At 44.2% G+C, this 138,615-nt stretch overlaps 1 protein-coding gene across 1 annotated transcript; it reads left to right on the forward strand.

Annotated features, from left to right (window-relative positions):
* The first annotated feature begins 926 nt into the window (after positions 1–926).
* On the forward strand, positions 927–121,433 carry prr5l (proline rich 5 like). Its single transcript, XM_080190500.1, has 9 exons — positions 927–1,073; positions 37,181–37,472; positions 48,112–48,192; positions 52,472–52,520; positions 69,830–69,887; positions 75,710–75,801; positions 80,878–81,018; positions 91,623–91,761; positions 120,130–121,433. Exons 2-9 carry the CDS (start codon positions 37,354–37,356, stop codon positions 120,492–120,494), a joined length of 1,044 nt encoding a protein of 347 aa, XP_080046626.1. The 5' UTR covers positions 927–1,073; positions 37,181–37,353; the 3' UTR covers positions 120,495–121,433.
* The last annotated feature ends 17,182 nt before the right edge of the window (positions 121,434–138,615 follow it).

Here is a 138,615-nt window from a genome sequence, read left to right on the forward strand (position 1 = left end):
TTTACTCTCTAATCTTTTATTACAGGGCAAGATGTCAGCTATGGTTCACTGGGGGCACTCCTGACTCTGGGTCAAGAAGGTTGTGGCTTTAAATTCCACTCCAGGGAATGTGTACACAAACTCTGGGCTAACATTCCAAATGCTACCCCATTCTAAACCAAAGCTTTCTAAATCCTCATGGGTGGATGTAAAACAAAAATCCTAATTTTGAACTCGAGTGCTGGACTTACCGCTGGTGCTCTGGCCAATATTTAGTCCTCAGTCATTACCATTAAGATGAGCTCTGGACTCACATAAGCACACTCGTGGGAGCTTGCTGTGTACAAATTGGCGGCTGCTCTCCAGACATTAGAACAGTGACTACATTTCAAATGGCATTTCATTGACTGTAGAGCACCTGGAGACAGCCTGGGGTGGTGAAAGGTGCTATCTAAATGCAACTCTTTATTTTGTGCATTTATCATATATACTCACCAGATGATGACCTCTGTTTAAGTATTACCAGCCTGTGCAAAACGGGACTTTCACAGCGTAGTTCCACTCACTCCCTCCAGGAATTTTTTAAAGTGAACTTCATTCCATTAGGATTTATATCTACAGAGGAGGAATGATGAATTTAAAATAAACTCATCTGTTTTGGTTTAAGTTGGAGACCCTTAATTTGTTTTTTTCCCCTCTCTCTCACATATCTTTCGTCACGATTAGAAATGATTGCAACAAAAACAAAACTCAGAGACCAAAGTGTTGGATTCAGTCCAAAAAAAACGCCAAAAAAAAGTCTTGTCAGAAACATCCGCAACTTAATGACAGCCGTCAGAATATATATATATATATATATACACCTTCCACAAATGCAACAAAAATCTCCCTAAACTATGCACAAAGTGAGGCTGCAGTGAGAGGGAGGCGTTACTCTACAGCCCAAGTTGCCACAATGCTGTGTGTGCCTGGCTCCCAGCTCTCACTCTCCACTACACTTCGCAGCCCAGCAGCCGGTTAAAGAGCTCCTCTCGGATCCTGCCCACCACACACTCCAGGCTGCCTACCGTGTGGAGATCTGCCAGTATTTCAGGGTAAGTGACTCTCGCCGATTGTTGGGTTCCTGTTCATGAAAAGCAGAGCTCTGTGAGTGTGTTTGTGGCTAGGTTGCAGGGGCTGCCAGTCGCTGCTTTTTAAGAAGAACCTTTTGCTCTTTTTTTGTTGTTGTTCGGCTGTTCAGTTTCCTGCTGTGGCTCTCTGCTGAAGACTTTGCCACCTCTTGTGAACGGAGAAGCAGCGCATAATACTCACAGATACTGTAAAAGTCGGCACTCGGGCAAGTGAGAAAATTACCCTGAGATTATTGCTTCATAATACTGCTATCCACCCCTCATACACACATACACGCTCCCATGTACACACTCCACATAGTCACATCTCTCTCTCTCTTTCACACACACAAAAGTTCGTACATAGTTCCCCATACCAAATCTTACATTTTCCGACACACAATCTCACTCATTCCCTATCAGCCTTCCAACACATACACTCCCCACTCTCTCTGTCTCCCACACAATCACATTGTCTGTCTCCCTGACATTGATATCCTCCATCACACCATCTTGCACTCTCCCTACATTTCCTCACATATAGTCTTGCACATATGTAATCTTTCCTCAAACACGTACAAACATACTTGTGCCCCAGACACTCATACCCTACAGGTGCACCCTCTCTCTTTTACACACACACACACTCTCCTTCTTACAACTGTTAAGACAGATTTTTGATTGACAGGACTCAGAGATAATAGGGACAGGCAGGGAAGTGGGGTCGAGACCACAATAAGATCAGCCATGATTTCATTGAATGTTGGAGCAGATGTGATGGACCGAATGGCCTCAACCTGCTCCTAATTCTATTGATCTTATGATCTCCATCACACATTCACTAAAGTTCATTTGTGAGACGGTAATTCCACTGTTTTCTTTGGCAGTGCAACAGATGAATTACTAATAGTGAGGTTTTTAACGTGTCTTTAAGTTTTGGGTGGTAATAGCAATGCAAACATTCTTGTAGTACCCATGACTGTAAGATATAGTGTGGGACAGGAAGTGAGGTCTGGGAACTGTTTATGCCAGGACTGATTGTGTGAGCAGAGGTGGCATATATAATCAAACAGGAGATAATTGCCCCATTCTAAGAGCAGGGGTTGATTATATGCTTCAAGTGATTGGTTCATTATGTCGTTTTAAACTGATACCAATCGCACTGTATTCTGTGTACTGGACATGCTCACAAACCTTTCAATGCCACTTTAAAAAGATCTTTTCGTTTAAGTATTGTACGAGTAACATGACAACAGCAACAATTTCTATTGATACGCTTGCTGCCTTTAATATTAAACAAAAGTCTTCATGGAACAAGTTGAAGATAGAAATGGAGGCTTGAGTTATGAGAGACCAGGAGAGGTGTCTGAAAATAATGTTGGACTGCTGGGCTTTCAGCAAGCTTTTCAAAGGAGAAGAGAAGGGGAAGCGGAGAGCCCAAGAGGTTGGTGGAGGTCATTTCGTAGAGTGTGATCAAGGCTGCAGGAGACTGTGCCTTCAATGCTGGAGCAGTGGAATGGTGGGAATGCACCAAAGGCCAGAGGATGGAGGCAGGAAAGCCAGAAAGAAAGGAGTTGGAAAAAGTTGTGTCTAGTAATTATGAAAGCCCAGGAAGAATTTCAATGATTGAGATAATGGTGGGCAGGAGTGAGTAATATTACTCAAGTGAAAATGTTGGTGCTGTGACATTTGAAGCTCAGTTCTGGATCTTGCAGGATGCCAATGTTCAGGAGAATCTGCTAAACCTGAGAGATTGGTCCGAGGAGTGATCGAATCGACACTGAAGTTTATGACGGGGGCTAAAATTGATGTTAAGTTGGAGGAAGTTGCAGCTCAGGGTGAGTTGATGTTGAATAGGCAAGCTCACAGCAGAAAAGTCATTGGGTTTCAGAGAACCGATGGAATCAAGATAAATGGATGTGTCTACGGGCTTACACAGAAGCTGAGGTGTGGGGACACTGTGCTGAGGAGCAGCATATAAATGATAAAAGGGAGGATCCTAGAAAAACAATAGTTTGGAGTCAGAAAGATAAAATGTTGCTGGGGATATTGCTGGCTGCAAACAGGTTGGAGTGGAACCAAAGACAGTCCCAAAAGACAATGGAGGGGGTTAGAATGGTCCCCTGTATCAAGGACCAGAGCTAAGGAGGATATGGGGGGTGCGGGGGTCATGGCTTTTACCAGTCCTGCCCTAGTGTTGTCAGCAGACTGAAAAGAGGGATTCTAACAGGAAAACCTGAGAGATGGGCATGGAGTAGGCAGGAGGTGGCAATTCCAAGAACCTAGGAGAATGAAGTAGTTTTGATAATGGGGAGGTAGAATGAGAGTGGATGGCTTTACAGGAAGCAAGCAGTGACAGTAATTTTCAAAGACCGAGATACAATGCCTGGCAACCCAGCACTTTATTGAAGTGAGGATCTAGAAGGCAGGAGGTGGGTCTCATGAATAAGATGAGTAAGGAGATCTCACAGAGGGCAATGGAAAGATGATAAGAATTTGGAGTTAATGTGGGAGTATCATGATTGCTTTACAACTTTGTTTACTGCAGTACTCATTGTCCATGCAGCTTTTTGCGTCTTGATAAGGAATCTTCCAGCAGATCAGTGCTCCAGCCTGCAGCTTGTTGGCAGTTATAATATAAGATGCAATCTACGAGCACATTTCTGAGGATTGGCGTCTTGCCTCTCTGTGGAAGCAGGATGAGGATCTGAGGACAATGAAGAGGAAGGTGCTTTTCCACCAGGCCTGATCTTATTGCACCTCTTCATGTCTATGACCAACACGCAGAGAGTGCTAGGATATATCCTCATTGGATACTCTTCACAAGGGGAGCAGGCATGGAAATAATTTTGGCTCTTTGAGATAAACCTTCAGACAAGTTTCAGAATAGGAATAGAATTTCCAATGTTTTTTTAAACTTTCATGCTACACAGTCCTTCCAGCAATAGAAACAAATATATGCCAAATGATACAATAAGTGCACTGATGATAAAGCAGGTGCTGGACTGTCTTAGTTGTAGGGTCTAATTTCTTAATTTTCATATGGAAAGCAACCAGCAGCAAAGAGAACTTTGGACATTTTGTACAAAGTCAAGTTTCCATTAAAAAAAGATGCAACTAGTGTGGGCCCTTACCCTCCATTCCACTGAGAGTTCCAATTCCATTAATGTTCAGCTAGACTGTGACTAAAAACAGGAAATTATACACTACAATATATACTGCTCTGACAGCACTCATGAACCTCTAATGCAGCAATTATTTAAAATGGCCTTAGCACAGTTACTCCTTGGGAACTACTTTTGAGTGGTTGTTGCTTTAGACTGATGTAACAAGGTATATACTACCTCCAGAGTCATAATAAAACATTGTATCAGAAAGTTGAAACAAAGTTTCTGTTGTTTAGACAGACATAAAGGGTGTTGCAATATAACTCTGACTAACCAGTTGCAAATTACTCATGTCAACAAGGAGACTCGTGCTATCTCCTTCTCTTCGGCAGTCCTTCAAGAGGTTGACTTGCTCCCACACTAAAGGCGACTGAGGAGCCTAATGTGTGACTTACAGTCTCTGTCCCAGGTGGGGCAGACAGTGATTGGAGGAGTGGGTGAGTGGGATACCCAGTTGCCACATGCTCCTTTCACCATCAACATTTGGCTTCAGCTTGCTCTCAGTGATGAAACTCAAGGCGTTCAGCTTCTTCCCAGAGCTTTCCCCCGACTGTGAACTGTCTTGGGCCTGGGATTCCCAGGTGTCAGTGAAGATGTTCATTTTTTCAAGGAGGCTTTGAGGGTGTCCTTGAAGTGTTTCCTCTGCTCTCCCTGGGGCTCACTTACTGTGTCAAAGCTTGTCTTGGGAGTCTTGTATCAGGCATGAGGACTATGTGGTCTGGTCGTGATTGGTTAATGCTTTGATGCTATGGATGTTGGCCTGAGTTAGAACACTGATGTTGCTACACTGTCCGGCCAATGGATTTGCAGGATCTTGCGGAGGCTCTTCTCCAGGGTTTTGAAGTCCTTGCTGTACACATTCCTGAGCCATGTAGGAGGGGTGGGTATCACTGTACACTGTGAGTTTGGTGCTGAGCCTAAGGTCCTGGTCTTTCTCACATGACCGAAGGCTGTGCTGGCACGATGAAGACAGTATTGAACCTCATTATCCATGAATGCCCTTGTAGAAAGTGTTCCATGTTGTCCAAGGCCTTGTTGTGGATTTTGATAGCTAGGAGGCAGGGCTGTGTGATGGCAGCAAGTTGGTAAATGAAAGTTGTCTTATGAATGCTTGATGTAAGGCCTATGCCCATGTTAAAGTGAGTGCAAATGTAACATTCCAATGGGAAGCTTGTTGAGGGTGTTGAGCTTGTTGGAGATTGCAACAAGGAAGATTAAGAAGTATATTGGTGCAATCACATGGCTATGCTTGATCCCTGTCTGAACATGAATTGGGTCTGTGGTGGATCCAATGGTCAGGTTCAAGGCTTGCATGTCATCATGGAACAGGCGGACAATTGTGACAACCCAAACAGGGGAAGGACTCTCCATAATCCCTCACGGTTGGCAGTGTCAAAGGCCTTTGCAAAGTCAAAGAAGGCCATGGACAAGGATTGGTGCTGTTTCCTTTATTACTTTTGTAGTTACCTCATGGTGAAGATCACATCCATAGTGCTCCTTAATAGGCACAATCTACATTGCAACTCTGGGAGGAGCTCCTTCAGATACAAGGAGAAAGCGATTAAGGAGGATGCTTAGGCTGACTTTCCCTTTGGCCGACAACAGGAAAATTCATCTGTAGTTATTGCAATCAGGCTTGTCACCTTTCTTGAAGATCGTCATGATAATGGCATCATTGAGATCTCCTGGCATGTTCTCCTCCTTCCAAACAAAGTGAAATGAGGTCATGGCTTAATGCCAATAATGTTTCTACACCATGTTTTAGTGCTTCACCGAGGATTTCATCCACTCCTGACACCTTGTTATTCTTTAGCTGTCAGATAGTCTTTTCCAGTTGTGCTGGGTTGGGGTTGTACCGAGTTGGTGGTGGGTGGCATGCTGCGGGATCCAATTGAGGACATTTGCCTTGAAGACAGAGTCTCTACTAAGGAGGTTTTCAATGTGCTTCTTCCAGCGGCACTGAGTGCCTTTCTGTTCTTGCTGAGCACCTCTCGTTCTTGGCTAACTGTCAGATGGGGCCTTGGACGCTTGGATCATGCGTGGTCTTGATTGTATAAAGAAACCTCACATCTCATGGTTGTCGGCTAACTGTGGGCTCTCCCACCATCTTTATGTCATGGGTTTTTGCTGGACCTCAGCCTGCTTTCTAACTCTCGAGTTGGGTTGCTGGTTCTGGTTCAGAAAAGCCATTGGAAGAGAGAGGCTACTGATTCCAAGCTTGGAGATTCCCAGCGATTCCAAAACTGGTTTTAATTGACCAACCCTTTTTGCACATCCCTATTGTGCCCAATGAACATTCAGTCATGCCCATGTATACTCAATAAAGTGAGCATGTCAACTACCTGCACTATCATCCTCTGCTATTTGATGCAGCTCCAGAACATTTGAAGCTTGAGAACATCCAGCATAAAGCAGTTCACTTGTTCGGTGGTCTATTCACTGACTTAAACATCTACTCCTTTCACCACTGGCACACTGTGGGTGAAGTGTGTACTCATGTAGGATGCATTGCAGTAAATCATCAAGACATCTTCAGCAAAACCTCCCACACATGTTAATCTCTGTCCACTAGAAGGGCAAGAGCAGCAGATGCTTGGGAACACCATTACCTCACAGCTCCCCTCCGTTCCACACACCATTCAGCCTTGGACATACACCGTCCTTTGTCCATTGTCACCATATTAAAATGCTGGAACTTACTGTCTACAAGCATCATGGGAATACTGGTTCGGGGAGAAGCTCACCACCACCTTCTCAAGGAACTCAGCATGGGCAATAAATGCCAGCCTTACCAGTCACACTCACTTCTGTAAATAGTAGGATATTGTGCAGCCAGAAGTAGGAAGCTATACAAGGAGCAGTAGGATGCTATACTAAAGGAGCAGTTGAATATATGGTGAGCAGTAGAATAACAAAGGCAAACAGTGTACAGTGATATATCGTATAATTAAACATTATCTATTATGCATGGAGCATGTGGGCATTATGTAGTGGAATATTATGCAACTAGATTTGAGATGTTATACAGCAAGTACTGCGATATTCTGTAAAGAGTGAGAAATTTCACTGCAATGAACTATTTATTATACCATGAGTAGTGGGATATTCAATAGGATTTTAATTAAGAACCAACAGGATGGTTTACAATGAGCAATAGACATATTAAATGAGTACATAATAGTTAAATGTACAATGAGCTATACGGCGAGCAATGAATATCATACATTCAATGAGCAATGAAATATTATACCATAACATTTGATGGGAAAGGCTTATGTTGGATTGTCTAGTTTAATTAACTTCTAATGGTCTCCTGAGATGCCAAGTAGAGGACATCCCTTATTGATATGCTCCACATTCTGGGCCTCATGATCACACTTTGGGTGATCCCACATCTGCCATTTATGGAACTGGGGACCCCATTGATCATGCCGTGTGTAGATTTGGTTGAGTGCTGTCTATTGTCTTGGTCGGAGGGGTCAACACTTGGGACCTCTGCTGTTTGGTCACTGATAATGTGTTGGTTCTTTTATGCTATATACCATCCATGAGTCTGTCCATCTGGACAATAGATTGATATCTTCTGCATGTTTGTTAGGTATTATTACCTACAAAGGCGGCTGTGTTGTCAAGAGTTTTTCCCGTGGGTTTTCTGAATCTTTTTGATTGGATATGTGTTATGACAACCATGAAGGACACAGGGGAATTGCTGATAGATTTCCCTGTCTGTTTCATGGAGTATGAATTCCCTTATTAAGTGAGTGGAACCTTGCCCAATGAGAAGTGAGCAGCAGGAGCTTATAAACCTGTTTCTTTAACCCAGATTGTTGCTGTAAGTTATCAGGGTACAGTAGTTTATAAGCTGCAAGTGCTGCTCTTTCTTTTGGTTTCCAGTGAAGGGTTTCTGGTGACAGAAAACTGGCTATGGCTGAATTGCTACAGTACGCCCGTGTTGCTCATGATCTTTTCCATCTCGAGGAATATAGTGGTGTGATGGTAAATGGCAGGCAAGGCAATGTGGACTTGACACTGTTCCCACGACACTGTTTAGCTGCACACCTATGACATTTCAGTGGTAGTTGAGAGAACATGAGAGAACTTTCGGCAGCGGGGTGGAATAGGGCCACTATTGCGTTGTACAGAGTTCGGACTGTGCTTCCCCCGTGATGATTCCAGACAAGGTTTGCTGTGCGTTTGGCCTTTATAGCGAGAGGATTTGAGTATAGAGATAGGGATATTTTGCTGCATTAGGGCATTGGCGAAGCCACATCTGGTGCATTGTGTGCAGTTTTGGTGTCCTTGTCTGAGGAAGGATGTCCTTACTATAGAGGGACTACAGCAAAGGTTTATCAGTCTGATTCCTGGGATGGCAGGTCTGTCATATGAGAAGAGACTAAGTTGGTTAAGATTATATTCATTGGCATTTAGAAGAGTGAGAGGGGATTTCATAGGAGCTTATAAAATTCTAATGGGATTAGACCAGGATAGATTCAGAAAGAATGTTTCCATTGGTGGGGGAAGCCAGAGCTAGGGGTCATAGTTTGAGGATAAGGGGTAAACCTTGTAGAACTGAGGTGAGGAGAAATTTCTTCACCTAGAGGATGGTGAATGTGTGGAATTCACCACCACAGAATGTAGTTGAGGCCAAAATGTTGTCTGATTTCAAGAAGAAATTGCTATGGCTCTTGGGGCTGAAGGGATCAAGGGATATGGGGGGAAGGGGAGATCAGGATATTGAATTTGATGATCAGCCATGATCAAAATGAATGGAGGGGCAAGCTCGAAAGGCCCAGTGGTCTACTCCTGCTTCTAGTTTCTATGTTTTAGACCTTTCTGACTGGTGTTGATGAGATGAGGGGCCTGATGTGAAATGTTATTTCACCAGCAACCGGAAATTATACAAAGGACTGTGAAACTTTACAGAATAAACAGTGGGGTATTGTGGGATGGTGGACTGTACAAATGTTGTACCACAAATTCTTAGAAACATAGGAAAGTAGAGCACGTTCTACCATCAAATTACACCATGGCTAATCCATAGCATAACTCCATCCAATCACCTTGGTTCTGTGACCTTTAGTACATTAAAAAAATCTATCAATCTTAGTTTTAAAATTTTCAGTTGACACCAAGCTGGTCCTCAGCAGCTTTTTGGGGAAGAGACTTTCAGATTTCTTTTGTGTGAAGAAGTGTGTCCTGATGCCATGCCTAACACTAATTTTGAGGTTATTCTCCCTTCTTCTGACCTCAGCACCAGAGGATATGTTTCTGCCTGTCTACTCTGTAACTATCTTAAACATTTCAACTCCCATTAGAAATCACCCGTGAAGATGTTGGGGTGGCAACGGGATCCCCCCACCCCCGCCCGCCTTCAGTTGCTGTCCTGCCTGCAGCCAAGTAGTGACTGACTATTTGGGCAAGGTAATGGACAGCTGCCGATGAATGTGAAGCCGCACCCCGTCACCATCAGGAGAGGGTAAAAGTCAAAATAAAGGAAGAAAAAAAATAACAGGGCTGGTTTTCTCCTGTGTATGTGTGCACGCGTGTGTGTGTACACCCAAAATTCCCACACCAGCAACACATGCTGTGAAAACCAGGCCTCTTGGTTTCAGTGAAGTCTGGAGCTAAGATGTTAGAAATGGAACCTTTACTTTTCTCCTTTGGAACTTTTCTCGTCTGGAACATTTTTGTTTTAAATGAGTTTTGTTTGAGGCAGATTTATTTATTTATTCACTTATTACCCTCGTGAATTGATACCCAAAACAGTGCCAGTCAGCAGACAGAAGTTTGAGTTTGGCTGCTGCTTGGCTTTCTGTTAAACTTTCTGTTTGTGTTGGTTTGGGTTTTTGTTGCTGTTCTGCAGCCCGTGGTCATTGACCTATGAAACACAGCAGAGTGATCGCAGCGATTGAGTCGCAACTTTGCAGCAATTGTCCAAAAGCAGCAAAAACAGGTGCAGCTGCGAGTTCCTCTCTGGATTTAAAACTGGGGCGTGGAGGGCTGATTTCCTCAGCAATTAGCAGCCACTGAGTACAGTGACACTATACTCAGAAGGCATACAAGTTAAAACTGCCTGCTGCCAATCATCTACTAACATCTCACCCCAGTGACCATTACTCATGGTTAGTAATGTTGCCTCACAGTGCCAGGGACTCAGGTTTAATTCTGGCCTTGGGTGATAGTGCGGAGTCTGCACGTTCTCCCGTGTTTCTGGGTGCTCTGGTTTCCTCCCACAGTCCGAAGATGTGCAGGTTAGGTTGATTGCTATGCTAAATTGCCAAGGGGAATAGCAGGGTAAATATGTGGGGTTACGGGGATTGGGCCTGGGTGGGGTTGTTGTCGGTTCAGGCTCGAGGTGCCAAATGACCTCCTTCTGCATTGTAGCAATTCAATGATTCTAAACCTGAACACTGGAGGGATTAACTGGTTGGGTATGAAATTCATGATATGAAGTGGAATGGTGGTTTTATATGCCACCTAATATTAAGGATATCATTGGAGAATCGATCACGATGAAGTTTGAAGCCAGTATTTCACCCAACCTTACCGGTTTTCCATAGGGCGGGTTAGATTAAAATAGCCCTCTTAGGTGTCAGCAGACTATTTGACTACAGGCATCATCACAGAGGAGTTGAACTTGTTCAAACATTTTTGCATTTTGAACCTCAGCTGCTAGATAGTGACTGGGAGCATGAATTGGGGCCGACTTTATCTCCCGTTCATAACCAGAAGCTGAGGCCGAATGTAGCATCTAGATTGACAACAGCTTTCTCAGCCCACACTGTGAACTAAAGACATTTCTGATCTGGATGACTCAACAACCATTAAATAAACTTATTAAGCCAGTGGGGACAGTCCCAATTAGAGAGACACGGGTTATTATTCTTTAAATTCAGCGCCTTTTTCCTCCACCTGGTTATCTTTAAAGAGTGAGGGGAGTTTATGCATGAACATAGTAGCAGATAATATTGTTATGAAATGTAAGCAGGTCCTCATAATTAGTAGCCTGGAACAAATGTCCCATTGGATATGTGTGCCACAAGAAGTGGGACAGTGAAGGTGCTGGGTTTAGTGTGACTGACTCCTCTATATACAGGTTCAGTGGTGCAATTTGTTTGATTCCCACACATATCAGTAAGAGCTGAGGGAAAATATGATTCAGGTGGTTTCCTTCTTGCTGCCCATTTGCTGATATTCACATTTCCTCAGTGCTTCACAGCATTTTCTGGGTGCCAAGGCCTACAAACTTCCTGCCAAGGTAGGCCCGTCTGTTCCTCTCCTGCTCTCCCTCCTGCCGTTCTCTCTCCCACCGGTTTTTCTCTCTCCTCCAACCTGTTAGGTTGATTGGCCATGCTAAAAAAAATTGCCCTTAGCTTAGAGGGATTAGTGGGGAACATGGAGGTAGGGTCTGGGTGGGAGTGCGGTCGATGCAGACTCAATAGGCCAAAAGGCCTCATTCTGTGCTGTAAGGTTTCTATGATTCTGTTCCTCTCTCTCCCCCCCAGGTATTGTTCTTTCATCTCTCCCCTGCTCCCAAGCCCAGCTGTTTTCTCTTCTTCCCCCCCCCACCCCCATTTGTCCATTTATTCCTCTCTCTGTCACCTCCTATATCCCCTGCCCCCACCACCACCCTCTGTCCCCCTGCTTGTTCCTAAGTTTAAGTTTAGTTATTAGTGTCACGAGTAGGCTTTCATTAACACTGCCCGAAGTTACTGTGAAAATCCCCTAGTCACTATACTCTGGCGCCTGTTTAGGTACACTGAGAGAGAATTTAGCATGGCCAATCCACCTAAACAGCACATCTTTCGGGCTGTGGGAGAAAACTGGAGGACACCCTTGCAGACACGGGGAGAATGTGCAAACTCCACACAGACAGCGGTCTGTGGCACTGTGAGATTAACCACTGTGCCACCATGCCGTCCTTCTCTCCTCCCGGCTGGTCCCCCTCTCTCCCCCTGCCTCTTCCCTTCATCATCTGTTCCTCTTCCCTCTCCCGGAAGCCTGGTCCTTTCCTTCTTACCTGTGCCTTTCCCCTCCTCCTGCACCTGCCTTGAGAATCCTTACAGCTGACCTCCTCAAACAGAAAACTAATTGATGATCAAATTGAAGTGTTAAGATTATTAAAGGTCAACAGAGTGAACAAAAATAAACTATCCATCCTAACAGGAGAACCTTAAACAAGGGAATATAACCTTAAAATTAGAGCTAGGCTGTTAAGGGTCATGTCAGGGAGTAGTTCTGGAAATCTGGAACTCTCGGTCCAAAGCTTGTTAAGGCTCAGGGTCAATTGAAAATTTCAAAATTGAGATTCTTTGTTAGGCAATTCTGAAATCATGGCATGTGGATTGAGCTAAGGTACAGATCAGCCATGAGATAATCAAAAGGTGGAATAGACTCAAGAGACTGAGAATTCTGATGTTCCTGTCCCCTGTTTGACCTGACCTGCCTCTCCTGCGCCCAACAGCGCTCGTTCCTGTTACACCTCAATTTCGGACATTTGCAAATCTTTGCAAAGACCAATTTTGGAATCATTTGAATTCTGACAGTGGATTCCCTGCCCCAACTCCCATCTCCAGAATGAATGGGGGGGAGGGTGTGTTGCCTCCTGAATGTTGTTCTCTGACTCCCGCTGAACAGTATATTTGTGGTTGCCAGGTGAGAAGGGGATTGGTTCCATCGAGAAGCAGAGTGTTGCTCACTATCTGGGCCGGCAGACCAGAGACCACAGGGCTGCAACGTATAGACCTTCAGACACACGGCATCACTCACTACCTTCAGGAGAGGAGCAGGAAATAGATTCAAAATCACATAAATTGTTCTCTGAGAGAGGCTTCAGCAAACATGTCAGAGTCACCGCATAGTACTCACCCTTCTCCCTTGTTGTCCAAATTAATCTATAGGAAATCAAAATGGGACTATCCCTTCGCTCTCCACTCCCACATTTACTGACAGTTAATGAAATCTGTGTTTGTTTTGTTCAAGTCGGAGGCAATTGGTGAGAAAATCAATTCCCCTGGAGTCCAATTTGACACAGCAGTTAATAGGTGTGAAATGAGTCACAGACACAGGGTATGGGAGCATTATAATGTCAGATAGTCTCGTGAGGTGGGGGGGAGCTCTGTTTGGTCAAATTGTTGGTGATGAATTATCCAGAACTTGAGATTTGGCCAACTTGGCAGGAAGTGAATTGAGCTGGAGGCTGAGGGAATGGTAATGAAACTGTTCCAAATACATGGGCACAGAGGGAGTGACCGTGTATCCATTCTGAATACTAGGCTGGGCATTGTGAGAGTGACTATGTACCCATTCTGTATACTAGACTGGGCACTGAGGGAGTGACTATGTGCGCATTCTGAATACTAGACTGGGCACTGAGGGAACTTTGCCCAGAAACTGAGTGGGGAATTCTGCACACTTGTTCATGCTGACCCTGGGGACTAAGGCTAGATCACAGAGCTCCCTCAGAGAGAAATAAAGGCAGGTCCTTCAAAGTCACGTTATCTATCCCCAAAATGATTGGGGGACGGGGTGGGAACAGGGCATTGCCTTCTCCATCTTTGGCTCCCCTACACCCAGAAGCCGTCCATGATGTATTCAGTTAGTGATTTTCAATGGCAGCAGCCTGAGGTGGCAACATTGAAAGGAAAGATTTGCAGGGGTATTGGGAAATAGCAGGAGACTGGGAATAATTAGATCACTTTCTGAGTTTGATAGTGCAGATGGTCAGGCCAAATGGCATCCTTCTGTGCTGTGAGCTCCATGATGAGAGTGGTGTGGCCAGTGTCTATAGGAGCTGATGAACAATAAGATATCTTTCCGAGTGTTGGGAGAGAAATGGAGGCTCGGTGAGTGAGTGTACAGCACTGGGCGAGAAGCCAGGGGAAAATATATCAGAAAAAAACAAGTCTTTCTCTTTGCAAAGAGAAAGAGCTGATGTAAAATCACAAGACCTTCATCAATAGGCTGCCATTGTTTGTCATTAATTGCCTTTTCATGAGGAAGATGAGCATGTGATTAAGGAAACAAATGGAAAGGAAATGCAAATTCTGGAAATTTACAATAAGACAAGAAACTGCAGGAGGTACACAGCTGGTTAGTCAGAGCCCAGGATAGGGAAGAGGCAAGTCTGAGTCACTCCAAACATAATCATAATTACATTACATGCCAACTATGTGCCTGCCCCTATTGTTAACTAATGTTGTATTCTTAATATTCTGAAGTTTGCCTAATATCTCCTTCCCACCTCAACTGTTATAATATCTCCCTTGACTTTTCATAGAATCCTTACAGTGTAGAAGAAGGCCATTCGGCCCATTGAGTCTGCTTCACCATACAATAGGTTTATGGCTCATCTGATTTGGGCTTCAACTCCACTTTCCTGTCTGCCCATCTTAACCCCAGACCCCCTTGTCAATCACAAATTGATCTAACTTGGCTTTGAGTATATTCAATGAACCAACTTCCACTGTTCTCTGCAAAGAGAATTCCAGAGACCACTAACTCCCTGGGAAAGAAAATATTCTCCTCCTCTCAGTCTTAAATGAGAGACATTAATTCTTAACCTGTGTCCCCTAATTCTAGTCTCCCCAACAAGGAGAAGCATCCACCGGGTCAAACCCCCTCAGGATCTTAATAAGATCACTCCTCATTCTCTAAACTCTAAACGTATAGGCCCAACTTGCTCAAGCTTTCCTCATAAGCAAACCCCTTCATCCCAGGAATCACTCTCTGAACTAAATCCTTTCTAAGTAAGGAGACCAAAACTGTACATAGTATTCCAGATGTGGCCTCACTAAGGCCCTGTACAGCCACAGCAACACTTCCCTATTTACTTCCCCTTGGCAATAAAGGCCATCATTTCATTTCTCGAACTAATCATTTTCTGTGCCGGTATTCTGACTTGTTTATGATCCATGTACAATGCCATCCAGATCCCTCTGTACCACAGAGTTCTGCAATCTATCATCATTTAAATAAAATTCTGCTTTTCTGTTTGTCCTGTCAAAAGTGGGCAAATTCACACTACCCCACATTATACTGCATCTGCTAAATTTTGCCCACTCACTACGCTTTACTTTGCTGCCTATCTTTGTGCTATCAGCAAATTCAGCTGTTATGCGTTCGATCCCTTCATCCAAGTCATTGATATCAATTGTAAATGGTTAATTCCCCAGCATCTATTCCTGTGACACTGAAATTGTTACAACACTAGGCCATTTTAGCTATTTGAAAGCTTTTGTTCTCAGTGTGGTTACGCTGGCCTGGGGGAGATTGTCCAATATAATACCAATTTTCCAGTTTGCGCCTAGTCACCATGCCAGCAGTAAGCTGCTCATACATCTGTAGCATAATTGCCAGTCGCCAGGGACCAAGCAAACAGCAGCTGCGATGCGGATCCCAACTGAAACAGATAAGTGAAAGCAAAGCGATAGAGGTAATTCTGGGAAAGTGTTACAGAAGGATCAGGTATTGGGACTGATAATTTTTATGGGACCAGAGGGTGAGTTAACGTTTCCCCCTCACCACACAAATATGATTGGCAAATGTATCAAATTAAACATTTTCTAAGCCGTCCGTTAGGAGACTTTTAAGGACTTTTAAGTTTAGATCACTAGATTTCCAATTCCAATTCTCTTCCCACACCTCATGGTGCACAAAAGGAGACTTGCCTCTGTTTCCATAGCTTGTCATTCCTGGAACAGGTTGCCAGTCTGTTGCCAGGTTACTTGTGGAGTTACCCAAACTCTGTGGCCTGGGCCTCGGCACCTCCTTTTGCAACTGGATCCTGAACTTCCTAATTCAAAGACCACAATAAGGAAGGATAGGCAACAATGGATAAATGTGTAGTGGTCCATTTTGGCAGGTCCAATGGGATGAAGGAGTATAATATCAAGGGTAAGACTCTTAGCATTGTAGAGGATCAGGAGGACCTTGGGGTTCAGGTCCATAGGACTCTTAAATCGGCCTCACAGGTAGAGGATGTGGTTAAGAAGGTGTATGGTACACTGGCCTTCATCAGTCGAGGGACTGAATTTAGGAGTTGAGAGGTAATGCTGCAGCTTTATAAGACCCTGGTCAGACCCCACTTGGAGTACTGTGCTCTGTTCTGGTCACCTCATTACAGGAATGATGTGGAAGCTTTTGAAAAGGTGCAGAGGAGATTTACATGGATGTTGCCTGGATCAGGTGGCATGCCTTATGAGGATAGGTTGAGAGAGCTCGGTCTTTTCTCCTTAGAGAGACGAAGGATGAGAGGTGACCTGATAGAAGTGTATGAGATGTTGAGAGGTATAGATCGGGTGGATTCTCAAAGGCTTTTTCCCAGGGCTGGAATGGTTGCTACGAGAGGACACAGGTTTAAGGTGCTGGGGAGTAGGTACAGAGGAGATATCAGGGGTAAGTTTTTCACTCAGAGGGTAGTGGGTGAGTGGAATCGGCTGGTGGTGGTGGTGGTGGAGGCAGATTCGATAGGGTCTTTTAAGAGACTTCTGGATGAGTACATGGGACTTAATAGAATTGAGGGTTATAGGTAAGCTTAGTAGGTAGAGATATCATCAGCGCAACTAGTGGGCCGAAAGGCCTGTTTATGCTGTAGTTTTTCTATGTTCTATGCTCTAACACCTCCTCCACGATCATCCTCAATACCAGAGCCTCACAAGGCTGAGTTCTCAGCCCCCTACTACACTCATACATCAATGACTGTGCAGCCAAATTCCCCTCCAATCTGATTTTCAAGTTTGTTTATGACACCACTGAAGTGGGTCAGATCTCAAGCAATGATGAGACAGAGAACAGGAATGAGATAGAGAATCTGGTGAACTGGTGCCGCAACAATAATCTCTCCCTCAACGTCAACAAAACGAAGGAGTTTTTTTGTCATTAACTTCAGGAAGTGTGAAGGAGAACATGCCCCTGTCTACATCAATGGGGATGAAGTAGAAAGGGTCAAGAGCTTCAAGTTTTTAAGTATCTAGACCATCAACAGCCTGTCCTGGTCTCCCCATGCTGACACTATAGTTCAAAAAACCCATCAACATCTCTAATTTCTCACAAGACTAAGGAAATTTGGCACGTCAGCTACGACTCTCACCAACTTTTACAGATGTACTATAGAAAGCATTCTTTCTGGTTGTATCAAGCTTGGTATGGCTCCTGGTCTGCCCAAGATCGCAAGGAACTACAAAAGGTCGTGAATGTAGCCCAATCCATCACACAAACCAGCCTCCCATCCATTGACCCTGTCTACCCTTCCCACTGCCTCGGCAAAGCAGCCGACATAATTAAGGACCCCACGCACCCTGGACGTTCTTTCTTCCACCTTCTTCCTTCAGGAAAAAGATATGAAAGTCTGAGGTCACATACCAACCAACTCAAGAAAAGCTTTTTCCCTGCTGCTATCAGACTTCTGAATGGACTTACCTTGCATTAATTTGACCTTTCTCTACACCCTAGCTATGACTGTAATAGTACATTCTGCAGTCCCTTGTTTTCTTCTCTATGAACAATATGTTTTGTCTGTATGGCGCGCAAGAAACAATAATTTTCACTGTATGTTAATACATGGGGCAATAATAAAATCAAAATCAAATCAAATCCACATGAAGTGTGACTGGCCAGGAGTCTCCTGTTCTTACCACCAGCCATTGGCGTTTTTGGAAGGATGACTCTCAACCTGTAAATATATGCATTATGAACGCATCTTTCTTGGCTGTCAAGTCCTGGGGTGGGACTTGATCCCGGAGCTTCTGGCTCAGAATAGGGGCACTACTATCTGAGCCACAAGACCTCCTAATCACTTAACACCAAATACTAATTGCATTAGAGTTCTACTGGTGCTTATTTTGTTTTGAGGCAATGCAGTGGCAGCTACACTCAACCCTTCGGCACTGTAAACCCTCATATACGTTCACACTTAGAAATGCACCACAAACACACAAAAAAAAACAGATGCTGGAAATCTGAAACACACAGAAACCACTCAGCAGGTCTGGGGCGAGACAAACAGTTAACGTTTCAGATCAACGATCTTTTATCAGAATGTGGGCATTTCCAATTTCACACCGTAGCAGGAACATTGCTATTTACAGCCTTCGCAGTCATGCTGCAAACAGCCCCCCTGTTAATTGCTTCAATCAGTTTACAGCACTGTTTATGAACCTAGATGGATAGCTGATTCATTTCTGGAGCTGGGCTTGATTAAATCAGCATCCGTTTGGTGCAATGCCCTTTCATATCTCTCGCTGTGTGTTTCCCTTTTTCAGAAGTTGCTAATTACCAGAATATTATCTTTCTCTCTGACATTTTCAACTTTTGCCGCTTCTTCCAGTAAAGTTTTGTCGATGCTAGAAGGGCTGGTTTTGCCAAATTGAGTGATTTCTGCAGAGAAGTCCAGTCTTCAGCGTACAGGGTAGCAGTGTGACATTAGTTTGCTTTATGGTTTTAAGGGGGAAGGGCCTGAGGTGCAGTACCACAGAAAGGAAGATTGCTGGTTTGATTCTGGGTGCTGAGTTACCCAAGCATCTTGGGCTGGGGAAGGGGGTGGAAGCGGAAAACATCAGGGGCTTCTTTTCCCACTTGCTATCTTCACCCTCTTGTGGAAAGAGGCTCAGTGAGTGAGAAGAAGATGGAATGCTACTCTCGATTAGATGTGGAATAACCATGTGGGAAAGCTGCCATCAGCTCACATTAAATCCAAATGTATGCCAGTAAAAATCCAAAAGGAATGGGAAATAATTGGGTTTGTGTAATGGAACTGCGTCATGGGATAATTCCAAATCATTATGGATTAATTGCATTTGACGCTCATTACAGTAAACATGGCCTGACTGAGTGAAATAAGTCACATGGCTATCTATATTTAGAATTGGCGTTGGTAGACATACATTGAGTTTGTACAAATAAGGAGAGAGGGCTCTCTCCCGCCCTTGCTATTCATTCATCTGCCCTCCTTCACATCACTCATAGCTTTAACCAAATTTACTAGCTATTCGCAAAATCTTCTAATGCGCACATAAGGGAGGACAAAATAAGATGTAATGTGTGCCTTGACTCAGTTAAGTTAAATGACAGGAGAAATAATGGAGAGGAAGGTAATAAGAGTTAACTCTTCTACGTGATTGATCTGTCGTGATCTCAAAAAAATGGCAGGACAGACCCAATGGGCAGAAAGGCCTATTCCGATATCCTCAACTGGGTTAATAGATGGCTGAGGGAGCCCAGTACAGATAAATTTAGGGCGGAATTCTCCCCAAACAAATTCTGTGTCGAATTTGGGTGAAAACTGGAGTAATTCACGCTCTTTTTTCAATGGGAGTTCACACAAGAATCTCCCTTATTCTGTGCAATGCAGAGGCCACCAGCGTGAATATCATTAGATTTCAGAGGGTGAGGCCTATTCCCGCTGGAGAGGCTGAAATCCGCATGCTGAGCGGGTTATTGCTCATGTGTCACTCTATCAGTGCCAAGTTCAGCGCATGCATAACGGCCCCACACTGATGACCTCACTGATTGGCGGCCAGCTCGATCACTGGCCAGCCCCATGACCCCAGCAATGCCAGCTTTCCAACCCCCACCACAACCCCGCACCCCCCCCCCCCCCCCCCACAATGGCCCAGTTGCTGCCCTTCCCCCCAGCCCTCACCTCTCACCATTCCCATACGCAGCCCCGACCCCAGGCTCCCGGCCTGCTGCGATCTCCAATCCCACCCCACGTCCACCCCCACCCCCACCCCGTCCACCCCCCGACAGCTTCCCAATCCATCCCCCCTGCAGTTAGCACCCCATCCCCACCTGCCACCCCCCACCCTGGCTGACACCCACTACCCCCCCAACCCCCCAGCCCTCCTCAATCACTGCCCTCCGCCCTTCCTTTATTGATCCCTATGCAGCGGGACCTCCACCCCAACCCAGCGCTGGGAGATTCTATCATGGCGGGAATGCACCCGCGATTCCCACGCATCACCCGCAGCGAGATTCTCCCGGTCCATTGCACTAAAAATTTAGCACGACAAGATAGGAGAATCGCCTCCTTAATACATCCACCAGGGATACTAATATGCTATCGTGCTGAGTGCTAGAGAGCCACAAGGTACAGAGGGGCAGCACAGTGGCACAGTGGTTAGCACTGCTGCCTCACAGCACCAGGGACCCCGGTTCAATTCCTGGCTTGGGTCACTGTCTGTGTGGAGTCTGCAGGTTCTCCCTGTGTCTGCGTGGGTTTCCTCTGGGTGCTCTGGTTTCCTCCCACAGTCTGAAAGACATGCTGGTTAGGTGCATTGACCTGAACAGGCGCCTAGTATGGCGACTAGGGAAATTTCACAGTAATTTCATTGCATTTTTAATGTAAGTCTTACTTGTGACTGATAAATCAACCTTACTTTAGACTTCTTACAGAAATAGGAGGATAGTGCAGATGAACGTGTGGCTCAAGAGTTAGTGCAGGAGAGAGGGTTTTAGATTCTTGGATCACTGGGACCATTTCTGGACTAGGTGAGACATGTACAAGCAAGACAGCCTGAACCTGAACCAGAATGAGATCAACATCCTTGCAGGTGGGTTTGTTAATGCGGTTGGGAGGAGTTTAGACTGGTTCAAAAGTTGGGTGGGGGTGGCACTGAGCATTAGCACAATAAGAACATAGCATATGATCGTATAGGAAGCAAGGTAGAGGGAGTTCAGCCATTTTGGGTTCCAAGGGAATGGAGTAAGGCGAGGCTGGTGGCCTCTACTTCAATGCTAGGAGGATTTTCACAGTAATTTCATTGCCATGTTAATGTAAGCCTATTTGAGACACTGATAAATAAATTTTAAAGTTTGTGAGTAAGACTGATTGAGTTAAGGGCATGGATTGACATGTGAAATTGTGATATTGGCTGTGGTTCTCCCAAAAGCGCTGAATTGGCAGGAAAACTGTTCTAGATCACGATTGTTTCATCAATTCAACTTCTTACCTGAATGTCCCCACTCTGCGTGCAGAGGTCCCAATTGTGAATCTCGTTAAAAACCCGGGGTGGTTGGGCCTATTTGCACCTCACTCTGACAGTTCCGGAACTCTGTGCAGTGGCCCTAATCTGTCAGACTTCCTGTTTGCTGGCCAGCTTGATCACTGGTCAGCCCGGGACCCCTGCAATGTTGCCTCTCCAACACCCTGCCGAGGCTCAATCATGGCCCCCACATTAATTCTCGGGCCAGCTCTGATCCCCCCCACTCCCTTCACCCCAGCAGACCCCCACCCCCCAGCTGAGCACCACCCCCCCCCCCCCCCCCCCCCCCCCGGGGTCAGACTCGCCCCCACCCTTCTCCCAGAGGCAGCCCCCCCCAGCAGACCACCATCTCCCCTGCCCGCCCCAATCGCTGCCCTCCCTGTAGTCCCAATCAACCCTGTCTGCAGAGAGGCAACGAAATCCCCAACCCCACAGATCACCCCTAGGCCCCATCCGCAATAGATCCCATCCCCTTGGAACTGCCCGATGCACAGTGCGCAGTGCCAAGGTGCTGCCTGGATATGGGCACTTTGTTCCTTGGGCAGTGCCAGGAGCACAAGTTGGCACTGCCACAGTATCCGTGCCCAGGGGGCACCAACATCCCCCTGCCGCCCGAGCCCCTTGAGGACCCCAATTGTCACCCCTTCATTCTAGCTGGATCTCCCGCTAGTTCCCCAAACGTGGGGAGCTAGTCTAAACCCCGCCAAAATGAAGTACTCCTGGCCAGGTGGGAGATTCAATCAGGACTGGTACGTTCCCGATAATTACATTCAAAAGACAATTAAAATATATTAAAAACAGATTCAAATTACTTACCTGCCTCCACCCAGTTTCCAGCGTGGTCTGACTGGCAACTGTTCGCTGGCTCTGGGAGATGCACATGCATTCCTGGCACATGCGCAAATCCCAGAACAAGGCCGTCGGCGCGCATCTCCCACACCGACCCACCAGAAAAATTGCGGGTCGGGATGGGAGAATCGCAGCCATTGTTGCCATCGCATGTTGAGGGGAGGGCAGGACTGGTAACTCAACATTCCAGGGTCTTCAGGTATGATAGCGGAAGGTGTCAAAAAGGGAAAGTGGTGTCGCATTATTAGCCAAAGAGTCAGTTACTGCAGTAAGAAGGGATGATATTTTGGAAAGGTATTCAAATAAAGCTTTGTGGGTAAAGCTTAGGGATAAAAAGGGGGTAATTGCATTGCTGGGAGTGTACTGTAGGCCCCAAACTGTCAAAGGGCAAAGAGGAACAGAAATGTAGACAATTCACTGTGTATAAAAATAATAATAGCATAATTATCTTAGGGGATTTCAACTTCCCCAACATTAATTGGGATAGTCATAGTATAAAAGATTTGGAAGGGTTGGATTTCTTGAAAGAGCTTTTTATGTCACTACATGGAGGATCCAACAAGGAACCACACAGTGCTGGTTCTAATTCTGGGGAATGAAGCCAGCAGGGTTTTTGAGGTGGCAGTGGGGAGCATTTTAATGATAGTGACCACAACACAGTACGATTTAAGTTAAATTAAAAGGAAAATGATGGTTTTGAAGGCAAATTTTATTAGAATAAGGCAGGATCGGGCCAAAGTAGACTGGGAACAGCTCCTTGTGGGAAAAATTACAGCTGAGCAGTGGGAGGGGGGTGTTCAAAAGGAAATGGGAGACTACAGGCCCAGCATGTTACCTTCAGGATGAAATGTAGGAGCAATAACCCTGGCTGCCTAGGAATATTCAGGGTTGGATAAGAGAGAAAAGAGAGGCTTTTAGAAGGTGCAAAAGGAGCAAATCAGCAGAGGTCTTTGTGGAGTATAGAAATTAGAGCAGGAACTCAAGGAAGCAATTAGGAGAGCAAACAGGGCATGTAAAAGCATTGGTGGTTAAGATTAGGGCTAATCCTAAAATATTCTATAATTATATTCTAAGGAAGAGGATAACGAGGGACAGAGTAGGGCCCATTAGGAACCAAGGAAGCAATCTGTGTATGGAGCAGGAGGACATTGGTAGGGTGTTAAACAAGTACTTCACATCTATCTTCACTCAGGAGGAGGATGTAGGTACAGAACTTGGAGAGAGGGACTGTGCGGTTCTTGAATAGTTTGACATAGGGAGTGAAGAGGTGTTGGAGGCTTTGGTGGGCTTAAAAGTGCACATATGCCCAGGTCTGGATGAATTGTATCCCAGGCTGTTGTGGGAGGCAAGGGAGGAAATTACAACAGCTCTGATTCAAATTTTTAATTCCTCTCCGGCCACAGGGGAGGTTCCAGAGAATTGGAGGATAGCTAATGGAGTTCCACTTTTCAAGGAGGGTGGTAAAGATAAACCAGGAATTTACAGACCAAGTGAGTCCCACATCAGTGATAGGGAAACTATTGGAGAAAATTCTGAAGGAGTTTAATCTCTTGCTACTTGCTACAAGCCAACAATGGCAGCTATGTCCTTCAGACTATGAGCAACTCTGTCAGTGGTGGTTCTACTGAGCTGCTGGCTGGAATTTTCCAGCTGTTCTCCTCCTCAACAGCAAATTTTCCCACGGCAGAGGCAACTCACCGTTGGTATCCTGCGGGAACTTCCAGTTTCACTGAATTCTACAGCATTTTGCATTGCTCACCATCCTGCCATCAGGGAACCCATAGCAGTGGCCAGGACTTTTAGGCCCTTCTCTCTGGTGGGATCTTCAAGTCATGGCCACTGCATAACTACCTCATTCAATCTGCCTTGTCAGTGGGATAGAGAGAGATGATTCAGGAACATTTGCTGGGAAAGGCATGATTCTGACTATGACCTTTTCAGGCTTTTTCTAGGCTAGTTTGTGGAATAACTCTTGCAATTGTGAGACATGTTTCCAGAATGTTGCAGGGTCATCTGTGCTGGGTGTGCCTTTGTTGTCCCTGAATCTGAGACCTAGGTCAAAGACCAGATGGTCTGTCCATTTTTATTCTTACTGTAGCTTGGCATAGCCTTTTAGTTGAGAGTCAACTGCTGGAGTCAAATGGTTGAGTCAGGTTGCATTTCCTTCTGTCTGAGCTTTAGTGAGACTAGCTTTTTGTTCCCAATTTAATTAACTGAATTTAAATTCTCCTGGCATCAAGGTGGGAGTTGAACTCTTGTTGACAGTTGATTAGTCCTGACCTCTGGATTACTACTCCAGTAGCATAATCACTGTATTTCTGTTCCCAGTATTGAGTAGATGTTAGGGTCAGTGATGTCAGAATATGAGTAGGTTCTGCACGCTAGTCAAACAGCATTGAGGAGCGCTGAGCACTGAAATGTTTACAGGAAATCAGTTCCTTTATTGTGAAACCTTTGAAAGTTATTTGTCATCTGAATACTGAAAGTGTTCGATACACCCTCTTCTGCAGAAAAAAGGGTGAAAGTTGTTTTTTTTTAAACTTTGGATGGTTTCATATCCCCAAAATGCATAAAGACACACATACAATAACTAAAACACATGCACCAGTCGTACACATAGCAGTGTAGCAGTATACAGACGCACACACACATACACACACACACACGCACATACATACACACACACACACACACACATACGCACACACACACATTGTTACAATTGTGAGGTTTACAACATTAAATATGTAAATTTAGGACAAATGAAGGGAGTCATGTGACCTGTTCTGAACCCGGCTGGTCTAATTGTTAGGGATCAAAGAAAGGCTTAGATTGTGTTACTGGGAAGAGTGTACGCGGTATTTGTGCTTAGAGACAATGGCATCAGGCTCTGCGTTCACAATGGGTAAACTCCCAAAGCCCCACAAAGTCGTAGAAGGTATTGAGTTGTAAGCAGGTGTGCTGTAACCTGCCCATTTAATTTGAGAGTAAAAGAATGTTGGGGTGAAGAATAACTATTTAACATTTCCACTGGGATGTCAGATTAATTTGTTTCACGTTGCCATGAGGAAGAGGGGCAGAGGATGCCATTTTTGAGATCCGGTTGCAGGCTTCTCTACAAGTCAATGTATATCAGAGACAGGCACTACTTCTGTACAGTCAGCAGAGAGTGGAGGCTGCGTGGTTTTGTATGCTATCACAATTGATGCAGCAGAGAGAGACAGTCTCTAGTTGAAGAGACTCATCAGCAGCCCTCTATGGATTTCAAGAGATTTGTTCCAGCTTGGCAAGGGGAAAGAATAATGGTTGAAATAGGCTTTAGTGCTAGTGAAATTCTATTAAAATCCATAACAGCGTCTGGATACAGGTTACCATTTAGCAAAATGAAAATGCAGGAACCATTAAGAATTGAGAGCATCAATGGACAATGGAGAATGTGAGGAGTGATAAATATACAAGAGAATATACTCTCTGTAGTTTAAAGTATAAATTGCCCACAAAAAGAAAGTAGTGTTTAGTCATGGTGACTTTTAGACATTTGTTACAGTAAAGGTTATAAAGTGTGAAATCGTGCGGCGTCACTCTTTCAGCTATCAACTAGAAACTCAAATCTCATTTTAAAAGGTGTCAGTCTCTATGGAGGTTGCAACACACATACATGTACACACAAACACACACATACAAATCTATACACACAAACCAATCCATACATGCACAAACATGTTTATACACATGCACAAACACATTTACACATGCACAAATCAGTACATATGCACATACACCAGTAGATACACATGCACGCACGCACACACACACACACACACACACACATAAATAGACACACACAAAAGAAGTGGGGGAAGGCTTCTTTCCATGGATATCTTGATGTGACTATATAGAGCATTTATATTAAGTTTTGATGATTTTAATTAGGTGACCTATGGTCTGATTTTAGATTTACTTTATCCACATCTCTCAGTTAGCTAATACTACATTTTTCAGGGTTTATATATGTTTCCACAACTCCAAATCTATAAAAAAAACAATTTGTAAATTTGGCAGGACTGGTGGAAAAGTGGAATAGCTGGGATTCCAGCTGATTTTCTTGTAACTCAGTGCTTCAGAATCTGACAGTGCCCGTGGGTATCTTACTGTATGATGGAATGATGACATTTTTATAGCCAGGTTTCCTGGATTTTAATGTGTCTGCAGGAAACATGTCCCTTTCTATCAAAGCAATGAATCGACAGTATAATTTGAACCTTGTTTATGAATCACTTCCAAAGACCCATTGTAAAATTCACTGGGGGTAAGAAGATTAGAAATCAGTAATGTTTCCCATTTTTATTAATTATCCGCTGACTCTGGAAAGTGCATGTATGGATGGACTTCCTCATGAGGATGAATTGTACTTTGGCCATAGTGCCCTTCACTCTCAAGCTTCACCTCATGGCCAGGTAAAGAGAGTGCCAACTGGTAGCTATTGCATGTGGAAGTGGGCATGAAGCCAAGTTAGTATATCTGGAGAGGGTGGGAAAGGAGAAACAGTTGTGCTAATGAGGTGGAGAATGAATCTCAATCCATGACTGGATGTGGACTAGCTGGCAATTGCATTAAATCCCAGCCCTTTACTCTGATTCAAGGTTAGACCCAGGTCAGACATCCACCTTTGTTGCTGTAATGATCTAAAATGAAATAGCTTTCAGGTATTCTCATTCTGTGACATGGGACCACATTACAAAACTGTTATAACCACATTGTCACTGTCTCACTCACTTAGTCTCTGTCTCACTCGTGTGCACTCGCTGGGCAGGAGTTTCCAGCCACACTCACCCCAAAACCTGAAAATCCCACTCGAGGTGATCCAGGGTAAAGTGTCTAAATGGATAATAAGCATAGCACCTTCAACCGATGCTATACACTAGATACATCAATGATATTTTCTTCCTTTGGACTCATGGTGAACAATCACTGAAACAATTATATGATGACATCAACAAGTTCCATCCCACCATCAGACTCACCATGGACTACTGTCCAGAATCGGTTGCATTCTTGGACACACGCATCTCCATTAAGGATGATCACCTCAGCACCTCACTGAACCGCAAGCCCACGGATAACCTCACGATGCTCCACTTCTCCAGCTTCCACCCTAAACACATTAAAGAAGCCATCCCCTACGGACAAGCCCTCCGTATACACAGGATCTGCTCAGATGAGGAGGATCGCGACAGACACCTCCAGACGCTGAAAGACACCCTCATAAGAACAGGATATGACGCTGGACTCATCGATCGACAGTTCCGGCATGCCACAGCGAAAAACCACACCGACCTCCTCAGAAGACAAACATGGGACATGGCGGACAGTGTACCCTTCGTTGTCCAGTACTTCCCTGGAGCAGAGAAGCTATGACATCTTCTCTGAAGCCTTCAACATGTCATTGATGAAGACGAGCATCTCACCAAGGCCATCCCCACACCTCCACTTCTTGCCTTCAAACAACCGCACAACCTCAAACAGACCATTGTCCGCAGTAAACTACCTAGCCTACAGGAGAACAGTGACCACAGCACCACACAACCCAGCCTCAGCAACCTCCGCAAGACATGCCGGATCATCGACAAGGATGCCATTATCTCATGTGAGAACACCATCCACCAGGTACACGGTACGTACTATTGTAACTTGGCCAACATTGTCTACCTGATAGGCTGCAGGAAAGGATGTCCCGAGACATGGTACATTAGGGAGACTATGCAGATGCTACGACAACGGATGAATGAACACCATTCAACAATCACCAGGCAAGAGTATTCTCTTCCTATTGGGGAACACTTCAGCAGTCGCAGGCATTCGGCCTCTGATCTTCGGGTAAGCGTTCTCCAAGGCAGCCTTCACAACACATGACAATGCAGAGTCGCTGAGCAGAGACTGATAGCCAAGTTCCGCACACATGAGGACGGCCTCAACCAGGATCTTCGGTTCATGTCTCACTATCTGTAACCCCCATGACTTGCCTGGGCTTGCAAAATCTCATTAACTGCTCTGTATAGAGACAATACACATCTCTTTAACCTGTGCTTAACGCTCTCTCCACTCACATTGTCTGTACCTTTAAGACTTGATTACCTGTAGAGACTTGCATTCCAACTATTATTTTGCAAATTGAGTTTGTGTTTTTAAATGCCCTGTTTGTGAACAGAATTCCCACTTACCCGATGAAGGGGCAGTGCTCCAAAAGCTAGTGGCTTTTGCTATCAAATAAACCTGTTGAACTTTAACCTGGTGTTGTGAGACTTCTTACTGTGTTTACACCAGTCCAATGCTGGCATCTTCACATCGCTTCTTGACAGAAGCCAAAGGGTGGTTGTAAAGGTTTGTTTTTCAAACTGGAGGTCTATGACCAGCAGTGTGCCTTAGGGATCAGTGCTGAGTCCACTGTTATTTGTCATTTCTATTAATGATTTGGATGAGAGTATAGGAGACATTGTTAGTAAGTTTGCAGCTGACACCAAGATTGGTGGTATAGTGGACAGTGAAGGAAGTTATCTCCAATTGCAACGGGATCTTGATCAATTAGGCCAATGGGCTGACGAATGACAGATGGAGTTTAATTTAGACAAATGCAAGGTGATGCATTTTGGTGGATTGAACCAGGGCAGGATTTACTCAGTTAATGGTAGGGTGTTAGGGAGAGTTACATAACAAAGAGATCGAGGCATAAATGTTCATAGCTCCTTGAAAGTGGAGTCACAGGCGGACAGAGTGGTGAAGAAAGCATTTGGCATGCTTGGTTTCATTGTTCAGAATATTGAATATAGGAGTTGGAATGTCTTGTTGAAGTTGTACAAGACATTGGTAAGGCCACACTTGGAATACTGTGTGCAATTCTGGTCACCCTATTTTGGAAAGGATATTATTAAACTAGAAAGAGTGCAGAAAAGATTTACTAGGATGTTACCGGGACTTAATGGATTGAGTTATAAGGAGACTGGACATTTTTTCTCTGGCGCTTCAGAGGCTGAAGGGTGATCTTATCGGGGTCTATAAAATAATGAGGAGCACAGATCAGCTAGCTGGTCAATATATTTTCCCAAAGGCAGGGGAGTCTAAAGCTAGAGGACATAGGTTTAAGGTGAGCAGGGAGAGATACAGAAGTGTCCAGAGGGGCAATTCTTTCACACAGAGGATGGTGAGTGTCTGGAACAAGCTGCCAGAGGTAGTAGTAGAGACGGGTACAATTTTGTCTTTTAAAAGCACTTAGATAGTTACAAGGGTACGATAGATATAGAGAGATATGGGCCAAATGCGGGCAATTGGGATTAGCTTAGGGGTTTTAAAAAAGAAAGGGCAGCATTGTCACATTGGGCCAAAGGACCTGTTTCCATGCTGTAAACCTCTATGACTTTATGACTCTAGGTCAACCAACCTCTGCATAGTCCTGCCCCCACCCGCTCTAATTCCGTGGCGGGCGGGACAGGTTAATTCCCCATGCTGTCTCACTCACACTCACTGGCTTGCTTGCACGCTCTCACTGTCTTGCTCTTGCTGACTCACTCGAATGCACTCGCTGTCTCACTCGTGCACAGTCGCACGTACTCGCTATCTCAGTCGATTGCATGCGCTCACTGTCTCGCTCACTCGTGCACACTGGCACACGTTCACTTGTACGTGCTTACTGCCTCACTCATCTTGCTCACTCATGCGCAGTCACTGTCTCGCTCGCTATCTCACTCACTCACGCACACATGCTGTCTCGCTCACAGTCTCGCTCACTATCTCACTCTCTCACGCATGCTTGCTGTCTCGCTCACTGTCTCGCTCGCTGTCTCACTCACTCGCGCACACATGCTGTCTTGCTCACTGTCTCGCTCGCTGTCTCACTTGCTATCTCACTCACTCGCGCATGCTTGCTGGCTCGCTCACTGTCTCGCTCGCTGTCTCACTCGCTACCTCACTCACTCGCGCACGCTTGCTGTCTCGCTCACTGTCTTGCTTGCTGTCTCACTTGCTACCTCACTCACTTGCGCACGCTTGCTGTCTCGCTCACTGTCTCGCTCGCTGTCTCACTCACTATCTCACTCACTCGCTCACGCTTGCTGTCTCGCTCGCTGTCTCGCTCGCTATCGCACTCACTCGCTCACGCTTGCTGGCTTGCTGGCTTGCTCGCTGTCTCACTCTTGTGAGACAGGCATGTAAGGTGACTTCTCATTTGTAGAAAATATTCCACTCTTCTGCTGTGTTATGATAACCAGAAATGATGAACTGCCAGTGTTGGGGCTGGAAAATCCCACCCTTTATCCTTTCCTGGGAGGCAGGTGTCACTGGCAAGGCTGACCTTTGTTACCTATTCGTCCTTAGACCAAGTGGCTCGCTGGGCCATTTCAACTGATAGCTAAGAGTCAACCACATCATTGTGGGTCTGGAGTCACTTTTAGGCCAGAGTAGGTTTCCTTCCCTAAAGGACATTAGTGAAGCAGATAAGTTTTTACAACAATTGGTTATAGTCGCCCTTGCAGGGACTGGGAGTTTCGAAATCTGGAGCAAATTTCCCTAGGTACAGCCTGCTTTCACTGAACATACACACATCATTACTTTTCCAGAGAGCTCAGTCAGAGCATTTGACTGGTTGGTTTTTACCTGCCTATTCTTCCCCGAGGGCCAACTGTACCACACAAGGTGTAGCCCTTTGTGAGACCGAGTAACGTGCAGACTGAACGTTGAATCTGAAACCTGTTGCTCAGTGTAGTTTGGTGTGATTGGGTATTGCTTTACCCACATGGCTATTGGGAACCATGAGAGGTTACCAAACAGAAGCTGAGAAAGGTGCCTGATGAGACAATGCTCCCAAGACTTGTCAATGGATCTTTCTGCATTGTGGCCTTTTTTCTTTTAAGTCTACAGAAAAGAGGGGAAAACATCATTCTGCTGTAAATAATAAAACAATTCCGTGAAAGACGTACATTTATCATAAAGTGCCTCAAGCTGTGTGTCTTTTTTAATACTTCGCACCTTTTGCACCCTCAGGACTTCCTACAGTGCTTTACATTCACTTAAATACTTCTGAAATGTAGTTGCTGTGTTATAACAGAGGAAACCAATATGTCAGCACAATCTCCAAGAGAGTTGCATCTTAGTTTCTGTAGGGGGAGAGGAAATTCACTGCCCTCTGAGAGAAGAAATTCTGCTTCATCTTTGCCTTAAATGAGCAACACCCTCACTTTTAGGCCAGAGCAGGTAAGAACAGCAGATTTCCTTCCTTAAAGGACGTTAGTGAAGCAGATAAGTTTTTACAACAATTGGTTATAGTCATCATTGCAGGGACTGGGAGTATCGATATCGCGACAAATTTCCCTAGGTACAGCCTGCTTTCACTGAACATACACACATCATTACTTTTCCACAGAGCTCAGTCAGAGCATTTGACTGGTTGGTTTTTACCTGCCAATTCTTCCCCGAGGGCCAACTGTACCACCCAAGGCACAGCCCTTGGGCGAGACCGGGTAAAGTGTAGACTGAACATTGAATCTGAGCCTAAATAACAAAGAAAATCAAGGGAATGAATTAGTAGTGAGCAGTGAGACATGAGGTTATTGTAATCTTGAACTTGAATCAAGTCACTGAGCCGATGAACCATCCTGAGGACAAATGATTCCATTTAAAGGGACAGTGCTTTTTTCTGATGAATCATTTATTTGCAAACACAGTACATGTTGATTTCAAACCATTCTGACTCTTGTCCTATCTATCGTGACAGGGATTATGCAAAGACTCTTCTGTTTTGTTTTACCTACCCTCCAAACACAAACAATGATGTTTGCCAAACAAAGAACTAATATGCTGCTGTCGTATCAATGGGAATGAATTCCTGGTCAGAATCAAACCAAGGGGTCACTTTAACCTGTTCTACTTGTTGGAATATTTTTCTGGACATAAGGGGACTTGTGATTTGAAAGCCGAACTTCTTCTCCCGATATGTGTCAGTTTAGGGACAGTTATAGCAGAAGGATCAATTCCTGATAAGCTTGACTTCCTGATAAGAACAAGTGGTTGATGTCAGCAATTTTACTGAACCTGCCCTTAACCTAAAACCAATTGCATGCTCACAGACCCTGCCTGTTTACAGTCAGGTTAGCTTTTCCGTGAAAGACTCCCTGAATTTGATCTGAATTTACAACTCGTGACCTTTCCTCCCACTTCCCCTTCCTCTCTTGCTTTGCTGTTTGGGTGAACTCGCCATTCAATTAGCATCCTCCGATAGGCAAAAGAGATTCCTTTGTGTGTTGTCTTGGTGCTCAGGCAAATTAGGTTGCCTCTGGCTGAGCTGCTCAGTGCTGTACTGTGAAAAAAGGACGACAGCACCAGCAGCAGAATAAACAGCCTCCCAATGAGCAGGGCTTTGTGCTTTGCACAATGTAAGAGGACAAGGAGGTTATTTTGGACACTGTTGCAGGTTAACCTCAGGAGGAAGACATGTGTTTCTCTCAATGGCAGGAGTGCTAATTGTGTCCTTCAGCCCAGACCGGCAACACGAAAAGTTACATGTGCAGAAGGCTTGATGCAAGTGACCAGATGTGACACCTTCCTTATATAGAGGTCTGACAAGTGCACATAGCATGTTAAAACATGCTGGCTGTTTTTATTTTTGACTATTTTCCAATTCTTCTCCTCCCTGTTCTGAAAAAGAGAAACTTGCATTTCGCTAGGGGCTTTAGGATGTCCCAAAAGCAATTGGTAGGTCACAAAGGTATTTTTGAAGGTATTGAATCCTTGTCAGAGCACAGTGCCAGTGGCACCAGGAAACCTCTATCCCCCCCTGTCCATTCTGGAATGGCGGACGCTTTCACCGGGATTTTCCAGTCCCACCCTTGGCAGCCATCATTGCAGGCACAGCGGAAAATTTTAGATCTTTAACAGCTCTCCGATCCCTCTTCCAACGATGCTGCCAGTGTTGGGGCTGGAAAAGGCTGACCTTTGTTACCTATTCGTCCTTAGACCAAGTGGCTCGCTGGGCCATTTCAACTGATAGCTAAGAGTCAACCACATCATTGTGGGTCTGGAGTCACTTTTAGGCCAGAGCAGGTTTCCTTCGTTTGAAGGACATTAGTGAAGCAGATAAGTTTTTACAACAATTGGTTATAGTCGCCCTTGCAGGGACTGGGAGTTTCGATATCTGGAGCAAATTTCCCTAGGTGCAGCCTGCTTTCACTGAACATACACACATCATTACTTTTCCAGAGAGCTCAGTCAGAGCATTTGACTGGTTGGTTTTTACCTGCCTATTCTTCCCCGAGGGCCAACTGTACCACACAAGGTGTAGCCCTTTGTGAGACCGGGTAACGTGCAGACTGAACGTTGAATCTGAAACCTGTTGCTCAGTGTAGTTTGGTGTGATTGGGTATTGCTTTACCCACATGGCTATTGGGAACCATGGGAGGTTACCTAACAGAAGCTGAGAAAGGTGCCTGATGAGACAATGCTCCCAAGACTTGTCAATGGATCTTTCTGCATTGTGGCCTTTTTTCTTTTAAGTCTACAGAAAAGAGGGGAAAACATCATTCTGCTGTAAATAATAAAACAATTCCGTGAAAGACGTACATTTATCATAAAGTGCCTCAAGCTGTGTGTCTTTTTTTATACATCGCACCTTTTGCCCCCTCAGGACTTCCTACAGTGCTTTACATTCACTTAAATACTTCTGAAATGTATTTGCTGTGTTATAACAGAGGAAACCAATATGTCAGCACAATCTCCAAGAGAGTTGCATCTTAGTTTCTGTAGGGGGAGAGGAAATTCACTGCCCTCAGAGAAGAAATTCTGCTTCATCTTTGCCTTAAATGAGCAACACCCTCACTCTAAGATTATGCCTTCTGATCCAAGACTCTCACACAAGGGGAAACAACCTCTCAGTATCTACTCTGACAAGTCCCCTGAGAATCCTGTATGTCTCAACAAGGTTGCCTCTCATTCTTCTAAACAATAATGAGTACAGGCCCAAACTACCCAGCCTCTCCTTCTAAGAAAATCCCTTCATAGCCAGCATCAACCTAGTTAATCTTCTCTGGACTGCCTCCAATGCCAATATATCTTTCCTTAGATAAGATGGCCAAAACTGTTCACCTTATTCCAGATGTGGTCTAACTCTTGCCTTTTATTATAGTTTTAGTAAGACTCCCCTATTTTTAGACTCCATTCCCTTTGAAATAAAGACTAACATTCAATTTGCCTTTCTTATTACCTGTTGAACTTGCATGTTAGCTATTTGTGATTAATGCACAATCCTTATGAATCATTTAAATAATATTCAGCTCCTTTATTCTTCCTACCAAAGTGCATAGCTTCAGGTTTTCCTGCATTATATTCCATCTGCCAAATTTTTGCCCACTACTGGGCTAATGGTAAGTTACTTGGTGGTGTGGTTGAGCAGAGAGATCTCGGTGTCCATGTGCGTAGATCCCTGAAAGTTGGCACCCAGGTTGATAGGGTTGTTAAGAAGGCATACGGTGTGTTAGCTTTTATTAGTAGAGGGATTGAGTTTCGGAGCCATGAGATCATGTTGCAGCTGTACAAAACTCTGGTGCGGCCACACTTGGAGTATTGTGTACAGTTCTGGTTGCTGCATTATAGGAAGGATGTGGAAGCATTGGAAAGAGGACATTTACCAAGATGTTGCTTGGAATGGTGGGAAGGTTTTATGAGGAAAGGCTGAGGGACTTGAGGCTGTTTTCGTTAGAGAGAAGAAAGTTAAGAGGTGATTTAATAGAGATATATAAGATGATCAGAGGATTAGATAGGGTGGACAGTGAGAGCCTTTTTCCTCAGATGGAGATGGCTAGCACAAGGGGACATAGCTTTAAATTGAGGGGTGATAAATATAGGACAGATGTCAGAGGTAGGTTCTTTACTCAGAGAGTAGTAAGGGCGTGGAATGCCCTGCCTGCAGCAGCAGTGGACTCACTAACATTAAGGGTATTTAAAAGGTCATTGGATAAACATATGGATAATATTGGAATAGTGTAAGTTAAATGGGCTTTAGGTTGGTTTCGCAGGTCGGCACAACATCAAGGACCGAAGGGCCTGTATTGTGTTATAATGTTCTATGTTCACTCACCTAACCAGTCCATATTTCTCTGTAGACTCTTTGGGGGTGATTTTACCATTTTTTGACGAAATGCTGGGTGGACTTGAAACTGGCAGAGTTTCACATCTATCTTTTCTGCGTGCTTTCAGGCTCCCCGTACGCATTCTGCCTGCAAAATTAGCAGCAAGCCTGTTGCTCTCTGCAGAAACCTTAGGGCTTAACATGCCCTAAACCCTGCAGAGAGGTAGTGCGCATGTACAGGCCTCTGATGCTGCATATGCACTTAGCAGTAGCAGGGCGTGAGATGCAGCACCCACTGACCCCCCCCCCCCCCCACCATCACCCAAATCGATCGCAGACCCACTGCTCTCCCCCCACCGATTGATGCAGAGTGGCACTGGGCCCCCTTTGCCCATTGGCGCACTCCACTGGCCCCACCCCCAGTGGGCATTGTCCAGGTCCCAGGGTGGCACTGCCCAAGAGGAATCCCCTCTTGCCCTCGGCCTCCCCAGGGGACCTCAATGGCCTCTGGTTCCACTGGTGGGGCCCAGTCGACTGCTGTCCCTTCATGGGGAGCATGTCTATTCGTCACCAGCGAAAAACTTTCCTGGCAAGGTTATACAGAGGGGAAGGCCCGGACGATCGAGCGTTGGGCTCAGTAAGCAGATCTAAAACAGTATTATGATAAATTTACATACATTAACCTGCCCCCCACCCATTTCTGGCAAGAGGCTGACTGTGCCGGAAATCCGGCGCTCGCAAAATGGTGCCGGCTCACACAAAAACCGGCGCCAATTGCACTAAGCGCTTTACGCCCGACTTTACCACTGTGTAATGCCCGAAAATGAATACTACGCATTGGTTAATTTGCCCCCTGTGTGTTATCCTCACAATTTGCCTTCCGAATAATTTTTGCGTCATCCACAAACTTGGCAATAGTACATTCACTACCCTTGTCCAAGTCATTTAATATATTGTAAATAATTGTGGTCCCAGCACTGATCCCTGTGTCACTCTGCTAGTTACAGGTTGCCATTCCAGTGTAGATAATTGGGTGGGGAGCAGACAACCTAACTATTTAATTACGTTCTTCAAAGGGCAGGAAGGAAGGACAGCGTTTTGATCATCAGGGCTATCCTTTACAGATGGGGACAGCCTACCTGAGATTAAAGATTAAACCTCCTACCACCCTGTTTCTTTCTGCCTCCTACCTCTCTCCCTGACATGCCAAAACCAACCTTGCCCAAAATCCCAAACTTATCAACTTCGGGGATCCAAGGACCTGTCCTTCTCGCCTTGCAGTCCCGGCAGTGACCACTTGGTGCTGCCTGGATTGATGGAGCTCCGGAGGGTGGGACCTACTCGCCGGTGAGGGCGTGCTGAAGTCCCACACTGGCTCCATTAAACCCACCAGCAGCATGTTACAGCTACTGGGTGGGGTGACATGGAAATAGTCAGCGATGCGTCGAGTTTGCTTCCAGGGGCGGGGGCGGGGTGATTTTCTTCCCGTCAGCTCCGACACTGCAGCACCCTGTCAGCGCTGCACGAGAGCGTCAGCTTTAATCAGGTGCAAGTCTCTGCTCTGAGACTTGAACCCACAACATCCTCTGACTCAGAAAGGAACATATGGGGTCTCGCTCATGGTGGCACAGTGGTTAACACTGCTGCATCACACCACCAGGGACCCAGATTCGATTCCTGGCTTGGGTCACTGTCTGTGTAGAGTTTGCACGTTATTAAATTGACCCTAGTTTTGGGGGGATTAGCAGGGTAAATGTATGGGGTTACAGGGATAGGGTGGGATTGTTATTGGTGCCTTTTGTACTGTAGGGATTCTATGACTCTATGACCACCAGGTGCCCACGTCCACAGTTGGGTGTTGGCTGTTTCCTAGCTGGCAAGGGTGAATGCCGAACAAGTTCTTGTTGAAATATTAGAATTTCTGTCACTGTGAGAGCAACGAGGCATCAAACTAACAATGATTATTTTTTCATTGCTTTCCTGCAGATTCCTTTTGTCTTCTGTCTCAGTCGGTGGAAGGAAGCAGAAGCCTCAGTCCACGCAGACTCCTTAGAATTACCCAAAGCCCTGGAGGCGGCACTGCATCCCAACAGCTCACTGAGGCCCCACAGAGCAGCAGAGATCCAGGGCCCCTCTCCCATGGTTGTGCCCAGGGGAGGATGGGCTCTTTCCGGCGACCCCGACCTCGCTTCCTGAGCTCGCCAGTACTCAGTGACCTACCCTGCTTCCAAGCTGCCAGACATGCTGCACTGCTGGGCTCCAACAGGGCATGGAACAGGTAGGAGCAGACTCACCTCCTTAAACTGAAAAGGTGGAAGTAATGGCAAAACTGGGGCTCTTAAATTGAGACCCACCCTCCTTAATAGTACCTCTATCAGGGGAAAATAATCTTTCCCTTATCAGTCCCTTAAGCCTTTCCTAATGTTAGAAACTGCTCCATAGCGAACGCCATCCCAGCGAACAAGATCACCATAATTTTATTTAAGGGCAGCATGGTGGCATAGGTTAGCACTGCAGCCTCACAATGCCAGGAACCCGGGTTCAACTCCTGGCTTGGGTCACTGTCTGTACAGAGTCTGCACGTCCTTCCCTTGTCTGTGTGGGTTTCCTCCAGGCACTCCAGACAGTCCAAAAGACATGCTGGTTAGGTGAATTGGTCATGCTAAATTCTCCCTCAGCGCCGAGCAGGCACTGGAGTGTGGCGACTAGGGGATTTTCACACTAACTTCATTGGCAATGTTAATGTTGACCTACTTGTGGCGCTAATAAATAAACTTCAAATTTCAATTACTAACCAAAGCGCCACTGCTTGAGAATTGTGTGGGTGGAATTCTGAGTTGGTTGGCACTCTTTGTCCATTAACCTCACAGACCTGAGTTTCGATTTCAGAATTAAGCTCTTACTTCACACGCTACATGGACAGAGCGTGTCACAGAGATTGAATAGGGATGGTTGGTGTAGCCTGACTGTCTGGTAGAGGTTACAGCAGAGGAACATTAAACCTGAAATGGGAGCTTTTTTTATTTGTTCATAGAATGTGGGTATTACAGGTTAGGTGGGCATTGATCACCCATTCCGAAATGCCTTTGAGGAGGTGGTGTTGTGCTGCCACCTTGAACCACTGCAGTCCATATGAACACGCACATGAATTAGGAGCAGAAGTAGACCATTCAGCCCCCACAGACCTGCTCTGCTATTCAATGCCATCGTGGATGACCTGTTTGCGTTTCAACTTCCACATTCCAATTGACCCCTAATAACCTTTGACCCTCTTGCCTGACCAAAATCCACCTAAAGAATATTCAATGATCCCTCCTTCACCGCCTTCTGAGGCAGAGAGTTCCAACTTCACACAAAGCCTCTAAAAGAAAACACTTCTCCTCATCTCTGTCCCAAAAGAGTGAACCCTAACTTTAAAACAGTGTTCCCTAGCTCTAGACTCACCCACAATAGGAAATATCCTTTCTATGTCGACCTTGTCAAGACAGTCAGGATCTTAGATACCTCAATCAAATCAGCCCCCACTCTTCTGAGCTCCAGTAGAAACAATCCCAATCTGTCCAACCTTTCTGTGTAAGACAACCCATTCATTCCAAGTATCAATCCTCCCATCCACCTCCAATGTATTTACATCCTTCCTTGGCCTTACAGCTCCAGAGACCTGGGTTCAATTCCAGCCTTGGGTGACTGTCCATGTGGAGTTTGCACATTCTCCCTGTGTCTGGATGGGTTTCATCCAGGTGCTCTGGTTCCCTCCCAAACGCCAAAGATACGTGGGTTGGGTAGACTGGCCATGCTAAATTGCCCCTTAGTGTCAAGGAGATTAGCAGAGTAAATATTTGCAGTTATGGAGGTAGGGCTTGGGTGGGATTGTTGTAGGTGCAGACTCAATGGGGCAAATGGCCTCCTTCTGCACTGTGGGAATTCTATGATCCTTAAATACAGAGACCAAAACTGTACACAGTATTTGAGGTGTGGTCTCAACAATGTTCTGTGTAACTGAATCCTTACTTTACTGTTCAATTCTTCTCAAAATAAAGGATAACATTCCATTAGCCTTTTTAATTCCTCATAGCTGCATTCTAACTATTTGTGACTCAGGTACTAGAACACCTAGCTCCAGTGGCACCTCAGAATTCTGCAGTTCTTCTCTATTTAAATAATACTCTGCATTTTTATTCTTCCTGCCAAAGTTATAAGCTTCACTTATACACCATCTGCCAAATGTTTGCCCACTCACTTAATCTATTTATCCATTTGCAAGCTACTGTGTCCTCTTCACAACATGCTTTCCAATTTATTTTTGTGTCATCTGCAAATTTTGCTACCATGCCTTCACTTCCCTCATTTAAAATTGTTGATATAAATTGTAAAAATTTGAGGCCCCAGCACAGATCCCAGTGGGGCTTCACTCATCACATTCTGCCAACCAGAAAAAGACCGCTTTATTCATACTCTCTGTTTTCTGTCAGCCAGCCAACCTTCTATCCATGCTAAGATGTTACACCATGAACTCCAACTTTGTGCATCCATGTGGTGTAGGTACAATCACAGTGCTGCTAGGGAGGGAGTTCTAGGATTTTGATCCAGCAACAGTGAAGGAACGGCAATATATTTACAAGTCAGAATGGTGAACGGCTTGGAGGGGAACTTCAAAGTGGTTGGTATTCCCATGTATCTGCTGCCCTTGTCCTTCTAGATGGTAGTGGTTGTGAGTTTGGAAGGTGCAGTTGACGGAGTCTTGATGCATCTCGTAGTTGGTACACACTGCTGCTTCAGTGTGTTGTTTGTAGAAGAGATACCATGCAAGCAGGCTACTTTTTCCTGTATTGTGTCCAGCTTCTTAAGTGTTTTTGGAGCAGCACTCATCCACGCAAGTGGGGAGTATTCGATCACATTCCTGATGTGTGCCTTATAGTGGGTGAACAGGTTTTGCGGAGTCAAGAGATGTGCTAATCTCCACAGAGTTCCTAGCCTCTGTCCTGCTCCTGTAGCCACAGTATTTATACAGCTTGTCTAGTTCAATTTCTGATCATGGTAACCCCCAGGATGTTAATAGTGGGGGATTCAGCGAAGGTAATGTCATTGAATGTCAAGGGTTGATGGTTAGATTCTCTTTTGTTCGTGATAGTCATTGTTTGGCACATACGTGTTGCAAATGTTACTTGCTACTTGTCAGTCCAAGCCTGGATATTGTCCAGGTCATGCTGCATTTCAACATGGACTGCTTCAGTATTTGAGGAGTCGTGAATAATACTGAACATTGGGAATTGTCAGCGAACATCCCATTTCTGACCTTAAAATGGAAGGAAGATCATTCATTGATGAAGCAGCTGAAGATGTTTGGGCCTAGGACACTACCCAGAGGAACTCCTGCTGTGATGTCTCTGGAGCTGCGATGTTTGACATTTCATAGCCATTGCCATCTTCCTTTCTGGCAGGTATGACTCCCAGCGGAGAGTTTTCCCCCAATTCCCGTGATTGCATTTTGCTAGGGCTCCTTGATGCCCACTCAGATGCTGCCTTGGTCCAAGGATTGTCACTCACACTTCACCTCCAGAATTCAGTTCTTTTGTCCATATTTGAACCAAGACTGCAATGAGATCAGAGGCTGAGTGACCCTAGCGGAACCCAAACTGAGCAGGTTATTGCTAAACAAGAGCTGTTTGATAGCACTCTTGATGACCCCCTTCCATTACTTTACTGATGATCAAGAGTAGACTGATGGAGCAGTAATTGGCCATAATGGATTTGTCCTGTTTCTTGTAAACAGGACATAACTGGGCAATTTTCCACATTGTCGAGTAAATGCCTGTGTTGTAACTGCACTGGGACAGCTCGGCTAGGGATGCAGCAAGTTCTGGGATACAGGTCTTTCATGCTATAGCTAGAATATTATCAGGACCCATTGCCTTTGCAGTATCCAGTGCCTTCAGCCATTTCTTGATAATCACATGGAGTGAATCGAATTAGCTAGAGACTGACATCTGTGATGCTGGGGACCTCCAGAAATTCCAATCAGGCAGTTGACGACTTGCACCCACCCGTTCAATCTTAGAGATTTCCTTTCTCTCCAACATCTATTTCAATCCATAACCATTTCTCATTCATTTTTTTGGAATGTACTCTATCCCCCAATGAAACTTATCCACATAGCGTTCAATGGGTATGCCAACTTCCATACGCCTATTATACAGAATCTCATTTAAAATATTTGGCAGGTAGAATCCTATATCCATTACCTTCACAAAAGCCGGTGTTTCAGCGGACAAAAATCCTTTAAAAATCCTTTTTACATTCTTAACTTCCCAAGCTAAGGGAAAACATTTCCTCTTCGTCCATTAAAAATAGAATGAAATGACCCATTCGGAGATCAGCATGTGAAGCATTACTGAAATGTTTCCTGTTCTTTGAGTTGCCTAAGGTTGAGAACTTAAGTGCACTTTTCTCCAAAGTTAATTTGTTAAAATGTTTTATTTGCCCTTGAAACCTGATTTCCTTTAGGTTTTTATATTGTTGTGCTTAACCCGCATACGTCAAAACTGACGTTTGGTTTAGTCTGAGCCCGTGACCAGTTCACTTGACCAATGTAGCTTCACAATTAATTGATCTATACTTTAGACATAACAGCCCATAACTTCCTAGTTCCCCAGTGCCAACATCAGCAGTGGTCACTGCTCCTGCTGGTGTTGCTGAGATTCCAGATCTGCCAGCCCTCCGATTGTGCCAGCAGGGTCCAGTGACTGTCCTAAACCAGACAACAGCTTCTACAGCAGTCACTTACAGACTGTAATCTGTCAACTTGAGGGAGAAATATCACCGACCGCCCACGTATATTGCCAGCACATAAATCAGACTGAAGTCAAAACCTCGACAAGGTTACTAAAGTCTCGTCCCATCTTAGCACTCTCTGAATAGGATTGCTGATTTTAAATTATTCCAGACTTACTCTGTTTAATACCTACACCAATATGTAAAAAGCCCCTAAGGGTGATTCCCAATTTCAAATTCTACCCTAATAACACAATTCTCAAATTCCGTAGTACCGCTCCATATTAAATCATCAGTATGCATCATGAATGTGCCTAATTTGGGACGGCACGATGGCCCAGTGGTTAGTACTGCTGCCACACAGTGTCAGGTACCAGGGTTCAATTCCGGCCCCGGGTAACTGTGAGGAGTTTGCACAATCTACCCGTGTCTGCATGGGCTTCCTCCAGGTGCTCTGGTTCCCTCCCACACTCCAAAGATGTGCAGAGTCAGCACCCTTAGGGGGATTGGCCATGCTAAATTGTTCCTTAGTGTCCCAAGATGTGTAAATTAGGGGGATTAGTGGGGTAAATACTTGGGATTATGTGGAACAGGTCTGGGTGGGCTTGCCTCTTAGTGTCAGGGGAATTAGGTGGGCTTACAAGGATAGGGCCCGGGTGGGATTGTTGTCACTGCAGACTCGATGGGCCACTGTCGGGATTCTGTGATTCTATGAAAGTTTTCCTTTATAATGACAATAATCTATTGAGGGATCTGTTTTTCACTGATGCTACTTAATTTCAGCAAAAAATTGAGAAATACCATACTGTGGAAGCCTGATTCCCGTTGTGGTAATGGTTATGCTGTCATCACAACAGCATTTGTTTAAGATTCATGGTTGATTGTGTTCATCTGCTGTCTCTTTGGGTGATTTCAGAGGCACTTTTGTCACAGTGTTTATGTCAATTGATTTATATCCCAATGAATTTCTGGCCAAGAGAGCTCAGGAGATCTTTGCGATTACTTTTCCAGCTGTGGGTCAGTCCAGTTTAACATCTGGATCACTCAGTTACTTTTCTAATCCCCTAGCAATACCTCACTCAGCCTTATAAGCATCACATGCAGGCTTTTGTGTACAAATTACTGGCGAGACAAAACTGATTGTCCTTTTCCTAATCCCACAGATAAACTCCAAACTCTTTCAAATCATCTAACTCCCTTTATTTAGTTTATCCCCAAGTTTATTAACAGTCTCCACAAACTCTCGATCATGCATTTGGTTCTGTTCCAAGATTATACTGAAGCATTTATTTTTATATACGTTCGCTCAGGGGATATGGGCATCGCTGAGTGGGCCTGCATTTATTGCCACCCCTAATTCAGGGGGCATTTCAGAGTCAACCACATTGCTGTAGGTCTGGAGTCACATGTGGGCCAGACCAGGTAAGGATGGCAGATTTTCTTCCCTAAAGGACATTAGTGAACTAAATAGGTTTTTATGACAATCATTGTCATCATTAGATTTTCAATTCCAGTTATTTATTGAATTCAGATTTCACCATCTGCCACGGTGGGATTCAAACTCTGAACCCCACACACACCAACAGGCACGTTCACCCATTCCCACAGAGGGTGAGGGTAAGTGAGTGAGTCAGCACTCTGAGATTGGGAGTGAGCGGGATACATAGCCTGGAATTTTACCAGCCCACCCACCATGGGATTTGGAGCAGGCAAAGGGCGGAGCATGGGAAGGACCTTTGACCTTGGGCAGGATTTTATGATTTCAGGACGAGCGAGGCCACCCATTCTCTCAACCTTTCACATTTGAATCGTCTTTTTTATTTATTGCTCATGTATTAATTGGTCAATTTATCATCACAAACTCTTATTCTCAGCACGTTGTTTCTTTTTATACATCAGGTTTTTAAAAAAAATCATGTTTGATGTTGTGTTGAGCCTTATCTTTCTGAGATTTGCTCATCAGCCCCCGGTGTGAGAAATATTGAATGTGATGGCCTACTCAAATACCCTCCATTATCAGCTTGATACAGCTGATATCCAAAATCTAATCCATATCTATTTCTCTATGATTTTGTCTATAATAACACTTCTGTCATTTATTGCAGAAAGACTAAATCTGGCCACCAGGTCTACAAGATGTACAAAGAAAATATTTCTGTCTTTGTCCTGTATCTTTAATTCCATGGTAACTACCTTCATAGAATCATAGAATCCTACAGTGCCGAAGGAGGCCATTCAGCCCATCAAGTCTGCACCGACCACAATCCCACCCAGGCCCTATCCCCACTACCCCATGGCATTTACTCTCGCTGGTTGGAACCAGAAGCCTGTCCAAATGAGACACTCCAGCACAATCCCGCAATTTAAAACACAAGTTATGATTCAGCGATCACCAATTAGGTTTTGTCAATTCTTTATACAATTTGTTAAAGTTCAAGATATATTCCTTTGAGGAATAGCCATCTGGTTTTCAATAACTATCAAGGTCCAGCCATGCTTTATACAAATAAGCATTTAAAAGTCATCAATTTTGTAAATTTTATCCTAGATCTCAAAAAAAGCCCCACAGAATATTTTATTCCTGGTAGGAAACACTAAGACCATACTTGGTTATCTCTTTGGTAAGAACATGAACCATATCCGCATATCTATTTCATTCTTTCACTGGTCATCTGGTTCAGACTCTGATACAAAGGTTAATCATATCCTGACAAACACTTTCTTCCATTTGTCACAACAGCTATAAGGATTGTAGCTTTCCATCCATTAATCTTTTTATCTTCCAACTTTCACCATTAAGCAACCATACGCTGTTAACAAGCTCTGTTGCAGAAAACCAGTTAGTGAAGGCTACAACTGGAGCAATCTTTACTCATTTTTACATTTATTTACTGCTAACATATTATAAGCATATGCCTTCTAAACCAACAGTTTAGGCTGTGTCTTTTTGTAATGTCTCAATCCCTAGTTAATGCCCACCGTCTGCATACAATTAACATATATACCTAACAGCACAAATATCAAGGTTGAACGAGGAATATTGGTCAAGACACCAGGGGCATTCTTTGCTATTCTTCACATTGGACCATGGAATCATTGATGTCAACCAAACCCAATCTAACCTCTGACATTCAGTGCTTCCTCAATACTGTACTGAGATATCAACTGTGATTATATGGTCAAGTGACAAGATGTGGCTTGAACCCACAACCTTCTGACTCAAGAGATGAAAGTTGCACCACCAAAAGCAAGTGCTGCCTGCTGTGTAGAGTTTGTTGACATTCATGTTCACATCCAATAGAACACCCTTTTGCCATCAGCAACATTGACCCATCTAAGATTTTGAGTTGGGGTATAACACAGATTTAATACAAGGTATTCAACAGAACCCCATCAAATACTCCCAGCTTAGGTCCTCCCAGCTCAGGTCCTCCCAGATCAAATCCAACATGGCTTCTACGTAGCGTAAACTTCCTTCTGTGCTTCCCAGATCAGCTATTAAATATTGATTTTAATATCAATACCATTTTTATTCCTCCATCATTTATTTTGTTCTCACTAGTTATCAATTTCCTTTAGCTCAAACATCATTCGCTCGGTTTAGGCAGTCTGCTCCGGGTCTCCCCTAAAGGTGCTGTGTAACAAGCCAGTAGGGGGCGTACAAGGCCAGTCAGATTGGTGCATCTTTTGATCTCCCCTTCCCCTGTTGCATTATCACTAATAATCAGGAGATCCTGTGTGGCCAGGAGAACCCACATCCTACCATTTAGCACCACAGTAAGTTAGGCACAATTAGGCCATTAGATGGCAAAATTTTGAAATGACTTCGAAAGGGGATTATTCTCCAGGTTCTCTGCATCATACTTTTTCTTTGTTGGCCAATCAACTTGTTTTGGAAAATTTAAAACGAGAAGGTTTGTCTGAAAGACGAAGTACCAGTATCCTCTTTTTCAATCTTAGTGCTGATTGTTGGTCTACTGCTCAGTGGCAGCCAAGGACAGAAAGAACTCCGGAGGCTATTCTCCCATCCCACTGTGTTAATATTTTAGTGGGGCAGGCCAGGAGGTTCCAGTGGCACCCGAACCGCAGGATCCATGTTGGGCATCCCGTCCTGATAGCGCCTCCCAGCTCCGGATTTCTGTTGGCGTCAGCTCCTCGACAGAAATTGGCGGAGAGCCCCATAACTTATTTAAATGAATATTAACATTTGTATTGAATACAAATACTGGGCCCAGGACTGAAGTCTCCAAGCCCACTAACATCTTGCCCCCACCTGTCAGAGTGAACCACTTTGAGCTTACTACAGCTCCCCATTTTCAGGGAGCTGGTGACCTGACCCTGCTGGAATGAAGGGGGAGCAATTGAGGCCCCCCAGAGGGTCAGGCAGCAGGGGGTGGTGCCCCTGTGCATTGGCACCTTGCCAGTGCCAGCCTGTTCCCTGGGCACTGCTCCATGCCTCCTGGGCATTAGCACTTTGCCTCTTGGGCCTTTTAGGGTTGGGGCCTAGTGGGGGCGGTCGGTGGGGGTTGGGGGAACCCACTGCCCCTCTGCACTTTGGGATCGAGCAAAGAGGGAGGGAGACCAGCGATCAGGCTGGGCATTGAGGTGGGGGCAGCCAGCTGGGGGAGGGGTTTGGGATGCAGGGTATTGTTGGGTCTGCTAGGAGGGGGAGGGGAGAAATTGGGGCTGCAGGGGGATCAAGCTTGCTTGGGAATGCTTGGGGGGGAATGGTTTAGACTGTCTGGAGCAGACTGCCTATACCAGGCGAATGATGTTTGAGGTAAAAGAAATTGATAACTAGTGAGAACAAAATAAATGATGGATGAATAGAAGTGGTATTGATATTAAAATCAATATTTAATAGCCAATCTGGGATTGCTGACCAGCATTCAGGAGGCCAACAGACAGGGGCCATTGCACATGCACCGATCTCAGCACTGACAGATCGGCATGGTGACCCACTCAGTGCTATGCTGCCAGCCTCTCCAGCAGGAATAGGCCTCACCCACTGATCTTCAACGTGAATCACTCTAGTGCGCTCTGCAGTGCACCGACTGTGGGAGATTCTTCTCTGAACTGAACTGAAAAAATCAGTAGGACTTACTCCAGTTTTCATGGGAATTTGACGCTTTGAATTTTTTGGGGAGAGTTCTGCTTTCCGTATCAACAGGGATAAGCAGCAGTGATGCAGTGAGCTGAGCTGTAAGCAATTGAACACTTGGGGCTGAATGGCCTTCTCTGCTATCGTTTCTGCGATAAATCCTGGGGTGACTTTTTCTGTCTGAAATCCTGCAGTACTAGACCCCGCAGTACTGGGCCCCGCAGTACTAGACCATGTTGTGAATGATTTTAGAGAAGAAACACTGCTGCCCAACCCAGTTAATCTCTACCTGACTCCAATCCCACAGCAATGTCTTTGATTCTTACCTGTCCTGTGATGTGGCCTACAAGCCATTCAGTTGTGTTAAGTGTTTGTAGAGTAACCAGGGTTGGGTAATAAATGCCAGCCTTGTCAGTGATGCCCACATCCCGGGAGTAACTTTCTATTAAAAAGCATAGACTGTATAAATGGTAAAATGTATTGTCGCTAAGGATAGCTTAGCACATTAATGTACATCTACCTCATCCAATTGCAAGCATTTCTCCACTTTCACTTGCCTTCTCTTTCTCTCTGCCTTCCTTTTATGCTTCTCTTTCTTCCCCAGCTGCCTCTCCAAAGCACACTAGAGAGTTACAGATATAGTCCCTATGTTCAGAGACCCACAGGCCTCAGGCTGGAGGCGGGAACGCTGGGAGAGTTGGTAAACCAAGCGGTGAATGGTAATTGCCACCCACACCCTCCAGGTTTGGCTGGGGACACAGACATATAAAACCAAGTAGTGAACGTATTATAGTAACGGCCTGTCCAAAGTCCCGAAAAGGCTTATCACAGTCCAGTGGTCCTGGAAAAAGACACTTAGTTGAAATAAAAGGTTTTAAGGCAGGCTCCTAAAGTCCCAGGTGTGAACAGGAGAGCAGGAGCTAAAACTGACTCACCACTCAGGCTCCCGCAACAAATTCTGCTGCAGGATTATAATGTTATGTCAGTTCATTGTTTTTGGTTTCTTTCTCATAAAAACATCTCTTTCTTTTTGTTTCCCTCTCAGCGTGCATAAGGCAGTGATCAAAGTGTTCCAGGGAGGAAGTTTACAAGATAATGAACTGTACTCTCTGAATGAAAACATACGGTAAATATACAAGAGAAGCAAGCAAACGGCTTAATTTGAAAAATGACTGCAGAACAGGCTGGTTAATATCCAAACATCACAACCCGCAAGCAAGTGGGAAATCAGAAAACAAAATCTTTTTTCTCCCATGTGGTTGAAACACTCAGGGCATAGGGTACACCACAAGCAGATGGACACTTGAACTGTTGTAGAAACCCAACTGGATCACTAATGTTAATAAGGGAAGGGAGCCAATTGAGCATACCCACTCTGGCCTCTTTGTGACTCCAGTCACGCATAGAATCCCTACAGTGTGGAAGAGACCAGTTGGCCGATTGAGACTGCACAGTGTCTTACCCAGGTCCTCTCCTCCGCCCTATTCCTGTAACCCCACACATTTACTATGGCTAATCCATCTAAGCTACACATCTTTGGACACTAAGGGGGAATTTAGCATGGCCAATCTACCTAGTCTGCACATCTTTGCACTATGGGAGAAAACTGGAGCACCCGGAGGAAACTCAACACAGACACAGGAGAATATGCAAACTTCACACCCAATGCTGGAATTGAACTCGGGTCCCTGGCACTGTGAGGCTACCCACTGTGCCACTGTGTCCATTCTTTAATAATTCTCTCCCAAAATTCAGCTAGTTTTGTTAGAAATGATCAATCCTTTACATATCCATGATGGCTCGCTCTCTTTCCAAATCAGTCACTCTGTCTTGAATCTGTCCCCGTAACAGATGTTAAATCAATAAGTCCACAATTCCAAGTTTCCTTCTCCTGCCTTTCTTAAACAATGAAATTGCAATTGTAATTCTTCAATCTAAAAGGCCAGTTTTTGAGTAGAAAGTTTTGTTTTTTTATGGCCAAAGCGTCTGCCGTTTCCTCATGTAGTTTAGTTAAACCCTGAGGTGAAAACTATCAGAGAGCCTAAGGACTTGTCAGTGTTTAGTGTCACTATTGTTTCTAATACTGTTTATTTTACTTACACTAAGTTCAATGGGTTCAAGTTCTTGATGCATTATTAACTTGCCTTAAATGTCAGGTACATTATCCTCTTCCTCTCCTGTAAAAATTGACCGAGTAATTGTTTATAAACGTCAAACAGGAAGTGTTGGAAATACTCAGCAGCTACGGTAGCATCTGTGTAGAGAGAATCCGAGTTAATATTTCAAGTCAAATATGACTCTTCTTCAGGTTCCGAAGCAGTCATATTGGACTTGAACCATTCACTCTCTCTCTCTCTCTCTCTCCCCACAGATGTTGTGACGTGGAGATGCCAGTATTGGACTGGGGTAAACACAGTAAGAAATCTCCCAACGCCAGGTTAAAATCCAACAGGTTTACTTGGTAGCAAAAGCCACTATCTTTCGGAGCGCTGTTCAGATCCACAGATGTTGCCAGACCCGCTGAGTATTCCCAACACTTCTGTTTTCAAATCTTCTGTATCAGTAGTATTTTACTTCAATTTGTTATTATTCAACAAATCTGCCATTTCCTTTAATTCATTTTTAATATTACCCATTTCCCTTTTCCTTCTAATACAATTGTAAATTTTTGTGAATGGAATTATCTGGCCATTCACACTCTGCCTTTACTGTCAGCGAGAATGGAGAATTTGGCGCTCAGCCAAATCTCCTTTCACCGCAGCAGGACTGGCGAATCCCAGCAGCAGGTGAGGTTAGAGAATTCCAGTCCTTTATGTTAATCTTGATATCTCTTGCAAGTTCCTTTTTGCAACTCTTATGATACTTTTTTGTCTTTCTTTGTTGTTCATTATATCTTTTCTAGTTTTATTAGATCTGTACCATTCCTGGCACTTTTGTACTTCCTTCCCTTAATTTTGATATCTCTCACCTCTTTTGACAGCCTTGGTTATTTTATGTGTCACAGGGGGCTCCTTCTCCTTGAAGGCAAATACTGCTCCTATATTACTATTTCGAAAAAATATATTCCTTTCTCAGTTATGAAGCCAATGTGCAAAATGCACTGGGAAAATCTTTAATCCATATCCTTGCTGGCTTCAAAAACCAATTCAAATTTACATTGAATCCAATTCATGGTCTCCACAAAAAAGACATGCTAGATCTAGGCTGACAAGAACAGGCATTACACCTAATTTTGTATCCAATTGCTCATCAAACACCTCCCATGTTTATTCGTATTTTTACCTGATAACAGTTTGGCCAGTTTGCTCAGTCTGTCTCATCCCATTTAAGTCAATCTTACCAAAAGCTAGAACTGTATTAAGTTTCTTCTTTTCACACCTAACATTAAACTCACTCATATTATGATCACTTAATGTTGCCTTACCGTTAGATTAACTAGGCTTGGCTCATTGTTATTATTAAATTTAGTATAGCCTACCCACTTTCCAGAACAGTATGCTAACCCAATGCAACATCTAATATTTATAGAATGGTGCCTGATAACCAGTTGTAGCAATTAAATGTGAAATTTGGATTATTTTGCATTGTTCTAAGTCACATCCATCTGTTGTCTGCTTGTAATATCTGTATAGTACCTGTAGTGACAGACTGTCCATCACACTTCAGGCACATCACACAATATATGCAAATTCATGTGTAACACTTTCACTTAATTGTTTAATGTAACATTTTTTAAAACAGCAGGGAGTCATAACTCTGCAATTGTGAGTCATAGAGCAAATCTAACCATGTAAAATAAAAATTGAGCCAATGAAATTGTTTCCGGTGCTGAGGTTTTAAAAGCAGTAATTACTTACAAATCATTTATTTGTGAATGGTGGCACAGTGGTTAGCACAGTTACCACACAGCGCCAGGGACCTGGGTTCAACTCCCAGTTTGGGTCAGTGTTTGAGTGGAGTTTGCACGTTCTCCCTGTGTCTGTGTGGGTTTCCTCTAAGTGCTCCGGTCTCTTCCCACAGTCTGAAAGACGTACAGAATGGCATTGGCCATTCTAAATTCTCCCTCAGTGTACCTGAACAGTGTGGCGACTGGGGGATTTTCACAGTAACCTCATTGCAGTGTAAGTGTAAGCCTACTTGTGACACTAATACATAAACTTTTATTTATTTAACTCCAATTAGTAAGAAAAATGTAGTAATAGGGCAGAAAATCTAACTGCATAAAGAAGGGACTCAGGGTGTAATTCCTGTCTCTGAATGATGAGGCTCAAGGTGCTTTAATATTGGATCAAAGCAAAATGCTGAAAGAAAAACAGAAAATGCTGCACAATCTCAGCAGGTCTGACAGCATCTGTGGAGAGAGAATAGAATCAACGTTTCGAGTCTGGATGACCGCTCTGACATCTACTCTGACCAAGAGTTATCCAGACTCAAAATGTTGGCTGTATTCTCCCTCCACAGATGCTGTCAGACCTGCTGAGATTTTCCAGCATTTTCTGTTTTTGCCGTAATATTGGACCTTGGACTTCATACCCATGAAGCGGCTAAACTGCAGATAGTAAGAAAATGGTACGCAGAGGTTGAGTGAATAGTTAAACAAGGATGATGTTTAGTGGTAGGGAAAATAATGGGCTAACGAGGAGGTGAAGAGATAGGGGAACAGTCAGAGTGAAGGGGTAGGGGGAGGTTGTATGGCGGGATTAGTGATGGGAAGCAAACTTCTCGTTGTGACATTTTCCTCGGAAACTCTTTAGAGAAAGACGGTCACGCCATGCCACATTTCTCGTCACCTCTGACCAGAAAGCAAATGCCAGAGAGGGAAAATAGGAATTCAAGAGAGAGAAGCAGATGAGAAGAGAAGGGACAGAGGGAGAGAAAGAAGATGTACGATACACCACAAGACAATCTGGAGAATAGAGATAGCTAAGAGAGTTCTAACTCAAGAATGTGTCCATTGCCACAAGATATTAGACTCCATCCTCCACTCGATTTTGTTTTTCTTTTGTCCTGATATATTTCCCCTTCTTCTTTAGCATCACTCATGTTCATCTCAATGTGGTGAGGAACCTAAATTATAAAAGTGTTACATTGCATTCGGGGTGAAATTTACTTTCATTGAGCTGAAGGAATCTGGTCGAATTTAAGACTTGCCAGATGCAGAATAGAGTTCCTGTTATGCTGTCCCATCCTTACCAACTGCAAATGAGCACCATTTGATGTGACCATCCATGCTTAATTATCACTCAGAATTTACAGCAGCTTTGTGTCTGGGTGAATTTGGTAGATTTGATGGCTCATGTGAGATATAGCAGCAGCTGGTATTAAAGCATATTAACCATACTATACACATTCTATGCTTCTCTCTGCATGGTAATGCCAGTGTTAACTGGAATCTTTTTCCTCAGGCAGCTGCTGAAGAGTGAGTTGGGCCCTTTCATCACCGACTATTTCCAGGTAAATACCTTAAACATGTTGGGGGGAATTTTCTCATCCCGAATTTATTTGCTTAGAACACTTACTGCAATTTCTCTTTTTTTTTTGTTTGGTTCATCTAATGCAGGTACCACTGGCTAGACTAGCATTTATTGATTTGATTTGATCTATTATTGTCACATGTATTTGTATACAGTGAAAAGTATTGTTTCTTGCCTGCTGTACAGACAAAGCATACTGTTCATAGAGAAGGAAAGGAGAGAATGCAGAATGTAGTGTTACAGTCATAGCTAGGATGTTGAAAAGATCAACTTAATGCGAGGTAGGTCCATTCAAAAATCTGATGACAGCAGGGAAGAAACTGTTCTTGAGTCAGTTGGTGTGTGAACTTCACTTGAAGCAGTGATGAAGAGAACAAAAGAAAAGAACAAAAGAACAAAAACAGCCCAGGAAACAGGCCCTTCAGCCCAACGAGCCCACGCCGCCATTTTAACATTACCAGTCCCCCCCCTCCACCCATGACCCTTATCTATGATTATGGCATTCCACATTGAGGGAAACTAATTTAGGGACAATTTATTACCTCCGATCAGCCTAATAGCACATCTTTGGGGTGTGGGAGGAAACCGGAGCACCCGGAGAAAACCCACGCAAGCACGGGGAGAATGCGCAAACTCCCACAGACACTGGCCCAAATCCATGTGTCTGCACAGCAAACAGTGATAGTCACTGAGCTGTCATCTTGCCCAGCATCCGGTCCAGTTTAAGCACACACTAACGACATGAAGCACTAGGCTACTCTCGAACATTCAAGAGCAGCCCAAGTATGACCCATCACGTGTATGCCCCTCGTTGGACAACAAGGCGGACCAACTTAAAACCTGTGAATTAAAAGAGAAAAACATTATTATCATACCACATCCTTTTATATTACCAGGGACGTCCCAATGCTAATGAACCTTATTTAAAACAACCTCCTATATCCTCCCATCTCCAACCCACTCATGTGCCTGTCTAAGTAACTCTTAAACAACTCCAGTGTGCCTGCCTCCACCACCTTACTTGGCAGAGCATTCCATACCCCCACTACCCTCTGTGTGAAAAACCTCCCTCTAATATCTGTGTTATACCTCTCCCCCCTCACCTTAAGCCCGTGGCCCCTCATACTGTGTCTCTAACATAGGAAATAGCTTACCTCTGTTTACTCTATCTATACCCTTCATAATCTTATATACCTCTATTAGATACCCCCTCAGTCGCTGTCTTTCAAGGGAACACAGCTGCCTTCTTGAACTGCAGCAGCCCTGTGGTGTAAGTACACCCACAGTGCTTTTAGGGAGAGACTTTGACCCAGCAACAGAGAAGGAGTGGCAGTATAGTTGCAAGTCATGACTTAAGTAAAAGCAAAATACTGTGGATGTTAGAATCTGAAACAAGAAATGAGAATGTTGGAAAAGCTCACCAGGTCTGGCAGCATCTGTTGGGAGAGAAAGGAGAATTAATAGTTTGAGGCCATTTGACTCTTCTTCAGATGAGAACTTGAAGGTGATGGTGCTCTCATATGCCTGCTGCCCATATTTTTCTAGGTGGTAGATGTTACGGGTCTGGAAGGTGATGTCTATTGCAGGAGCCTTAGTGAGTTGCTGCAGTGCATCCTGTAGATAGTACACACTGCTGCCACTATGCATTGGTGGTGGAGGAAGTGCCAACCAAGCGGACTGTTTTGTCCCAGGTGATGACGAGCTTCCTGAGTGTTGTTGGACCTGCACTCACCCAGGCAAGTATTCTTCCCAAGTATTCTTTTGAAGTATTGGTGTGCAGATGTGTGCATTGCTGAAAGGTCAGATTGAGTACTGACACTTCTGGAGTTAATAACTGATGTCATCCAGCTGTGTTAACAACTGGCCTCTAATTACAAACTGCATTCCCAAGAAATGAAATCAGAAATACTTTGTGTTTCCAAGTATGTGAGACTGCTCTCCAAGTTATCTTGAAACAAAATGTGGTCCTTAAATGACCTTGACAAGAGGGTAGGCTGCTGGTTAATCAAGGACAATAATAAATAAAAGAACTTGCTCCTTTTTATAGTGCCTACCACAGCCTCAGGAAATCCCAAAGTGCTTTACAGCCAATTAAGTATTTTCCTATTGCAGTCACTGTTTGGAATGTAGGAAACATAATGGCTAATAACAGCAAGGTCCCACAAACAGCAATGTGAATTTATCATATGCTAGTTGAGGAGTCCAGGACACTGGGGAGGCCTCCCCTGCTGTTCTTCGATGCGCCACAGCGAAAAACCGCACCGATCTCCTCAGAAGACAAACACGGGACACAGTGGACAGAGTTCCCTTCGTCGTCCAGTACTTCCCCGGAGCGGAGAAGCTACGACATCTTCTCCGGAGTCTTCAACATATCATTGATGAAGACGAACATCTCGCCAGGGCTATCCCCACACCCCCACTTCTTGCTTTCAGACAACCACACAACCTCAAACAGACCATTGTTCGCAGCAAACTACCCAGCCTTCAGGAGAACAGTGACCACAATACCACACAACCCTGTCACAGCAACCTCTGCAAGACATGCCGGATCATCGACATGGACACCATCATCACACGTGAGAATACCATCCACCAGGTACATGGTAAATACTCTTGCAACTCGGCCAACATTGTCTACCTGATACGTTGCAAGAAAGGATGTCCCGAAGCATGGTACATTGGGGAGACCATGCAGACGCTACGACAACGGATGAATGAACATCGCTCGACAGTCACCAGGCAAGACTGTTCCCTTCCTGTTGGCGAACACTTCAGTGGTCACGGGCATTCAGCCTCTGACCTTCGGGTAAGCATTCTCCAAGGCGGCCTTCACGACACACGACAGCGCAGAGTCGCTGAGCAGAGACTGATAGCCAAGTTCCGCACACATGAGGACGGTCTCAACAGGGATCTTGGGTTCATGTCGCACTATCTGTAACCCCCGTGACTTGCCTGGGTTTGCAAAACCTCACTTACTGTACTGTCTGGAGACAATACACATCTCTTTAAACTGTGATCAGTGCTCCTACCACTCACATTGTCAGCCACTTCAGGTCTTGAACAGCAGGTTAGGTGTAAGGATTCGCATTTTAATCAGTAATCTCTAAACTGTCTGTGCTTTATATGCTCTGTCTGAGGCCAGAACTCTCCATTCACCTGACGAAGAGGCTGTCCCCTCGAAAGCTAGTGAGAATATTATCAAATAAATAGGTTGGACTAAAACCTGGTGTTGTCAGACTTTTTACTGTGTTTACGCCAGTCCAACGCCGGCATACCCATATCGTTCTTCACATAGTGCCATGGCATCCTTTATACCCACCTGAGTTGGCAGATGGGGCCTTTAATGATTTACGCAAAAGGTCACACCTCCAACAGGACTTCAGTCCTCCATTACCTCACTGAATTGCCAGCTTAGATTGTGTGCTGAAAGTATCTGAGCTTGGATTGGAGTGTGGCCGGCATGCTACCAACCAAGCCACAGCTGAAACGACCAATGACTTTGACCTGGTTAAGTGGCGAGGCTTTGGAGTGGGAATCATCCAGGCCTTCTGTGGATACAACTTTGTTTTGTCCTGCCACTGGGGCAATGACTGCAGACCGTTCTGTGGAAATTGGTTCCATTCACAACATAAACTGCACAGTGCAGAACACAAATAATGATTACTATTGTCCCTGTCCATTATTAAATATTTCTATCTTACCATTCCATGTCAATGGAGGTTTAGTTAGTATTAATATTACTTTGATCTTGAAAGTTTCCCTCATAATTTTCCACCCCTCACCCTTGTTTCCAGGCTGCGATACAGTGGGTGCTGGGCACACTCCGACGCCTCATCCAAGGGGATCCAAGAAAGCATTCTGGGGATCATCAGCGTATTTCTGTCAAATCACCAGTTTGGCAATGATGGCCAGCCATCTGTCTCAGTATCTTCAGGGATGGGAGGAGCAGGAGAATGGACAAGCAGGTGAAGAGGAATAGAAGGAAGGACAATAGGAAAAGGCAGAAAAATGGGGCAGGTAAAGGAGAGTTGAGGAGGGAAGGAGAATGGAGGAAGAGGCAGTAAAATGGGAGGGGAGTGGGAGAACATATGGGGAGGAGAGCCTTTTAAAAAATTTTACTCACCATTTTGAAATTACAAAGCCAATGCACAGAATGGACCCTAATCCCATCTACTTGCTTGCTTGAAAAACCGAATTCAGATTGAATCCAATACATGATCTTCACACATACTGGGAGGGATTCACCGGCCTTGTCAGGCAGCTGGCAGGAATCCCTGCTGAATGTGGCGCAGCCAAAAATAGGGTTTCTGCTAGTGTGACATCTATTACCTTCCCTGCTGGCTTTGATCGAGTCCCTGCCCATGGCAGGCGGCAACCTAATTATTATCCAAATCCACTAATTGCAATGCAGGGCAGATTGAGGTATACATGTGGTGTTAATGCAGGAGCTGAAATATCATGAGATTTTGTTTTTAATTTTAAAATATTTAATTGAAAAACTCTCAACAGTGACATTTAATACACTCCACCAATATAAAAACCATTCTCCAGGACCAGGTTAGCTCCTCAACTACTTTTTATTTAGATTGCCTCTTAAATCCCAGAATTAGAAAGGGCACTTGGGTGTCCTCGGGCTGGCATGGACAAGGTGGGCCAAGTAGTTTCCTTCTGTGCTGTAACCTTTCCGTGTGTTCTATGGTTCTTAACAAACAATTGAACAATGCTTGACTATTTATGGAGTTCCATAGTATTGTGAAAGGGGAAGTCCTCGCCACATTAACTGAATTCACTGAATGCTGCCTCCGCGGTGGTGGTGTGGGGGATGGTGCAGCGTTAGGCAAAGCAATGAGCGACAGACCAGGTTAATCTGAGCTTGTGCTAAATTTGGAATTCTTTGACCAGTCAGAGGGGTAATGACAGTGACCTATGACTGTCCACTGTCACTGCTTGTGAATTCCACAGCTTTTCACCCCACTGTGTAAAAGGTTTCTTCTATTGCAATCTCATTTAGCTTTAAACCACATCCCTATATTCTAGACCCCTTCAACCACTGAAAATCGCCTGTTCCCAACTATTCAGTCCCAGCCCATCACAACCATAAAAAAACTTTGTCAAATCACCCCCTTGACTTTTGACGTTCAAATGAAAAGAGCCATAATTCTGGAGTGAACTAGCCTTGTGAATTATACAAATAACCTCCTTTTGAACAGGAGAGGGAAACAGAGTATAACAACAATACAGCAAGTCACTAATCTGCCAGGTACAATACATTCTGACTCAGCAAATTAGACAAACCAGTTCAAGAGAGTCATTTAATCTTTATCTTTGGTCTAGTTAAGGAAAACGATGGTTGTATTTTAATATGGGTTGAATGCCTGTTATCAGTACTGAGACCAAAGTGCACTGATAATACAGAGGATGATAAAACTGAATCGCAGCAATATTAGCACCAGGACAGACTTAACCCACTCCTATATGCTTTCTGAACTCAGATATGGAGAGTGGGGGAGCACCCGAGGATATTATTTTACCACAGACCTCATTTAAACCCATTGCATTGAAACATTTACACTTCCACTTACAGATTACATGTAACGACTGAATAATTAAGATGCTTACATTTGTATGGACACTATTCAAAATTATGAGGGTTCAGGGCAGAGTAGATAAGGAAAACTGTTCCCATTCATGAAAGGATTGAGAATGAGATGGCACAGTTTTAAGATAATTTGCAAAAGAAGCAAAAGCAACATGAGAAAGAAACTTTTTCACACAGCGCATGCTTAAGGCCTGGAATGCTTGCCTTAGAGGCAGCTTTAATTGAGGTATTCAGTAAGGGAATTATTCTGTTATCTGAAGAAGAACAATGTGCAGTGTTACGGGGAGAAGGTGGGAAAATAACACAAAGTAAATTGCTCCTTCAGAGAGTTGGTGCAGACATGATGGGCCAAATGGTCTCCTCCTGTGCTGTAACAGCTCTGTGGTACTGTTCCAGATGCCACATTAATGGGGGTGAGGAAAGGGGGTTCATTTTATCCTCTGGCTGGTCAAGCTGGAGCTGCCCACCCTGAGAGCTGTTCCATTGTTGCAATATCCCCCACAACCCACCACCCCAATGCTGCCTGTCAGATTGCAGTCAGCCCAGAGTCAGGGAGGAGTCCTGGCAAGGAGAGTCATCTGGATTATTTTTTGGAGGGATAGATGGGGGCTGTTGGGGAATGGGAGGGGGGTGGTTCTTGCTCCTAGAAGGACAGTTTAAAGCTTCATGTGCTTGGGCCTCTTATACTGACAGTGAACCTGATCAGAGGCGGTATTATCAGAGTCTGCATCATGAAACGAGCCACATGACTGAAGGGGATTTGCCCACCCAGTGGTAGGTCTCTGTCAAAATGGTGCTGAACAGAGTGTCAATATTATTGAGGAGGTTGGCTTACAGCATGTGAGGTCATTACCTCCCTGTTAACAAACATTTCAGCAAGTTAAAACTGGCCCCACTCAATGGTACAATCTAGATCATGTCAGATTCAAAATACTCAGATTCAGTGACCTATTTAACTTGACTATTTCCTCTCTTCCCTGTCCTCAGAGCTTGGATGAATCTCAGGAATTAGGCAGGAATTGGTGGCCGTTGATTGGGAGAGGCTGTTCGAGGGTAAATCCACATTGGCATGTGGAGTCTTTTAAGGAACAGTTGATAAGACTGCAGGACAGGCATGTACCTCTAAAAAGGAAGGATAAGAAAGGTAGGATTCGAGAGCCATGGATAACCAGGGAAATTGAGGATCTGATCAAAAAGAAAAGAGAGACGTACGTTAGGTCCAGGCAAATAAAAACAGTTGGAGCGCTGGAGGAATACAGAGAAAGTAGGAAAGAACTCAAACGGGGAGTTAGAAGGGCAAAAAGGGGTCATGAAATGTTCTTGGCAGATAGGATTAAGGAGAATCCTAAGGCATTTTATTCATACGTTACGAACAAAAGAGTTGTCAGGGAAAAAAATCGGACCTCTCAGGGACAAAGGAGGTGAATTATGCTTAGAACCCAAGGGAGTAGGAGAGATCCTAATTGAATACTTCGCATCAGTATCCACAAAGGAGAGGGACGTGTTGACTGGAAGTGTCTCAGAGGGAAGTGTTGACCCATTAGAGAAAATCTCCATTACAAGGGAGGAAGTGTTAGGTTTTTTAGGGAACATTAAAACTGACAAATCCCCAGGGCCTGATGACATCTATCCTAGACTGCTCAGGGAGACAAGAGACAAAATTGCTGGGCCTCTGACAGAGATCTTTGTCTCTTCATTGGACACAGGTGAGGTCCCAGAGGATTGGAGGATAGCGAATGTGGTACCGTTATTTAAGAAGGGTAGCAGGGATAACCCGGGTAATGATAGGCCAGTGAGCTTGATGTCAGTGGTAGGGAAGTTGTTGGAGAGGATTCTTAGAGATAGGATGTATGTGCATTTAGAACGGAATAATCTCATTAATGACAGACAGCATGGTTTTGTAAGAGGGAGGTCGTGCCTCACAAATTTGGTGGAGTTTTTTGAGGAGGTGACAAAAACGGTTGATGAGGGAAGGGCCATGGATGTCATCTATATGGATTTTAGTAAGGCATTTGACAAAGTCCCTCATGGCAGGTTGGTGCAAAAGGGATCTCATGGGATACAAGGAGAGGTGGCTAGGTGAGTAGAGAACTGGCTTGGCCACAGGAGACAGAGGGTAGCAGTCGAAGGCTCTTTTTCCGGCTGGAAGTCTGTGACCAGTGGTGTTCTGCAGGGCTCTGGACTGGGACCTCTGCTATTTGTGATACATATAAATGATTTGGAAGAAGGTGTAGCTGGTGTAATCAGTAAGTCTGCGGATGACGCAAAGATGGCTGGACTTGCTGATAGCAATGAACATTGTCGGACAATACAGCAGAATATAGATAGGCTGGAAAATTGGGCGGAGAAATGGCAGTTGGAATTTAATCCAGATAAATGCGAAGTGATGCATTTTGGTAGAACTAATGTAGGGGGGAGTTATACAATAAATGGCAGAACCATCATGAGTATAGAAACACAGAGGGACCTGGGTGCGCAGGTTCACAAATCCTTGAAGGTGGCAGCACAGGTGGAGAAGCTGGTGAAGAAGGCATATGGTATGCTTGCCTTTATAGGAAGGGGTATAGAGCATAAAAACTGGAGTCTGATGTTACAGTTGTATAGAACGTTGGTTAGGCCACATTTGAAGTACTGCGTCCAGTTCTGGTCGCCGCACTACCAGAAGGACGTGGAGGCTTTAGAGAGGGTGCAGAGGAGGTTTACCAGGATGTTGCCTAGTATGGAGGGTCTTAGCTATGAGGAGAGATTGTGTAAACTAGGGTTGTTCTTCCTGGAAAGACGGAGAATAAGGGGAGACCTAATAGAGGTGTATAAAATTATGAAGGGTGTAGATAGGGTGAGCAGTGGGAAGCTTTCTCCCAGGTTGGAGGCGACGATCACGAGGGGTCACAGGCTCAAGGTGAGAGGGACGAGGTATAACTCAGATATCGGAGGGACGTTTTTTACACAGAGGGTGGTGGGGGCCTGGAATGCACTGCCAAGTAGGGTGGTGGAAGCAGACACATGAAGGTTGTTTAAGACTTACCTGGATAGTCACATGAGCAGACCAGGAATGGAGGGATACAAACAAATGGTCTAGTTGGACCAATGAGTGGCACAGGCTTGGAGGGCCTGTTTCCTGTGCTGTATTGTTTTTTGTTCTTTGAATGGAGCAGGTAAAATGTTTTGAATGGGACAGGCTTGATGGACAACACGATGGCACAGTGATTAGCACTTCTGCCTCACAGCACCAGGGACCCGGGTTCAATTCCAGCCTCAGGTGACTGCCTGTGTGGAGTTTACATGTTCTCCCTGTGTCTGCATGGGTTTCCTCCGGGTGTTTCAATTTCCTCCCACAGTCCAAAAGATGTGCTGGTTAGATAGATTGGCCATGCTGAATTGTCCCAAGATGTGTAAATTAGATGGATTAGCCTTGGGAAATGTATGGGAATACGGGTACAAGGCAGGGGGAGAGGGCCTGGCTAAGATACTGTGTCAGAGAGTTGGTGCAGATACAATGGGTCAAATGGCCTGTTTGTACTGTTGGGTTCTATGATCTATGACAGAGGTTTGTATCTTTTCCCCTCCTTTCCCACTAATGTTTCTGAGTTCCTCCTGTCGGGAACAAAGGATACTTAAAACACCCAGTGCAGAGACAGGGAGCAGACACATCCCTAAAGAATATTGGTTTCAAATCCATGAGCCACCTTGCTGGAAGTTATGTGGGGAATTCTAACTCGGGAACTAGATGCAGTGTTTCCAATGAATGTCTGGAGATCGGATGTATCCCAGTCTCCTGCTGAATCATCCAGCTTTCCCACTTGAGTCTTCGGCTCAGAAATGGCAGTCGGGCTCCAATGACTGATTTACTTAAAAAATGACATCGCTGGTACGCAGTGGGGTTTTCTCACGCCATCTCTCAGGCAATGGTTAAGAGCAGAGCCTGTGGAAAAGCAGCAGTTAGGTGCACATCACTACCATGAGCCATTGGAACTGCCAAGATCAGCTGGGACAGTCAAGAGTAAATTTGGCATTCAGGAATCTTCCAAAAGGAAGAAAAATAAAAGGGCTGGAGACAAAAGGGGCCAGGTGAGTTCGTGTGGAAATTTTCAACATTACTACAGTGAATAATGGAGGGGCATGTGATGTGTGGTTTCTGTATGATGTGGGAACTGGCGGACCCCAGGGTCCTTCCCAGTGACCATGTCTGCAGTAAGTGCAGGTTGCTGGAGGAGCTCCAGCTGAAGGTGGATGAGCTGGCCTCTGAGCTACGGACACTGAGGCTCATCGGGGGAGAAAGGATGCCACTGTCAATGGGGTGCAAGAGACATCTACCCCCCCTAGACTGGCTAACTCTAAGGGTCAGGAACAAGAGGGGGCTGCTAAGAGGAGGAAGGAGGGTGGGGAGAGGAGGCCTCAGACTCTCAAGCTGCATAACAGGTTTGAGGTTCTTGCTTCCAGTCTGGACGAGGACGAGGGAGGTGAGGTTGGTGAGCAGACTGCACACAGTACAGTGATGCAGCAGGACGTAGGCAAAGAGAAGGGGAAAAGGAACGTAGTTGTAATTGGGGATAGTGGGGTGAAGGGTATAGACACTGTCCTTTGTCACAATGACAAAGTGCACAGAAGGGTGTGTTGTCTGCCTGGTGCTCGGGTCCGGGATGTCACATCTGGGCTGCAGAGGAACCTGGAGTGGGAGGGTGAGAATCCGGTCGTTGTGGTACATGTGGGTGCCGACGACGTAGGCAAAATGCAAACTGAGGATCTGGGGAGGGAGTACGAAAAGCTGGGAATGGAATTAAAGAGTAGAACCGACAAGGTGGTTATCTCTGGGCTACTGCCTGAACCGAGTGCAGACGGGCGTAGGGTTGATAGGATTAAGGAAGTGAATGGGTGGCTCAGGGATTGGTGTGGGAGGAATGGGTTTGAATTTATGGGGCATTGGCACCAGTATTGGGGTAGGTGGGATCTGTTCGGGCGGGATGGGGTGGGTCTGAACCGTGCTGGGAGCAGAGTGCTGGCGAATCGTGTAAAGAAGACTGTAGACAGGGCTTTAAACTAATTGGGGGGGGGAGGGTGCGAGGGTAGGTGACATTACGGGGTCTAAAGTTAAGGAGACGGTACAGGTAAGGATAGAGGCCAAGGATGTCCCAATAATAGAGGGAGTAAGGGGCGTGAGTATGGTTGGTGGCGTTCCGGCAAATAAGGTCCAGGTGAAGGCTGGGATGAAGGCACTTTATCTGAATGCGCAAAGCATTCGGAATAAAGTGGATGAGCTGGTGGCGCAGATCAGCACAAACGGGTATGATCTGGTGGCCATTACAGAGACGTGGCTGCAAGGTGACAGGGACTGGGAGCTGAATGTCCAGGGGTATCAAGTGTTTAGGAAGGATAGGCGGGAGGGAAAAGGGGGGGGCGTAGCTCTGCTGATTAAGGATAGCATCAGGGTGGTAGCAAGGGATGATATTGGAGCCAAGGAGCAGAACGTGGAATCGTTGTGGGTAGAGATTAGGAACAGCAAAGGGAGGAAGACGCTGGTGGGTGTCGTCGATAGGCCCCCGAATAATGATCTGGAAGTGGGGCGGGCTGTTAACGCGCAAATAAGTGCGGCGTGCAGGAATGGGACGGCCGTAGTTATGGGGGATTTCAATCTGCATATTGATTGGTCGACCCATGTTGGACGTGGTGGGCTCGAGGAGGAGTTCTTGGAATGCTGCTGGGATAGTTTCCTGGAACAGTGTGTGTTGGAGCCGACGAGGGAGCGAGCTATCTTGGATCTGGTGCTATGTAATGAGGCGGGTAGAATTAGGGAACTTGCAGTGAAGGATCCTCTTGGGGAGAGTGATCATTGTATGGTGGAGTTTCTGGTGCAGATGGAGGAAGACAAAGTGGGTTCCCGGACACGCGTCCTTCGTTTGAACAGAGGGGAGTACGGTAGGATGAGAGAAGAATTGGCGAATGTTGACTGGGGGAGCGCATTGGAAGGTAGGTCTGCTGAGGAGCAGTGGATGATCTTTAAGGAGATCTTTCTTGGTGCTCAGCAGAAATTTATTCCGATGGTCAAAAAGAACCGTAGGAGGAGAGGTAATAAGCCGTGGATAACGAAAGAGGTGAAGGAAAGTGTTAAATTAAAAGCGGAGGCGTTTAGAGTAGCTAAGAGTAGTGGGCGAGAAGAGGATTGGGAGAGGTTTAGATGTCAACAAAGATTGACAAAGAAGTTGATAAAGAAGGGTAGGAGAAACTATGAAGCTGGGCTAGCGCTTAATATAAAAAAGGATAGCAAGAGTTTTTATAAGTATATAAAAAGGAAGAGGCTGGCTAGGGTGAACGTTGGTCCCTTAGAGGATGAGAGGGGGGACTCAGTGGTGGGGATGGGGAAATGGCTGAGGTCTTGAATAACTTTTTTGTTTCGGTCTTCACGGAGGAGGACGTGAGTAATTTGCCGGGTGTTAGAGATGGAAAGGTGGTAGGACTGGAGGGTCTCAATGACATTACTGTTACTAGAGAGGTGGTGCTCGACAGACTGGAGGGGCTGATTGTGGACAAGTCGCCAGGACCGGATGGAATGCATCCGAGGGTCCTGAAAGAAATGGCGGAGGTGATAGTGGATGCCTTGGTGGTTATTTTCCAGACGTCGCTGGATTCCGGGGAAGTGCCGGAAGATTGGAAAACGGCTAATGTTACGCCGTTGTTTAAGAAGGGTGCCAGGCAAAAGGCGGGGAATTATAGGCCTGTTAGTTTAACGTCTGTTATAGGTAAAATGTTAGAATCCGTCATCAAGGAGGAAATAGCGAGGCATCTTGAGGGGAATTGCTTGATAGAGCAGATGCAGCACGGTTTCGTTAAAGGGAAGTCGTGTCTGACAAATTTACTGGAGTTCTATGAGGATGTGTCTAGGGCGGTGGATAGAGGAGAGCTGGTGGATGTGGTCTTTCTGGATTTTCAGAAGGCGTTTGACAAGGTACCTCACAAGAGGTTATTGCAGAAGGTAAGGGGGCATGGAGTTGGGGGTAGGGTGTTAGCGTGGATAGAGGACTGGTTGTCAAATAAGAGGCAGAGAGCGGGGGTCAATGTGTGCTATTCGGATTGGCGGATGGTGACTAGTGGAGTGCCCCAGGGGTCGGTGCTGGGGCCTCAGCTATTTACCATTTATATAGATGATCTGGAGGAGGGAACCGAGTGTAGGGTGTCGAAATTTGCTGATGACACCAAAATTGGTGGAAAGGCAAATTGTGCGGAGGGTGGGGAGAGTCTACAGAAGGATCTAGATAGGCTGGGCGAATGGGCCAGGAAATGGCAAATGGGATTTAATGTTGGCAAGTGCAAGGTGGTCCACTTTGGTAGGAATAATGGTAGGAAGGATTATTACTTACGTGGAGAAAAACTGCAGCAGGCGATGGTGCAGAGGGACCTCGGGGTCCTTGTGCGTGAGTCGCAAAAACCCAGCTTGCAGGTGCAGCAGGTGGTCAGGAAGGCGAATGGGATGCTGTCCTTCATAGCGAGGGGGATTGAATATAAAAGTAGGGAGGTCTTGCTGCGGCTGTATAGGGCATTGGTGAGGCCGCAGCTGGACTACTGTGTGCAGTTTTGGGCGCCGTACTTATGCAAGGATATTTTGGCCTTGGAGGGAGTGCAGAGGAGGTTTACTAGGCTGATGCCAGAGTTGAGGGGGTTGAGCTATGAGGAGAGGTTGAATAAATTAGGCTTGTACTCGTTAGAGTTTAGAAGAATGAGGGGAGATCTTATTGAGACGTATAAGATGATGAATGGGATGGATAGGATAGAGGTGGAGAGACTCTTCCCGCTCAAAAAAGACAGTAGGACTAGGGGGCACAGCCTCAAGATAAAGGGGGGCCGGTTTAGAACGGAGTTGAGGAGGAACTTCTTCACTCAAAGGGTGGTGAATCTCTGGAATTCTCTGCCTGTTGAAGTGGTGGAGGCTACCTCGCTAAATATTTTTAAGACGCGGGTTGATGGGTTTTTGATAAGAGAGGGGATTAAGGGTTATGGGGAGAGGGCGGGAATGTGGAGCTGAGCCACGACAGATCAGCCATGATCTTATTGAATGGCGGGGCAGGCTCGAAGGGCTAGTTGGCCTACTCCTGCTCCTATTTCTTATGTTCTTATGTTCTTAAAAGATACCATTTGAAAAATAACTGCTGAAGCTTTTGGTTTGACCACAGAGCAGAGATCCTCAATAAGAACGTGACCTTTTGACCAAACCACACGCACACTTTTGCATTTGTTTACTTCCATCTCACAGACTCGCTTTCTTTGTTCTGTTGCTTCAATCAAACACAGTATGGTCTTTGTTTCTTTGGTTCTGTTTGTGGACTCGTTCTAAACAAATTAGACATTTCAGGCTCCTCGTAATGTGCCCTGGTTGTAGTCTTTACACTTGGCAGCGCTGACTCTCTCTCCACAGTGACATAAATAATTAGAGATGGCTGTAGCACTGGATGTGACTAATGGCTGGATGCTGACTATTTGGAAATGAAAACAACTAGACAAAATCATAACTACATTACATACCAACTCCACACAAGGTCCTACTCTTAACCAATATTACATTCTTAATATTCTTAAGTTTGCCTCCTCTCCATCGCAACTGTTTTATCTCTTGACTTTTCATAGATCATAGAATTCCTACAGTGCAGAAGAAGGCTATTCAACCTGTCGAGCCAGCACTGACAACAACCCCACTCATGCCCTATCCCTTAACCCCAAATATTTACCCTGCTAATCCCCCTGATCTTAAGGGGCTATTTACCACGGCTAATCCACCTAACCAGCTCATCTTTCGGACTGTGGGAGGAAACTGGAGCACCCGGAGGACGTCCAGGCAGACACGGGGAGAATGTGCAAACTCCACAGACAGTGACTCGTGGCCAGAATTGAGCCCAGGCCCTCGGCGCTGTGAGGCAGCAGTGCTAGCCACTGTGCCACCGTGCCGCTATCGTTTCCATTGGTGTAAATTGAGGTGAAGGGTGGATTTTCTGAGGCCATTGGGTGGTGGGTTCTGGATCAAATGGAATGAGAAAGATCCCAACAGGATCTTGATCTCTGCCTGCTTTCCCCGGCACAGAGTTGAAGGTGAATGAGGAGCCTGCTGCCATCTGTCATGAAAAAGTTTTTAAGAAGCCAAATACTAGCCGTTTGGATACTCAGTGAAGAGCTGCAGCCATGGCCATTGAGCAACTGCTGATCAAAGTACTGTTTAAAGAAAGTTTTCACCACTTGACTGATGATGGCTAATTACTTGGATGATACTTGCACTGACTTGTGCAACACCCAGCTTTAGCTACATTCCCCGCTTCTAACCTTCACCACGGTGTGGGAACAGCTTATTCTGCTCCAACCTCCATCTCTGCTGGGGAGCAAAAGCAGAAACCACACACCTGCCAACAGCTCCAGCAGCAGCAATAACACTGGCAGCAGCTGTCCCCCTCCTCAGACATACATTCCTCCAAAGGGACAGATACTGAGAACCAACTCAAAGAGAGCGAGATCCGCAACACAGAGCCTGCAGGCAAAGCAAGGGTCAGCCCTCTCGGCATGTCCGACCATGGCAGATCGTTATAGACATCAACAGCCCCCTGGAACATGACATCCTTCCCCGCAGAGCAAGTGGGCACACACATTAACAGTGGTCAATAAGGGCCAACGCCCCATCACCTCACACTTCCCCCTCCTCCCCACCGTCACACCACCATCTTCCCTCCTCACAATTCTCATCTCTGCCTCTTGCCAGCTTTGTGCTCGCTTGCGAGGAGAGAAAGCAGAGAGATGTGAGTGACGGAAGTGGCATGAATGGAGAGGAAAAGAGGTCACCACTTGTAGAGGGCGACGGTGAGGCATAGATACAAGATAGGATGAGGGTGAGTGTTGGCTTCTCAGATGGAGTTGCTTTGAGTGAGAGGAATGAGCGTAGCTGAAAGGTACTTTGTCCTCATGAGACCGTGATTATAAGGAATAGGAGCAGCCCGTCAGCCCTGTTCTGCCATTCAGTAAGATCATAGCTAATTAGCTCTGATAGCTTGGATTTTTGGTTATAATTTTATAGCTAGCCATGTTTCAGAGCATATTTACATCCCACAGTTAAAAGAGTTGGTAGCAACATGTGAAGAGGAACTTTCTTTTGCACAGTGAGTGGTTATGATCTGGATCTTGCTGCCAACCAGGGTGGTGGAAGTGGAAACAATCAATGATTTCAAAAAGAAACTGGACAGGGATTTGAAGGGGTATGAGGTTCCAGAAGGGGAGTGCAACTGACTAGATTGCTCCATGGAAAGCTGAGACCCCTTAGAGCGGCTGGGAGGGTGGATCCAGGTAAGATGCTCTGTCAGAGAGTCTGTGCAGGCTCGATGGGCTGAATGGCCTTCTTCTGCACTGTAGGGGTTCTATAGGTTGGCATGGCAGTGTGGGGACAATGGGATGGTGGGTATGAGGAATAGGGTGACATAGATGGGGGTGGAAAATATGCAGGTGAGGAGGGGTGAGGGGTGAGGGCTGAGGGGCCGTTTTTCATTTTATTGTTGGCCTTTTGGCAACATGGCAGCTTCTGCGCTTGTTTCAGGGTTGGCAGGAAAATATCCAGAGCACAAATCACCCAAATGGGACCGAAAATCCAGCCTTTGCTTATCTCAGCTTCTGTATCTAACCATGTTGTCCTGGGCCTACAGGAAGTGCACCAGTTAACTTATCAACTTCTACTGAGCTCTGATGGGTTTGTCTACCAGATCTTTTAGTTTCCGATCTGAGTTTCAGTGCAGTTTCAGCAGCATTTTGGAAGGTCAGTTTCTATTCTCAGTTTCTTGTCAATTCAGGTCTGCCACCATACTCCTAAACTCTGTTGATCCCTCCTCTAAATATGATCAGTTTTCTTCTAGCTCTTTGTCAACATTTAACTCCAGTTTATCTTTCTTTGCTGCATCCTCATTCTCTCATAGGTGGCCTCTATCCAATCTATACTTTCACCTTTCCACACCTCCTCATAACCATTATTTTAAAGTAAATTGTGATCACCATTCCCTGAATGCTCTCCCCTCACTGGTTTCCTCCTGATTAGGCTTCTTATATTTTGGATCAACAAATAGTCTTTTACAGATTTGCATCAATATAGCGAATTTTATGATCTCAGGACATTCCGAAGCTTTTTACTGCAACTGAAGTATTTTTTAAGTGGTATCACTATTGTTAAATAGCCTTACTTAAAACCCTAACCTTAGAGTCAATTTTCACATAGTAAATGCCCACAAAACAGCAACTGAGATAAAACAACCAGGTAATCTGTTTTATAAAGAAAGAATGACTTGCTTTTATGAAGTACTTTTCTCAACCACTGGGTATCTCAAAGCATCTTCCAGCCAGTGAACTACTTTCCAAACTTGCTGTCACTGTCATGAAGTAGAAAGTGCGGCAGCCAATTTGCACGCTGCAAACTCCCACAAACAGCAATGAATGGGAAAAGAAGAATATACCTGCATTTATATAGCACCTTTCATGACCTCAAAGCGCTTAACAGCCAATTAAGTATCTTTGAAGTTTTTGGGATGTTGTTTGAGGGACAAATACTGGGCAAGGCTCCAGGTGAACTCTCCGATTCTTCATCCTGTAGAATGCAGATTTGTATGGGTGAAGCAATTTACTGTTATATCCGGCGTGATATTCCTTTCAATTTTCAGATGTTCTCTTTCTTTTCTCGTTGGTAGAACCACCTTCTGTCCAAAGGCTTGATCTTGATGGAAGAAAAGGTGCGAGTCTGTGAAGGTCAGTATGATTTCTGCAAAAAGAAGGGAGTGAAGGTGGCACAGTGATTAGCCTTGTTGCTTCACAGTGCCAGGGACCCAGCCTTGGGTGACTGTCTGTGTGGAGTTTATACGTTCTCTCCATGTCTGCGTGGGTTTCCTCCGGGTGCTTCAGTTTCCTCCCACAGTACAAAGATGTGCAGGCTTGGCCATTCTGTTTTAACTGTCCCAACCCCATCATCACTGGAAAACTTAAACCATTTCCCACCAAAGAAACCCCACTGACAAGGAGAAGAAAACCATCAGGATATCCATAATGGGATATCTTGGGGACAGATATGATTCTCTTCTTCCCAACAAGAAAAAGGAAATCCTCTAGAATGAAATATAACTAATCAGATACTGTATCAGCACATTACCTATCCAGATAAAGAGAGGAAGCCCCAGAGAGAGAGGAACACCAGGATTAGCCAATGCATGCCAGATGTGATCTAACTGTACTCTTTCACAAAAAGAATATCAAGAGCAGAACCTCATAACCAGGATACTGACCCCAAGGATGCCCAAGCCTCAAGAAGGAGGACAGTCTGGAAGTCCCTAAATAAGACCACTTGGAAGAGGGCAACCTACTCTTCTGCAGCCTAACCTCCAATTGAAGAAAGACACTAACAATGCTGAACTGAAACACTTGCAATTAGGGCCCTAATACTACAGAATACTACAAACCCTGGGGAACTAAGTCTTGAGAAGGAGAGTAGCCCAGAAGCTCCCAAAAGGGGACATCTTGAGGGAGAATGACATACTCCCCCACCCAGCATACCCTCCACCTGACCCAGATAAACACAGTTGTGACTGCCCTAACCTACTTAGTCAACCTAAACTAGAATTAACGACGCTAGAACCTAAGTAGAATTAGAATAAGGACTGACAGGCTAAGAACACTTGCATTACTCTTGTATGTTGAACAGAACAAATACTGCCCCTATTTCTGTGCACCCCAGAGGCACCTTATGGGCCCTGCCATCAACAAGATTCGATACATTTCCCTTCATCAAAAAAATCCTAACAATAAGATGATATGTGCACTGTACATTCATGAGCCATGTGATCAGGTAACCACTGTCACTACCCGCATAAACTATATGAGACCAACCTAAGAAAGGCCAGATATTCCAGGATTAGCTGACAATGCCTGGGTGTGCACAGTACATATATCCCATATTCCAACAATACCAGAGGCACCAATGTCAGAAAAAATAACTTGGTCCTTTCTGGATACATGATCTGTCTGTAACTTCAGAGGAAACGAGCAAGGATTCCTGAATCCCAAAATAACAGAAGTGCAAAAGAAAAACGTGGCACCAATAGTTCTAATGGGGATGCTCCTCACCCCCAATGAGGACTTATAAGATTATACCAACCACCTCTATATCAAGCAGCTGCCATGCTGTGGCACAACTCATCTATAAATAAAGTGAAGGGTATCAAAAATATGCCCCCTCAGTGTAAATGCAAGGATTATAACGCATTAAAACACAGGTAAATACCACACAACCATCATGTTATACAACCAACTCAGCATGCTCGCTATTAGAAAGGAGAGCTGCAAACCAACCCTAAACCCTTCCATATTGCAAACACTGAAACTCAAGAATTAGAATGTGACACAGGGACTGAAGCAGAGTGGGTACACCTCCCCCATACCCAGCCCACTCCCCCCAGTAACACGCACCAAAACCCAAATCGAACACTAATGCACATTAAACTAAAGCCTCCTTCGTCCCATTGTTGTCTAGCACGCTGGTGGACGAATATCATCAGAGGAAATATATCGACAATCCTGATTTTCACAGGATAACAGGGACAAATGCCTCTGTGCTCATAGACCATACACTCCTGGCAGGAGAAAAGACATTGGGCGCCATTCTCCCAAAAACATTTCTGCAGCTGGGATTTTCTGCTCCTGCCGCAGGGGACAGAGAGTTGGCTGAGCGCCAAGTTCTCTGCTCTCGCTGGCAGCAGCAGCGGAGCACGCGAGACGAGAGGTCTCCAGTGGGAAATAGGTGCAATTCCCATCAGGAGCGCCAGCGCTCTCCTGATTGTAATCCACCCACACTTCAAAATATTTTTTGGACTTTGGGCTGATTTGCATTGTGAATGAGATGTGAGGAACCAAAAAACGCCGGCAAGTTTGGCTTCTCTGACTAGGTCACTGTTCTTAAAGGGCACCCTGATCTCAGAATAACGCAACAGAAACCACCCCACCCCCCCCCCGCCTTTTCTCACTGGCAATAATGCCCCTCCCCCCTATCGCCGGCATCAGGCACCCCTACTACACCCCTACCCCCAATGGCCAGTACCAGCGCTACCCCCCATCCCACTCCCCCCAACCAAGTGAGTGACATCCCACTATGGGGTCACTAAAGGCCTCACACCATTCAGGCTCTCCCTTACAGACAGGCCCTCCCAGGTTGGCATTGCCAGGGTGCTCAGGACACTGTCCAGCCAAGGTCCCTGACTACCCGGGGTTACAATGGCAGCCATCTTGATGCCTACAGCACTGCCACTGCGTGGGCCCGCTCACCGGTGAAACCACCACTGCAAACTAGACCCCACCCTGGCTGTCTCCAACTACCTCAATCAAATGAGGACTTCTTTGACTTAACTCCTTGTCACCAAAGTCCAGCCAGGATCTTCCAGAAACAGAGCATGAATTACAAAAATCAAGATCAAACAATTAATTATGGGTTGTGCATCAGGATAAAAAAAAGGATTAAAAAGACGAGTAGGGCTAGAACTTGTGCCGATGCAGCCGCTCCCACCCTCATATCATGTGAATGTATTTCATTCAGTTCAGTATGAAGCAACATGAGGTTACAATCAAACTAAGGATATTATTTATCTGATAAATAGCACTGAGTGTAAGAGTAACGGTATAATGATGAGCACGAGTGTAAAATGAGGTTGGCAAATGTGCCCATAAACAATGCATTCTGCTCAGTGTACAAAAGCGGGCCGCTGTTCCACGCAACAATGTCTACTGTGGACTGAATTTGTAAAGTCAATATTAGTCATGCCCATGTTTAAAATGCTGCTGAGGCGAGTGCATATTGAATGTAACACCAGCCACCCACAAGCACAGGAAATAAAAAGCACCGGGTCTACAAGTCGTTCCATCACTCGGGCAGTTTATGGAAAGGTAGGATTTGGGCGGACATCTGGAGAGAACTGGGACCCAGACTGGAAACAACCCTGAATTCCATTACAAGCAATGCCAGTCTTTGTAAGCACAGAGGATGAATAGTTTTCTGGTGCTCCACAAGACTGTGATTAGAGATGGAGTACAACCAGTGTTATAGCCCTATCCTCTTCTAATCATTGTCATCATTATAATGGATGGGTTGCTGATTCGGAAAAGATTGACTCATCATTATGATCAAATGATAACTGCCAGTAGCAATCACAGGATGAATTCCACTCTGCTTCTTTGGGCCACTCTAGCTTTCCAGCCTCTAGTTACTAATCGTGCTTGTCAGATATTGACCAAACATATTGTCAGTCGTGATGAGCATGTGTACTTTTAATAGGTCTGCAGTGTGTTTATACGACAGTCTTTTTAATTGTGACTTCTAATCCATCTTATAATGATGAGTTGACAGTGGGCAGGTTTGTAGGCTGGGGGCATAAGCGTAAGATTTTCAGAGGGCCTTCTCACTGGGTTCTCACTTATCCCAACTTCTCTACAATTTTCATAGAATCATAGAATCCCTACAGTGCACAGAAAGGCATTTGGCCCATCGAGACTGCACTAACAACAATCCCACCCAGGCCTTATCCCTGTAACCTCCTGCTGATCCCCCTGACACTCAGGGTCAATTTAGCATGGCCAATCAACCTAACCCGCTCATCTTTGGACTATAGGAGGAAACCAGAGCACCCAAAGGAAACCGTTGCAGATATAGAGAAAATGTGTAAATTCCACACAGACAGTGACCCAAGGCTGGAATTGAACCCAGCTCCCTGGCGCTGTGAAGGAGCAATGCCACCCACCTAGGTCAGGTGGCCCAAGCCAGCCCAATCATCCGTGGTCTCCATTGAGGCACTCAGGTGACCAACTATTGACCACTTACAGGCCATTCCCTTCGCAACCTCAATTTTCAGGCTGGCAGGAGGAGTTCCGAGGTATGGGGGAAAGCTCAAAAATTAACTCGGTTCAGGCCCTGGAGGGAAGGCCTCCATTAGCAGTCTCCTTTTAACATCAGGCTCCCTCCCCACCCCCACACCTCTCCAATTAAACCTCAATTTCCCCCTGTTTCCATCCCTCTGCTCACCCTGAGACCCCCATCATCTCAAATATTCTGCCCTATATTGTGGGCTTGACTTCCAGCCGTTCCTGCTGGTGGGATCTTCCAGTTCGTCCGACAGTGACCTCTGCTCCCACAAATTGGTTTCCCGGCAGCAGAGGATGCAAACCCCATTGACAGCAGTGGGACTGGATGATCCCGCTGCCATCCAATGTTGGTACATCTCTGCAAAACATGGCATGTGGGAGTTGCAGGAAGTGTCACCCACATGTCAGCTGGAAGCTTAGTGCAGACCCAACTTTCTTCCTAATGGATTCAAACCCACAGTCCAACATTACACAGAACTGTCTACCCCAAAGAGGTTACAGGAATTGTAATGAAGTCAATAGAACTGAGCCTCTGTTGCAGTAGGAAGTGTTCAGGTCACAAAAGACTTGTATCTAAAGTAAAGCCTACATTGATTTAGCACTTTTCACAACCCAGGATGACCCAGGGCACCTTCATAAACAGTGATGTGCTCGTGAAATGTAGCCATTGTTGTAATGCAGAAAATTAGTAGCCAATTCACACACATCAAGCTTTCATAGAGTCATAGAAATTTATTGCATGGATGGACGCCATTTGGCCCTTGTGTTCACATTGGTTGACAAGTAGCCAAACAATCTAATCCCTCTATCCAGTTCTTGGTTCATAGCCTTGTAGGTTACAGCACTTCAGGTACATTTCCAAATATTTTTAATTGTTTCTTCCTTTATCACTATTTCAGGCAGTGAGTTCCAGGGCCTCATCTCTGGATGAAAAAGATTCTCCTTGAATCCTCTCTAACCCTCCTAGGCCTTTCTCTAAATCCCTTCTCATTTTGGATGTGTCAGCCCAGCAGAATAGAGCTGTCCTAACCAGCACTCAATGTTAAATATTTAGATCTTTCCTCTGCCTCTGTTCCAGAGAAAACAATCCTTGCCTGTCCAATCTTATACTTCACTAAAATCCTCCAGCCCAGGCAACATCCCCAGGTAAAGCTCTTTAAATCTCTGCTGTACACTCTCAAGTGTTATGAAGCTGTGAAGCACTGATTGCAAAATGAAATGTGGTAATGACCAGATTGCCAGTTTTGGCTGAGGGATAAAGTTGACTGGATCACTGGGCAGAATCACTAGATCCCCTGCTGTTCTTTGAAGTAGTACCAAAGGAACTTTTATGATCCTGAGAGGGAGGTCAGTGCCTCAGTTCAACATTCCAACCTGTCAGATACACCTGCAGCACTTCCAACACTGCAGCACCCCCTCACTATTGTACTGAAATGTTAGCCTGGATTTAGGTTACAAGGTACCTCGGCAAACTTACCTTGTCTTTAGGTAGTGTTATAACTCATCAAAGATCAGGAGGAATAAATTAGGGGGAAAATTACGTTCTTCAACACTGGCTTCCTTCATTTAGAAATAATTGTTTAATTAGATGAACCTTGCTTACCATTCAGCAGTTCTCATTAGAGATTTACTACCATTCACAATTGCTCAATTCTTTCTTCATTTGTTCTCAGGTGAAAATCTTTTGGAAGCTTTAACCAGAAGTTGGGACAATTTCTTCACTGAAATCCTACCCATGTTACAGGCCATATTTTACCCCGTGCAGGTAAATATTGATGATCCATCAGGCAAAGGCTATTGTTGGTGTGGTGTGATCTGTTTCCACTGGACACTCAGTAGAGGCAAACAGGCTGGCTGGGGCCTCAAGAACCTTGAGTTGAAGAAGACCAAGGCCCCGATTTGATATTTGGGTAGCGCTGAGTCCAATGATCTCAGTCATGGCAGTAACGGCAGTGTAATATGCATATTGAATCAGGGAAAGGGAACAGATCCGACATTCCTGACCGCAGCCTAGTCACAACTGTTGGGAAATGTAATGTGTGCCTGTTGTGTGTGTACATGATTTCCACACTGGTATGTGTAGGTCTGCCTCTCTGTGCATGGGTGTGTATGCATGTGTGAGCATGTGTTATGATATTGGCTCTGGCGGTGATTTCCCTGTGTGAATAGTGACTGATTAAGGTCATACATAAAAGAATGGCAATATGGGTGATTCACAGGATCAAAGAATCACAAATTATTACAGTGCAGTGGAGGCCCTTCAGCCCATTAAGTCAGCACCGCTGCATGAAAGGTCCTGACCTGCCCACCTAATCCTATTTACCAGCACTTGGCCCATAGCCTTGAATGTTATGGTGTGCCAAGTACTTGTCCAGGTACTTTTTAAAGGATGTAAGGCATCCCCGCCTCCACCACCCTCCCAGTAATAACAATTGTGCATAGAGCCACAAACAACCAGAAAAGGTGGGATAGAAATATACTCAGGGAAGTAAAACAACACCTCAGTTGATGTTTTCATGCAAATGTGACTCAACATTGTTCCATTATCCTTTTGTTCAGGGTAACTCTCATATTTCACCCGTGGTGGTATTCTCACTGTTATGAGGCTTTGTGTTTTGGGGAAAATTCCACCCCTGGTGTACAGACCAGTTGTCCTCACCACATTCCTGTAAAGCAGTGAGCTGGATATCAGTGCTAGGGAAATTCCATCTGCAATGCCTCCGCCACACCCTTCAGATTCAATGCGAGGTCCATTGAACAAACACTAGTGTCCTCTTGAAGCCAATTCTGCAAACATTCAGGCAAAACTCCTGAAAAATGAATTATAATGGATCAGACATTAGGGACACCAGGGAATATCCGTCAGTCTACTCAGCCTCTCCTCGTCAAACAATCTACACATCTCAGGAACCAGACTAGTGAATCTCCCTCCACAGCAAGCATGTCATTCCTTAGGTAAGGAGATCAAAACTGTACACATTACTCCAGTGTCGTCTCATCAATGGCCTGTAGTCAGAAATATCACAATATGAAACTCTAAATATTACACATGCAATCCAAATTTAATGACCCCCCCACCCCCGACCCTCATTTGTTTTTTTTCCATGAAGCTACTGAGCCACAATGGACAGGAAGGTCCAGTTCAGTCCTGGGCCTATACAGAGTTTGGTTATTGGGAGGAGTTTGGTTGGTTGAAGGAAAGTTACAATTGGCCTCACCACACATGGCCTTGGAGGGAAAAATCAGCCAAGCCTCCTGCTCCGAGTCACAACTCAAAGGTTCTCACTGTAAGTGCCCATTACAGAGGTGCAGGGTGAAGAAGAACAAACCTCGGTTACAATGCTCCTCACCATTATTCAAGGTTTGCAGAGGTAGGAGGTCCATAATAATATGGACACAGATGGGGCGCAGATTGGTCGGTAGGACTGCTGAGGAACAGTGAAGGATCTTTAATGAGATCTTTTTCGGTACTCCGCAGAAATTTATTCCAATGGTAAAGAAGTATCGTAGGAGAAGGGATAATCAACCATGGTTATCAAAGGAATTAAAGGAGAGTACTAAATTAGAAGCTGATGCGTTTAGAGTGGCTAAAAGTAGTGGGCGAGTAGAAGATTGGGAGACGTTTAAAAATCAACAAAGAATGACTAAGAAGTTGATAAAGAAAGGAAGGATAGACTATGAAGCTAAACTAGCACTAAATATAAAAAAGGACAGTAAGAGTTTTTACAAATATATAAAGAAGAGGAGGCTGGCTAGAGTGAATGTTGGACCCTTAGAGGATGAGGGGAGGGATTTAGTGGTGGGAGATGAGGAAATGGCGGAGGCCGTAAATAAGTTTTTTGCCTCGGTCTTCACGGAGGAGGACGCGAATAGTTTGTTGGGTGTTAAAGATAGAACGTTGGTAGGAGTTGAGGATCTAAATGCCATTACTGTCACTAGAGAGGTAGTGCTTGATAGACTAACGGGACTGATGGTGGACAAGTCCCCAGGACCGGATGGAATGCATCCCAGGGTTCTGAAGGAAATGGCAGAGGTGATTATTTACCAAACTTCACTGGATTCCGGGGAACTGCCGGAAGATTGGAAAACGGCTAATGTTATGCCGCTGTTTAAAAAAGGTAGCAGGCAAAAGGCAGGGAATTATAGGCCGGTTAGTTTAACGTCTATAGTTGGAAAAATGCTTAAATCCGTCATCGAAGAAGAAATAGCGAGGCACCTAGAAAAGAATTGTTTGATAGAGCAGACGCAGCACAGATTTGTTAAGGGGAAGTCATGTTTGACGAATTTATTGGATTTCTATGAGGATGTGACTAGTGCAGTAGACAGAGGGGAACCGGTGGATGTGGTGTTTCTCAATTTTGAAAAGGCGTTTGATAAGGTGCCGCACAAAAGTTTGCTTCAGAAGGTTAGGGGGCATGGAGTTGGGGGTAAGATGTTAGCGTGGATAGAGGATTGATTGTCTAATAGGAGGCAGAGAGTTGGTGTCATTGGGTGCTATTCTGATTGGCGGTTGGTGACTAGTGGAGTGCCGCAGGGATCGGTGCTGGGGTTTCAGTTATTTACCATTTATTTAGATGATCTGGAGGAGGGGGCTGAGTGTAGGGCAACGAAATTTGCTGATGACACAAAGATGAGTGGAAAAGCAAATTGTGCGGAGGGTGTGGAAAGTCTGCAGAGGGATCTAGATAGGCTGAGCGAGTGGGCGAGGACCTGGCAGATGGAGTACAATGTTAGCAAGTGTGAGGTTATCCATTTTGGCAGAAATAATAGTAGGAAGGATTACTATTTAAAGGGTGAAAAGCTGTAGCATGCTACGGTGCAGAGGGACCTGGGGGTCCTTGTGCACGAGTTGCAAAAACCCAGTCTGCAGGTGCAGCAGGTGATCAAGAAGGCAAATGGGATGCTGGCCTTTATAGCGAGGGGGATAGAATATAAAAGTAGGGAGGTCTTGCTGCAACTGTACAGGGCACTGGTGAGGCCGCAGCTGGAGTACTGTGTGCAGTTTTGGTCACCGCACTTGCGCAAGGATATTTTGGCCTTGGAGGGAGTGCAGAGGAGGTTCACTAGGCTGATACTGGAGATGAGGGGGTTGGACTATGAAGAGAGACTAAATAGACTGAGTCTGTACTTGTTGGAGTTTAGAAGGATGAGGGGGGATCTTATAGAGACGTATAAGATAATGAAAGGGATGGATAGGGTAGAGGTAAAGAGATTCTCCCCGCTCAGAAAGGACAGCAGGACTTGAGGGCACAGCCTCAAGATAAGGGGGGGGTGCAGTTTAGAATGGAGTTGAGGAGGAACTTCTTCACTCAAAGGGTGGTGAATCTCTGGAATTCTCTGCCCGTTGAAGTGGTGGAAGCTACCTCGCTAAATATATTTAAGTCACAGGTAGATAGGTTTCTGATAGACAAGGGAATTAAGGGTTATGGGGAGAAAGCGGGAAAGTGGAACTGATCCACTTCAAATCAGCCATGATCTTATTGAATGGCGGGGCAGGCTCAAAGGGCTAGATGGCCTTCTCCTGCTCCTATTTCTTATGTTCTTATGTTCGTAATAATAGTAACTGTCTCCCATCTCCCAGCAAGGAGTTACTGACTTCTGGAAGTGAGGAGATAGTAAGGTGAGTTGGTGAAGGAAACATAAATAAATGAGTTTTATCAGTGCAAGGCTGAGAAAGAATCAATCCCCCCTTACTAACCATCACACACACACACAAACACACACACACACACACACACACACACACACACACACACACACACACACACACACACACACACACACACACACACGCACACAACGATACTGATCCCTACAGTGAGTCAGAGACAAATCACCAAACCATACTGCTCCAGAACATTTGCTGAGGTCATCCCTCCCACTGAGTAGAATTTAGAAACATACAGGTCATCCTATTGGCATATATGACATAAACGAGAGCAGGTTTTATTCCGCAGTGCCACGGGATTATTATAAAGACAGTGATACAGAAAAGGAAATGACTGTGAGTGTTTGAAGGAGATCAGCATCACGCCCTGAGGACAGCACTCAGTTCTGCCTTCAATCCTTGTTTGCTGCATGCAAAGTATCTGAAGATGTACGCAAATCCCCCCTCTCGATGACAGCAGCCTGTGGAGAAAGTATCTGCATTTCAGCTCATTACTTCCTCCCAAAGGCTGAGCTCTGATCTGCTTTGTGAGAAATGCTCCAATGATGTCCAAAGCACTTGGGGCACAGCATGTTGCTTATCTAATGTCTGCATCTTTATGCTATTGTTACAAGAATTAAAGTTGTTCTAGATGGCGCAGTGAACCCACATCTGTATCAGCGTTGAAAGCCTTCGGCCTGCAGGCACATCCTATCCACGTGCATTTGTCTGTTGTCACGTTCTTGTCACACTGTCTGTGTCATCTTTTCCTGGCATAAATGAGTTTGTCCTCATTCACAATGGAAACCTCAGCTCATAGCTTGAATGAGTGTCAAACACTGGTATATTTGTTGTTTAAGGGAAAGGAAGTGGCCAGGTGGAGATATCGAGAAAGTGGTACAGGACAAGGTGAAAGTATTTGAAGGTTTTATCACTCTATGTCCAGCACATTAATGTGACAGCAAAGTGCCCCCTTCAAAAATCCAATTCCTTCCACTATATGAGGACTGTTATTACTGTACAGATTCTTAACATGCTGGTAGAATTCCCCTCTCTGTATGACGTGCTTATTTCAAAGCCTTATACGTTTGCCCAATAACTTTGACAAAGTGATTTCCAGCCAGACAGAATGAAAACATTGCTGTTACACAAGAAGAAGTGTAAAATAACTTTGATGTTTGGCCCTTTCATTAGGGGCAGGAACTAACCATTCGTCAGATGGCATTGCTGGGATTCCGAGATCTAGTGCTGTTGAAAGTAAACCTGGAGCAAGTGCTTCATCAACCTCACACTGATGTACCTCCATCCATCACACAGATGCTACTCGTGCTTCAGGTAAGAGATGAGTGTGCACAGACCTAGTTTAGGTGGGCTAAAGCATGCAACTCCCTTTAGGAACATAACCAGGCTGATAAGGTGTTCAGAGGATTACAGTTTATGCACTGATGCACAGGGTGTGGGTTTGTGTACAGTGATGGAGAGGGAGTGGGATTGTGTACAGTGATGGAGAGGGTGTGGGATTGTGTACAGTGATGAAGAGGGTGTGGGATTGTGTACAGTGATGGAGAGGGTGTGGGATTGTGTACAGTGATGGAGAGGGTGTGGGATTGTGTACAGTGATGGAGAGGGTGTGGGATTGTGTACAGTGATGGAGAGGGTGTGGGATTGTGTACAGGGGTGGAGAGGGTGTGGGATTGTGTACAGTGATGGAGAGGGTGTGGGATTGTGTACAGTGATGGAGAGGGTGTGAGATTGTGTACAGTGATGGAGAGGGTGTGGGATTGTGTACAGTGATGGAGAGGGTGTGGGATTGTGTACAGTGATGGAGAGGGTGTGGGATTGTGTACAGTGATGGAGAGGGTGTGGGATTGTGTACAGTGATGGAGAGGGTGTGGGATTGTGTACAGTGATGGAGAGGGTGTGGGATTGTGTACAGGGGTGGAGAGGGTGTGGGATTGTGTACAGCGGTGGAGAGGGCGTGGGATTTGTACAGTGATGAAGAGGGTGTGGGATTGTGTACAGGGGTGGAGAGGGCGTGGGATTGTGTACAGGGGTGGAGAGGGTGTGGGATTGTGTACAGGGGTGGAGAGGGTGTGGGATTGTGTACAGGGGTGGAGAGGGTGTGGGATTTGTACAGTGATGAAGAGGGTGTGGGATTGTGTACAGGGGTGGAGAGGGCGTGGGATTTGTACAGTGATGAAGAGGGTGTGGGATTGTGTACAGGGGTGGAGAGGGCGTGGGATTTGTACAGTGATGAAGAGGGTGTGGGATTGTGTACAGTGATGGAGAGGGTATGGGATTGTGTACAGTGATGGAGAGGGTGTGAGATTGTGTACAGGGGTGGAGAGGGTGTGGGATTGTGTACAGTGATGGAGAGGGTGTGAGATTGTGTACAGGGGTGGAGAGGGTGTGGGATTGTGTACAGTGATGAAGAGGGTGTGGGATTGTGTACAGGGGTGGAGAGGGTGTGGGATTGTGTACAGTGATGGAGAGGGTATGGGATTGTGTACAGTGATGGAGAGGGTGTGGGATTGTGTACAGGGGTGGAGAGGGTGTGGGATTGTGTACAGGGGTGGAGAGGGTGTGGGATTGTGTACAGGGGTGGAGAGGGTGTGGGATTGTGTACAGTGATGGAGAGGGTGTGGGATTGTGTACAGTGATGGAGAGGGTATGGGATTGTGTACAGTGATGAAGAGGGCGTGGGATTATGTACAGTGATGGAGAGGGCATGGGATTGTGTACAGTGATGGAGAGGGTGTGAGATTGTGTACAGGGGTGGAGAGGGTGTGGGATTGTGTACAGTGATGGAGAGGGTGTGAGATTGTGTACAGGGGTGGAGAGGGTGTGGGATTGTGTACAGTGATGAAGAGGGTGTGGGATTGTGTACAGTGATGAAGAGGGTGTGGGATTGTGTACAGTGATGGAGAGGGTATGGGATTGTGTACAGTGATGAAGAGGGTATGGGATTGTGTACAGGGGTGGAGAGGGTGTGGGATTGTGTACAGTGATGAAGAGGGTGTGGGATTGTGTACAGTGATGAAGAGGGTGTGGGATTGCGTACAGTGATGAAGAGGGTGTGGGATTGTGTACAGTGATGAAGAGGGTATGGGATTGTGTACAGTGATGAAGAGGGTGTGGGATTGTGTACAGTGATGGAGAGGGTGTGGGATTGTGTACAGTGATGGAGAGGGTGTGGGATTGTGTACAGTGATGGAGAGGGTGTGGGATTGTGTACAGTGATGAAGAGGGTGTGGGATTGTGTACAGTGATGGAGAGGGTGTGAGATTGTGTACAGGGGTGGAGAGGGTGTGGGATTGTGTACAGTGATGGAGAGGGTATGGGATTGTGTACAGTGATGAAGAGGGTATGGGATTGTGTACAGTGATGAAGAGGGTGTGGGATTGTGTACAGTGATGGAGAGGATGTGGGATTGTGTACAGTGATGGAGAGGGTGTGGGATTGTGTACAGTGATGAAGAGGGTGTGGGATTGTGTACAGTGATGGAGAGGATGTGGGATTGTGTACAGTGATGGAGAGGGTGTGGGATTGTGTACAGTGATGGAGAGGGTGTGGGATTGTGTACAGTGATGGAGAGGGTGTGGGATTGTGTACAGTGATGGAGAGGGTGTGGGATTGTGTACAGTGATGAAGAGGGTGTGGGATTGTGTACAGTGATGGAGAGGGTGTGGGATTGTGTACAGTGATGAAGAGGGTGTGGGATTGTGTACAGTGATGGAGAGGGTGTGGGATTGTGTACAGTGATGAAGAGGGTGTGGGATTGTGTACAGTGATGGAGAGGGTGTGGGATTGTGTACAGTGATGGAGAGGGTGTGGGATTGTGTACAGTGATGAAGAGGGTGTGGGATTTGTACAGTGATGAAGAGGGTGTGGGATTGTGTACAGTGATGGAGAGGGTGTGGGATTGTGTACAGTGATGAAGAGGGTGTGGGATTGTGTACAGTGATGGAGAGGGTGTGGGATTGTGTACAGTGATGAAGAGGGTGTGGGATTGTGTACAGTGATGGAGAGGGTGTGGGATTGTGTACAGTGATGAAGAGGGTGTGGGATTGTGTACAGTGATGGAGAGGGTGTGGGATTGTGTACAGTGATGGAGAGGGTGTGGGATTGTGTACAGTGATGAAGAGGGTGTGGGATTTGTACAGTGATGAAGAGGGTGTGGGATTGTGTACAGGGGTGGAGAGGGTGTGGGATTGTGTACAGTGATGAAGAGGGTGTGGGATTGTATACAGGGGTGGAGAGGGTGTGGGATTGTGTACAGTGATGGAGAGGGTGTGGGATTGTGTACAGTGATGAAGAGGGTGTGGGATTGTGTACATTGTGTACAATGACTTAGGGAGCCTACGTTATTGGGCCAGTGATTGAGATTTCAAATGCCTCCATGGCAAACAGTGATATCCTTTGGAATATATCTAGTGATTAGTGGCCAGCACCAGAAACTTGATAACAATCAGAGCTGTAGCTGTATTCCAACAAAAGGAACAACTCTTCATTGATGCCCTGTGGAAAGGCCCCCCTCTACCTGAGCTACCACATCACTCCAATCTCACATTCTGTGATTGACTGTACTCCATTCAGTTTTTAGAACTCAAAATGGACAATAAATACAATTTGCCCACACCCTCAGAACAGATTAAAATAAATCCTTGGTAACTCCGTGTAATCCTCTCTACATCCTTATGTGAAGTTGTACGAATGAAGTAATGGTATGATGGGAAAATTGGTCAACTATTTGGTACAAAATAAGGAAAGCTGATCAAGTTATTCCGAAATGCCTGAGCCCTGTAAGGCCTGATAAGGCTGACTCTGTATAACCTAGGGTTGTAAGAGTAAGACAAGATACGGTCAGGGATGAAGGAGTCACTGACCTTTTTCTGTTCTATCAAAGGACAAGATTAAAGGTATGAATGATGAGACAAAGAGTTTTAGGAGGTCAGCAGGTTGTATCGTGATTTATGATATTGCTTATGATGTTACTACTGATCAAGTTCCTGAATAAGCTCTGGTCACGCAAACTGATAATGATTATGTATAAATACTGAACTGATTCTTTATGTAAGCGCAGACTTGAGAAGGAATTAGCAAGTCGTAACGAATGCTCTCCAAACTCAAGTTACTGCCACTACTGCATGCAGTCTTTCGTAAATAAAGACTAGCTGTTTTGTCGGAATTACTTTTGTTGGGTCTTTCTACCACAGTCAAGAAGCAGGAAAATTTCCACTTCAACACTTGCACCTTCCCGGGTCAGTTCTATGAGACTTTTCACGTTAGTCACTTCCTCCTGCGTGGCTGGCTCAGCCTTTGCTGAGTTGTGTGGTACTTTTCCATTTCCCCCACACTGTACGAGAACATTGATAAATGTCCACTCACAGAAACAAAACTTCCTGCTGCTTGTCAGGTTTACAGCCTGATGAGTTAGGTATCTTTTGATTCATTTCAAACCAGAGTCTTTCCAAATGAGTCTCACTGTAAGGATACTTCTTCTAAAAAACATTTCTAATTTAATAGCCTTTTCTTTCTTTGCTTACCCTCTGTTTATTTCTCTTTAACCACTGGATTCTTGTGAAGTCACCTGGAGGGTTGTTGAGCCTGACAGTCTGAGGGAGCTGTATTAACAAGTAGTGCTAAAAAGTCAAGCTTGATAAAGCAGGAGATATTTCTGCTGGTATTATCTGGATTAAACAACAGGATTGTCAGCTCTTTTGGTTATGCTCACTGTTTAAATTGATCATAAGACTCCACATATGGGGGAGATATTATTTGATTTGATTTGTTATTGTCACATTTTTTGGGATGCAGTGGAAAGTATTGTTTCTTGCATGCTATACAAACAAAGCATACGTTTATAAGATACACTGGGGCGAAGGAAAGGAGAGGGTGCAGAATATTGTGTTACAGTTACAGGTGGGGTGGAGAGAAAGGTCAACTTAATCTATAGTAGGACCCTGATGGCAGCAGGGAAGATGCTGTTCTTGGTTGGTATTTGACCTCAGACTTTTGTATCTTTTTTCTGACGGAAGAAGGTGGCTGGGGTGTGGGGGGTCCTTGATTATGCTGACTGCTTTTCCAAGGAAGTGGGAAGTGTACGCGGAGTCAATGGATGGGAGGCTGGTTTGTGTGATGGATTTGGCTACGTTCATAACCCTTCTTGTAGTTTCTTGGGGAAGAGCAGGAGCCATACCAAGCTGTTTTACATCTGGATAGGATGCTTTCTATGATGCATTTGTAAAACTGGGTAGGAGTCATGGAAAAAAAGATGGTGATATAGTAGTAATGTCACTGACCTGGTAATCCAGAGGTCAGGTTAATGTTCCACAGGTTCAAGCACAATGGCTGGTGGAATTCAAATTTAATGAGTAATCAGTAATGACGACCATGAAATAATTATCGATTGTCATAAAAAGCCACCTGATTCGCTTGTGTCCTTTAGGGAAGGAAATCTGCCATCCTGAGCTGGTCTGGCCTACATGTGACTCCAGACCCACAGCAGTGTGGCTGACTTTTAACTGCTCTTAGCAATGTTGCAGAAAGCCACTCAGTTCAAGGGCAGCTAGGGATGGGTAGCAAATACTGCTCACATCCCATGAAAGAATAAAGGAATCTTTGAAGTGCAGCGCACAATGTCATTTTAAAAAAGTATTTCTCTTGGTGAAGCCTCCTGATGTGCAAATGATTGAGAGACCCTGATGATGAAACTCCTTTAAAAAGATGCCCACATTAAAAAGGACTTGAATTTAAAGGGGTCTTGATCCTATTTTAATTTGGAGTCCAGCGGGGGCATGCAGATGATGAGAACCCACCCCATTCTAGTTTGTCTTTCTCTCCAGGTGAAGACTTCCAAGTTGAATTTCTTGTGTGTCCTGCCTTTGTAATGCCAGGGAACTGTTGGAGCCATTTTTTCCAGTGGCTCACTCCACACTTCATTCAAGGCCAGCTCAGTTGCAGGATAACGTGGAAATTGGGGATCAGAGACTGATCGTCTCTACTTCTCATTGCACAGTACACACTAACAGAAGATGGCTTCTCAAAGCAGTTGGAGCTGAGTGAATGGCTGAGATTTTCAGCAGAGATCAGAGGGGAGAGAGTGATCCACAGGAAGATATTGGTCAGAGGGTAGGAGTGACTGCAGGCTGGCGACTGCCCTTTGTGACACACAAACACCAAGGTGTTTGATGTGGGAATGTGTTCAGTGTGGGAGAGCTCTAACAGAGGCCCACCAGTTTCCAGTGACTGGCCTAGAAAACATGTTGTGTTCTATTCATCACAGCTGCGGCAATGATAGAGCCCACACACCCTCACTTTCCAGCAGAGCTCCTGTGAGATAATTGCACTCACTCACTCCACATTTTCATCTCACTGGGAATTCTGTTCAGTGAGTCTATTTACTGAGGAGCAGAGCTCAACAAACTTGGATCAGGGAGGGAACCATGACCACAATTGATTTACACACATTCTGACATATTTCTCTGCCCAATTTTCGTACCTCCTGATTTACAAAGGACTTGATTTACACATCTCCCAACTGACACACAATTGGATTTATACATCTCCTGATTAACACGATTCAATTTACATACTTATGATTAACACAGAATTCAGTTTAAACACCTGCCAATTTGCACACTTCCTGATATGCATACCTCCAGAATGTCACACCTCCAGAATGTCACACCTCCAGAATGTCACACCTCCAGAATGTCACGCAACTTTCAACTGACACAGCTTTCAATGTTGTGATTTTCCTTTTGATTTCCCTTAACCCTCACTTCCACCAGAGCCATATGATGCTGGGTACAGATATGGCAGGCCTGTTAGTGTGCACCTGCTTTCTATCTGGTGGTAAAACTGTTCAGCCTTAGTGTCTCTGCAAGGTAAAAGCAACATTGTGTAAGCAAAGGATGGGCTGGATGAGATTTGGCCTGCTATAGTAGAACAGCTGAACACAGTGAATTGCGTAAGGTAGCAGACTGTATGGAGTGTTTGTCTGGTTCCCAGAGAGGAGTCAACAGCTGCTCACAGGAGAAAAACTGACAGAAAAATGTGGCAGGGAAGAAACTTGACCAAGGGGTTTGGATCCAGGCTTGGAGCTAGGTTATGGTTCATACTCCTCTGAAGGTCCATGAACCAAGTGCTCTTGAGAAGCTGGTTCAAAATCATGAAAATTGCAACAGGGGATGGTTTGACATGCTAATCCTTTCAATGGAGCTGGGCTGGTAAGGAGTGCAGGGCGCTGCCTCACTACTGTCACCCTTATCCCACAGCAACAAAAACGAGGGGAGCTGGACTGGGAGATTTGTGAATCCTGGAACTGAGTCGAATCGCCATTTGTAAAAGGCCTTTGGAATTGACCAAACGCCGCAAGATTCCTGCTCACCGTGAAACTGTTCCAGATCTGTGGGCTGCACTAAATAACGTGCTACATCTCAACTCACTGTACACAATCCCACACCCTCTCCCTCACTGTACATAAACCCACAGCCTCTCCGTCACTATACACAATCCCACACCCTCTCCACCCCTGTACACAATCCCACAGCCTCTCCATCACTGTATTCAAACCCACACCCTGTATATCACTGTACACAATCCCACAACCTCTCCATCACTGTACACAAACCCACACCCTGTATATCACTGTACACAATCCCACAACCTCTCCATCCCTGTACACAAACCCACACCCTGTACATCACTGTACACAAACCCACAGCCTCTCCAACACTGTACTCAAACCCACACCCTGTACATCACTGTACACAAACCCACAGCCTCTCCATCACTGTACACAAACCCACACCCTGTATATCACTGTACACAATCCCACAACCTCTCCATCCCTGTACACAATCCCACACCCTCTCCATCACTGTACACAAACCCACACCCTGTATATCACTGTACACAATCCCACAACCTCTCCATCACTGTACACAAACCCACACCCTGTATATCACTGTACACAATCCCACACGCTCTCCATCCCTGTACACAATCCCACAGCCTCTCCATCACTGTACACAAACCCACAGCCTCTCCAACACTGTACTCAAACCCACACCCTGTATATCACTGTACACAATCCCACAACCTCTCCATCACTGTACACAAACCCACACCCTGTATATCACTGTACACAATCCCACAACCTCTCCATCACTGTACACAAACCCACACCCTGTATATCACTGTACACAATCCCACACGCTCTCCATCCCTGTACACAATCCCACAACCTCTCCATCACTGTACACAAACCCACACCCTGTATATCACTGTACACAATCCCACACGCTCTCCATCCCTGTACACAATCCCACAGCCTCTCCATCACTGTACACAAACCCACAGCCTCTCCAACACTGTACTCAAACCCACACCCTGTATATCACTGTACACAATCCCACAACCTCTCCATCACTGTACACAAACCCACACCCTGTATATCACTGTACACAATCCCACAACCTCTCCATCCCTGTACACAAACCCACACCCTGTACATCACTGTACACAAACCCACAGCCTCTCCAACACTGTACTCAAACCCACACCCTGTACATCACTGTACACAAACCCACAGCCTCTCCATCACTGTACACAAACCCACACCCTGTATATCACTGTACACAATCCCACAACCTCTCCATCCCTGTACACAATCCCACAACCTCTCCATCCCTGTACACAATCCCACACCCTCTCCATCCCTGTACACAAACCTACACCCTCTCCGTCACTGTACTCAATCCCACATCCTCTCCATCACTGTACACAATACCACATCCCCTCCATCACTGTACCCAATCCCACAGCCTCTCCATCAGTGTATACAATCCCACACTCTCTCCATCACTGTACACAATCCCACACTCTCTCCGTCACTATACACAATCCCACATCTTCTCCATCACTATACACAATCCCACATCCTCTCCATCACTGTACTCAATCCCACACCCTCTCCATCACTGTACACAATCCCACACCCTCTCCGTCACTATACATAATCCCACATCCTCTCCATCACTCTACTCAATCCCACACCCTCTCCGTCACTGTACACAATTCCACACTCTCTCCATCACTCTACACAATCCCAAACTCTCTACATCATAGTACACCAACTCACACCCTGTAGACCATTGCACACAAACAGAGTTCCTCTACAGCACTCTTGGGGGCAGTGGTGGTGTCACACTAATGTCACTCAACTTGTAATCCACGTATCCAGGCTAACGTTTTGGGGCTTATGTTAAAATCCCACCATGGCAGCTAGTGGAATTTAAATTCAATTAATAAATCTGAAATTGACAACTTTTTTAGGGATATGATAACTATGGAAACATAATTATTGTAAAAGCCAAACTGGTTCACTAATATCTTTTAGGGATGTAAATCTTCTGTGCTTTCTTGGAGATGTGAGTGACTCTTAACTGTCCTCTGAAATGGCCTAGCAAGCAACATATTTTACACCTTTTAAAAATATATTGCTTCTCTCTTCTTAGGACCAAAGTATGTGACTTTACACTTTGTACATTACACTCCATCTGTCACCTATTTACTCACTCACTTAACCTCTTTATATCGCTTTGTAGCTGCTCTGTGTCCTCCTCACAACTTACTTTTCCACTTAGTTTGGTTTCATCAGCAAACTTAGACACATTATTCTCTATCTCTTCATCCAATTCATTAATATGGATTGTAAAAAGCTGAAGCCTCATCACATATCCTTGCAGCAGTCCATAATTAATTGCCTGCCAACTTGAAAAAGTCCTGTAAATGCTGACTATCTGTTTTCCAATCTTCTACCCATGCTAGAATACTACCACCTATTCTATGCACCCTTATCTTGCTGTTAACTTTCGTCTGACATCTTATCAAATGCCTTTTTGGAAATCTGTGTATATCACATCTACAGTGCTCCTTTATCTACCCTACTGGGTATATCCTCAAGAAAACACTAATAAATTTGTCAAACAGGATTTCCTTTTCACAAAACCTGACTTCTTGTCCATATTATGCTTTTCAACGTGTATTATTAACACTTGCTTAATGATTTCCTTTAATGTCTGACAAATGGGTCAGGGCACCTGGGAGGGGTATTTATAGGAGAGAGTTCCTGGGAGGGGTAATTATTGGAGCGAGTTCCTGGGAGGGGTAATTATTGGAGCAAGTTCCTGGGAGGGGTATTTATTGGAGAGAGTTCCTGGGAGGGGTATTTATTGGAGAGAGTTCTTGGGAGGGGTATTTATTGGAGAGAGTTCCTGGGAGGGGTATTTATTGGAGAGAGTTCCTGGGAGGGGTATTTATTGGAGAGAGCTCCTGGGAGGGGTATTTATTGGAGGCAGTCCTTGGGAGGGGTATCTATTGGAGGCAGTCCCTGGGAAGGGTATTTATTGGACACAGTCTTTATTGGAGAGGATGGCACTTAAAAGGAAAATATAGAAAATAGGAGCAGAAGTAGTCCATTCGGCCCTTCAAGCCTGCTCCACCATTCGATATAATCATGTCTGATTTTCTATCTCAAAAACATACTCGAGCACTTTCCTCATAAACAATGTAATCTTTAGAGTCTCGAAATCAGTCTGTATAGCATGATAGGGAGTGTTGGCCTGTGGTTCCACCATACTCATTGAGGCCCTTGTCTCACCCCTGTGGCTGTGGAGAATTATCAAGGCTGGGACTTGGTTATGCAGGATGGAAGGAAGAGTCATCATGAACCATGCAAGCAGCTCATGAAGTTAGTCTCCACAGCAACAGGGTCTACCCTCTCAGCTTTGCCCCCTCCATGGCACAGAGAATCCCAATGCAGGTGCAGGTGAGGAAAGATAAATAGGAACCGTTATCCCAAAAACATATGGTGCGCTTTACAGTAAATGTTCAAAACCTTCTTTACGTGGTTCATTTACTTCTTTTACCAGGGGGCCCATGAGCCTAAGGGCCCAAGTGAGGAATACGTCCAACTGGAACGACTGGTGCAGTTAGTTGTCTCCCCCTATCTGGGCACTTATGAACTGTTCTCCAGGAACAAGAACATTGCAGATCATGTCCACATACTTGGTAAGTCAAGCCATTTGCTATTTGTGGTCAAAGGGGAGCTGACGGATAGAGGAGAGTGATGAGAAAGGCAAAATGCAGCCACATTCTCAGTGATCATCTGGACAGCTCTGAATAATAATCTCCTCATGCTCAGTTCCTTCAAATGCATTATAGTTTTGAAGGGATTTCTTATAAAAATGTGGGTGGAGAGTCTTGAGGAAGACATTTTTCAAGTGCAGCATGTACATCAAGCTGATCTGTTGCCCTATGTAACATTTATTGCGCATGTTGATTGTTGGTGATAGTAACTCTGTGCAAAACTGGGATAGTGACCTGACAGCCTGTTGCACATCTGAATTTGCCTGGGAGAGAGTGATAAAATGGGCTGTCAACTCACTGTCACCCATCTTGTACCAGAGCACAAAATCCAAATGACCTCCATTGTTGTAGCATGTTAACCTATGAGACGTCCAAAAATCATTCCAAAAATGGGGGTCGTCTTAAACAACAAGTATAAAATGTGAACTGTGGGCATGTCTGATCGCATTTTGAAATGTGAGTAAATGAAGCACCAGTAATTGATAATAAATGAATATGGCAGGGTTTATTGAATAAATTGTATCAAGATACCTTTAATCACAATGCAAGTGTTTTGAAACTCATCAAATTCAAAGAGTTAATTATATTCATTCTGAGTCACTCTGGCTATGGCATCATCAGGAGGATTCCACTCTGGATCAGATGTGGTCTTTCAGTTTCTGAGTCATCTCTCTACAATTAATCATCTGTGAAGTAATTGAGACAGAAACATTTATTCATTCAGTCAGATAAACTTAAAATTAAAACTGCAACAACTGTAAGACGTGGATCTTTCCTAGAAGACTCCCTCTCCTTGAACAGTGTGTATCGTAGCCTCAAGTTGACAAAATAGACAATGCACATCCTTCCCCATTTTAGTAGATAAGAGACATGGTGGGTAGGATACTCTGGCTGTTCCCGCCAGCAGCATGTTCTAGTCCTGCAGGTGGTGACCTCCACCTTGGGTTCCCCAGCGACAGAGGATGAAAACAGAGAAGGGACTGGAAGATCTCTTAAGCAGCCAATGATGGGCCATCTTCACTGCCACAGGCCGATGGAAAATCCCACCCAACCTGTTTCAGTTCTTTGCTTCCAGAAGTATAAACAATAAACTTAAGCAAAATTTGAGTGTTTAGTTTATTATATGTTCTAACAGTTAACTTAATGCACTCAGTCATATGCAATGAGATGAAAGATGTGTTGACCAACTGAAAATAGTTAGTTTTGGAATATAGTCACTTATGTAAGTTGGATATTTTCTCTCACAAATTGGATATCATCAAACATCTAACGTTATTTCATTTAGCTCATGTTCTTCATCTAAAATCTCAACGTCAGAATTAGATCCAATACTTATGGGTAGTGTTTTCAGTGCTTTGAAGATTGTGATACACTTAGCAGTTGGTCACAGCAAATGGCAGGGATTCATAAGGGGTTGTTTGCTTTCTAACACGACAATCACATTTCAATAACATTTTATCTTCCAGCTTTCACAGTTTGACTCTAAATTTCATGTTTCGCTCTGCATTTACTTTCATTTGATCCATCTATTCTCAGCCATATTTGCGGATATGTTGATCATTAGCTCCATGGAGCAGCTCAGGAAGACATGTTCACATAAGATGTGTAAAAATGAGTAAAGTAGAGGCTTTCCTGTAGTCAAATGAGGAGTTGGTCTGCATATCACTTGCTTCCTGATTCACTCTCAGGCATAGCTGTACCTGTAACTTTTTCAAGGTGCACATAAATCTCCTGACTTCTCCATTAGCCCTTGGCCAGTGGGCTATGATCTTTCAATGTGTGAAACCTCATTAGTTTGTAAATTTACTGAACGTATTGCTGTTGAAAGCCTATTCTCACTTCTCGCATTTGAGGGAATCCAAACAAAGCAGAAATCTGGTAACACTTTAAGAATACTGCTTTTTTTGAAGTTTATATAACCATTTCCATAACTGGGAAATCTGCTCTGGTCATCAGTGACAATAAGCAAGTGTTTGCCAGTGGAAAAATCTGCAAAATCAACACAAATTTCAATTTTTGAATGCCTTTGTGTTTATTTGGACAGCATTAATGGTTTCTTCAAAAGGAATGTTGTATATATGATTTTTTTTAATTCATTAATGTTTCACATACTTAGCAGTGTCATTTTGCAGTTCATTGGTTCTGCACCCAGTGTATGCTGAAAGGATGCCTTAGTGGTTCAGCAGATGTATAGACATTAAGTCAAACCATTGGATTGAAAACATGTTTAAATCATCAAACACCAATTCCTTATGACAGTTGAAATTGGCAAGAGCTTTTAAACATATGTATTAAAAGGTTCCTGACTCTACAGCAGTCTTCCCCAAATAGAAAACCAAGCATCACTTTAAGTGGTGCTGGACTGATGGAGGTAGGGGTTAGTGAGAATCGAAGGGGAAATTTTAAAATGCAGCCCTACACACCTCGCATTTCATCCTCTCCTTGGTCATCACTGGGAGATGAACCAAGCTGGTTCAATGTCTGACAATTTAGATATTTTGCTGCTGCCAAGTTCTACTTATTTAAATATTCATTATTGAAATGCGGGTGTTGTTGGCAAGGTTGGTATTTATTAGTATTCCCTAGTTGCCTTCGAGAAGGTGATGCTGGATTTTTTTCTGAATTGCTGCAGTTTGTTGCTCCAAAAGTGCCATTAGATTGGGAATTCCAGAATTGGGACCCATTGATGACGGAATTGTGATTTATTGCCAGCACTCCAGGATTTTAATCACACGGTTCCCTAAGTGAGACAAACAGCTACAAAATTCTTACACAGCAAATGCAGGCTCCTTGGAAATGTTGCATACTGTATGCAGAATTCATGCTATTTGCAGAGTATGATTTCTATTTTAACTAGAATATTGCAGACTGCCCTTTAATATTTAAAGACCTTGGGAATGCCACCTCTTTATGTTCCGGGGACTGCCTTGGAAGTTCTTCAATCAATAAGCTCAAGCTCCACATCCAATAAAATCATCCCACAGAAGGCCTTCGAGATGAAGTTTCAGTCAGTGGAGTCACAGAGGTTTACAGCATGGAAACAGGCCCTTCGGCCCAACTTGTTCATGCCGCCTTTTTTTTAAAAACTCCTAAGCTGATCCCAATTGCCCGCATTTGGCCCATATCCCTCTGTGTAACCATAGTAACTATCTAAATGCTTTTTAAAAGATAAAATTGTACCTGGCACTACTGCTACCTCTGGCAGCTTGTTCCAGACACTCACCACCCTCTGTGTGAAAAAATTGTCCCTCTGAATACTTTTGTATCTCTGCCCTCTAGTTTTAGATTCCCCTACCTTTGGAAAAAGACATTGACTATCTACCTTGTCTATGACCCTCATTATGTTATAGACCTCTATAAGGTCACCCCTCAGACTCCTACATGCTAGCCAAAAAAGCTGTAGTCTATGCAGCCTCTCCTTATAATTCAATCCATCAAGTCCCAGTAGCACCCTAGTAAAACTTTTCTGCACTCTTTCTAGTTTAATAATATCCATACTATAGTAGAGTGACCAGAATTGCACACAGTATTCCAAGTGTGGTCTTACCAATATCTTGTGTAACTTCAACAAGACATCCCAACTCCTGTATTCAATGTTCTGACCGATAAAACCAAGCATGCTAAATGCCTTCTTCACCACTCTGTCCACCTGTGACTCCACTTTCAAGGAGCAATGAACATGTACTCCTAGATCTCTTTGTTCTGTAACTCTCCCCAGTGCCCTACCATGAACTGAGTAAGTCCCGCCCTGGTTCAATCTACCAAAATGCATCACCTTGCATTTGTCTAAATTGAATTCTATCTGCCATTTGTCAACCCACTGCCCAATTGATCAAGATCCTATTACAATTGGAGATAACTTTCTTCACTGTCCACTATGCTACCAATGTTGGTGTCATCTGCAAACTTATTAACCCTGTCCCCTATATTCTCATCCAAATCATTAATATAAATGACAAATAACAGTGGATCCAGCACTGATCCTGAGGCACACCGCTGGTCACAGCCCTCCAGTTTGAAAACCACCCTCTGGCTTCTGTCAAGAAGCCAATCTTGTATCCATTTAGATACCTCACCCTGGATCCCATGAAATTTAATTTTATGCAACAATTTACCATGCGGTACCTTGTCAAAGGCCTTGCTAAAGTCCATATAGACAACATCAACTGCACTGCCCTCATCTACGTTCTTGGTTACCCCTTCAAAAACCTCAATTAAATTTCTGAGACATGATTTTCCACTCACAAAGCCATGCTGACTGTCCCTAATCAATCCTTGCGTGTCTAAATGCCTGTAGATCCCTGTCTCTCAAAATACCTTGCAACAATTTACACACCACAAATGTGAGGCTCACTGGCCTGTAGTTCCCAGGCTTTTCCCTGCAGCCCTTTTTAAACAAAGGCACAACATTTGCCACTCTCCAATCTTCAGGCACCTCACCCGTGACTATCGATGATTTAAATATCTCCGCTAGGTGACCCGCAATTTCCTCCCTAGCCTCCCACAACTTCCTGGGATACACTTCATCAGGTCCCAGGGATTTATCTACCTTGACGCACTTTAAGGCTTCCAGCACCACCTCCTCTGTAATATGTACACTCCTCAAGACATCACTATTTATTTCCCCAAGTTCCCTAACATCCATGCTTTTCTCAACAGTAAACACTGATTATCTCGAATCCATCAGTACTGGTGATTCCTGCTCAGAAAGGACAGTAGGACTAGAGGGCACAGCCTCAAGATAAGTGGGGGGTGCAGTTTAGAACGGAGTTGAGGAGGGACTTCTTCACTCAAAGGGTGGTGAATCTCTGGAATTCTCTGCCCGTTGAAGTGGTTGAGGCTACCTCGCTAAATATATGTAAGATGCGGTTAGATAGGTTTTTGATAAGAGAGGGGATTAAGGGTTATGGGGAGAAAGCGGGAAAGTGGAACTGAGCAGCGACAGAGCAGCCATGATCTTGTTGAATGGCGGGGCAGGCTCGAAGGGCTAGATGGCCTACTCCTGCTCCTATTTCTTATGTTCTTATGTTCTAATTATTGATTCACCATGCAGCAGTTGTCAGAGGGATGAACAGTTCAGAGTGGAAGCAGTCAGCCCAAAGCCAGGCGAGAGGGTCAGCAGCAGTGGAAAGATGGAAGTCCACAACACTTCAGTCAGGCTCAGTAAGGAGACAAGAGATAGGCCACGGTGTTCATAATCTCTCCTCCTTCTTTATCAAACTTCACCTGCCCTCTGCAGCTTCTTCCAATTTTATTCTCAGATCTGTGGCTCAGCCTCCCTCTTCAGCCCCAATTTTAAACCCTTGCACCCCTAAAGGGAAGGTTTTTAAGGGAGGTAAGGGGTTTAAAGTTTAGATTAAAGGGTGCCCTCTCTGTCCGCATTCAATTTGAACCACTCACCGTTTATTTACTGGTGCAATTCAAGCAGATGTGGGCTTTATTGAGGAGCCATTTTGCGGTGTGTTCAGTGTGATCAGCCCCTGACTCCAACGGTAAGCAGCATTCCCAGAAAATGATCAAACAGGGAAGTACTTTTTTCTTCTTTGTTCATGGGACATAGTCGTTCACTAGCTGGCCAGCATTTATTGTAAAAAGATTGCGCATATCGACACAGACATCAAGTTTTTACAGAGATATTTTTGGTGTTGTCAGACTTTTTACTGTGTTTATGCCAGTCCAACGCCGGCATACCCACATCAGCATTTATTGCCCATCCCTAGTTGCCCAAGGGCAGTTGAGAGTCACCCACATTGCTGTGACTCCGGAGTCACATGTAGATCAGACCAGGTAAATATAGCAGATTTCCTTCCCTAAAGGACATTAGTGAACCAGATGGGTTTTTCTGACAATCGACAATGGTTTCAGGTCATCAGTAGATTCTTTTCAAGTGCTTAAGTTTATTAATTAGTGTCACAAGTAAGCTTAAGTTAACACTGCAATGAAGTTACTGTGAAAATCCCTGAGTCGCCACACTCTGGTGCCCGTTCGAGTACACCAGGGAGAATTTAGCATGGCCAGTGCATCTAACCAGCACATCTCTGGGAGGAAACCAGAGCACCTGGAGAGAACCCATGCAGACACAGGGAGAATGTGTAAACTCCACACAGATAGTGACCCAAGCCGGGATTCAATGCAGGTCCCTGGCGCTGTGAGGCAGCAGTGCTAACCACTGTGCCACCATGCAATATTGGATTTTTTATCCAAATTCTACCATCTGCTGTGGCAGAATTCAAACTTGGGTCTCCAGAACATTAGCTGAGTTTCTAAATTAATAGTCTAATGATAATATCACTTGGCCATCACCTCCTCTTATGAAATGTCTCTGAAATGTGCTGCTTCTGATCTGACCAGGAGCAGTGATACTTGCTGTTCCAGATCTAGAAGGAGAATGTTCAGATGAATTTCTGATAAAATAGGTCTCATGGCCCTAACTTTAAACCTGGGAAGGTGAGAGGCTGATACATTATATTAAAGGAACCTGCTCTCAGGCATCATCAGTTGCTGCCACATGGGTGTAGGCCAAGAAAAGGGGAAGTCTGCTTGGAGACCTGTTTTTGTCTCATTCATTTAGTTTGCCTCCCCATCACTTCCTCCCTGCCTCATCCACCAAGAAAACTCTAGTAACCTTTGCCAACACCAAGGAAGCAAACACCCAGTAAAACATATCTTTGTCTCACTTTCCTGAACTTGATACCAAGTAAATGTGTATTCCCAAAGGAAACCAGCTCCCATAAATTTAAAGAGAGGGGTGGAGATTTGAATCGTTAAGTTTAGTGATTTATCAAGTATTTTAAAGAGATATGTTGTTATCTGCTAAATAACTGCCGATGCATTTTGTCATATAATGATCTTATCTCTGTGAGTATTCACATAAATTATATTCAAACTTCGTGAGAAAGGAAACAACAGTTTTTAACTGTTCATGTGCTTCTCAGGAAGTTAGTGTTGTCACGAGACTAGTAATGCAAAGATCCAGGGCAAGATCCGGGGACCCGAGTTTAAATCCCACCATAATAGTGAAATTTGAATTCAATAAAAAATCTGGAATTAGAAGTCTAAGCATGATAATGAAGCCATTGTCATTTGTTGTAAAAACCCATCTGGTTCATTAATATCCTTTAGGGAAGAAAATCTTCCATCCTTATCTGGTCTGGTCTACATGTGACTCCAGACCAATAGCAATGTGGTTAATTCTCAAATGCCCTCTGAAATTGATGGCAGTTAGGAATGGGCTATGCATGCTGTTCAGCCAAAGACGCCCACATCCTGAAAATGAATTTTATTTCATATATGGGATGGACCATCTTGCTATTTCCAAGTACATGCTCCTTCTCTCCGCTGAAACTACTAAGCAGTGTGATCTCCTTGTTCCAAGGAATAAGCACCTTTGAATCAATCCCACTTTTCAATCTGTTACCAACATAGTCATTTCCCGGTCTTTCACAGTTTACACTTTGACTCCATTTTGACGGCCATCATTTTCATAATCAGAGACACTCTCCATGCATCATCCAAATCTGTCCTTCTGTACTGTTGATCATTGTGTTAAACTAAATCAGCATCAAGTGCCTTTAGCTTCCTAGAGTTACCTCACTGCTCAATGGCTGAGTGAATGAGTTATGATCGTGTTGAAATGCTTGTTTCCTCAAAGACACTGAGGGGGAATGGGGGGGGATCTTGCCGTCTTGGCCTGCCAGTCGATCGGCGAGGTGAGCCAGTAAGATCGGGCGAGAGGCAAAAAATCACGTTTATGCCTGATTTCAGCCTCTTGCAATACTCTTGTTACTGGCCCTGTTTTGACAGCAAAATCGGCTTTGTTCCCTTTAATAGTCATGACCTGTGAATGGCAGAGTGGTAAGCACTGCTGCATCACAGCGCCATGGATCTGGGTTCGATTCCCTGCTTGGGTCACTGTCTGTGTGAAGTTTGCACACTCCCATGTCTGCGTGGTTTCCTCCAATAGTCCAAAGATGTGCTGTTCAGTTTGATTGACCATTGTAAATTGACCCTAGTTTTGGGGGGATTACCAAGGGAAATATGTGGGGTTACAGGGATAGGGTGGGATTGTTGTTGCTGCAGAATGGGTTGAATGGCCTCCTTCAATACTGTAGGGATTCTATGATGATATAACTTAATTTAAATGTAATTAGTGAATCCCGGACGCTGTCACCTCAATACACTCTTAGTCTCCTCTGCCCTAAGGAAAACACCCCAGCCTGTCCAATCTCTCCTCACGGCTGCAATTTTCAAGCCCTGGCAACTTTCTTGTAAACTTCCTCTGCACTCTCTCCAAAGCAATGATGTCCTTCCTGTAATACGGTAATCAGAACAGTACACAGTTATTGACAATCTTTACTGTTCCTCAATCACCCCACCCAACTCCACCCCACCCCCCACCCATGGTCTTCAGGCTTTTGCAACCCAATCACTACCCACATTGGTCGGTTACCAATACCAAATACTTAAACCAACTGCCATTCAGCCTTTAAATCCATCTCCAGTGCTAACAGTTTGTTTCTTGGCATACTTTCTTAACCACTCTCCCCCTTGTAGAAACAGTGTCATTTTCCTGTAACAGCTCGTAGAATCTTTAAACCACTGATAGGAAGATGTACCTTGTGCCAACCCCTCATTACATTGTGACAGTTCCCAATCAGCAAGATCGTTTTAATCTTCATGGCCTTGGCATGGCTAAATTGACTTGTGTTATATTTTATGTTAGAATTACAAACTTATATTTCCAGCTATAATCTCTGGGAACCATTCCATAAAGATTAAAGCCAGACAGTGTAACAAGAGATTGACAAAAGCATGCTTAGTAAGCCAGTCTCTTTCACATTGTGGCTGGAACAGTGACAAAGCGCCCATGTGCCTATAAGCAGGGCTGCAGGAAACGGAAGTTTTGTATTATTTCAGATAGAAGGTCAGCATTTTTCTACCATTGGTTTAGTAGTGACGTTCAGTCAATCCTGCAGCACTGAATTCACAGAGAACACATATCAGTGGTGGCCTTGATTCTCTCGCCCACAGCCACTGCCCCTGCCCCAGGAATATGGGAAGACAGCAAAATTGTTTCTCTTCTTTCATGCCTCCCAATGTTTTATTGCCCAATTCAGCATTCATTGTCAACCACTCCTTTATTCAGAGCAGACTTTTGATTCTTCCCTTACACAGCTTTGCCCTCCAGACTTCTCCTTAACTAGCTGCATTTGCTTTAAACTGCACTGGGAGTCTTTAATCACTTCTTCACCCCTGTGCCCTCCCCCGTATTGTCATTTGCCTTGCATAAGGCAGCAGAGGTGTGAGAGAGGGTATTTATACAGTAGCAGTGGACTCTCAGTGCCAGCATCATCTTGTGCCAGTGCATTAATACAGTAACTTTCTGATATCGCTGCCCTTCCAATTTCATAATTATAATTAAATAAAATTATAACTCAATCAAATTTAAATGTTTTTCAGTAAACTGTGAGCTGATAGGACTTTCTGTTCCCTTCTTCCATAGTGATAAATGCACATCACTGTTTGCAGTGTCAAGTTGTACTTACTCCCAGAAGCCTTTAATATCCCCAGCAATTGCTGGATTGTAATAATCAGGATATTAGTTACTTTATGGATCAACAATCCTAGCATGAAAGCCAGTCCTTTTCAGATGACAGAGTTTCCCATCCCACCATCTCCGTGGGTCTGGAGTCATGTGTACGTAAAGGTGGCAGATTTCCTTCCCTCAATGGCATTAGTGAACCATATGGGTTTTTACAACAATCAATAGTAATTTTATGATCGCCTTTACCAAGACAAGCTTTTTAATTCCAAACTTTATTAATAAAATGTAAATTCCTCTAGCTGCAGTGGTGGGATTTGAACTCATATCCCCAAAGCCATAATCTAAGTACAAAGAAATTCAGAAACAAAAGGACATAAACAAGCCAGCATAATAAACACAAACAAAATGGCAACAGAAGTTATAATTGAAAATTGTTAAATTCAATGTTGAGTCCAAATGTGACAGTCAGTGAATTAGAGGCAAGGTAAGGTTTGTGGTTTTAAGTTGCTCGAAACTGAAACTACAGCAAACAGGGTCTCCTGCAAAAAGCAGAGTGGAAGACAATTATATAATAAAACTTACATGATTAAAATCAGTCATCCGTGTTTTGGAGCAATGCAGTCTCAGGCCTAGTTGGTGGGCAAATTGCACAATCTCCTGTCCTGCACTTGGAATATCAATATATTCAGCCCTTTGTAATGCATTAGAAGTTTGAGAAGGTGCAACACTGCTCAAGTTACAGAAACAAAACATATTGAATGTCGGTTTACTGATTCTTACAGCTCTGTTGCCTTACAGGAAGGTCAGATAAAGGGACTCTTGCAGTCACTCATCAATAATCTGTAGTCAATTTCGTAAAGGGAAAAAGGCTCACATTTATAGAGTGCTTTCCATGACCACTGAAAGTCTCAGTGATTCACAGTCAATGAAGTTACTCACCAATTTTTGAAGTGTAGTTCCTGTTGTAATGTAGAGAAACTGGCAGCTATTATATATCCAGCAAACTCCCACAACCTGCTAATGACCAGATAAACTGTTTTCTGATTTTGTTTTGATTTATTATTGTCACATGTATTAACATACAATGAAAAGTATTGTTTCTTGTGTGCTATACACCCAAAACGTATCATTCATAGAGAAGGAAATGAGAGAGTGCAGAATGTAATGTTACAGATGTAGGGTGTAGAGAAAGATAAACTTAATGCGAGGCAAGTCCTTTCAAAAATCTGACCACAGCAAGGAAGAAGCTGTTCTTGAGTCATTTGGTACATGATATCAGACTTTTGTATCTTTTTCCCAAAGGAAAAAGATGGAAGAATGTCCAGGGTGCATGGAGTTCTTAATTATGCTGGCTGCTTTGCTGAAGCAGCAGGAAGTGTAGACAGAGTCAATGAATGGGAGGCTGGTTTGTGTGATGGATTGGGTTACATTCAGCACTTTTTGTTGTTCCTTGCGGTCTTGGGTAGAGTAAGAGCCATATCAAGCTGCGATACAACCAGAAAGTATGCTTTCTATGGTGCATCTGTAAAAGTTGGTGAAAGTCATATCTGGCATGCCAAATTTCCTTAGTCTTCTGAGAAAGTAGAGGCGTTGGTGGGCTTTCTAACTACAGTGTCAGCATGGGGGGACCAGGACACGTTGTTAGTGATCTGGACACCTAAAAACTTGAAGCTCTCGACCCGTTCTACTTCATCCCCCTTGATGTAGTCAGGGGCATGTTCTCCTTTACATTTCCTAAAGTCAATGACAATATCCTTTGTTTTGTTGACATTGAGGGAGAGATTATTGTTGCCGCACCAGTTCACCAGATTCTCTATCTCATTCCTGTCCACTGTCTTGTCATTGTTTGAGATCTGACCCACTACAGCGGTGTCATCAGCAAACTTGAAAATTGAATTGGAGGGGAATTTGGCCACACAGTCATAGGTGTGTAAGGAGTATAGTAGGGGGCTGAGAACACAGCCTTGTGGGGCACCGGTGTTGAGGGTGATCGTGGAGAAGGTGTTGCCTGTTTGTGAAGATGATTGAGAGATAAATATTTAGAAGGATATAAGGGATAATGCCCCTGCTCTTCTGTGGAATAGTGCCATGGGATCTTTTATGTGGGGCCTCTGAAAGATAGCTGGAGCGATTCTCCCAGCCCAGCACAGCGAGCTTCCAAATGTCTCCTAGCCGAAGATGGAGTCGGACACTTTAGGAACTTTCAAGTGATTATTGAATAGGCAATTGGAAAACACCAGAATGGTAGGGAGTGGGATAGCTTGATCTTGGGTTCAGGCGTAGCTCGGCACAACATCGAGGGCCGAAGGGCCTGTACTGTGCTGTACTGTTCTATGAAACAATGCCAGAAATTGGTGCAGAGCTGATTACCATATGGAAATCACTATTTCCAATTCATTAGCAGACCTGGTGTTTAAGCCTCTAGATTGCAGTTCAGTAAAAGAGACACAAGTTCTACTTCTTCATAAGCTACCAATGTTTCTTTGATCCAACTCCACGTACAGTTCTCCATCAATACCCAGTGCCGCCTGTAGCCCCTTTATATATCAGTGACTTCTATTCAATAATTGACATCAAATTAGGATTTAATTGGAAGATCTGTTAACCCATTCCTTACACCTGGGACTGAAGTCTCCAAGCCCACTAGCATGCGTGCCCCTCCTATCCCCCAACTGGGAGTGGCTCACTCCAGCGGGGTTGGCAGTAATGGGGAACAGGAGGCCACTGGACCCCACTGGAGTGAAGAGAGGCCATTGAAGCTTGCCAAGATGTCAGAGGCGAAAGGGGAAATGTCCCAAGAACCCCGGCCAGCACCTCCCTGCGAGTGCCGCACTGCCTCAGTAATTCACTGAAGTTTCTGCCTGAATCTTTCAGCTCAAGTGCTGAAATTGAGCTTGAAGCTGTGATCTTGTGAAAGAAAGGCAACGGTGTGACCAATTGAGTCAATGACCAAGCTGTTATCTCTACTAACTCTCCCAACCCAGGCAGCCAGCTAATAAACCATTTCTGTATAATAAATGGAATATTCAAATACAAAAAAATAAAATTCTCACAGTTTTACATTGTTCGGAAAGTGTGTGAATTATTTGTGACCAGCCAGCTACAAGGTTGCCTCTCTATCTCTGAAATGTGGTGTGATTGAGTATTGTACTGAGAGTTGTCTGAAACAGAGAATAATGATGTCAAACTTTCGCTGGTTCTTTAGTTCAGTTTATCGTCAAAGTGAGATATGAGTTTGTATTCTCCTAGAAGACACACCCAGTGACTCTTGTTTCGGTATCAGGAAGTGGTTTTAGAAATATTGGTAAGCAATGAAGTATTATATTGCAGCCTTTGTCCACTGTGTTAACCTTGCTTTAGCAGTGGGAGTAGGCCATTCTGCTCCATGAACCTGCCCCTTCATTCATTTGCTCTGTACCTCATCCATTGTTTCCAAAAGTATCAATTGCTCTCTTTACCCATCAAATATCTATCTTGGCCTTAAAAGCCCCAGTTGTCACATCATTCAACACCTTTTGGGGAGAGAATTCCATACTTCAAATCTTTATGTGCAAAAGGGTTTTTTGATTGCCTTCTTAAATGGCATGCCTCTTATTTTAACATTATGACCCTTGTTCTTAATTCTCCCACCAGAAGAAATAGTTTCTCTGTGTCTAGCCTACCAAACCCTGTTGAATTTTAAACCCTGTCCATCTTCCCTCAATCTTCCAGACTCAAGGGAATGGAAGCCAAGGGAATCTAAGGTAGAATTTGCCATCCCCACCTGCCACAAGCGCTTGTCCGGTCCTGCCGAGAGCCAGTGGATTTCAGGCCACAGAATTTCCCACGGCAGGTCCCACTATGGAAAATCCCATCCACATCCACCATGTTCTTCCTGAACTGGTGTCCAGAACTGAACACAGTCTAACCGAGGCTTTGTTGTTTAGAAGGATAAAAGGCCAACATTCCATCAATCTTTGTGGTTACTTTTTGCACCTGTCCACTGGCTGTTAGTACTGTGTATTGTAGGATAAAAGCAAAATATTGCAGATGCTAGAAATCCGAAATAAGAGCAGAAAATGCTGGAAGAACTCAGCAGGTCCGGTAGGGTACTGATTGGTTAGCAAGTCAGTTCTGATTGGTCATGGTGTTGTCATTGGGAATGCACTAGGCAACTATTGTTCCTGCACCTTTGCTTCATGCAGCGCAATGCCTGGATATATTCTTTTTGCCTGCAGGGGACAGGTCCCTGCATATGGATAAAGCTAGCAAGTATGAATGAAGTACATTGTAAACTTGTTTGATAATCTTAAATTGGTTGTTAGTGTAATTCTCAGCACACTTGGGATTGTTCATCAAGTGTTGTCCAATCACAGAATTACCTCAAACGTTAGACAACATGTTCACAGTACTGCAAGCACAGGCTGGCTGAGTACAGTCGGTACTCTGCCTATTGCGGTTTGTTATGATCCGCAAGGCACTGGGATGTACAATTTACATAGCTGGCATTGCACTAGCACTGAAATACATAAAATAAATACCTTATTTCTTGTGATCTCTATGAGAGGAGGAACAATGAATGGTTTCAAGCAAGGCAGTTTAGGAAAAGATATCTGAAGAAAGTGACAACCTGGGGTTAATTTTGACACTTCCTCCCCCAAATCGAAAGTCAATTATGACAGGAATTTGCCAACAATTCCCTGTGAAACCTATCAACGAAATAAGGCAAAATCATTTGAGGAATGTATGAAATTAATGCATAGGATGAGACCAGTCAGCCCATCGAGCCTATCCTCTGCTGTGCCTGGGAAACCTAGAACACGGGCAAAGGCTCCAGCTGAAATTTGCTGGCCCATACAAGATCCATACAATGGGAAATCTTGTTGAGCAGAAGATCCCACCACCAACCATTGGCAGGCTGCCTCCACCAATATGAAATATGCAGCAGGAGAGTGGAAAATCCTGCCCCCGAGTCGAAGAAGCCGATCATTTAAGACTGAGATGAGGAGAAACCGCTTCACTCAAAAGGTTATGAATCTTTGGAAATCTCAAACCCAGAGATAATAGATGATCAATGAGATAGATTTTCAGTTTCGTGAGGAATCAAAAGATAAGGGAAACTGACAGAAAAGTGAAGCTGAGGCAAAAGATTAGCCAAGGTAGTATTGAATGGAGGAGGGAACTACTCCTGCTTCTATTTTTCATGATCTTATGTAGAGGGAAAATTGGTTGTAGCCAAACCCCAAGATTGTTGTATTCATGGAATCATAGAATCCCTACATTTAACCCATCAACTCTGCACTGACACTCCGACAGAGCATCTTATCCAGGACCGCCCTCCACCCTATTCTCACAGCCCTAGATGTTTACCCTGCTAATCCCTCTGATCTACATAAGGGACAATTTAGCATGCCCAATCCACATAACTTGCACATCTTTGGATGGTGGGAGGAAACTGGAGCAACCAGAGAAAACCCATGCGGACACAAGGAGAACGTGCAAACTCCATATAGACAGTCACTCGAAGCTGTAATTGAACCCAGGTCCCTGGTGCTGTGAGACAGCAGTGCTAACCACTGTGCCACCAGGCTGACAAATCTAGTCAGAACCATTTTAGTGGAAAAAAGTACAGTCCCCTGAATTCTCTGTTGCCTTTTCACATTTTTCCCATTGAATTACACAGAATTGCATAGAATTTACAGCATTCAAACAGGCCATGTGGTGTTTATGCTCTGCATGAAGCTTCTCTCACTCTCTTTGTCTAACTCCATCAACATATCCTTCCATTCCACTTCCCTCATCAACATTTTTAGCTTCCCTTTGATCACATGATCAATGCTAATCACTTCCACTACTCCTTCAGATAGTACATTCCACATACTGCTTCCTGGGGTAAGAGGTTTCTTCCCACTTGTCAAATGGATTTATTTGTGACTATCGTTTACTTATGACCTCTAGTTTTAGATTCCTTCACAAATGAGATTATGTAAACATTTAACCGTACCAATCTTGGAGTTGGGAGGGGATGGGATGAAAAATTAAAAATCATGGTACATGGTGCCAACCCATTGCATACACAGTGGCTACCACTTTTACTGCAGTGGTTTGTATGACAAGCATGTGTCCCAACATGGACACTTTCAATTATAATGCTGATATTGGACTCCCACAATGCAACTGGGTGCCTGATATAAATGTAATGGTTTTCCCAGCAGAGAAATGGAGTGGGGAGCAGTTGACCACAGTAAGTTAAGTGCTTGTGAGCCTGGAGGAGTAGGAATGCATCCCGTGGCCACATAAAAGAAGCCTTTTGCCAATCCCCAATCTCTGGCCTCACAATTCCATCTACCAACCCCAATCTTTTCCTCCGAGTTCCCAATTCCGACGCTCCCGCTTCATCAATCCTCAATTCTACTCTCCCCTCTTCCCAATCTTTTACACTTCTCTGATTACCACATTATTACACCAGCTCCACCTCCCTGTCATCAAACCCTAATTTTTCTTGATTCCCAGGGACTTTGGCTACACACTTCAAACTGGCGCCAGGCAGGAAACAGAGTAAAGCAAAGATAATGAGATTCCTGCCATTAAATTTGGCAGAAACCCCAAGGCAACAGAGAATTCAGGAACCCCTGGTTCCCTCCACACTCACTCACTAGTGCTTTAATATTGGGGTTATTTTCTCTGTCTGGCTCCATCAAATTCCTTATCCTCTGGAGAAAGGAGCCTCTTTCAGCCTGAAAGTTCAGGATTTTCAGCAAGCCCAGGATTTTCCTTACCATATCCACGTTCCCAACCAGACTGAGGTAATTACTGGGAGCAAGATTCAAACCATGTTCTGTACTGACAGTTGATGGTGGGACAATAAAACACAGCCCCCCACCTCCCACTGCTGCAAGCCAAAATAGAAACCCAGATCAAAGAGAGAGGGTAGGGGAGCTGGAGAAATGTGCACTTAGCTTCAGGAGGTTCCGTGAGAGGAGGTCTCTTTTTAGAGTCCCACACATGTTCCATATTACTCCTGTCTGTCTTGAAGCAGTTTACTTAAAGTGTGCAGCCAAGTCATGGAAATATTTTGCACAAGAATATTTCCAGGAAGAACATTGCTCAGACATGAGATGTGGAATGAATGGAAAGCAAGGAAATTACACGAATGAAACCTTTGTTTTAGTCGCTTTTGTAACCTATGGAGATCTGAAGATAATGTCAATAAAAACACACAACAGGGTTTGAAGGCTGTGATCTGATCTCTGAACAACAAGAGCTTTGCTCTCATCAGTTTGATAACTTCCAAATAACACAATTAAATGACTATCATAATTATTCCTTGACATTCCATTTATTCCATACACAACCCACCTTAACCTTTTGATTCAATTACAGGCTGTTACTCATTCCCAGATATCCCAGGTTCTACTTATAATACTGTAGTTGTGAGATTTGCGAGATTATTATGGATCAGGACTGTATTTTGGTTTATAAGATTATTATATTTTAGATTGTGGTCTTAAATTTAGAGTATGAAAATAAAGCAGATCACGTAACCTGTGCTGGAGTCTCCCTGACAATAAACCTGGGTGACTGATTGTTAGAGATCAAAGGAAGATTCAGATTGTTTTATTGAGAGGAAGGTTCAAGGCATTTACACTTGGTGACAATGGCCACAGTGCCTGAACTTACAATAAGTAGACCTTGAATCTCCTAAAGTCCCAGAACGGCATGATAGGTGTTGACTTGTAGGCAGCAGTGCTACGAACTATCCATTTATTTCTGAAGTGAAGGGAGTTGGGATCAAAGATAACTAATTAGCACTTATTTCAAGTTACCTTGGAGAAGTTGGTGGAAGGTGCCAGTTTTTGAGACTAGGTTGCAGGCTTCCCTATAAACCCATGAATATTACAGACAGACAATAGGTTTACAGTTTTACCTCATATAGTCTGCAGTCATCTGAGAGGTAAGGAGAACAAGAGATAGACACAATCAAGTCTGCACTTTAAACAGAGAAAATGTATACTCTATTGTTCATGCAAAACATGGATGGGAGTTCATGCTCAGATTGAAGACTGAGTTTGCAAGGATTTGAAGGAGGCTGGAAGATTTGCCTAACTAGAGGCAGGGATCTATCGCATATCCTTCATAGTGTAAGACAGTTCTGGATTAGATTTTACCCATCTGGAAAAGTAAGCAACAAGCAAGATCAGGAGCTGAGAATAATTTTAGACTGGTTCCTGGAGGATGAAGTGCCCAGTTAAGAACAGCATAACATATAACTAGAAGAATTACAGTTGTGCTATAAGTTAATGGGGAACCAGTTCTGCAGTTTAAAGGATAAGTTGCCCATGAAAAGAAAAGAGTCAATTGTGTTTTTAGTCATTTGTTTCAGTAAAAATTTTAAAATATGAAATTTTGATGCATCATTCTTTCAGCTGTTAACTGGAAATTTGCATTTCTCTTTAACAGTCTCTTCAGAGATTGTAACAAAATACCCTGAACCCCCTAAAATAGGATCTAGCCCGTAACTCACTCCTAGCAATACCTGAAGCGTTGGATTAGACTCCTGTCTGTAACCAGTGGTGCACTGTTGATTTCACAAAGAAATATGCAGTGCATTATGTTTATGATTCTATCTCTCAGTAGGAAGTGAACTCTGGCATCTTAGCTTGTCCCACCATCCCCTCAGAAAATTTAGTTTACTTACTCATTAGTGTCACAAGTAGACTTCCATTAACACTGCAATGAAGTTACTGTGAAAATCCCCAAGTCGCCACACTCTGGCACCTGTTCAGGTACACTGAAGGAGAATTTAACATGGCCAATCCACCTAACCAGCACGTCTTTCAGACTGTGGGAGGAAACCAGAGTACCCGAAGGAAACCCACTCAAACACAAGGAGAATATGTAAGCTCTGCACATTGACCCAAGCCGGGAATCAAACCCTGATCCCTGGCACTGTGAGGCAGCAGTGCTAACCACTGTACCACTGTGCTGACCCATGTAAACATTTAAAATTTTACTCAAAGTTTCCAGGATTTTGATCTAGACTTTTTATATAGGTGTAACTGTTTTCTGAATTGGCTACTACTAGATGTGGGAGAATATACCTTGCTAAATGTGACTGCAACTAAATAATATATTTGCATTTTGGCCCATTATGTTGCTGCACACTGTCGCACTTTCTTAGCCCAGAAATGACTGTTGACAATAGGAGTGATATTTCTCTATCCACAGTGTGAAGACAGACGTTAAACCATTAACTTTAACAGTTAAACACCAACATTTATAATGTCAGACAGCAGAATGTTAGACAAACATTTATTCTGCTGCTTTCACCAGCAGTAATTCTGGACTTTGTATCAGACTAATGCCTGACAAAATGATAGATTGGTGTACAATCTAGCTCGGCATTGCAGTCATTGTTCTATAACGATGGTCATGCATATTGCTGTGATCCTATGTGATTTGATGTTATGTACTTTGCAGCCAGGACATCACTCTCAAGAAATAAATACTGGGCATAGTTAATATACCCTCAATCCACCAAAAAATGAATATAATCAGCGCACTCACAAACACAAGTCAGCATACTCTCACTCAGAAGCAGCCAAAACCTCTTGGCTCCTTATGGGTGTACTTAGTCTGGAAGGATGGTGCAAACAGATTCAGCAATAAGTTCCAAGAGACAGTTTGGTCAACACTTGAAAGGGGAGAAATATTTCAGCGCTGTGGAGAAAGGGCAAGGGACTTGGACTAATTAAACCATCAAATTACAGAATCATAGAATCCCTACAATTCAGAAAGAGGCAATTCTGCCTATCGAGCCTGCACTGACAACAATCCCACCCAGGCCCTATTCCACACATTTACCCTGCTTATCACCCTGACACTAAGGTGCAATTTAATGGCCAATCCACCTAACCTACATATCTTTGGAATGTAGGATGAAATCTGAAGGAAACCCAGGCAGACATGGGGAGAATGTGCAAACTCCACACTGAGAGTCCCCCTAAACTGGAATTTAACTTGGACCTCTGGCACTGTGAGGCAGTGTTGCTAACTACTGTGCCAAGAGCCAGCAAAGGCACAATGGGCTAAATGGCCTCTTACTGTGCTTTTTTCCTTCTATTCTTTCCTGAGATGTGGGTGTTACAGACATTTGTTACTCATCCTTAATTGTCCTTGAACTGAGGACAGTTAATCGCATTGTTATGTGTCTGGAGTCATACATGAGGACACAAAGCCCCTATCCCTAGAGAGCATTAGTGAACCAGGTGGGTTTTTACAACAATCGATGATAGTCGTCATGGTCACCATTACTGAGACTAGCTTTTTAATTTCCAATGTATTTGAATTGAAACTCCATTGGTTGCCGTGGTGGAATTTGAACCTGTGCCCATAGAACATTAACCTGAGTTTCTGGAGCACTAGTCCAGTGATAGTGCCACTGTCTTCCCCTTTGTGATCCTATACCTGCCTGTACATCTCTGGCTGAAACCAGTTGGTCTGTAGCTCCCTGCTGCATGTTATTTCCAAATATTCTTTGAAATGTTTGTGTGCAGATGTGTGCATTGCTAAAAGGTCAGAGTGATTGCTGACACTGAGTTAATAACTAGTGTTAACCATTGTCCAGCTGTGTTAACAACTGGCCTCTAATTACAAACTGCATTCCCAAGAAATGTAGTCAGAAACACTTAAAAATGTTTCCAAATATCCATCTATTTTTTAAAATGGTCTTGACACCGGCTACGATCATGGACAAGAAGATTATATATTGGGCGGAGAACAGCTTTCAAAGCTTGAGAAAGATGCCCTCAGCTGATCTGGTGCTCATTGGTAACTGTATTTATTGTTAAAATCAAGATAGTTGCAAACTGATCAGAAGGTTCGTTTACTGAGACACTTGGATGTTGATGCAGCCAGACTACTCACTACTCTTGAAATTCCTGAGGTAATGAAGGATTCTTAGCTGCTAAAGGGATCACTAATAATTTTTATTCCAATTAAACTTTGGGAGCCAAATTCTAAGAGGTGGCCAACCATGTGAGGAGGAATGACTGCAGGAAATCCTGACGTGAAGTAAATGAGATTAAAACATGGGGAGTAACACAGGAGCAGCCTTGGCACTCATATCATCACAGCCACGTAGTCCTAACAAATAACATAGGCCTTGTCATCAGCAACTAAAGAGCTGAATTTTACCTCAGGCTTCAGAACCCCAATGTTGGGTCAAAAAGCAGGTCCTGAACCTGCGCTTGCCGGCAGCAGGATTGGCTCAGGACTTTTACAGCAGGACGCCTCCTCATTGGCTGCCTAGTTAAGGATGGCAGGCTAGCTGGTGCCCAATGCTGCTGTTCCAATTGGAAGCCTGGAAGCTCCAGAGCCTCAGCTGCTCCACAGGGAGGGGTGGGCACTGCTGAGTCAGATCGGTGAGCTCAGGAACATATCAAAATGGAAGCGCCTTCCTGGAGGTTAAGTCCAGATTAAAATTCAGAATTACCAAGTGGGAAGGCCCCACTCGTCACAGGATAAAGGCCTCTTGTGGGCTTACTGGGGCTGGGAGGGCTACCTTTCTTGCCCTCTGTCTCCTCCTTGAGGTTTGGATCCTCAGACTCCAATGGCACCACAGACTGCTGTAGGGATTTGATTTTTTGATTTGATTTAATTTAATTTATTACTATCACATGTGTTAGTGTATAGTGAAAAGTATTGTTTCTTGCGTGCTATACAGACAAAGCATACCATTCATAGAAAAGGAAAGGAGAGAGTGCAGAATGTAGTGTTACAGTCATAGCTAGGGTGTGGAGAAAGATCAACCTAATGCAAGGTAGGTCCACTCAAAAGTCTGACAGCAGCTGGGAAGAAGCTATTCTTGAGTTGGTTGGTACGTGTCCTCAGGCTTTTGTATCTTTTTCCCACAGGAAGAAGGTGGAAGAGAGAATGTCTGGGGTGTGTGTGGGCTCCTTGATTATGCTGGTTGCTTTTCCAAAGCAATGGGAAGTGTAGACAGAGTCAGTGGATGGGAGGCTGGTTGAGAGGATGTGGGCACAACTGAGGCACATCAGTCAACTTCATTCATGATCCTTGGTAGTTTGTAGAGGCTGTCTCCATGAAGCTACTCACCTCTGCATCTAGCTGCGAGGGGGGTTGGGGGGTTGGGGGGGGTGGGGGAGGCTATGTGGCAGGAGTGTCCCATCAGCAAAATACTGGTGGCTCTATAAAATTGTCCTTACTAAAGCCCTCGAAGATGCAAATTGGTTGGCTGCCTCCTTGCAGAGGGTAGTTGATCTGCCTCAGAATAAGCCACTTGGAAACTTCCCTATTAAGACTGGCTTAGGGAGCTATCTCATACAGCTACCTATCAAATTATTGCCAAAACCCACCCCCTGCCACCCACGCCACTTCCACCACCATTCCTGCCATTTAGATGCCAGTAAAACTCTGCCTAATTATCCTTGAACAATTCTGGCAAAGGATATCTATGACATCCGTACATGTACATAACGTCATGGTGTAGATACGTGACTAACTGGGTAAGCACTCAGAGCACATATCCTCATTCTAGTCCAGTTTCAATCCCATCTGCTCTCCTTTTCCCTGCTTCCACATGAATAGACCCTGTGAACATCTGACTCAGTTTCCTGTAGAGTCTAACATCTGCTCCCTTGATTTCCTTCCCACTCCATTTATTAATGCTTATTGTTTCAACTCCTAGTCACCAACTTTGTCTCCCTGATTCTTCCCTCAGGCCTTGATTGCATCCTTTCAAAACCTTTGCCACATGCCCTTATGTAAAAATTAAACCCCCACCACCCCTCCATATTTGTGTCTCTCCTGTCCTTCCTTCCCCTTCAAGGTCTGTGAAAGTATTGTTTATAACAACATACTTAACTCTATCATCAATCTCCACTCAAGTCTCTTAAGGTTTCTGCAGCATCCTTGTGGCTGCATCTAGGATCTACATTCATTTCACTTTGTTTTCTGCCTATGGGCGCACAGTGGCACAGTGGTTAGCACCACTGCCTCATAGCTCCTGGGTGCCAGGTTCAAATTCCCAGCTTGGGTCACTGTGCGGGGTCTGCACGCTCTCAGTGTGGGTTTCCTCTGGGTGCTCCAGTTTCCTCTCACAATCTGAAAGATGTGCTGGTTAGATGCATTGGCTGTACTAAATTCTCCCTCAGTGTACTGAACAGGTGCCAGATTGTGACAATTAGGGGATGTTCACAGTAACTTGTTAATGTAAGGCTACTTGTGACACTAATAAGTAAACTAAGAACTTTAAACTCTTTCTCCTCCATCAGTTTCCTTGACTGACCTCATCTGCATTTCTTCCAGCTGTTTTTCCCCTCAGCCTGTGCTATGACCTCTTATGTGTCATTAGATTCCATTTTGTCAACTCCTAATGATTGTTTCCATTCTAAACTCAGCAACATCAGCCTTGTCTCTATGCTGGCACTCTTGCTTCCGAGTCCAAAGGTTGTGGGTTCAAGTCCTACCGCAGGGACCTGAGCCCATAGCCCAGGCTGATGCCTCAGTGCAGCAGTGAGGGAGTGCGCACTGTCAGAGGTGTCAACTTCCAGATGAGTTATTAAACAGAGGTCAACATCTGCCTTCTCCAGAGGATGCAACTACTCACAGAGAATCAGGGGATTTCTCCCTGATGTCCTTGCCAATATTTTTCTTTCAGTCAGCAATATCGAAAGAAAAATGAACCATCCATTAACTCATTGCTGTTAGTGGGATCCTGCTGTGTACAATTTGACTGTCAAGTTTACAGTTCACTAAGTGAAATGCTTTGGGATATCCTGAGGATGTGGAAGGCGATGTGCAGGAGGAAAAGTTACCAAAAAATGGCAGAGTGTTGGTTCTGGTGAAGAAAAATAGCATGTTTCTCCAGAAAGTACCATAGCTGCCACAAAAAAAAGCCTGGCATGTTTCACGCCATCATGTAAGAGAGTGGGGCCTCAATACACTGGCAAAGTCTGGCTGCACTAAGATCGGGGCCGCATGGTACCCCAATCAAAGCAAAAAGTAACTACCACCACCCCCCCATAGCACCACAGGGGTCTCAGGGGCTTCTCCCCGCCACTGATCCCCCTGATTGGAGCTGGCATTCACCTCCCTTACTCCCCCACGCACCCCCCCACCTCCCCAATGGGAGCAAGCATTTATTTCCCCCATCGGAGCCAATAGTTACCCCCCACTATTCCTCCCAAACCCCCACTCACATAGCCATCGCCCGTATCCCCATCTGCTCCCACCCACCACCACATATAGAGGAATCCCTCACCATCCCCCATAAGGCTTCCATTGGGGTCTACCCATGGCATTGGATGCATTGAATCCTCTATCTGCAGGATCTTCCAGGAGGTGCAGTGAGTTCAATAATAGAATAATAGAAAAGTTGACGTTTAGGCGCCTTTTAAATATGGCACTTGGATATGATAGCAGGTCACAAGCTATCCTGTCCTGCCACCCAAAACAAATGGAAACTCCAACTAAAAACTTAATTCGGCCAACATCGCACAATATAATGCAAATCTTACTGCCTGAAACTCTTCTCATTCCCACCTCCACCACAGGACTTAATCCCAGAATGGAAAATTCCATCCATATTGTGTCTCAATTCCTGCTGTGTTGGGTTTATCTCAAGGCCCCAAGGTGTTATCTTCCAGAGAGCCTGGGAGGTTCCACTCCGGTATTTTCACATGCATAGGCAATTCCCACAGACAGCTTCAGTCCTAGACTTTTGCTGCGACTTAGCTCTTTTATAAAACCTGATTTAATTTTCCCATAGCCCCACTATCTTGCCACCTTTTCTGAACTGTGCCCTTTCCCTAACTGATCGCACCTTACTGAACAAGCTAGACATGTTAGATGTTAATTCCTAATAGTAATGTTTGATTTTAACAATCAGCATTCCGGTTAGTAAGCAAATAATCATGTAGTCCTGTTGTGTGTCAACAATGTTGACAATTTTTTTTTTTCAAAAATATACTTTATTCATAAAAATCTCAAGTAATCTATTACAATGTACAGGGCTTCGAGTAGCAAAACAATGCGGAATCAAAACATTTTTGCAGATCTGTCCAAACTACAGTGACTACATTTCAGTACTTAAAAAACTATGTCCATGTCTCAATATTTACATATTTGTACTAATTACCATGATTACATTTCAATACTTAAAAACTATATACACGCCTCAAAAGATTACTGTGTGCCGTTAGTGCTCAGATTGGCACACAGTTACACAGGTCGAGGGTATTCTGCAGTTCCTGGGCCCTCGGTCTGCCTCCGTTAAAAGGCCTTATAGTGTGGCCTTTCCCCATTGTGCCTTTGCGGCGGCTGCCCCAAGCTTCAGCCCGTCCCTCAGCACGTAGTCCTGGACCTTGGAATGTGCCAGTCTGCAACACTCGGTCGAGGACAGTTCTTTCAGCTGGAAGATCAGCAAGTTTCGGGCGGACCAAAGTGCGTCCTTCACCGAGTTGATGACCCTCCAGCAGCAGTTGATATTTGTCTCGGTGTGCGTTCCCGGAAACAGCCCGTAGAGCACAGAGTCCTGCGTCACCGAGCTGCTCGGGACGAACCTCGACAAATACCACTGCATCTCGCTCCAGACCTTCTTTGCAAAGGCACATTCCAGAAGGAGGTGTGTGACCGTCTCGTCAGCCCCGCAGCCGCTTCGAGGGCAGCGTGCAGTGATGTTGAGACCTCGAGCGTGCATAAAGGATCTGACGGGGAGTGCCCTTCTCACCACCAGCCAAGCCAGATCTTGGTGCTTGTTTGTCAGTTCTGGTGATGAGGCGTTCTGCCAGATGACACTGACAGTCTGCTCAGGGAACCATCCGACAGGATCCGCCGTCTCCTTTTCTCTCAGGGCCCCAAGGACGTTACGCGCTGACCACTGCTTAATCGCCTTGTGGTCAAAGGTGTGTTTGCGGAAAAATTTCTCCACGAAGGACAGGTGCTGCGGTACGGTCCAACTACTCGGAGCGTTCCGCGGCAGTGTGGCCAGACCCATCCTTCGCAACACTCGGGACAGGTAGAACCTCAAAAAGTAGTGGCACTTGCTGTTGGTGTACCGAGGATCTACGCACAGCTTGATGCAGCCGCACACAAAGGTGGCCATCAGGATGAGGGCGGCGTTGGGAATGTCTTTCCCTCTGTTCTCTGGAGATTTGTGCATCGCCTCCCTCCGGACGCGATCCATCTTTGATCTCCAGATAAATTTGAAGATGGCCTGCGTCACTGCTGCAGCGCAGGATTTGGGGATAGGCCACACCTGCGCCACGTACAACAACACGGACAGCAACTCGCACCGGATCACCAGGTTTTTTCCTGTTATGGAGAGCGAGCGTTGCTCCCACAAGCCGAGTTTCTGCCTGGCTTTCGCGATGCGCTCCTCCCAGTTTTTGATGCATGCCCCTGCCGCTCCGAACCATATCCCCAGCACCTTCAGGTACTCTGTCCTGACGGTGAAGGGGACAAAGGATTTGTCGGCCCAGTTCCCAAAGAACATGGCCTCGCTCTTTCCCTGGTTGACTTTGACTCCCGAGGCCAGCTCGAACTGCTCGCAGACCTGGAGGAGCCTGCGGACAGACGAGGGGTCCGAGCAGAAGACAGCCACGTCATCCATGTACAGGGAGGCTTTGATCTGCGTGCCTCCGCTGCCTGGGATTGTCACCCCTTTGATGCCTGGGTCGCTTCTGAGGGCCTGGGCAAAGGGTTCAATGCAACACACAAAAAGGACGGAGGAGAGAGGGCAGCCCTGTCTGACTCCAGACCTGATTTGGAAGCTATCTGTTTCCCACCCGTTGACTGAGACTGCGCTACTGATGTCTGTGTAGAGCAGCCGGATCCAATTGCGTATTCCCTCCCCAAAACCCATTTTGGAGAGCACATCCATCATGTAGCTGTGCGATATTCTGTCAAACGCCTTCTCCTGGTCGAGGCTGATGAGGCACGTATCCACCTGCCTGTCCTACACGTAGGCAATCGTATCCCTGAGTAGCGCCAGGCTGTCAGAGATCTTCCTGCCGGGTACTGCACAGGTTTGATCAGGATGGATTACTGACCCCAGAGCAGACTTGACCCGGTTGGCGATGACCTTGGCCAGAATTTTGTAATCCACGTTCAATAGTGAAATGGGTCGCCAATTCCGAATTTCTTCCCTCTCCCCCTTCTGCTTGTAGATGAGGGTAATCTCCGTGTCGCAGACAGCACAGAGTTTGGAGGGTGTGAGGGAAACAGCCACATGAATGGAGGGTCTGGCAATGGTGATTATCACATTTTTATCAAGCTATGTAAAGGTGGCTTGAAATACAGAGCAGTCATATTATGCGATGGAATTGTCACAAGCTGAGATTTCTAAACACAACTCAAACAGTGCTCTTAAAATCAGCTACCAAAGATGTGCGGGGTTAGGTTGATTTGCTATGCTAAATTGACCCTAGGGTCAGGGGGACGACCAGGGTAAATACGTGGATTTACAGGAATAGGGCCTGGGTGGGATTGTGGTTGGTGCAGACTTGATGGGCTGAATGGCCTCCTGTACTGTAGGGATCCTATGATTCTACGTTTGGAAATAGACAGTTGAATGGCTGCAGACAGAGACAATGAGTCCTGGTTAATGACAACATTCCACCCCTCTGAATAGAGGGCAGTTTCATCCCCATATTCTTTGATTTTGTATCAGATAATTATAAAGAAAGGAAACATTTCAGAAAGTATTATTATAACTGATATACTCTTATTGAAGGAAGATTGATTTTTTTAAACCAATTTACACAGTTCACAGATCTATTTCAGTATTGTTTTCTAAAATTAGAATGGGTGTCATCTTTCTGTAAGTTTTGAAGTTAATCAAGTTTTGAAATGTTTATTTTTTTCAAGTTTTCATTCAAGCTCATTTGCATATTGGTAAATTGGTAAAACCTGATTTAAACCTGCTCAATCAGGCAGTATATAGAAAGATCTTTTAAAAATTTGCTTTGAAAATATTCTCTGACGTATGTAAGAATGGTACATTGGTGTGGTTTGACCACTGCATTCTCTTTGGGTACAGCTTCTCCACTAGAAGCATGAGACTGGAGCAAGTTATAGATCATAGGATCCTAGGATGCGGAACAAGGCCATTCAGCCCATCGAGTCTGCACCAACCACAATCCCACTCAGACCCTATCCGCATAACCGCATACATTTACCCTAGCTAGACCCCCAGCACTAAGAGGCAATTTAGCATGGCCAATCCATCATCTTTGAGCTGTGGGAGGAAACCAGAAACATGGGGAGAATGTGCAAACTCCATACAGACAGTGACCCAAACCGGGAATCGAACCCAGGTCTCTGGCATTGAGAGGCAGCAGTACTAACCACAGTGCCACCATGCCGCCAGCAACATTTATTGCCCATCTTGAGTTAATCTTGCACGACTGAGCAATTTGCTATTGGTCACTTATGAAGGCAGGTAAGAGTCAACCATGTTGGCACAGATTAGAGTCACACATAGACCAGACTAGGTAAATTCAGCAGTCTGCATCCCCGCAGGATATTAATGAATTGGCTCACCACTTCCATGGTCCCTGTCACTGATTAGCCTTTTATTTCCAGATTTTTTTGTAAACATTGAAATCAAATTAATCCCCATTGCTGTGGAGCATTTTAAACTTGTGTGCTATGATTTATTAAGTCAGGCTTTGGGGTTACTAATGTAGTCCAATAATGTAACTGCTGTACAATTGAAGTACAAATGTCTGCATTTTTCTCTCCAGATCGAAGATTTGCTGGACCCAGATCAAAAATGGTGGATTTTATGAGCGACGAGTGTGAAGTAAATGAGACTATGCTGACACCTTTAATTGAGCAAGAAGGCGAGGCCTACTTAGAGAAATGCGGGAGTATCCGACGTCACACAGTGGCCAATGCACCCTCTGAGCTCCAACTTTTGGCTATGACTTCCATGTTGCACCCTGGGATGGTGGAAGAACCGGACACTGAAGAGAAATGTCTCCTGATGCCACCTAGCCTTAACCACAGACACTATTCCAGTGAACCAAACATCCCAGAACCTCAGGCTGAGGTGATGGTAGTTGCGCTGCAGGAGTCTACTGACATTAACTGCACAGCACTTAGCTAAACTACTCAGTCGGTGTTTTGTTTTAGGCACATCAAGAGTAATCCCTTTACCTGACTGAGTCCCATCTCCAGATCAAACTGTGAAATGACCTTGAACAAACAAACCTCGTTCAAGCTTATCATGTACATTGATGGACTGCACTTCTGACCCAGGCCCCTCTCTGTTATCAACTGAATATACCTCAGAAACCGAAACACAGTGCTAGCAGAAAGGATGATTGAAATGTTAAAATATTGGGACATGAGGCCCTGGTGAAATTAAAGTTTGAAAAAGAAGAACGTCAGCAGCAGTAAGTTTGCACTAAAGATATCTAACAGCTGAGACAAGTCCTGAACTTTGAAACCCAAGATTGCACTATATCTGCAGCGTTGTTTAAATACTGGATATTGATTTTGTCTCTCTTGTTTCTCCCAACAAACCATTAGTTTTAGCCAGACTGTTGGCTAGAAATGTCATCACTTCCATTCAATATCAATCTGCCTTTACTTGACAGAAGTAATTTCGGATTTCACATCAGTGTGAGCTCCGTAACTTTGGGTGGGTGATGGTTTCCGCACGTGCTGATGAAATGTGTTGTGTTTCCCATTCTTTGCAAACGGGTTTTTTGATTATTCTTTACATTGTGGCGCACTGAGGAAATCAGAAGCCGTGCCCAATCATCACAGTGTGTCCAACAAGGGTCTGTGCTGCAGGGAGAACTTCAACTCATTGATTCCTGAGATTGAAGGATACTGGTAACACTGGAATCAGTTTTAAACTGCAGGCTCCTATAAAGTCAGCTCACTTTGCCTCTCAGCCATTGGTCGCGTTTAACTTTGCGCACACAGATTTGACTGTTTTGCTCCTGCCCCTGCAGAAGTTTTCTTCAAATGTAACCCTGCTGTCTCAGGAGCAGGCTTTCTTTTACACTTTTACAAATAAACTGTGGATTATTTTTGTGAAAAATGTAATAATCTGTTGTCTCCCTGAAACAGTAGAATAATTCAATTCTCAAAAGAGATTGGGGGGAGTGGGGGGGGGCGGCGGATGCGGTGAGCCTTAGAGCCTGTTTGATAGTTACTATTCTGCAGGCACTGCAAAAACATGCAACAGTAGGTGACACAAATTAACAGTGACTCATCCCCACACAGTGAGAGAATTTGGTTCATGCTTACCCTGCAAACAGGGAGAGGAATTTGTTCACATTGCTACTTGCAAGTTGGCATGGGGCTAAATAGATTTTTGATTGACAAGGGAGTCAAGGGTTGTGGGGGTCCAAGCAGGGGTGTTGGCAGAAAAGTGAAGTTAAGGCCACAGTTAGATCAGCCATGATCTTACTGAATGGTGCTGCAAGCTGGATGGGCCAAATGGACTATTTCTTATGTACATACATTCTTAGTAAGGAAGTGGTGACAGAGTGGTATGGGAAAGTGAGGTTCCATTTAATGAAACATATTAGGAAGTAACCATACCATTGGGACAGACTCAGACCAAAGTCTTACTAGAAAGAATAACAAGGGTGGTCACAACAACTTGTATTAATGCAGCACCTTTAATGCATGAAGGCAGCTATGACTGCCTTTCTGGCACTGCCAGAAAAAGGACATGCACAGAATTAGAGGACACAATGATTTAAAACCAATAACTGAGGGGGATTGGGCTCAAATGGGAAGGTATTGATCCTGAGTAAAAATAATTACCTGGGGGAGAGCCAATTTCAATGGGGGCAAGAATGGAACTGGGCCAATTAGATTAGCATGAAAAAATGACCAATGAGCTACCTTCAAACAGAATTCATTTGAGCACAGTCAATGTATATTCCCTAAAAAAGGAAAGTCAGGACAAACAAATCCAGAGCTCGCTGGGTGGAAAATGAGATAGAAATTAAGATAAAGAGGAAAAAGTGTGCTTATGACAGGTATTCAGGAAGAAAATACAGTTGAGAACCAAGAGAAATACAGAAGGTTCAAAGTGGAGGTGAAAAAGCAATTAAAGAAGCAAAGAGGCATTATGAGAAAAGACTGGCACCTAACATAAAGACGAATCCCAAAGTCTTCTGTAGGCATATAAATAGAAAACGTTGGTAAAACAAGGAGCAGGGCCAATGTGGAACCTTAAAGAGAATCTACACATGGAGGCAGGTGGCATGGGTGAGTAATTATGTTAATACTTTTCATCTACCTTTACTAAAGAGGTAAGTGCTAATGGTGACAGAGGAGGAAACTCTGTCAGCAGAATGGTTCAAAATTGAGATGGAGGGAATGTTGGGTAAATTGTCAGTATAAAAGTTGACAAGTCACCAGAACCAAGTGAGATACATCTAAAGATATTGAAGGAAATTAAGTTGGAAATTGCAGGGACACTGGCCATAATCTTTCAGTCTAGTCTAGACCCAGAGGAGGTGATAGAGTTATATAAATGCAAGTTTTGTTTGTTCCTTACTTTTTTCATTGTCCTTCAATCACCACGCTATTCATATGGTGAAAGAAATTGCTTTATACACACCCAAATTATAGCATGGGTTGGGGAATCAGTCCATTTTCACCACTTTCCTAACACACCAAATGCTACAATCAGTGAGATGAATTGGTTTATTTTCACTGCACTAAATGGCATAGTTGGTGAGATCCTATTTTTCATTTTCTCCCACCCCCACCACGCTAATTGATATCAATTGGTGGAGGCAGCTTCAACTGGGGCATTTAAGAAGGCATTGGATAATTACTTAAATAGAAACAATTTGTCGGGGTATGGGGAAAAGGCTGAGCAGTGGCACTAAGTCATAATATTCTCTTCGAGAGTCAGTGCAGACAATGATGGGCCAAATGGCCTCATTCTGTACCATAACAATTTTGTGATACTGTCAGCAAGGGTAATTGGTGCATTTTCATGCCTCCGCCTCACTGTACCATCAATGGTGAGAATCAATTAATATTCACTGCCCAGCACATCATGAGAAGTCGTTCATATCTAACCCACCTACTACACAATGCAGTCAAAGGAAGGGAGTTGGTTCACATTTGTGCACAGCTACTTTATTACTTGTTGCCCTCAAGTAATAAAGGGCTTGGCTGCATTCGCCAAAGATTTACACAAGAATCTTTATCCTAAAGTCGAAACATATATTCTCTGAAAATCATATTCACCCACTCATCTAAACGCTTGTTTCTGTCCAGCACCAGAACTGTCTCTTTGTGTCATCAGGTAAATGCTACTTAAGCAGACATCTGGGAAATCTACTGCTGGTACCTGTAGTCATAAATAGAGTGAGAGGCTGTTGTACTCTGTCCTACTCATTGGACATATTGCAGGAACGTTAACTCTGTTTCTCTCTCCACACATTCAGCCAAACCAGCTGAGCATTTCCAGCACTTTCTGTTCTTATTTCAGATTTGCACCATCTGCAGTATTTAGCTTTCACTTGAGACATTTTTGTTTTACCTCTGACATGGAACTTCTTTCTGCCTCTTAGTTGAGTTTCACATCAAATGAGAGATTTCCCCAGTGAGATAAATGCTTAACTGCGTCTGATCATATATCAGTTGCATATATGTACTGATGATACATATGATCAAAGACCTCCCAGTGTCTCAATGGACTGAGATACCCAGATGACAAAGACCCCCAGACCACCCAACAAGCTGATCTCAGCTGAGTCATGTATCAAGTCTGGATCATTGCTAAGACAGCAGTGACAAGACCTAGAATCTCTGGACTGCTGAGTGAAGCAAACAGCAAGAGGATAGGAAGTTCAAATTTGACTAAGCTCAGCTGTTATTCCCTAGCTCCACAGCACAATTCACTTGAAGATATACTTATGTATCATAGAATTATAGAATCCCTACAGTGCAGAAGATGTCATTCAGCCATTGAGTCTACACCAACTCTCTGACAAAGTATCTTACCCAGGACATTTCCACCAGCGCACCCCCCCCCCCCCCCCAACACCCCTACCCCCCTCCCCGTAACCCTACACATTTCCCATGACCTGCACATTTTTGGACACTAAGGAGCAATTTAGCCCACACATTTTGAATTGTGGGAGGAAGCCAGAGTATCCAGAGGAAATCCACGCAGACACAGGAGGAACATGCAAGCTCCACACAGGCAGTCATCCAAGGCCAGAATTGAACCCAGGGCCTTGGCATTGTGAGGCAGTAGTGCTACAATTACTGTGCCACCATGCCATATAGTGTACAGTAACATACAATCATAAAGATGGGTCCAATCTACAATAATGTGACGTGTGTGTGTGTGTGTGTGTGTGTGTGTGTTCCTCAAGGATGAAAGTATAGGCCCCTACCTTGGGCAAGGAATCCACACAGAAATTGTATTCTTGCTGCATTGCAATGATAAGCTGCTGCTCTTAGGGAGGGTTGCCCATTCAACCAGAGAATGCGTTGCCATTGAATCTAATCCCACCCATCAGTCCACACGTACATTTTATTTTAGTTCATCTGGAAATGCAATCCCGGCCGATTCCTTTATTTCCTATCCAAAGGGAACTGAGAACTATAGCTTGGTACAGACCAAGTCGTGCATTTAATTACTGTATCAATGGGGAGAAAAGCCCCGAGTCACTTGTCAATTGATATGAAATGATTGATAAAGAAAAAAACAAAAGTTGGAATCAACAGTTGAAAAAGACCAGAAGGAACAATTTGAATCTTGTTCCCAGCAAGCAAGAAGCATCTACACACTTCATGTCTCTGTCTCTGAATCTGTATAATTCCCACTTATACATACTTGTTAAAGCATACCACATGGATTGCTGCCATTAGAAAGAGAGCACAATGTACAATGGGGGAGAAGTGCCGTTTTAAAATACAAAGAACAAAGAAAAATGTTTTTTCTTAGTTTTATCAACCAACTTAATGTTTCCTGAAATACAAACAAAATATACTCAGCAGGTCAGACAGTATTGGTGAAGAGATTAAACATGTCAGGTCAATGACCTTCCATCAACTCTGAAAGATGTCCAGAGAGGAACAACTTTTCATTAAATATCGAGGCAGGGAACAATGAAAGAACCAAAGGAGAGGTCCATGATAGAGTAGAGAGCAGGAGTGATTAAACGACAAAAGGGATGACAGTGCAAGGAGAAATAAGAGAAGAAACAAAAGATGAGTGTAGAGGAGTTGTCTTGGACTTCCAACTGTGACAAGGGAAGACATGTGTGACAATAAGTGGTTTGTTAAGGCAGGCTGTTACAGCGACCCAGCCACACGTGTGTGTGTGTATGTCTGCTTTATTAATCCTTAAAAAAAGATTTTCAGTATCAGATGGAAAATAGTAATTATCAGATCTTTCAAAGATAATGGGAGAAATAGGGAAAATAGTTTATTATAGTTTAATTATATAGCAATAGTTTATTGCTATATAAATATCCACCAGGGAGATTTGCTCCCCAATCCTTGCGAAGCAACAGTTTTTGTAGAATCAATTTTGGAGAACACTTTTGACATGTCAGACTGAAATGACTGAATATCCCGGTACAAATAAGATGCAGAAGGAAACTCTGGAAGAAATTTGAGGGGCATTGCTTAGAGGAATGAAAGAATCATTGGGTCTTGGAAAACATGGAATCATATAGCACAGAAAGAGGCCATTCATAAGGACATAAGAATTGGAGCAGGTGTAGGCCATACATATACTCGAACCTTTGCCACCATGCACTAAGATCATGGCAGTTTTCCCATATTCACTTACTGCCGCTATCCCTATTTCCTTTCATTCCTTTATCGCCAAATAATCTATTGTCTCTGTCTTAATATAATCAACAACTGACTATCCAAGCTCTCTGGGTTAGAGAATTTGAAGTCCCTAAATAAAGACATTCCTCCTTATCTCAATTCCCAAAGGTTATTGTGAGACCATCAGCTTCAGTACTAAAATCTCCATCTTCTTTTAAGTGAATATATAAAGTCTTTGAACTAATATTTTTAAAAAACCTAAACCATTTTGTTTAAAAAAAATACAGCACAATTCCATGGCATGTACAATGTCCTTCCCAAACATTCTGAACCAAATTCCTAGTTTGCTGCATTTGGGGGTGGTTGGGCAGGGGGAGGGAGGCGGGGGGGAGGCAAGCAAAACTATCTGAATGCAGAATTGACCCTTAGATCCAATCTCTCAGCAGCCAGTTGTAGAATTTGTGTTCATTGTCTTTCTGTTTTTGAAAGCAGAGCGAACAATAAAATTAAGGAAAAGCGCAATGCTGATTCCTGCCATTCCCATTCAACATCCACCCAAAGGTTTATTTTAGGCTCGCATCCCTGAGCATCCACTAGCAAATAATTTCAAAAGTACACTAAGTCATGGCTCTCTATATCACTATTTGGAAATAGCACAAGAGAAATTAGACCTTTTATTGATTCTCTCAGGTGCTGTTTGCTGTTGTGCTTTTCATTCACCTCAGTTTGGTTCCTCGTAGTCCCTGGTCTGTAAGGTATTAATTAGTTTTAGTAAAGAGAGTAATTCAATCTTGGCACAAGGAGAAAACAACAAAATCACAGGTTTCCCATATGAATATTGGCCATTTGGGTAAAGTCCTGGAGATACTCTGGTGATCTATCTCAGCATGAAGACAATACCACATTCAAAGGATGGGCTGTTGCTCTCAGTTCTATACAATTATAGGATATTTTCTGTCCAGTTACTTAGATCCCCAGAGATTATTAACCAACAGTTAAAAAGGAAAAGAGGAAGTGAAGTGAGTGTTGGTCCTCTGGAGAGTGACAGTGGTGGATGAAATGAACAAATATTTTGCTTCAAAATACAAAAGACATTCCATTAATAGCTGTAAATGAAGAGGTGGAAGGGAGAGGGAAATTTAGTGAGATTACAATCATGAGGGAAGCAATACTGAGCAAACTGATAGACCTGTTGACAAGTCTCAGATCTTGATGGACCTCATCCAACCATCTTAAAAGAGGTGGCTAATAACATAGTAGATGCATTGGTGTTAATTTTCCAAAATTCACTAGATTCTAGAATTGTTCCAGCAGATTGTAAAGTAGCAAATGTGACCCCTCTATTCAAGAAGGGGAGTCAGCAAATGGGAAACTATACGCCAGCTAGCTTGACATCTCTATGGGGAAGGTATTAGAATCAATCATTAAGGAAGTTGTAGCTGGGCATTTTGAGAAAGTCAAGTAATCGGGAAAAGTCAGTATGGTTTTGTGAAAGGGAAATCATATTTAACCAATTTACTGAAGTTCTTTGATGGAGTAGCATGCGCTGTAGATAAAGGAGAGCCTGTGGTCATACTGTATTTGGATTTCCAGAAGGCATTTGTTGTTGCAGAAGTTGTTGCAGAAAATACAGAAGGCAAAAGTTGTTGCAGAAAATACAAGTCCAAGATGTTAACATATTAGCATAGAAAGAAGGTTGATTGGCTGGCAGAAAATAAGAGTATGCAGAAATGGAAGATTTTCTGATTGGCTGGACATAGTAAAGTCCCCCAGGGCTCAGTGCCAGGGCCTCGACATTTAACAATTTATATCAATGAGTTAAATGAGTGAAGTGGAGGCATGATAGCTGAATTTGCTGGTGACACAAAGATATGTAAGAATGCGTGCTGTGAAAAAGGCATAAGGAAGTTGTACATGAATATAGATATATGAGTGAGTGACCAAAAAGATGGAGTATAATATGGGAAAATATGAAGTTGTTCACTTTGGCAGGAAGAATAAAAAAAGCAGAGTTTTACTTAAATGGAGAACGACTGTAGAATTCTGAGATGTAGACGGTTCTAGGTATTTGAGTGCATGAGTCACACAAAGTTAAATGCAGGTACTGCAAATAGTTAAGAAGATTAATGGAATGCTATTCTTTATTACAAGAGAAATTCAATATAAAATAAGGATGCTATGGTTCAGTTACATTTGACATTGGTGAGACTGCATCTCAAATACTGTGTGCAGATTTGGTTTCTAAGGAAGGATATAAATGCATTGGAGGTGCTTAAGAGAAGGTTTATTGGATTGACACCTGGGATGAATGGGTTGTCTTACGAGAAAAGATTAGGCAGGCTGGGCTTGTACCCACTGGAGTTTAGAAGAGTGAGGGGTGATCTGTTTGAAGTATGTAAATCCTGAATGGTCTTAACAAGGTGGACATGGAAAACATCTTTCCTCTTGTAGCTGGGTTCAGAACTAGGGAGCACTGTTTTAAAATTAGGTGTCAACCTTTAGGACAGAGACGAGGAGAAATGTTTTCTCTCAAGGCAAGAGTTGTGTGACTTTGGAACTCTGTCTCAAAAGGCCATGGAGACAATATAACACTTTTAAGATGGTAGATTCTTGTGGGCAAGGAATTTAAAGGTTATCGGGGGTCAATTAAAATGTAGAACTTCAAACACAAACATGTCAGCCATGAGCTTATTTAATGGCGCAGCAGGCCCAAAGGACTGAATTTGTTACTTCTGCTCCTCATTCATATGTTTGTATGTGAGGGGCCAGGTTCCCATCTATCTGACGGTGATGACCAATACCTTCTTGTCTCAGTTAGTTTGATCAACAGCTGATGGTAATCACTTTGGGGCTTCATGAGATCTGAATACATCTGGTTTCCATTTACCCTCTTCCGCAACCCACAAATTCCTTAAGGGAAGATGGTCATGTCACAGTGAGCTCCCACTCTGCCACATTTCCCCTCTCAACTACAAGAGGCATAATGATTTTCTGCTTAGACACCCAAGGGAATAGTAGGTCTCCACTTTGAGAGTTTCTGATTTCCTTCCTGCTGCTTGAAACAGGCAGTAATAACTTAAAATGGTGGGTTATCCATCCCCGACTGACCGACTTCCTTCTACTTTGTCAGATGATCCTGCAAGCAGTGCATCATCTTCTGCTGCCGTGAAACACGTCACCATGAAACTTGCCATAGAGGGAGAGGAAAATCCTCTTACCTCTTTTAGAACCCTAGGACATCAGGTCGTGGGGATGTGGTGCTGCCAGGGCTGGAGTTTCTTTTTGATTCAGCATTTATAGCCCATCCCTAATTGCCATTAAGGTGGTGAGTTGCCTTCTTGAACCATCGCTATCGCTGCTGGTTTTCCAGCATTTTCAGCTTTCATCTCAGACTTCCAGTATCCTCAGAAATGTGTGTTTATTTCAGAACAAAAACATAGATCACTATCCCAAAAAACAGATCATCTGGTCATTCTCACATTGCTGTTTGTGGGAGCTTATTGTGTGCAAATTGGCTGTACTGTCTCCTATTTCACAGCAATGAGCACACTTCAAAAAATTCTTGAGTGGAAAGTGTTTTGAGGTGTTTATGGTTGTGAAAGGTGCTACTTAGGGATTGAGGCTCTCGGTAAGACAGTCCGTGAAAGGAAAAACGGCTCAATACTCTATGTATTTCTTGAGGAGAAAATTGAGATGCAATTAAGTGGGATCGAGAGCAGAAACAATATTTAACAGGAATCTGGGGAACACTACTAATTTCAAACACTTGGTGGGATGTTGAAGGATGAGTTCATGGTTTCCTCAATCCTGGAGTCCTCCCTCCTGGAGTAAATTCCATGCTCCATGGTATCCAGTCTGCTGGCACAATAACACGACTGTGGGAATTTCACAGTTAGTTCACAGATAAATATTTTGTGAATATACCCAGAGTGGCACATATTAGAGGGCCACACAGAAGGCTGCACATCTGTGTTCACAGTATGTCTCTGAAAGGAACAGAAATGCTGACAAGTAACACATCCTCAAACCGCACAATGATGAGTAGATGGGTTCCCACAGCCCTACTGCAGAAGTTTAAAGATAACATGCAGATTGGACAGAATTTATTATAAAGCAAACTGAAACTACAGAAAATACAGTGACAGATTGACACCAGCACTACAACCACAATCTTGAAAGCAGAAGAAACATCACATTGGAGACATGGTCATTATTTTTAAAACTGCAACAAACCATTTCTATAACTGTATTGCCATCTTACCCAATTTATAGCTCATATTCCAGAGTTAACAGGTTAAGAGTAAGTTTTATCCCAACTTAACAGGATAATTAAGAAACTATTTCTATTAAGCCATCAATTCAATTATCTAATTTATTCATACAAACATGACATCCCTTTACAGAAAAGCTCAATCCAAAACTTCAGTCCAAAGATGCATGGGTCAGGAGGATTGGCAAGGTAAATATGTGGGGTTACGAGAATAGGGCCTTGGTGGAATGTGGTCAATACAGACTCAATGAGCCAAATGACCCCCTTCTGTATTGTAGGGATTCTATGAATCCTACAGTAAGACATTATTCTCTTCAATGAGACATAACTCTTTTCAGTGAGGCATTTCTTTAAAAGAACCGACCCCCTTTCAACTTTATTTATACAAGGTATTAGGACTCAGCCAGTTTTTTTTTTAGAAGTTTTAAACACATCAAGAGGCTCTGCAAATGTTTTAATACACTTGATGTAGGGGCAGCTGTCAGGTTACCTGCAGGCTGAATTCGCTGGGGATTTTTATTAGACTTATTCATCATATTTCATCAGTCTTTCCAATTATTGTTTGGGCCTTTGGAAATCTCAGTAACACGGACCCTGCTCTCTCATCAATGACAGGACAAACTTTTATAAACCAGATTTAACATCAAAATCTTGAATTAGCTTTTTTTTAAAAACTTAAGCCAATGGGGATTGACAGTTGGTTCATAAACCTCATTAGTGGTTGATTCTCTAACAGCTCAGAGCTCTTTACAAAATATCCTATCTATTATCCCCTGTGTTGGCGAGGGTCTATCCTCTCATCACTGAGGCTAAAATAGTTACCTCCTTATAGGATGAAATCTGACCCACATGTCCCAGCTTAATACATTAAACATTCCTTTACCTACATGGGAGTAACAAAAACCACCTCCCAATCGAGTTATTAAAAATAAAACAATGGCAACTAATATAAATGGATGAACAATAATTGATTGATAAAGATCCAGTGGTTCAATCAATGAATAACTTGTGTATCATTATAGATACACATTCCACTGTAAATAGCAAAGGTTTAATTTATCAGTTTCAACAATGAGTTTATCATTTCAGTTGCAATACCTTGAAATAATTCAGCGTGACAAATCAACATGGTCACGTAGAGAAGTGTAGAGACAAGGAGGAGAGAGGGACAGGAAGGGAGGAGAGGTGAGGAAAGGAGAAAGTGGAGAGTAGGGAGAGAGGGATGGTAATGGAGGGCAAGGGAACGTGAGGGTAGAAGAGGAGGGAAGTGGAAAGGAAAGAAAAAAAACTTGACAAAAAAATTGACCAGGCAAGGCAATGGATGTTGCACGAATGGACTTCAGTAAAGCCTTCGATAAGGTTCCTAATGGCAGGCTAATACAGACCCTGAAGCCAGATGGGATCCGAGGTGAACTGGTAAGGTGGACACAAAACCGGCTTGGGCATAGAAAGCAGAGAGTAGCAGTGGAAGGGTACTCTTCTAACTGGAGGTCTGTGACAAGTGGTGTTTCACAAGGATCGGTGCTGGGGCCTCTGTTGTTTGTAATATGTATGTTCCTCCAAAATGATTTGGAGGAAAATGTAGTTGGTCTGATTAGTAAATTTGCAGATGAAACAAAAATTGGGGCAGTAGCAGAGAGTGAGAAGGATTGTCAGGGGATACAACAGGATATATCGGGGCCCTGTGTTCATGTGAGCCAGTGACATTCCAAACTGATTAAAGTAGGCCTTATTGATGGTGTTTTCAAATCACTTATATAAAAGGTGACATCACTTAACATTTACCTGATTGAGCCTTCAGAGTGTGAACTGCCATGTGATTATATATATTCTGGAGCTTTTGAATTTTCTTCATATGCATTGGGCATTTGAGCATTTTCCACTTAATTTTATTCTGAGATTTTGTGATGTCTATGAATTTCTTCAAACCATTATCAGACATCCTGCCCATATACCTCCTGATATTATGCAATGTATCTATGAATTTAGTGGTTTACTCATTGTAATAAATATAGTTGTCTTTGTCATTTAGTTTTGAACTCCCTTTTGTACTCTTAGTTGTGACTTGCTTATATTTTAAGATGTGGGCTACATTTTATTGCCCTCTCCTTAGTTGTCCTGTAAAGATATTAATGAGCCTTTTTTTTGAACCACTATAGTTGGTTGATTCTCTAACCAGAAAGACCAGTCGCTCCAGATGAGCTGATGGGCAGGGTGGGATAAATCCACAGGTTTAAGGTGCTGGGAAGTAGGTACAGAGGAGATGTCAGGGGTAAGTTTTTCACTTAGAGGGTGGTGAGTGAGTGGAATCGGCTGCTGTCGGTAGTGGTGGAGGCGAACTTGTTGGGGTCTTTTAAGAGACTTCTGGATAAGTACATGGGATTTAATAGGATTGAGGGTTATAGGTAGGCCTAGTAGGTAGGGATGTGATCAGCGCAACTTGTGGGCCAAAGGGCCTGTTTGTGCTGTAGTTCTTCTGTGTTCTATATAAACCGGCTGGAGACCTGGGCCGAAAGTTAGCAGATGAAATTTAACACGTACAAATGTGAGGGATACCATTTGGAATGTCTGCTGCAGAAGCACGCAGTAAATGGTAGAGCCCTTAGAAATATTAGCATACAGAGAGATCTGGGCATGCAGATCCACAGTTTCCTGAAGGAGGCAACTCAGGTAGACAAGGTGGTCAAGAAGGCGTGTGGCATGCTGGCCTGCATTGGTCAGAGCAGATTACAGGAATTGGAAAATCATGTTGCACCTATTTAAGACTGTGGTTAGGCCGCATTTGGAGTATTATGTACAATTCTGGTCGGAAGGATGTTAATGCATTGGAAAGGTGCAGAAGAGATTTACCAGGATTTGCCTGGTTTGGAGGACACGGACTATGAAGAAAGATTGAACAAACTTGGGATTATTTTCACTGAAGCATCAGAGGATGAGGGGGGACCTGATAGAGGTTTACAGGATTATGACAGACTTGGACAGAGTGGATAGTCAGATAGTCTTTTTTCCAGGATTGAAGGGTCAATTTCTCAGGTGCATCGGTTGAAAAGGGGAAAGTTTAAAAGAGATGTAAGGGGTGAGTTTTTCACACAGTGGTGAATGCATGGAACGCGCTGCTAGAGGAGGTGTTTGCAAATTGTAGAACAATGTTCAAGAGACACCTGGATAGATACATGAATCAGCAGGGAATGGAGGGATATGGGTATCACAGAGACAAGAAAATATTAGAGGCATCTATGTTGGCACAGGCTTGATGAGTCAAAGGGCCTCTCCCTATGCTGCACTGTTCTTTGTTCGAAGAAGGGGAGGTGATGGAAGGTGTTATGAGGGAATGGGTGGGGGGAAGAGAGAGGTGAAGGAAGAAAGTAGAAGGGATAGAGGGCTGGAGGAAGGAGAAAGAGATGTGGAGAGGGGGGAAAATGGGAGAAGGAAGGTGGCAGAAGGGGAGCAGAGGGGATGGGGAGGAAAGAAGGGGGGGGGAGGAAGGAATAAAGAGGGGAGGGAAGGAGGAGGTGAGGGGAGGAAGGGGAGAGTGGAATGGGATTGGGACTACACTGATCAAGCGCACAGCTGCTGTAACTCTTCTCCTCAGTTCCCAACTCAATCTTTTCTTCAATGAACATTCTTAACAACTTCCAAAACTCACAGAGATTTGTTTAGAAGGTTCACTTTCCTGAATTATTATTCTTTGAAATCTGATTGGTCTACTCCTGCATGTCTAGTAGATGACCATTTCTTGAGGCGAGTGTGGTATTTTCAGATGTAGCCACAAATTCAGCTATTCACTCACTGACACAGTCATTCCGCTGGGCACAGTAACTGGCCTGAAGACTAGCTATCTCCCCAGGAGGTCAAACAAATATCTGACATACTCAGCAGTAAGCTGGTGGGGAAACAACCCAGGCCTCTACTGCCCTGGATGGTCCATTCTGGATTCAAAAAGCTTTGAGAGATTCTGATGGGGCTTGTAAAGGTAGATGCTGAGGGATTATTTCCATTGGTCAAGGAATCTAAAACATAGGCACAGTCTCGAGATAAGGGATTGATTAGTTAAAACTGAGATGAGGGGAATTTCTTCATTCAAAGGTTTGTGAAGCTTTGGAATTCTCTACCATAAAGGGATATGGACGGTCCATCATTGAATACATGTATGACTGGAATAGACAGATTGTTGGTCTGTTCAGCGATTAATGGATATATGGGGAACAGGCAAGAAAAGGGAATTAAAGCCCAAGATCAGCCAAGAATGGTGAGGCAAACTTGACAGGACATATAGACTACTTCTGCTCTTATTTCTTGTACAATAGAACTGGTCCATCGTCACCATGAAATCTTCTGGAACTGCTGCAGCATCTCGCCTGACCCCGTGGGGCTTGGGAGAACCTCCTCTCATGCTCATACCCCATTCTACGGTTACTGTGCTCCAATGCGTCCAGCTCTCAAGGGTGAAGGTAAACCATGCTGAGGTTTGTAGACTGTTGCCCTGGAGAGAATAACATTAGCACACCCCAACCCTCCCACCTTCAACACGTCAACTTCAACAAACTCTGACCCATTGAGTTAAGCCCTGGCTCACCATTTCCAGCTTTAACCCTGTGGAGTATTTTAAGTTACATCTTTTACAAAAAGGCTAGCAATAACTTTGAGGACTGGGGAGCTGCCCTCTGCAACCAAGTCAACACAGTCAGCAACTCCAGCCCCAACCCAGCTCTCCAATCAGATGTCAAAAGGGTAAAAATCAAGGAATTTACAGCCTTGTCATGAGATCACGAGAGTTTGGTTGAGAAATCCCACTCCGACAGTCATAGGCTTACCTACACCACATGCAATGCTCCTAAGTGAGGCAACTGTGTAGTCATGCAATGCAACAGATAGGTTGCACACAACCAACTTTTCCTTTAAGATGCACGTACATGCAGCCACACAACAATCGTAAAGGGACTTTGCAGTACAGTAAACAGGCTGTGCATGCAAGCAAAAACTATAATGGACCACTGATCACACAGATTGCAGTGGTTTAAGAAAACAGCTCACCGCTATCTTCTCAAGAGTAATTAGGTTGCATTTCATGTCCAGCCCTATGCCCACATCCCAGGAATGAACAAATGAACAGGACATGCAATAAATGCCCAGCTTTCAAGAACCTGCTTTATACAGAAAATAGCTGTCAATGAGGGCAGGATGGAGATCAGCTCCATTCCTTGCAGTGGCTAATTAGTCTGCTGAGAATCAATGTTAAGGAACACTTGTGAAGAACGCTCACTGGAGGAGAGTGGCAGAAAGTGCCAAACCTTTGCAAAAATAAACAGTGACAGGGGAGAAGAAAAATAGCGGGTGGGGGAATCTACAAAAGTCAACATTTTGAATGATTTGTTTCCAATCTCCATTGTGAGGAAAATAAAGTATATAAGTTGATATCAAATCTTAGGCCTATTTAAATAATGAAGCTAAGAGCTCCAAGTCAGCGAAAAGGAAAATCAAGAATCTTTTCAAACAATTCAAGGAAACATGGAAGGAAACAGATTGGAAAATACAGAAATGTAAAATATGAAACAGCAAAATAAGAGTTTCCAAAGATACAAGGTTAAGGCAGGGTTTTGGGAAAGCAAACAGTAACTGACAGAGTAAAGAAAGACACCATTTGAGTAGCTTTATTTGTGTTGAAGTATTAAAAATAAATAAATCCCTTAAAGAAGGACTTTTACTTTTTATTTAAAGTCGAAAGGGATTCTTGTCTACTTTTCAAAGTGTTCCTCTTTAGTGTAAGAGAAAATGATAGCTGATAAAAAATATATTTTACTTTTTATTTTGAAATTATCAGTTTTCTTGCCATTATGAATTTCCCTCACACACCCACTTTAGTGACATCAACAATTAGAAACCAACCCTTTCATCCTCCAGCAGCTCAACTGTAAAGAGTTAATGATATGGTTGGCAACATACCAGGACACAACGGTGTAGGGGTAACGGCACTGGACTAGTAATCCAGAGGGCCTGGTCGACGGTCTGGGGGCCTCGGTTCAAATCCACCATGGCAGCTGTGGAATTTGAATTCAGTTAATTAATCTGAATATGAAGCTCAGTAATGGTGACCATGAAACTACCATCGATTGTTGTAAAAACCCATCTAGTTCATTCATGCCCCTTTAGGGAAGGAGATCTGTAATCCTTGGTCTGACCTACATGTCACTACAGACTCAAAGCAATATGGTTGACTCTTATCTGCTCTAGCATGGGCAATTTGGGAGCAAGGGGCAACAAATGCCAATTAGGGAAAAACTACATTTTGTTTTAAGTAGGTAAAGGTTGAGGCTTTTGCTTTAGGAACAAGGCCACAAGATTCCATAGGTTTTGAACAAAAACAAACTTTACTACAAAGTTCACCTCCAACTCTGACATTCAGGGTAAGAATGAGATACATGGGGACACACCACATTACAGAATAAAATGACATACATCCAAAAGTAGATTCCTTGGATTTGTCAAATCATCCAGACATTGGTTAACTCACAGTGGGACTAATCTCACTGAAACTTTGTCTTTCTCATGAGGTTTCCAATCTCCGCCTTGGAACTCGCTTAACTGGAGGGGCACCAGCATCTTGGCAAGGAGATTTGCTAATGCAATTAGAGTGGATTTGAAATTAATAAGGCGGGGGGAACCAAAGCAGCAGGTGAGCAGAAAGTAGAGGTTAATAAGATAAACAGGTAGGGCCAGTCTAATGACCATGGTGAGGGAAGGAAACAGAAGATTAAAATGTGAGTCGGAAGCTGGAGTAAATGACAGATGAGATCAGTGTTATCAAGGATTAACAAATAACGATGGAGAGTGTGGAAAGCATGGTGCACAAGAAAATATTAGAAGAGAAATACAAATGAGTAAGACTTATTTAAAAACCTAGTACTAAATGTCTGCAGTATTTGGAATAAAGTTGATGAGCTGACAGCACAAATAGAGACAAATGGCTATGATCTGATGGGGATCAATGTGGTTACAGGAGAACCAGGGGTGGGAGTTAAATTTCCAAGGGTTCTCAGTATTCTGAAGAGGTAGACGAAAAGGAGCAGGTGAAATTGCTTTATTGGTTAAGGGTGACATTGAGGCTACATTAAGAAATGATATTGACACAAGGGACCAAAATGTTAAATTAATCTGGATGGAAATAAATAGCAAGGGAAGTAATCCCTTGGAAGGAGTAATTTACAGGTTCCTAAAACAGTACTTCTGAAGTAGGACATAGTGTAACCCAGGAAATAATGAGGGCTTGTGAGAGAGCACAAGGTTAATAATGGGTGATTTTAACATTCGTATCGACTGGATAAATCAACTTGGCAAGGGTAGCCTCGAGTAATGGTTCATAAATTATATGAGGGATTGTTTCTTAGAGCAACATGTTATACAGCTGGAGAACTGGTTACTTTTGAGTTGATATTATGCAACGAAGAAGGATTGATAAATGGTCTTGTCGTTAAGGATCTTCTTGGAAATAGTGATCACAGCATGCTAGAATTTCAGACTGAAAGAGTGAAGACAGAATCGCATATGAGTTTTAGTGTTGGACAAGGGTAACTATACAGGCCTGAGGAAGGATATGGCCCTAGCAGACTGGGCAGAAGTATTAAAAGGAAGAATAGCTGAAGAACAGTGGCAAATGTTTGGGGAGATACTAAATACCTCTCAATGAGAATATATCCCTCAGAGGAATTATAAAAAGATTAAAAAATTCTCCATGACTTAACAAGAAAGTCAAGGATAACAAAGGTGAAAACTAGGAGAGATAATATTGCAAAAGTTAGTGGCACACTGCAGGGTTGGAAGAATTTTATCAACAAAGACTTACTTAAAGCAAAATTAAATGAACTAAGATGAAATACAAAAGGAAACTAACAGAAAACATATGCACTGATACCAAAACCATAAGTATATAAAAAGGAAGAGAATAGTGAAAGTAAATGTTGGCCCTTTAGAGGATGATAATGGTGAGGTAATAATGGGAAACTCAAATGGCAGAGTTACTAAGCCAATATTTTGTCTGTTTTCACAATGGAAAATAATTTTTGTAATAACTGCAGTTTTTGGGGAGAGGAACTTGGTGAAATTACTATAACTAGGGAGAAGTTATTAAGCAAATTATTGGGACTAAACGCAGATAAGTGGGGCCTCATGGCTTGTGCTCTCT

Source organism: Carcharhinus amblyrhynchos, chromosome 6 (genome assembly GCF_965287045.1).
Source record: "Carcharhinus amblyrhynchos chromosome 6, sCarAmb.v2.hapA, whole genome shotgun sequence".
Lineage (NCBI taxonomy): Eukaryota > Metazoa > Chordata > Chondrichthyes > Carcharhiniformes > Carcharhinidae > Carcharhinus > Carcharhinus amblyrhynchos.

Coding starts and splice junctions, on each gene's coding strand:
- prr5l (XM_080190500.1), top strand. CDS start 37,354: ATGGGCTCTTTCCGGCGACCCCGACCTCGCTTCCTGAGCTCGCCAGTA. Junction 48,193..52,471: donor TCTCTGAATGAAAACATACG/GTAAATATACAA, acceptor CTTTTTCCTCAG/GCAGCTGCTGAAGAGTGAGT. Junction 81,019..91,622: donor AGATGCTACTCGTGCTTCAG/GTAAGAGATGAG, acceptor TTCTTTTACCAG/GGGGCCCATGAGCCTAAGGG.